The following is a 144179-nucleotide window of genomic DNA, read 5'->3' as shown; positions in this document are numbered from 1 at the left end:
TCGCACGAAAAAGGTGGTCAAAGCAGTTAAGGGAGAGAATTCGAAGAAATCCTGTCCTGAGGTGGGAGATGAAGATAGCACCTAGAACCATATCGCGTATTTTATGAGATGACTAAGCACTTACAGCCTATAAGAGACGTACTCGTCATTTCTTAACTGATAATTTAAAAAGTATAGGGTGGTAAAATAGAAACAACTACTGAAGCGGCACGCAAAGGGAGGAGGGTACAAATTCAAATATTTTTATTTAAATTAGGATTCAAAATCACTTATTGAACGTCAAAAACTACCACGCATTCAAAAAAGAGTGAAACTCAGCGGGCGTTCTTTTTAAAAAAAAAAAAAAAAAAAAAAAAAAAAAAGAAAAAGAAAAAGATATTGATTACGGATGAGAAATTTTTTACAATTGAGCAACATTTTAACAAACAAAATGACCGTATTTATGCTCAAAGCTCTAAGGAAGCTTCCAAATTAGTCGAGAGAGTGCAACTTGGGCACTATCTGACTTCAGTGATGGTTTGGTGGGGGTATTAGCTATGAAGGAGTGACAGAGCCGTACATTAGTGAAAAAGGTATCAAAACATCGGCACAAGTGTAACAAGATACTATCTTCTTGAGAAGGTAGTGACACCCCTTAACAACACCATGTTCAATAAACAAGAATGGTCCGGCCAGCAAGACTCGGCGCCGGGTCATAAAGCTCGGTCTACACGATCATGGTTGGAAACCAACGTTTCGGACTTCATCAGAGCTGAAGACAGGCCGTCGTCTAGTCCATATTATGATTTATGGTCAGTTTTAGAGAGTACGGCTTGCCATAAACGCCATGATAATTTGGAGTTCCTAAAACAATCCGTACGATTGGCAGTGAAGAATTTTCCCATGGACTTACACATGGACATGAGTGCGTGCTTCTTTTAATAACTGGCCTCAACGTTTAAAGGACTGTATTGCAGCCAATACACAACATACAAACAGCTGAAGTGGGCGACGGGCATATGATGAGAGAAAAGCAAGAAAAATTGACAAAACTTACCACAGAATGGTACCCTTTAGACCGAAAGAGACTTCGAGGAAGACAGGCTAAGAGATGGTAGGATGACGTTAAGAAAATAGCGGGTTCAACATGGACTCGCACTGCAAAAATGAGAAAAGACTGGAGAGTTTTAGAGGAGGCCTTTGTCGGAAGACAAGTTGTAACCGAACTACCGTTTGCCGATAATCAATAGATATTAGTAGTCAAAATGTGTTTTTTTATATAGTAGTCATAAGTAAATTAATTTTAGGCACACGAAACTACTCTGTGTAAAACTTGTTAACATCAATAAAGGCTTTTTATTTTATTATTGCAGCCAATGGACACACTTATTTGTTTCAATATTTATGGCAAGACTAGGTAAGTTTCAAATGTTAACTGTTAATGTATACAAATTGATAATTGAAATGCTATTTGACGTATTTTTTACAGTCTTTAAAAATGATCAGCGATGTTTAACATCGCTTGTACCAAATTTACGCGCCAAGTCTTTGGAGGTCAAGTTGATTTACGCCATATTGTTCAATTATAGTTAGACTGCAAACGCCAATTTTAAATGCTATATTTCAGAACTACTTCTGTATTTAAGCAAATCTTCTTATATATGCATGTATTCGGTCTTCTACAGGGTTCGCCAACATATCTTTACAAAATGTCTTCCCACTAGCCCATCAGTTTTTTCTAACCCACCATCTTATTATAAATAAATAAATAAATAAAATAAGCCTTTATTGCTGTTCACAAATATTATAAATGATACTTCACTAAATATAAACTTAAATCTAAATTATATGTTATTTTAAACAGCTTGTCTTTCGACAAAGGCCTCTTCTAAAGCTTTCCAAGCCTCTCTGTCTTTCGCTATTTGGATCCATTTAGGCCCAGCTACTCTTTTTACTTCATCTTCCCAGCGTTTAGTAGTTTAGTTTCTACAATAAAATAAATAAATAAACTATAATAATTATAAATATAACACTAAAATCTTAGTATAACATTAAACCAAATAACTAGTTTAACTAGTTTTTTTAGCGGAATTAACACTTAACGTAACTCTTAAAATTTAGATAATTATCTATTTCCGCTAAATAACGTCTAATTCCATAACATTTCTGGGAATCTTGCTATAATAATAATAATATTGACACACTCTAACACAAATTATCTTGCCCCAAACTAGGCATAGCCTGTACTATGGGTACAATAGGCAATATTTTTAATACAGTATACTTACTTAAACATACATAAGTACAAATAAACATCCATGACTCGAAACAAACATCTATATTCATCATATAAATGGTTGCACCTACCGGGATTCGAACCCGGGACCTCTAACTTAGTAGTCGGGGTCACTAGGCATAAAAGGCATTTATTTTCTCAAATTGATTCCATTAGAATTCTTTTGGATGTCATTTCTAGTAGATACTACTACCGCTTCGGAAACAAATGGCGCTCTGAGAGAGAAGAAGGGGCGCAAGAAACTCTCCCAGCATTCTTTTTTTGCGCTCTTTTCAATAAAAATATACAATATTGTACAGTCATTTCTATCGCTATAAAATAATCATAATCTAGTCCCAGGCTGTCCGATCATTTAGATATTCAGCAGTGGAGTAATAGGATTTACGACAGAGCCATTTTTTTATAAAACATTTAAATTTACTTATAGATAATGCCTGACCAATGGCTGGGACTTTATTATAGAAGTGTATACATTAACCTTAAAGCTATTATGTATCTTATGAAGCCTACTAGAATTAGTTACAAGCAATCCCTTATTTCTAGTGTTATAATAATGAAAATCACTATTAAGAGCAAAAAGGTGACGATTTTTGTGAACGTATATTAAATTTACTAACCATTCGAATAAGAAGTAACTCGATTTTTAGCGGAATTAACAATTAATATAACTCATAACATATAGATCACCGTTTCCCATTTGCCGGGTCGCGACCCAGTACCGAGCTATCAAAATGAAATACCGCGTCTTAATACTTGTTTTAAAAATATTATTATCTACAATCGATCGACGCATTGTAAATATTCGTAAGGTTTATATAAATAGGTAAATAAAAAGCAGTGAGCTTACCGCTTCATACTATTTATAACCTTTTTACTATTAATAAATGTCTATTTGTTTTTTCTTCTTTTCAAATTCGTATCTTGATTTCATAATTTTTGCTTTATTCTATATTATTATTTCTTGGTGTCACCAAAGCAAAGACTGTGTATGTTGTACATTCAACTCATTATTTGTAAATATTTGATATATTTTAAGTGTATTAGAATGTATTAACTACCGGTTGTCCTGTAAATAAATAATTTTACCTAACGGAACCAGTGGGAGGCTCCTTTGCACAAGATACCACAGATTGTAATAATTTAAAAGCTTCTTAAAAACAGAGAAATGGTCGGTTAACCTCGCAAATAAAGGATAATACGCTTCTCGATATAAGTAGGGTTTACACATAATACCGGCCTCGACATACAGCTTATAAAACAAGTTCAATTAAAAACAAAACTATTGAGGTCAATATCTTCGATCTCATCGAATTAATCAATTTAGTTGAAGTACTTAATATTGTATTGAACTTAATACACGAATGATTAAAGAAATCTCATGTAATTCTACGATAGGAAGATAATATAGTGGTGGCAGGACGATCCTGTTGCCGGAGACTCGGTTTCAGATTCTTAAAAGTTATTGTGTGTATATATATGTATGTATATATACATATTTATTTATTTATAATCGCTTATTAAATGTTCACAGAATACCTTTATTTATTTATGGTGTATGTGGATGATGCAGCTACTGTACTCAATAACTTTTGTATTAATTTACATTTACTTTTCCACTTACTCGTGTGAGACATTGACTATTTGACGTTTGAGTGTGTTTGTTGCATCATTTTACATTTTACATATTAACTACTTACCTACCTTACCTACAAAGGTAAGTTAGTACCTAACTGCGTGCGTGCAAAAAAATTTTTCGCGCCATTTTCGATAACGATCGCAAAGATAGCGGAAAATATTAACAAAATTTTATTTATAATATTATGATAATATTACATTTCGGTTTCAACAAAAGCAAAAAATATTTTATCTTATCTCAAAGTATAAGTGCTATCTATGAAGCAGGGGATTACTGAGTGAGTGTCGTGATTCTAAAATGAGCAATTTTCTGCAATACATTTATCTGATCAAAGATGGTGATCGTCCATATTGTTATGACAGGAGATTTGAGATCCTTTTCACTTAGATATTTTTTACTTCAGACTATGGCAGCTATGAAAATGTCGACAAAAATTTGCGTGTACAGTTAACCTCTATTTTGAGCAATGCACGCACACTAACACAAAGTGTCACACAAATCGCGAGTGTAAGACGTAGCTTGTCACGCACACAGTTTATCGGGTGTCAAACAGCAAGACACTCTATCAACACGTACGAGGGCGGCACTGAAAATTTCGGGAATCAAGTAAGTGACACAACATTACTATTTCAAAATGTATTTATTGCTTTTCGAAGTATTCTCCGCGAAATTTGACACATATTTTCATACGATGGAACCAATCATTGAAACAACCATTGCATTCGGAAGTTCATTCCATCAAAATGGCCGTTTTGTAGGCGTCCACAGCTTCTTCAGGTGATGAAAATCTCTGACCACGCAATTTATTCTTTATTTTAGGGAAAGTATATAAATTATTAGGGCTTACGTCGGGGCTGTGCGGCGGATGGTCTAATAATTCTATGTTTTCTTGCTCTAAAAACTCTTTTGTTCTGTGCGCGGTGTGAGAATGGAGGATGATGCGGCGGTTGCAGTTCTCTTAAAGGAGTTCAGAAACGACCTGTGGCAAACAAATGCTAGCATACCATTCTGCATTAACCCCTTTTGTCCCTCAAGAGGAATAGTCGCAACATGGCCGGTTTTGGAGACAAACGTCGCCACAATTTTTTTTGCAACACTCCGTGAACAAACAATTTTTATTGGATTTAACTCATTTTCGAACACCAAAACTTGTGACTGGTTTTTTGTTTCGGGTTCGTACGCGTATATCCAGGATTCATCACCTGATACGATGTTGTATACAGCATTTGAGGATCCTGCGTGGAATCTTTCGAGAGTTCTGACGCACCAAGTAACGCGAGCCGCTTTTTGCTCTTCACAGAGCAAATGCGGTATCCATCGTGAAAACAACTTTTTTACACGTATTTGTTCATGCAAGACTATATGTATTTGACTCATGCCAATGTCTAAAGTTGCCTGAATTTCGCGGTATGTCACATGTCGATCTTCCTGAATCAGCTTACGCACAGCATCAACGTTTTCTTTGGTGACTGCAGTTTTTGGACGACCTTGACGGGGATCATCACTGAGCTTGACACGTCCACGTTGAAATTCAGCAAACCAGCGATAAATTGTGGTTTTGGATGGGACTTCATCACCAAATGCAGAAATCATCCGGTCAACACACTGTTTTTGTGTTAAACCACTCCGAAAGTCATAATAATTCATCGCTGTAGAATTTTTACGAGTCAATTCCTTTTACTCAACGACTAAACAAGTTTGAAAAGAACTTGTGACAAGACTGAGAATCTTTTTTTAAATAAATAAATGGTATTCGATTTTTAAAACCAATGAGATTTCAAATAAAAAGATTTTAATATGACAGGAACAGTGGAAATATTCCATTCCCGATACTTTTAGTGCAGCCCTCGTATTATAAGCCTTTTCAGAATTATGACAACAAATTTAAGATTGACACTGCATGTTGAAGTGATAATCATTCAAATTCAAATATTTGTATTCAAAATAGGATGTGACATATTGAAAGTCAAAAACTACCAGCCATTCCAAAACGAATGCCTCAGACCTGAGAAGAATGGGCGCAACATACTCTGCGGGCTATTTTTCATCAAAAAATATGTTAACAAAGTAATATTGCACAATTAAACATATTATTTAATTGCCTAAGAACGGTCGCTCCATTCCCAATCTGTGGTATCATTAAGAAAGTCATTTATCTCATAGTAACCTTTACCACACAAACGTTTTTAACAATTTTTTTGAATACCGTAATACTTTTGTTTTGAACATTTTATGGGATCTTGTTGTAAAACCATATACATCTTTAATTTCAGTTTAACGGGTTCCGTAGCTATTGAATACTGGGCTAAAGAGACTGATACTAATACTGACTAAACATCTTGAGGTTCAAACCGACGAACGTTGTTGCGATGCAGATCAGAACTTTGAGATGTTTTTTTTATGGAATAGCAGGACAAACGAGCGAACGGGTCACCTGTTTTTTAAGTGATCACCGCCGCCCACATTCTCTTGCAACACCAGAGGAATCACAAGAGCGTTGCCGGCCTTTAAGGAAGGTGTACGCGCTTTTTTGAAGGTACACATGTCGTATCGTCCCGGAAACACCGCACAAGGAAGCTCATTCCACAGCTTTGTAGTACGTGAAAGAAAGCTCCTTGAAAACCGCACTGTGGAGTACCGCCACACATCCAGATGGTGGGTATGATATCCTAACTTGTGGCGTGTCTTGCGAAGGTGGAATTCATCGGCAGGAATCAGGTTAAACAGCTCTTCGGAACACTCCCCGTGATAAATGCGGTAGAAGACACACAATGAAGCGACGTCTCTACCCAACGCCAAGTGATCCAGCCGTTCACAGAGCACTGGGTCCCCGACAATTTGAGCTGCTCTGCGTTGCACGCGGTCAAATGGATCGAGCTGATACTGGGGTGCGCCAGACCAGAGATGACAGCAATACTCCATATGTGGCCGGACCAGCGCTAGAATGTAGGCCGGCTTGAAGTATTGCCGTGCTCTATTGATGTTCAAGAATCCTAACGGTATTGTAATGGGCTGGGCGTATCCCTAACCATCAGATGAAGGCTCGTCACTAAATACCCATTAGCTTGTGCACCACACTGTGTCTTTTTTTGTTCATCAAGTGCTTGTCTTAGCGCAGTCAACAGCTAACGTGAGATTTTTTTTTATTATGACAATAAGGGATAAGACGAGCAGGACGTTCAGCTGAAGGTAATTGATACACCCTGCCCATTACAATGTAGTGCCGCTCAGGATTCTTGAAAAACCCAAAAATTCTGAGCGGCACTACAATTGCGCTTGTCTCCTTGAGACATAAGATGTTAAGTCTTATTTGCCCAGTAATTTCACTAGCTACGGCGCCCTTCAGACCGAAACACAATAATGCTTATACATTACTGCTTTACGGCAGAAATAGGTGCCGTTGTGGTACCCATAATCTAGCCGGAATCCTATGCAAAGGAGCCTCACACTGGTAAGAGCCCTTAATCGCCTCTTCCGACACCCATAGCCTGGGACTTTTCGTTTTATGCCCCGGGGAAACGCAGGGCAAACCTTAACGCATGGGCGATGACGGTGGACTTTTGAGCTACCAGGCGTTCAGCAACCCGACGGAACTAAATGACTATAAGAAAAGCGTTGCGTTCGTTATGAAAGGGCCAAGTTAAATAGAAAGACGAAGACGCAACTTGAAGATGAAAAGGCACTCTGCCATGGGTAAATGAATAATAAATGGTAACATTTTTAATAGTTTAAAGATATAGTTACTTTTAATATATAAGTGGTTCATAAGACGTTATTCGACTATGATTCATTTTTTAAAGAAACTACGGTAATAAGGTATTGTTAGTCATGACAATCACAGCAGAGAAAAATGACCTCGGTTTAGTACTGAATTTTTCCATTTACCTGACAGACCATTGCTTGCCAGTTACACATTATGGAAACATTTAATTTATAATAATAATAATATTGACACACTTTACACAAATTATCTTGCCCCAAGTTAAGCATATATAGCCTGTGTTATGGGTTACAAAACAATGATATATTTAATACAATATACTTACTTAAACATACATAAATTCATATAACATACATATAAACATACATAAATACATTTAAACATCCATGACTCGGAAACAAACATCCATATTCATCATATAAATGCTTGCACCTACCGGGATTCGAACCCGGGACCTCTAGCTTAGTAGGTAGGATCGCTAACCACTCAGCTATAGAGGTCGTCAAATATATCGTAAGTAGCAAGATAAAGGCCACCCCAAAGATTGCCATGACAATCGGTCCTGCGCTGGATTAAAACTTAGTATTCCTTAGGACGAATTTGGATGTAAAAAATATTGTAGTTGATAGAGCTTTAGTCCACGACTACAATGATACCACTCTTATTACACTCGCCGGCGGCTACCGCGGCACGCTACGCTCGGCTCGTGCGTTGTTTTAACTGTTCTAACATAACCTAACCTAACCAATTTTAATGAATTGTATATGATAGAGCTTTGGTCCACGATTATAGTGCTACCACTCTTATTACAACGTAATACACAGTTTTCAAGAAAATACATTTCATTTCACTGTTTTTCATACAATTTATGGCTGTATGGGCTTAAACCCTTTGCCTGTCCAAATATTTTACGAAGAAACCAAAATCATTTCATGACAGTTTCTAGCCTCCCGCCGCGATGTCAGTAGTGTTTATTTACGTGATTTATCTGTTTTAGGTTAGAATTTCATTCGTTATTTTCTTGAAAACGGTGCATTACCTTGTAATAAGAGTGGTATCATTGTAATCGTGGACTAAAGCTCTATCAACTACAATATTTTTTACCTCCTAATTCGTGCTAAGAGATACTAAGTCCAACCCCTGCGCTGCCCTCAACCAACCTATTCTGGCGATCTTGACCAGAACGTCGGTCCATCATGTGGGGGGCCTAACAACTACGTCTTCGAGTACGTGGTCGCCGTTTGAAGACTTTACTGCTCCAACGGCCATGTGTTCGTCGAGCTATGTGGCCCGCTCACAGCCATTTCAGTTTTGCAACCAACTGCGCTATGTCGGAGAATTTGGTTCTGCTACGGATCTTCATTCTCCTCATTTCTGATTCGATCTCCCCATTGCCTTCTGAGCGACCATGAGTATGTCATCACTGGCAACACACACTGATTAAAAATCTTCGTCTTCGGACACTGTGGTATTTAGGACGAAATGATTTTACTACTATGTAGGTATTTATTACATTATTTTTCGTTTTCAGCTACTTTGTAATGTAGGTATGTAAACTTTCACTAGGTATGCCAAAACGTATTCAGCTGTATCTGACAACATTCCATTAAAGGGGTGTTAATTTTTACGCTATATAGACGTCAGATAATCGATTTCAAAGCCAAAAGTCAGTCAGGCAGACAGACACGCGATCTTGTATTTTTTTTTCGACGATTGAGGCATGGAGTTCGAAAAATTTAGCGAGAGTAGAGTTTTTTTATGGTATTACATTCTATGTCATGAAGTATGTTATTGCACTAGTCAATTAAATAATAAAAACTATAATAATATGAAAAAACCACCCTTACCACAATTTCCGTGCAAGTCAACTACCTACCTACCTATTAAAAAGTTACATAGTTTGAATGGGACAAAAGTATTACCCACCTAAGTACACACATAATTAAAAAATAAAATATTATATTGTAGCATAAAGGCTAGATTTCTTATTACCTTACACATAGGTATGATGATAAAATATGTAGGTATCTCACAACGCATATTTTTATCGATAATTAAATCGAAAAAACCTAATAAAATTAATTTATCATAAAATACAAAAACGAATTAAGTAGGTACTAAATATAGATACTATATATCTACCAATTATATAACTATATCTCTATTTAACACGAAATCGCCCATTTCATACTAGCCTAAATTTGTTCACTGGTTAAAATAAATAAATTTAAGCAATACATGTATTTGGTTAGTGAAAACTACGTTTCATTCTATAAATATACAGAGTGAAGGTTAAGAAAATAGATGTTTCAAAGTTACTTATCGTTGCCTAATTCATTAATCATAAGTATTATACAAAAATTACAAACACTAAACAGATCAAGAAACATAATCATTCAATGTTGATAACAAGTTACACAGCTATATTTTAAACATAACCTCAAAAACTGACAGACTACTTTGTACAATTTTAATGAAACAATAACTTACAGGAGATCAAAACATCGAATCCCTTGAACTGTTTCTAAGTTGTGTCTTTGTGAACTTCACTGGAACACATAAGGAGTCCAATTTAGGCCATTTGCAATGTTATAGTTGCTAAAAAGTTCACGATTTTATATTATTTCACTAGATGTTCGCTCGTCGGTAAAATATAACACTGTAACACACTGTTTAGTAACAAGGGCCACCGTGATCAATTAGTACAATTCACAATAGCACACATTATTCAGAAACATGAGCTGACGGCATCTAAAGATGTTAGTAGTAGCGTTCGCGATGGTTGTAATGCCCTCGCGGGGCGCGGGCGGCGGGCAACGCCAACAAACAACGCTGCGTTCGCGCTTCAATATGACTACACGCACACAAGCGTATGTTATGTCAGTATACTACACCAGCATGATTCGAAATGGAAACACATGACGCGCGAGTATTTTGACGGCTTCTACACAACACTGATAAAATATAATAATCTCTTATCAGTGCAATGGGCCTTGTATTTGCATTAAAAATTATGTCAATGTAAATCTGAATAAATAATTTGCCCATTAATATTCTAGTTATTGCTGCCTAACGGCTAAGGACTAAGGTCTTTGCTATGCCTAAGTACCTATAAAATGTTACGAGTGATATATCTACAGAAAAATGCGATAAATAGAATATAAATAATTTAGGTTTACATCACCCCTTGGCTATATTTTGCATATCCTACATTAACTTAAACGCTAAATCATACTTTATTTAACATCAACTAATCAATTTATTTTGGTAGGTACTTTTATTCTTTATTGTGTTAGATTATAATTATTAATTTGTCAATGTTTAATGTTTAGGTATGTAGGTATTTATATAAGGAACGGACGAGTAAAAAAAGAAGGACTGCGCCGTGATATTAGCAAGTGCCGTTATGCTAGTGTGTGTGCGATTACGGGGGATACTAGTTACACAATTTTTTCTCCCTTAAATAATCATATATGGCCACAAATACTTACATAGTATCTTATATTTTTACACTTTTTCACATCGCACGACGACATTTTTAAAATATTTTATTGAGGCGCAAACTGATCTGTCACAGACGATGACAATTGTCATAATGGCCGCCTATCGGCCTGTAGTAGTGTAAGTGTGTGCGTGGGGCTATGTATTTCCACGTTGATCGGCTTGTTTTGGTGCTACACTGTTATGTAAGGTGACACGGAGTCCTTATTTTTTACTAGTCCGTGATATAACTTATAAGGTAGTATAAATTTAGAGAGGTACTTACTTAGAAAATGTAAGTAAAATGTAGTTTGTTTTTATATGAGAATGCTGTGTCTGGTACTTGTAGGCAGTACTTAATAGGCTAAGCTAAAATATTATAGTATCTATTGGATAAGTAGGATTGTATTGTAATGTTTTAAAATAAAATGTTAATGTTATGATGCGCATTGTTGTAAGTGTACCCAATAAATAAATAATTAGGTACATATACACTAAAAGTTTTGCACTTCTAGCTAATCGGAACTACATACGAGGGGAGGCTGATAAGTAATCTACCTAACTATGAAAGAAAAGACTTTGATGGCTAGTTTTTTTTTTTTTTTCTATATAGTCTCCTGCAAGTGAAATACACTTATGACATTTGCAAATAAGTGACATCATGCCGTTATAATAGTAATTTTTATTTTGCTCGTCAAAATGGTCAGTCACAGCCTCCTTCATTTCTTCGTCCGTCGAAAATCTGCGACCCCTCAATTTTTTCTTTAAATCTTTGAATAAGAAATAGTCACAGGGAGCCAGATCTGGACTATAAGGTGGATGGTTAATTTCTGTGAAGCCGTTTTTGCTCAGGGCTGACCTTGCCGTTAAGGCTGTGTGTACAGGAGCATTGTCTTGTAAAATCAGAACACCTTTGCTGAGTTTGCCTCTCCGCTTTTCTTTGATTTGTTCACGAAGCTGGTCAAGCAAGTTTGCATAATATTCAGCATTCATTGTTGTATTTTTAGGCAAATAATCTATCATCAAAATCCCTTCGACATCCCAAAATACGGTGGCCATTAGTTTTCCAGCCGACGGCCGAACCTTGAACTTCCTTGGCGGCTTTTCTCCTTTAAATTTCCATTGCATTGACTCTTGTTTGCTTTCCGGATCCCACTGGCGAATCCAAGTTTCATCACAGGTCACAATGCGAGAGATAGTCTCTTCTTCTTTACCTTTGACCAGGTCTAGAAATGCCTGACAACATTCTACTCGCCTTTGTTTGTCAAAGGGGGTCAACATTCTAGGGACCCAACGCGCGCTCACCTTGGACATGCCCAAATGTTCGTGAATAATTTCATGAACTCGTTCCTTGCTAATGCCCACATCTCTGGCTATCTCCCACTGCTTGATTCGCCGATCTGCAAGAATCAGGTTCTTCACCTTTTCAACATTATCTGCGGTAACAGCAGAAATTGGCCTTCCACTACGTGGGTCGTCTTCCAGGCTCTCACGGCCATGTTTAAATTGCTTCGACCTAAACTTTATGACGAATTCAGAAGGACTTGAATCACCAAACACCTTTAACATGCGCTCTCTGATCTGCGTAGGCGTATTTCCTTCTTTACTTAGGAATTTAATCACTGCTCGATGCTCAAATTTCATCATTTTACAATTTTCTTTCGACATGGTGAAATCAAAGCCGCGCCAAAAAAACAAAAGCAAGCGAAAAAAAATAAGCGTCATAATTTTGAAAAAGGAATAAATATAGAATATGATTTTGCAGTGGCCAGTTCGATTTTCAAAACTTTCTTTAACAAAGTAGATTTTATATCAGCCACCCCTCGTATTTGAATTTCGAATGTTCTATGTTTTGAAACGTTGCACCCTTCTTATGAATAAAAAAACACAATTGGCGGGAAATCATTTGTCAATTGTTTTTTATCATAAATCAGAACTTTTACGTACGCAACGAAAATGGAATTAAGTCGAAGTATTTTAGAGAGATGATTTTTAAAGTTCTCTTTCTCCGCAAGACTGTGCCGCTCGTCTTCAAAATGCTATTGGAAGAGAAGCACCTTGCTTGAGTACCGTGAGGCAATGGTTTGCTGAATTTGAGAGACGTCGGGTTTCTTTACATGACGAATATCGTGAAGGGTGGCCTTCAACTGCCGTCAACGAAAATAATGTGGCTACTGTTAAGCGGCTAATTGAAGAAAAACCGCGGATTACCTATGAGACAATTTGAGGACTATTGGGGATTGGTATGAGCCAAATTCAGAAAATTTTACACGAAGAATTGAAAGTTCGGAAATTTTGTTGTCATTGGATCCCTCATAAACTGACAGCGGAGCAGAAGCGGGCTCGCGTGGAATGCTGCTCACAGCTGCTAATGAAGTACGACTACGGAGATTCTAATGCTGTTAGCACATAGCCCCGACCTAGCACCCTGTGATTTTTGATTTTTTTTACCCAAAATCAAAGATTTTATGAGACGTTTCACTTTTACCAATTCCGAAGAGGCAGTGATAGCGTTCAATCAGCACGTAGAAAACATGCCTTCAGATCTGTGGTCCTCCTGTTTTAAAATGGTTCAATCGCATGAAAAAATGTTTAAAGTGTAAAGGAGAGTATTTTGAAAAGCAATAAACATAATATTTTTTAATAACATGTTCTTTTTTTAAAGTTACGCTAAACTTTTAGTGTGACCAACGTAGGTACTATTGATAGATGTCCAAAAAGCCAATTTTTATCTGTATGTAGAGTGTACTTTCATGTCAAATTTTGAATAAAGTCAAGCTGAGAAGATTTTCACTTACCTTCCCATGCTCAATATTATCTACCAAGAATAACTTATATTTAATACTAGCAACTGCCTGCGGTGTCGTCCGCGTGGGTGCCACAGTAAAGCAGCAAATATGCTGTTTGCATATAGCGTAATATCTAGCCTATTTTATGTTCTCTTGGACTCTTGTTAACTTTGATGATATACATGTCACATGCTTGTTAGTTTTTATGTAGAACTTGTACAGCCACTTGTGACCCAGCAAACGTTGTATTGCCATATAAAGTAATAAGAATAAAAACTTATTTTTTTTTTTACCTCCGGAGAAAGTTCGAACGATATAAAGATTCTAATTAGTTATTCATTTTAAACTATTCTTTCGATTTGATTTGTGAACGATGGGAGACACATCAAAGGAAAAACAAAATTGTTGTTTTTATTTAATTTCGAACATTTTCATATGTTTATACCTTTTAATTTTAAATACCTTCTCTGGACTTCCACAAATAATTCAAGACCAAAATTAGCCAAATCGATCCAGCCGTTCTCGAGTTTTAGCGAGGCTAACGAACAGCAATTCATTTTTTTATAAATAGATTATAAATCTATTCAGTAATTTTTGAGTTTTGGCCGGACATACAAATTACATACAGAAAAACGCACAAAAACTGTATAAAGTCCTTTATTGGCTTCAATATTGTTTGTATAACACAGAGAAAGTATTCTTTAAAAACTATATTCAATTAACAGTTTTTACTTTGATACAAATTCAATATAATATCTATTATATAAACTTACCTAGTACAAATCTGGTGCATAAGGTACATAAGTACCTGGGTTTTGTTGCAATATGGTTATGGGTTAAGTACCAAGAAATATTAAAAGTAAGTAATTAAAAAAAAAACTTAGACATACTATGTTATAGTAATATTATATGTTAGTTCAAATTCAATAATTTTTATTCAAAATAGGATGTGACATCACTTATTGAAAGTCAAAAACTACCACCCATTCCAAAAAGAATGCCTCAGACCTGAGAAGAATGGGCGCACCAAACTCTGCGTGCTATTTTTTCATAAAAAAATATGTTTAAAAAGTAATATTGTTCAAATAAACTTATTATTTAATAGCCTGAGATCATTAAGAAAGTCATTTATGTTACAGTAACCTTTACCTACGATTTTTAACAATTCTTTTGAACATTGTAATACTTTTGCTTCGAACATTTTCTGGGATCTTGTTGTAAAAGCATATACTTCGCTCTATAATATTAACAATAAAAATATATTATATTAATACCCAACAATACTTTTTCAATATTATATTTATATTATATTATATTTTTTCAATATAATATTTGTATTGTATCTTCGTATCTACCAGTATTTGAGTTTATCAGTCTTCGATTTCCAAAGATTTTAAGAATAACCCGTAGTAACTATTGTTCCTTGTGAAATTTTGAATAAAGAACTATTTGATATTCATATTCATCTATATCTATATCTATATATATATATATATATATATATATAAAAATGAATTGCTGTTCGTTAGTCTCGCTAAAACTCGAGAACGGCTGGACCGATTTGGCTAATTTTGGTCTTGAATTATTTGTGGAAGTCCAGAGAAAGTTTAAAAGGTGGATAAATAGGAAAATGCTGCTAAATTAAATAAAAACAACAAATTTGTTGTTCCTTTCATGTGTCCATACATAATTTCTATGAGAGAATTTATTGACGCACGGTTTGACAGTTCTGCTGTGAAACAATTTCATTACGACAGCAGGGTGCATATTTTACGAAGTAATTTTTGATGTTATGATATATTATTGACAAATTCATATAAAACATTATTTATTTATTATATACAGAACAACGTCTGTTGGGTCAGCTAGTACATAATAAAATAACCGTATATTATGTGCTTGTATGAAATTAATCTGATTTTCCTTATCTAAAATTTTTTATGGCATAGCAAGCCATATGAATTCGAACTAGCTTGAGGGTCCTTCGCCCATGCTCTTTTGAATATATTTTTTCGACTTTCGGTGCGATTTCTCAATCAAATAATTCAACAAATTAATATCTTTTTGTTTGTGAACCGATTGGAAACAAACAATAATTCGTATTCCAGATACAGGCTATGTGATTTAAATAAAATCTTAGATTAAGGCCACTATGTCAGAGCTCTATAGCATGAAGTACAGTTCAGAGAGGAAACTGTTCCGCGAGCTCTGTTTTCGTTGAACGTTAAGAAGTCGAGCGTCCGGATGGCATTTCTCTCACCGTGCTTAGAACGTATGCCCCTGAGTTGGCGCCGGTACTAACGCGTTTTTCCGGCACTCATATTCAAAAGGCGTAGTTCCGGGCTCATGGAAGTCAGCCCATGTCCATCCGATCGAAATAAAGGAGACAGTTCGGATCCGGCAAACTACAGGCCTATAGGTATTACCTCCCTGCTCTCCAAAATCATGGAGACATAATTAATCGCACAGCTCCTGGTATACCTTGAGGGTCACCAACGACCGACAGTGTACTGTACTTTCGCCATGGTCGTCGGTGGGCGATCTTCTGGTATACCTAACACAGATGCGCGGCGGCTACTGAAAGCAAGGGAGATGGCCTGGCAGTTAACCTGGATATAGCGAAGGCCTTTGACCGTGTAATTCGCTTCTCTCATTCTCTCCATCATTTGAGCATCCAGAAAGTTTATGCATTTTGACCTCCAGCTCACCTCACTGGACGCAACATACAGGTCGTTGTCGGCGGTTATTGCTCGAACCCGAAGCCCGTGAACACTGGCGATCTCCAGGGCTGTGTGCTATCTCTCCTACACTGTTTCTTCTGTATATCAATAAAATGTTAGACACCTCCAACATGCATTGCTACGCAGACGACAGCAGCCGAATACGCTGGACATCCAGGTATCTCTCGGGAAATCGTCGACCAGTGCCAGAAGAAACTTGTGTCTTCTATGATGTCCTGTCTTGAGAAGGTCGCGGAATGGGGTTAAATGAACCTTGTCCAATTTAACCCCCAAAAGACTCAAGATTGCGCGTTTACCATAAAAAAACCCCACGGGTCGTATCACCGCTCTTCGACAATACCTCCCTTAAAATGTCGCCTAGTATCGGTGTACAGGTTCTCAAATCTCGAGCAATTGCCAATTCCGCGGTCATCATGGTCAAGCCAAATCGGCTTCGAAGAAGCTGAGCGTCATACCGTCAGACCACGGCAGTAGAAGTATTTCAAGTCGGCCCACATTCTAGCGCTCTATAAAGCGCAGGTCCGGCCACATATGGGGTGTTGCTCTCATCACTGGCCTGGCACACCCCAGTATCAGATTGAACCATTTGACCGCGTCCAATGCAGAGCTGCACGAATTGTCGGGGATCCAATTCTCTGTGAACGGATCGATCACCTGGCGGTGCGTAGAGACGTCGCTTCATTGTGTGTCTTCTACAGCATTTACCACGGGTAGTCTTCCGAAGCGCTGTTTGACCTGATTCCTGCCGCCAAATTCCATTTTCGCACGACACGCCACGAATAAACATATCATTCCCACCATCTGGATGTGTTCATAGTGCGGTTTTCGAGTAGCTTTCTTCCACGTACTACAAAACTGTGGAATGAACTTCCTTGTGCGGTGTTTCCGGGACGATACGACATGGACACTTTAAAAAAAGCGCGTACACCTTCCTTAATGGCCGGCAAGCTCCTGTGATTCCTCTGGTTTTGCAGAAAAGACGGTGGTGATCACTGAACACACGGTTGCATGCATGTGTGTCCTCCTCTTCCATAAAAAAAACAATGAAACATTGTTTCTATATCTCGAAATTTGTTTCTTATCTCCAAACAGATTCAAATTATTTCGTTTTAATTTATAATTTATTACCTATTATTATTTACTTTATGAACTTCATTTTATTTTCTTTTAGAGAGTATTTTAGCGCGTGAGTCCTCCCTCACATGCGGGATCGTTGTAGAATAAAACAATCTAACACTCTCTAATGCATTATATTCATTTTATAACTTAATAATATTGACACACTTTTTACACAAATTGTCTTGCCCCAAGTTAAGCATATATGTGCCTGTGTTATGGGTTACAAGACAATGATATATTTAATACAATATACTTTCTTAAACATACATATATTCATATATACATACATAAATACATTTAAACATCCATGACTCGGAAACAAACATCTATATTCATCATATAAATGCTTGCACCTACCGGGATTCGAACCCGGGACCTCTAGCATAGTAGGTAGGATCGCTAACCACTCGGCTATATAGGTTGTCAAACTTAACATAATACATCTTATATTGTATTTTATATTGGGCCCAAGCCGACCGTTTTTACTTTACTTCATTCTCTTATCTGTCTTATTCGATTATTTTCTCATCCACGTCAATATTCAAATTTAAAATTAAATATTATTCTTTAGCTCTACGGCCAGCCTTATAATAAGGTGTTCTTATATACGGATAAAAACTCCTTGTTACAACAGTATCAAACATTAAAAATATAATTGTATTTTCAATATTAAAGTGATTATTTTAATTTGAGTCTCGTCTGATGAACAAACTATAAACTCACTTATATATATGTATAGAGAATACATAGAGAATACCTAATTACGTAGGCAAAGTATAAATAAGTAATGTTTCATACATTTTCTGAATGTTTTAGTGATCCGATACATTTCCTAGGCATTGTCTAAAATACCGTATTGCATTGTCAGCAGCGCATACAGATATCAAAACAGTTTAAACAACAACAACTATTTTTAAAGTGAAAACTTCTTCATCGGCGTTGAGCACTTTCCTTGAGATGGGTATAAAATGTTAAACTCACGTCAGAACACGTGAGCTGATCGAAAGTTCGTAAGACAGTCGTTGAAATTATGAATGAAAGTTGATTTTTATTGAATTTAAAGAACTAAAAATTGAAAAATTAACAGTTTTCGGATATGTCACGTATTTCCAATATTTTTATAATATCTTAAACTTTATAAATCATGAGCTGAAATCAATTTATAATTTGCATAATATCAAAGAATTATTACTACAGAATTGATACACACCAAAGTGACAAATTTTACGGATGTCGATGCAACAAAGATATGAAACTACTTGAAATATTACTTTTAATTTAATTGAATTTCCCGATGCTTGAATCTAGGGCTCCTTTGTTGGTATTCAATTTAACAATAAAATACCAAACAGTATACTAGGACTCACTGAGGACTGAGGGTTCAAAAAATATTTTAAAGCTTCTTTGACATAGAAGACTTACTATAGTGTAGTAGATTATATAGAGCATAATGATGCATGGTTCTTGTTTGGTTCTGCGCAGGCCACCTAAAATTGTATAATATTAGATTAAGTAAGCTAAGTTGTGTTATATGATGACGGGAAGGACGTTCAGCTGATGGAAATTGATACGCATTGCCCATTACAATGCAGTGCCAGGAATCTTGAAATACCCAAAAATACTGTGCGGTACTACAGCAGCGCTCGTCACCTTGAGACATAAGATGTCAAGTCTCATTTGCCCAGTAATTTCTCAAGCTACGGCGCCCTTCAATCATCAATGCTTCACGGTAGAAATAGGCTCCGTTGTGGTACCTATAATCTGGCCGGCAAATGTACCTTTTTAGTTTGCTTGCAATAAAGGCTTTATTCATTAATTCTCATTATATTAAGAGTTGTAGGTAGAAATCGGAAAAGACACTTCCCAATTATCTCGTAGTTGATCGTTGATCACTGCTTGTATAGATGGCACTCTTTGGTGGGCTTAATTGTATATAAATTTAGATCAACTGGACGAGTGCCCGATGAGCAAGTAGCTAATAGTACTAGGGCATGCGACCAACCGTCTCAGCCGCAGATATAAATAATAGATGCAACGGTCTGAATGCGGACGCAGTGCCAAACATTGCAATCGCGCTGTTAATGCACTCAGCAGCGCGACAGAAGATGTTTTTAGATATAACTCCTTAAAATACCAGTAAAAGTACGTAACTACGTACTTAAAAGTAAGTATTTTCTAATATTTTTATTCAAAATAGGATGTGACATCACTTATTGAAAGTCATAAACTACCACCTATTCCAAAACGAATGCCTCGGACCTGAGAAGGAGGGGCGCATCAAACTCAGCGGGCTTTTTTCATCAAAAATTTACAATTAAACTTATCTTATCTAAGAGTGGTCGCTCCATTCACAATCTGTGGTATCATTAAGAATTATGTTATAGTAACCATTACCACACAAACGTTTTTTAACAATTCTTTTGAATAACGTAATACTTTTATTTTGAACATTTTCTGGGATATTGTTGTAAAAGCATATACAAAAGACTTACTAACTCGACTTAGCCGAGTAGTAGGCATTATAAGATTATGTCTGGTCCTGGTGTTAACAGTTATGATAGTTTCTAGCAGATTCACTTATGTGCCTATGAACATACAATAGAATATATTGAGACAACAGTCAAGATGTTAATTTCTTTGAATTTTGCTCTCAATGATTCTTTAGATGACAATAATTTAAGTGGGAGTACCTACACAGGGTCAACTTTGTCCTGTGGTGGGTGGAATGTCCAAACTTTTCCAGTATATGTCACTCATCCATGATTCAGTTATTGTGAACTCTTATAATTTTTTTTGAAACGTTTGTAGCTTCAAAAAACAACATTAAACACAAACTTTAGTATTTAATAGGCTTTTATTAGCTTCATACATCTTTGAACATGATTTTGAAATTTTTTTCAAATCGTCGAAGTAACTCGAAATTTGGCATACTTATTAAGGACCGATGACAATTCAATATAACAAAACAAGTATAAAATGAAAAATAAACAATAGTTTAAAAAAAACTAAAAAATACGCTTTTATAGGAAATCCCACAAAAAAAAATAGAAAATAAATCTTGATAAATTTGAATTAAAAATAGTTTAAGAAAAAATGATTTTATTGTAAAAAAATGCGTGGGGTGCTTTTCAGTATTATCAAAACAACCCTTGTACTCATATCTATTCATAAAATGTTTATAACTATTGATACCATGCACTCCTCGCATTTTTTTAAAATAAAATCATTTTACTCAAACTTATGACCTCAAATAGCACAGTGCAATCAGTTTACTTATACACATAATAGCTTTAAGGGTAAATGTATAACATAATAATAAAGTTCCAGACACTGTTCAGGCATTATCTATAAATAAATTTAAATATTTTGTTAAAAAATGGCTTTGTCGTAAATCCTACTACTCCATAGATAATCTGACAGCCTGGGAATAGATTATGATTATTTTATAGTAATAGCAATGACAATACAATATTGTATATTTCATTAAAAACAGCGCAATATAAAGAATGCTAGGAGAGTTTCTCGCGCCGCTTCTTCTCTCTCAGAGCGCCATTTGTTTCCGAAGCGGTAGCAGTGTCTAGTATATTAGAAATGACATCAAAAAGAATTCTTAAGGAATCAATTTTGAGAAAATTAATGCGTTTTATGCCCTTTATCATTTCAAAACTATTAAATATATACTTTTTCTACATATCATAACAGATCTAATATTAAGTATGTAATAACGACATAAATACCGCTGTTTTTATATTGTAATGTTAATTGCGGTCGAACAAAATTTTCACAACCAAAGATATCTCATGAAATTCTAAGTAATGTTATATGAATTAGTATTTGTCTATTGATAGAAACCATTTTTATTTTATCTTTTGACAATCACAGTATGGATAATTGTTAGTACACTGGATTTACATTTCCTATAAATATTTGAAGAAAATTCTTCCATAGATCGAATCGGTTTCAAGTCAAGATCAAATCATGATATGAAAAACAGAAAGTTATACTACTTTGTAGCATGAAATTTCCGTCGTATTGGCTTTGACTTGATTAATATAAAACCTCGTTGGTACGAGATTTAGGAGTGATACTTTTTTCACATGACAACTAGAACATTCTAGATTTCAAAACGGTGTTAAACGTTGAACTGTTTGACTGATTATTTTTTCATTAGGCTGTAATAGTAGATACTTACGGCCGTTCCCAATATACTATCTACAGATACAGATACTACTGTACTGTACCTGTATTTATTACAAGTCCAACATGTTTTTGTAGAATTGTAAATGAAAGAGACAAAACATGAAAAGGAGTTAAGTTCGCTGATTAACATTCTGTCAAACGAGCCTCTAACTAGTAAATGCCCTAACGGCCGTTCCTAATATACTAGTTACAGATAGAGATAAATTACTGCCTTGTACTGTCAGTAATTAGTTGTCAATAATCTGAAGCTGTCCCAATATACCCGATAAGTCATTCTTATCGCTTTATATTGGGACGCGTGAATTGCAATTTCCATACAAACTTCTATCGCTGGTAAGCTATACGTCGTCCCAATGACAAATAGCGTGTACGGATAAGGTCAGTTACCGTCGATAAGTTTATTGGGACAGAAAAGTCAACGATAGTTACGATTTATATCTCAAGTAAGAGATAGACTGAATATTAGGAACAGCCGTTAGATTATGTTTTGGTGTCCGCTGCGCTCCAACTAGATAACATACTACCTAAGAACAATAGCTTTTTTATTACGGCAAAAATTAGATGCAACAGGCATGAGGCAACTTGATGTTGTAGTATGTATTGGCTATTTGTAAAGATGCTTGTGTACGGGCATCTTGACACTCAATGGCATCTTGGCATTTTACATTGAAATTAATAGATAAAATACAAAAAACTTACTGATGACATGTGATCCCAGTGTCTTTCTTATTTGTTGTAGTATTATTTTTACAAAGTTTTATTACGTACCCGGCATTTTAGTTTTAATTATTACCAAAGTTTAACAGAACATGTGGCACGTCAACGTCACACATTGTACGAGACTAACTCAAGTACGCCTTCTTGGGCTTGGTATTATTTGCCGCACTTTGTGATTGCGGTATCTAGTTGGTGCGCAGCGGAGACCAATCCTTAATCTAAGAGTAAAGATATCTTGAAAAATACAGTAATTGATGAATACTAGTTAGTAATCAATTCCTTAGAGGTCACATTGAATTAAAGAATTAAGCCCGGGGAAGTCTAGCCAAAACTAAGATAAAAAAAAAATATGAATTTAGTGCCACGATATAAGCTGATCATAAATCATTAGCGACGTGCTTTGATGTTAGCATAACCACAACATTGAATTTGCATCAAATCCGTAAAATAAAAAGCATTGAAAAATGGGTGCGCCACGACTTACCTGACCTACACACAGAAAAATCCGTTGAGGCTTACCTTACCACGTTGAACCGGGATGGAAAAAAAACACTTTATTAGCAATAAAAAAACACACACAATAACACCTTTACAAAATAAAGGTACATATTTTGCATTAAATTAAATTCTTTATTAAAAATAGTTTAAGCTAAAAAATACACTTTTACTTTTTTTTTTTTTCGAGAGGAGTAAAATACATTTACGTATTGAAGACCCCGAAACGGGGCCCATATGTCGGGCTCGGGTGTAAATACCCCCTACCTACTAAAAACCTCCTCTGTGCTGATAGCCCTGAAGGCTTTTACAGCGAAGCCGGGGGCCTTGGAGGCCGAAAATGTAGCTCACAGGCGCGGGGCGTCTCGGACGGAGACTCGAACCTCGGACCGCCTGCTCACTAGGCTGGATGGAGAGAAGATCACTAACGATCTAATATATCTGTTAGTACACTTTTACTATGCATCACTATTTACATTGAAGTATTTAACATTATGTAAATATAGCAACTAGAGACTTCAAGGAAAAATATAAAACATTAATTAACTATGTACCAGAATAAAAAATAACCATCTATATTTTCAACAATCATTTTAAATCTTTATAGATTTGTTTTGTACAATTATCAAATTATTAATCATATAAATTTATCAGATACATAATATTTACAAGGTCTTTTCATACATTTACCTAAATTAAGTATGTCTAGATTTTCTAGAAACTTGTTCTGTGGTATTTTAATTTTAAGCATCCGCTTATTGCTGTTGAAGTTTTTAAAGTTACTTAAAACGGGTTGAATAAGAAATACTATTGGTTTTTTTAATATTTTCCTTCGTGCGGTATCCCACTGCCTCCCCGAATAAAGTTATATAAATTTTTCAAAAGTATTGTAATAAAAGTCAACCTTATTTCTGTCTGTTAAGGCTTGGTTTCGGATATTCAGTCCTTATTTCTATTTCACTATATCTAAATTTTATTTGTTTCCAAATAAATAAATATATGACGACCCTGACTAGCTAGAGGTCCCGGGTTCGAATCCCGGTAGGTGCCATAATTTATATCATGAATATGGAAGTTTGTTTCCGAGTCATGGATGTTTATATGTATTTATGTATGTTTAAGTAAGTATATTGTATTAAATATATCATTGTTGTACCCATAGTACAGGCTTTGCCTAGTTTGGGGCAAGATTATTTGTGTAAAAGTGTGTCAATATTATTTATATGAAAGTATAATTTACTATATACAAAGATATGATGCTATGTGTAATGCTAACAAAAGCCCAATTATTTATTGTTTGCAAATTATTTAGAGCACATTTGCCTCTGCGCATCTATTTGAATCGTACTATAGATATCCGCATATGACGGGGACATGACCAATGCGGAAATGCGTCGCCCCGCCCGAAATGAGAGCAAGCTCGGAGACGCTGCGGGTCGCGCCCGACTGACAGCGGCGACGCATCTCGTGCTATGACTTCATCGTCATTCTTTTAGTCTTTATATTACTACTGAAAATTTTGAACTACAAAAGAAAGCTGTCTGTGCCTTTATCTACAACCATGCTTTAAATCCTCTATTAAAGATTCTGAAACAGTTAGCTCATTACCAACATTAAAACATCCAATGTCGTAATAACCATTACATCATCCAAACGAGTGTTGTAATGTTGTACTGAATTTCATAACAACACTCCTTGGTTTTTTTTTCGATCCCTTCATGCACAAAGAGTTTCAACAAATAGCCACATTCTTATTGGTCGATGCGTGGTATCTGGATGAATTTAAAAAAAAAGAACATTTTCGTTTACGCACGTTCCACACTACCAGAACTTGGCGCGCCGTAAAAAAAAGGAGGAAAAAATGAGCGATTCAAGTTTTGACAGCATACCGCCGGATATTTTAAACGCTGCAAAATAACATAATATTCAAGTGAATTTTAAAAATTGCACTATTAAAAATGTAAATGACTACTAAAATTTATAATTCTTTCATTAATACTTAGTTTATTTGTATATAATCAGTAAGGGATGATATTAGGTTACTACTAGGACTGGCTGTTTTAATGTTAGCAGTAAGCTAACTGTTTCAGAATCTTTTAGAGGATTCATATTCTGGGTGTAGAAAAAGTCTTGTATGCAACTGTTGATAATTAGGTATTAAAAAACTCATGTGATACTATTATCACACTCTGCTTCGCCTCGTGTGATAAACCCACATTCGTGTTTTAATACCCCTTATTACACAACAGTTGCATAAATAAACTATAAATCAGCTTATTTACACTTTCATGCTCAAAATTGTTCTTATGCTTAATATATTATAATTTGCGCCATTTTTCGGTTTTCAAAGCTCCATTTGTTTCCAAAGTGAGTTTTTGACTGACATCAAAAAGAAGTTTAAGGGAATCTATTTAGAGAAAATTATTGCCTTTTATTGTTCCAAACTATAATATAATTTATAAGGCAATATAACATTTAAATTTGCGTTCAATCAAAAGTAACTTTTATTAAATCTAATTTTATATTTAGATAAGTTTTCTATTTAATCTTTCAACGTTGAATATAGATAGAAATCAATGGGTTGGGTGAGAGTGTAGAATACTCAAGTATTTTGAAGCCAGCATCTCAATCGCCACAGCAACGGTGGTCTTTTTTTTTATGATAATAAGGGACGAGACGAGCAGGACGTTCAGCTGATGGTAATTGATACGCCTGCCCATTACAATGCAGTGCCGCTCAGGATTCTTGAAAAACTCAAAAATTCTGAGCGGCACCACAATTGCGCTCGTCACCTTGAGACTAAGATGTTAAGTCTCATTTGCCCAATAATTTCACTAGCTACGGCGCCCTTCAGACCGAAACACAGTAATGCTTACACATTACTGCTTCACGGCAGAAATAGGCGCCGTTGTGGTACCCATAATCTAGCCGGCATCCGGTGCAAAGGAGCCTCCCACTGGTGGTCTATGTGCCGGGCAATACTTTTGTGGATTAAAAACAATTTTTGCTACTTTGTCTCGCCATTTCTCACGAATTTCACGTTACGCAAGGTCTTATAAATCGATGAACGCTGGTTGCACGTATAAAAAAGTGTCACGTTACGCCTGAACCGACCGTGCAAGCGACAGCGCCGAACAAGCGATAGAGAGGCTCGATCGGCCTAACCGCTCGGCTTGTGGCGCATATATCTCTCTTCTACTCCGACGCATCGGCCGATGGGTTCCATTATGTATGAGACAACAATTTCGGCACTTGTTCATCTACATTTTCTTCTTTGATTATTAAAAAAAAGTAGCAAGGTCGGCGGAGTATAGGGAATAGTTAGTTATGTTACAATTTTGACCAAATAAAATCATTATTGAAACGATCGTATAGCAACACGGCCCGCCGGCTGACCGAGCCATGTTGCTCTATGGTTAAAAATATGTCTTCTTATGACGATGTCACGTAAAATTATCATCCGTAAACGACTATACAGAAAACAAATCCTTGTGTTTGTTCTGCATATAAAGAAATCATTGATGGCTTCACGCTAAAGATATATAATCATGACCACCATTTTACGATACCAAAATAGAGAGCACTCTCCGGCCGAACGCCATAATTTTCTTCGGGATTTGAGATGATGGTCTCTTAAAGATCGTAGATATCGCAATAAATATTATGACTGTTCATTATCAGTATATTTATGAAAATTTAATATACTTCACAAAAATCATCACCTCTTTGATCTTAATAGTGATTTTCATTATTATAACACTAGTATAGTAATAAGGGATTGCTTGTAAATACTTCTAGTAGGCTTTATAAGATACATAATAAAGTTCCAGCCACTGTTCAGGCATTATCAATAAATTAATTTATATGTTTTATTAAAAATGGCTAGGTCGTAAATCCTACTACGCCACAACTGAATATCAATTGAATTACAGCACAATATTGTATATTTTATTAAAAAGAGTGCAAAATAAGGATGCTGGGAGAGTTTCTTGCGCCGCTTCTTCTCTCTCAGAGCGCCATTTGTTTCCGGAGTGGTAGTAGTATTAGAAATGACATCAAATTTCCTTTAATGCAGACTGTAATTTTGTTTCTCGATCTTAATTGTGAAGGCATGTTTCGTCCGTGGCTATCAATTCTGTTAAATGTATAATGATATGTACACTAACAGTTGAAATCTTTATTTCTCCGGCTATGAAACGTATTAACCATTTTTGAAGTGAAAACCTCTTTTGGCCCACTGCACTTTTCGTAGGTAGGTTGGACTGATCAGTCACGCGTCAGGCTGGGTCATACACCAAGTATATTACTAGACATCGGTTTGGCGTGGCCAACATGAGACAGATAATATCATATATATATATATATATATATATATATAGGTACATATATAACACAAGCGTTTTTTCACTATCACTTTTACATCGTAAAACACAAGATCCCACCATATTTCCTTCGATTCTACTTAAAATTGTCATTGATGTTGAATATTTCACACGCTTCACAAGTTTTCTGTGCAGCGCTGTCAAGTTTGTTTAGCACACCGGGTGTGCTGACCTTGAAAAAATCGGCACGCATGGCGAAACAAAAAATCAAATCACTCTATCTCATTTCTTTACATAAGACTCGCATAAGTTTTCTTTTTCTCGTGTGAGTGAGACGGAAGCTATCAATTAGTCTAGTTACTGGGCTGGATCATGTGAACTCGGGACCGCCGAGTGTGCTCGAACGAATAAGATAAAGAATTTAACCATTGGTCGCTCTCTACTATTGTTGGGCGAACCGGGCTAGGGTCATCTTTGGTATAATAATATTATAATAATCGCTTATAAAATGCTAACAGAATACCTTTATTTATTTCATTACGGTGTGTCTGGATGATGCAGCTACTGTACTCAATAACTTTAGTTTGTATCAATTTACATTTACTTTTTTGACTTACTCGTGTAAGGCATTGACTATTTGACTTTCTAGTATGTTTGTTGCGTCACTTTACATATTATATTGTAATTGAAATGATTTGTAAAACGATGAAAATGCAAATATTTATTTAAAAGAGTGGCAATGAGTGTCTTGCTACTTCTTCTCATTAGTTCAACCCTTTACGAAGTAGCAGTAGATTCAAAAATAAAAAATATTTTTTTTACATTCATGTCTATCATTTCCGTGACCTACATGAATAAAGTGATTTTGATTTGATTTATATTTTCTTCCAAGTTTAAATTCTGCGCACCAACGTGTAACTGAAGGATACCATCGAGTTTTTGGAGTGAAACTTCTTTAGAATCGTTGTGATTTCATACCGGATACAACGGAAAAAACGGCAGGTAAGAGACACAAATACAAAAATATGTAGGATGAAGCCGGCAAATAATGAGACAGAAATATGCATACTATTGAAGTGAAAACTTCTTTATCATCGTTGTGATTTGAAAGTTGATGAAACGAAAAAGCGACAGTAAAAAGAGCAGTCACATCAATTCATAATATTTTAACATGGAAGATAATGAGATAGGAAGCATAATACAATGTTTTGGTACCAGGCGATCATAGTTAAAGAAGAGATTGTCTTAAGTATGGCGCGAGTATACCTTAATATAATTATTCTGTCTCCAAGCGCACGACGTATTACTACATAGACACCAGGAGAACATATTATATATATTAAGCGGTGGTAGGAATTTCTTTCGTAGCGGTTGAAATCATGTGTCATCCTAGCAACACGTACCAGGAATTCATATGCAGTTTAGAGGTTCATGCACCATGCAGGTTTCACTTCTGACATGTGTACTTTGTACGCACGCAATGTTTTTTTTTTATCCTGTAGATCTTGGTTTACCTGTTCCGTACTTTCCATACGGTTATAAACCCTAATGTGACCCTGGGAAAGATTTAGGCATAAAGTTACTTGGCCAAAGCGCTGGATATAAAATTGGTATGTAAATTAAATTTTTAAATGTAATTCCAGAAGTGAGGTAAAACACCTAAAAATAATAAATTGCTTTTGTCAGTTTTCCTTCTCTATCCCTTATTATTTGTATAATACCAACTCAATATTTATATTTACGTTGAATAAGTAAACTAGAATAGAAATTTTTATGTTTTAAATACTTTACACCGCCTTCAAGATATTGAAGCAGATATTATTAACTTTTGCGTCCGTGTTATATATATAACTAGCTGATACCCGCAACTTCGTCCGCGTACACACATGAATAAGCACGTAGTACTTATAAATATCTTTATTTCTTAAAACCTTATTAACTTTATATTAAATGAAGACATCGCCATATTTCATCAATTTACATAAAAATAATTTGATAGATAGTCAACAACTGTAAGTAATCCACCAACTATAGTTACATAAAATCAAGTTTATTTTTTTCCTCCTGAGAAGGTTAGAAAGTTATAAAAATTGTAATTAGTTATTTATTTTTAAACTATTATTTTTATTTTATTTCTGAACGACGGGGGATACATCAAAGGAAAATCAAAATTGTTGTTTTTATTTAATTCCGAGCATTTTTCATATTCATTCACCTTTTAAACCTTCCCTGGACTTCCACAATTAATTTAAGAACAAAATTAGCCAAATTGGTCCAGCCATTCTCGAGTTTTAGCGAGACTAACGAACAGCAATTCATTTTTATATATATAGATATATAATTTATTCGTTAAAATATTTTTATTTTATACTTTTAAGTTACAAAAATAGCACCTTCATGAGGAACTTAGTGTTAAGGACACTCCCCTTCCCAAGGACTTATCAACTTTTCGGTTATAAAGATCTACATCCCATTTGCGCCAAGCCACTACGAGTCCGACACCAATGGAGGGGCACTGATACCCAGTGTGCTCCCCTCCCCCATAGCCCCCGTGTCGGTAAAGCTACCTCCACCACGATTGACGGGTAACCGCAGAGGAACCTTTCGGAACCATCTACTTCAGGTCAATTGAAGGCCACCGCGCCCGTTGCTCGGATAACCGAGATGAGGTGGCTACTTGGCCAACTTTTTTGGGTGAGCACCCTGAAGTACAGCTGAACACCCTATACCGACTGTCCACTAACAGACGTGACAACATACATCGCGCCTGTTTTCAACTTTCCCTCAAGGTACTAGTAGATAGGGACAGCGGGAAGTGTTAAGGACAGTCAGGTCCGCATTATTGTACAAATTTTTGCGATATTAAAATACAAAATGCATTGGAATAATTTGTGGAAAAAATATTTATATCTGCCGTAAAGCAGTAATGTGTAAGCATAACTGTATTTCGGCTCGCGGGCTCCGTAGCTAGGGAAACTACTGGGCAAATGAGACTTATTTTCATAGCTTAAATTTTGTGGTTTTCACTTTTGGTTTAAAATATCTTTGTTGTTTTTTTTTCACTATTGTTATTGTGACCATAATTAGTATTTAATTTATGGAATTGTTTTGTCTTCTAGTTTATGTACATTTGTAACCTTACTATTGTAATAGACTGTTTTGTTCCTAAATAAATAAATTTATAAATTAACATCTAATGTCTCAAGGTGACGAGCGCAATTGAATCAGAATTTTTGGATTTTTCTAGAATCCAGAGCGGCACTGAGTTGTAATGGGCAAGGCGTATCAATTACCATCAGCTGAACGTCCTGCTCATCTTGTCCTGTACTGATTCCAATAAGTACCAAAAAGGCTAGAATAAGTTGTCGATGGTTGCATTGCCGACATAGATCTTACGTTGCTCCTGTCAGAGATCGGACCAGCTCCAACTTCTACCAGTTGGAGGCTCCTTTGCACAGGATGCCGGCTAGATTATGAGTACCACAACGGCGCCTTGTTCTGCCGTAAAGCAGTAATGTGTAATCATTATTGTGTTTCGGTCTGAAGGGATCCGTAGCTAGTGAAATTACTGGGCAAACGAGACTTACCATCTTATGTCTCAAGGAGACGAGCGCAATTGGAGTGCCGCCCAGAATTTTTTGGTATTTCAGGAAATTACCATCAGCTGAACGCTCTCTCGCCTCGTCCCTTATTGTCAAAAAAAACTCACTAGACACTCAGCTGATTTACGCCCTCGCCTGCGGCTCGGTCTTCAACACACGGCCTCGTGTGTAATTAGCAGCTTAGCTCACTTGGATCTTATTAAACTACTAGCTAACCTGGCAAACGTTGTTTTGCCATATAAATTATATATGTAAACCTTCCTTGAGCTTCTACGAATCTATTACAAAAGATTTCATTGAGATCGGTCGAATAGTTTAGGAGTTATTAGGGAACACACAAACATACATTCTCTTTTATATACATAGACTAGCTGACCCAAATTGAAAATTTGAAGTTGTATGTATTTTTTAATGCTGACTCATAATCAAACAAATTTAAAAAAAAAATCAAAAAATTTAAAAAAAAAATCGGCATGGACCCTTAACATTTAGGGGGATGAAAAAGATGTCCGATTCTCAGACCTACCCAATATGCACTCAAAATTTCATGAGAATCGGTCAACTGTCGTACTGTGCGTCTAAAATTTATTTGAGATCTTATAGAAGTAAAATTTTAAATTAAAAAAAACTATCTTAGTTGAATCAAAGCAAGGACAAACAACGAGACATGAAATTATATATATATATATAAAGATTATACAATCCTCATTCTATTTGATAAATAAATGTTATTCTACCGAAATTTAATAAAAAAAGATGGGTTGTCTTTCTTGTGTTCTTCTCAGGTCTGAGGCATATATTTTTGAATGGATGAATAGATTTTGAATTTCAATAAGTGATTTGAAATAAGAATATATATCATTTTGAATTAGCTAATTGCCGACGTAGTCTTAAACAAATATCCACTATAAGTTGATCCCGACCAAGGTTCTATATTTAAGGATTTCAGAGGTAAAATTCCAAAAATAGCACGATGCATTACAAACAATGTGAATATTTATAGAATACTGGAATTTTCACAAACATTTATTTTATCCGAGAGATGTGTACGTATTCTCTTGCCACACCAAATTTCATTATATCAAGAAAAACATTACGAAAGATCTATTCGTATCGTAAGCATACTGTTTTGGCTTTTATAAATAAAACAATTCAATTGTGAAACGATCCAAAAAGCCCAATAATTTCTCACCTGTATAATTGTCGTGGTTGTTATTTTGTAAGCCGTTACATGGAGCGTGCAACTAGGGCGTCGCAATCGGCCGGAGCTTCGTCTCAAGCTTACGAAAGCTTCGTACTAGCGATGCCGTTAGCGCAGGCTCCGTCGGGCGGCAGGCGGCGGGCGGGCCGTGGGAGGTACCGTTAGTGACGTAGCGGGCGTGACGTCACGGGCGTGACGTCAGAAGGCGCGATATAGCCACCAGCCTCGTCGGCGGCGGCCTCAGTAACGCACCGCCTGTCCGCTCGAACGTACTCGCGGGCTCTCTCTTGTCCTCCGCTCGATCGCCGTCCGCCGTCGCCGCCGGCCGCCTGTGAGATAGTGCGCTGTTGTGTTATGTGGTGGTCCGCATGAGGATCCTGCTGAGTGAGCTGGGACTATCTGGCGCGTGCTTCTCCCTGACCCTGGAGCCACGCGCCGCCTCTTTGGACTCTGCCAAGCCGGCGCCAGGTCAGCGCTCGCTCGCCTCGTCTGCCCCTACCTGTGTTTATTTTCGCTTTCATTGTGTAGAACCTTAGACTCTGTGTGGAACTGTCCTGACGATGGCCCTCGGGTAGAATGCGAGGTGCGTTACTGACGCCCTCCACCCAACATTGCGGCCTTAGACAATTCCTTAACACACGTACGTACATTTCATTTTTGTTTTATTTTATTTATTTAAGTTTTTATATCCATTTTTAAAATCATTTTTATAATAAGTTATTTTGTTTTACCAATACCCCTTTGTCATACCATCAATTAGTATAAAAGAAAACTAGATACATTTCATAAAAAAACTTTCATTAATTAATAAAAATATTTAGCAGTGAAAAACATTCTAATAAACCACAATTTGTGTACTCTTTCATTAAAAAAAATATACCAAATGAAACATATTGACAATCAATTACTTATTATTAAATATCAAATCATATAAAATCTAATAAGAAACGAGATAAAAGGTATATTAATAAATACTAGACAATTCTTTAGATTACAATAATATTTTATTATTATTAATAACTTTTGCAAGAAAGCTCTGCATAGTGTGTAGAGCTTTGCATTTCAATTACCGACTGACCTTGTTGTCAAGTATTAGATGAAAACCGTACTATATTGTAGGAAATAAAGTTCTAGAAGAATTTCTTATATAGAAAAATAAATGATAAATTAATCTTTTAAGTTTTCTGAATTCTAACATAAATTATACCTTCATTAGTATTTTACAGGGGGTGTAGAAAATTCAACCAAATAGTACAATACACAAGCTAAAAAGAACCATAAAAATATTACTAATAGATCATTCATGGTTCTTAATAAGTAAAAACAACTTCTAATAAACTTTAATCGCTTTATCAATAGGTCAAAAGATACTTATTCCTTTTCTTTTAGTCCAAAATCTTATATTCATGTAAATATAGACTCAAAAATATGCGAAGTCTTAGATCAATTATACGTCTAGATAGATTATGCTGTGCAAACGTCGAAAAAAATTAGAGGTTGACAGTTAACCTCTATTTTTAGCAATGCACGCGCACTAACACAAAGACGTGTAAATCCAAATCTCGAGTGTAAGACGTAGCTTGTCACGCACACTAAACTAATATTCCTGGCCTGTTTTTATCGGTTGTCTAACAGCAAGAGACTCTATCTAGACGTATAAATTATCTAAGTGCAAAGTTATACTAAGAAATATTTTTAGAAAGGTTATACTGCAAAAGCACAGGACCATAATTTTGACTTACTTCATAAAAAAAAATCTTGAAAGAATAAAATTGATTGAAGCGCGATTGTGGAGACACAAATTTAAAATAAATAAATTAAACATTAGCCCCCTTATTCGTAATAGTCTGTTAACTTAAAGCATTGCTAATTCTCACTCTGTCTTCTTCTATTGACCTAAGTCAGAATGAGAAAAATACTCCTAAGCGGCTGTTTAAAGTTAGCGGACCATTATGAATAAGGGGGTAGTTGAATATCTATATGAAAGTGCTTCCCAATATTTTTAAAAATCCTGGTAAAATAATTGACTCACGCGTAAAAACGGTTTTGTAAATAAATCTCAAAACACAAGTGTGTATTCGCGCACTTAGAAAATAATTCAATATTATTTTATGAATGACTCGTATCGTGTTGGTATGTCGATAAATATACTGGTATTCAATATATTTTTCCGTATTTACCTAATAAGCAAATGATTTCTCAGTTGTTGATGTTTTTATACAAACTAACGCATTGTTAACTATTGAGAAAGTAACTTAGTATGGAACGAGCCCCAATACAATCCAACGGTTTAAATATTTTTTAAAGTTATTATTGATCGCGTTTGACGGAAACATTGCAATTTTTCATGTGTTGTTAGAGAGGATATTCGTAGTGAAGGAAATGATTAATTTATAAATCCCCACAGTCTGATACCGAGTGCACTTGATGACTGGAGTGATCACCTTTTATTTAATAGGCCATGAAAGATCAGCGGCTCAGATAAAATATAACAAATTCAATATTTAAATATAAAGGCGTTCTTTGTCTAAATCGTATACGGATTTAATAACGAAAATACATAGTAAGTATTTACGATCAACCTTTAAACTTTCACTCTCAGTAACTTCATATTAATAGACAGTATACAGTTTAAATAAAACTCTTAGTAAAGTATTAAAACGCGTTTAATTCTAATTGTGTTTATGTAAAGTTACATTTTATTATTGTTTTAGCTAACCCGACGTTTCTTGAACTTTCCAGAACATGTTTTCAGGAGGAGTCTAATGTAAAAACACAGTTACACGCGTTTTAATCCTTTAAAAAGTTTTATATTTGTGTAAGACTCGCTTTAATCAAAGAAAATACTTAACGCTGTATATTAAAGTGTTTGCGTAAATTAATAATACCACGTACAACAATTTGAGCAATAGACATGCTAATAAATATTGCAGTGTAAGTTAGCGCATTAATATTGTTTTTGCCAGTGATTAGGTAATCATAATATGAGATGAGAGTGTCGCGATTGCCTCCGGTTCGAAGCCGTTGGCCTCAAGTAAACTGCCTTAGACTTGCCCAACCGACTGTCGTAATCAAGTAGGAGACGCCGCACCTGCCGATGTCCGCGAATCGCCAATGATCGCACCACACTGTATTGTAACGCAGCCTCCGCGGACCATCTAAGAATAACTCAAATATTGAACGCTATGATTTCACTTTCACTAAGATGCAGTACCTGATTCTTTGCGAGTAGAGTATGATTATCAAAAACCTGTAAGTCGAAGTTAGATTGCTTTTATTGAAGTAATACTTCTTTAGGCGCGTTATAATAACATGATGAGAGTGAAATTTTAAGATGCGCGCGCATCACTGATACACAAAAGTAACAGAGTGAAGTTGGTTCCTAAAATTTTCTGACGTTCGCGATATTCGTTATTATTTTTTTTGGTTTCTTCGTCCATTATTAGAATAGGCAAAGGGTTCAAGCCCGTACAGCCGTATTCATTTTTTAATAATTAACTGTCAAAACCATCGTTGCAAGATTACCATATTGTTCTTTCTACAAACGTAGAATATCACGAGGAATAAATAATTTTAAGGAATTTTAGGCCAAAGAAGTATAACTTCTTGCGTGCATACATAAGTACACACACACTTTTTATTTATATAAGCATGGGACCGCTTGCATAGATTTTGTGTGAATTGAATTCTGACAGTTTAATCATATTATATTCACAATTTAATTACGTCATTAGCCGGAATAAGAAGACATAATTTTTTCATATGCACAGATTTTCCCGTAGTATTTTCTCGCGCTTTAAAAACTAAGAAATTTTCAGACATGTTATCAAATATATTTATTCAAAGTAGGGATTATCTAACCGCGACCGCGAACTTATCTCACTCACCCTTACGTGGGACCCTCGATTGGTCGGAGACTAGTTGATAGGCTACACCTATTTGTGAGTGAGATTAGCAGTTTTATTATTCAGTTTATGTCACAAAGGTTTTAGTAATACCAAATTACCAAAGCAGGAATTCAAAAAATTGGATTTATCTGAGAAGACCTTAAAAACCTCTCTTTTTTAAGAATTATATTTACTCATTAAGTAACCAAATGGCCATCGCTCCAATCCAAAGTTGTGGTATCATTTAACCTTTGCAACACGAAATTATAAAGAGTTTTGAGTGATCCACTACAAAAGATATCTCCTAAAGTAATTACTAGCTTAATAAAAATGACGTCACTGTAGGCCATAAAATAGATTTACTTTTATAGCGGTCGTTGATAAAGGCTCGATAAGTATCCAGCTGGCGAATGAGTGACGTCACGTCGGAAAATGCTTTGAATTTCCATGTGACATCACGCGGCCGTTTCATCGCCCGGAACATAAAAGCTACCCGACGCAATACGGTTATAAAACGAAGTTACGTGTTAGCATTCACGTAATGAAACAACTCCAGGGGTGTCTCTATCTAAGGGTTCTATATCAATAGAAAGGTATAAAAGTTGTTTATTTATGTGTACCACAACGGTGCCTGTTTCTGCCGTGAAGCATTAACGTTACCTGTATTTAAACATTACTGTATTTCGGTCTGAAGGGCGCCGTAGCTAGTGAAATTACAGGGCAAATGAAACTCAGAGAGTGCCGCTCAGAATTTTTGGGTTTTGCAAGAATCCTGAGCGGCACTGCATTGTAATGGGCGGGGCTAGTTAATTACCATCAGCTGAACCTCCTGCTCGTCTCGTCCCTTATTTTTATAAAAAAAATAATGATACTAGCTACAGCACCATTTAAACAGAAATACCTACACTACAGTATAGGGTTCTACTTGTATTGAACACTAAGTACTACTGAAAAAGTTGCCGCAGTTTATATACATTTTTAATATTTTTAAATAGCAGTTCATATAAGTATTAACTTGGCAACCAATCATCTTATATCTGATCATCTGATATATGATTATTTCAACGGAACTATAATATCTATTTAGCAAATATCTCTTAATTGTGAGTACTTTTTATAATAAATCAAATCTTTTGTGGTTTTTTTTAAGTCCTAAAATAAATTATTATTTCACTCGAACTACGAATTAACTATGAAACAAAAACACATCTAATTGTAGACAATTAATTAATTGGATTAAAAAATAGTTTTGTTATTAATTATATATATTTAATAATTGTAAAAAATACACTTGTATGGTTTAACATATGAGCAATAGAATAAACAAGATATTCCATGAATATTAATATTATTTTCTCAGACGTGATATGTACATTTAACTTTTAAATAACAGCTGATATTATTACATTAATTAGTTCTATTAATAAGTAATCTTTGAAACAGCAGTTTTTTTTTTGTTTTTACACCTATAAAATACACTTGAAATAAATCATCTATACTAATATTATAAATCTAATCTCTGGTACTACTGGTCCGATTTGAATGATTCTTTCAGTGTTGGGTAGTCCATTTATCGAGGAAGGCTATGTTTTTTTTTCAAAATTAGGGATCCGTAATAAAAATGCTATTTTGTAACACAAGGTGTAAAATCGAAAACCAATTTTTGCGTGCGCTGCAAAAACTATTGACAATAGAACAAAATGATGTACAGGCTATAATATAGGCAATATTTTATTACTTATAAAACTATCGCGTGATTTATACTTTATATGGCAAAACAACGTTTGCCGGGTCAGCTAGTATAAAATAAAATAGTCTTGTTATCTATATCCAGTCAAGTAGGTTTACTATGGTATATGCTCGTATAAAGGATAATGGTAAATGGTTTTTGTCTGGTTCTGCGCAGGACACGTAAATATGTATAATATTATATTAAATAAGCTAAGTTGTTATATAAATAAAAATATGGGCTGGTAGTTTCTTATCAGTTCTTCTCACCATGTCGCCAGTTGATATAACTTCATGATATTATTGCAATATGATATGTTACTGTCACTCCCGATGCAAATAAATATATTTCTAATTCTTACGTTTTTGGAATTTTTTTCCTATTTCATCTTCCTCGGCGATGTATTTAAATTTACACGGGGTATAAATAAGGAATAATAATGTGTTCTTTTGGTAATAAAAGGCAATAAAAGTCGGTAAAACAAACGTCTTTATGCGATAACATTATCAACAGTTAGGCAAGATTTCTCAATTAACACTCAAATCTTGAATTCACTTTCGACACAGCCTTAACATATCCGTTTCATTCAAATATTTTATTACTTATGTCTACTTAGCGCTAATGTGTAAGACCGCAGCCAGCTGGTAGCGGCATATTTTTAGATATTTGAATCGGAATCACGTCATAGTGTCTAAAAATAAGTGGGTGGGTATGGGGGTAAGGGGGTGTGAGAGGTTGTGGGCTCGTGGCCTCGGCCTCCGCCAGTGCCTGTGACGTCATAGAGGCGCTACGTCACACATCGACCCGCGCCCCGCTTCAAGGTCGACCTTGCGACCCTCCGCCATCGATTTAACACACTACACACGGCTGTACATAACAACGAACTGTTAGTTCAAAATCAATAGCCTTACTAACTTACTAAGCAACCTAAGGCTGCGAATAGAGCGTACTTACGGCCGTTCCCAATATTCAGTCTATCTGTTACTTGAGATAAAAATTGCAACTATCGTTGAATTTTCTGTCCCAATAAACTTATCGTCGGTAACTCACCTTATCCGTACACGCTGTGTGTCGACGTATAGCATAGCGATAAGAATGACTTATCGGGTATATTAGGACAGCTTCAGATTATTGACAGCTAATTAAAAAAAAAAATTTCAAATTCCAAATTTCTATATTTGATATTAAAATATATATACAAATTTACTTAAATCTACTTATTAAGGCAATTTACAATTATGTAGGTATCAGAAAACTTATTTCTACAACCCTATCTACGTATTGAGGGATAAAACTTTATTATGCTTATAAAATAATACATGAGGTTTGGGGGGGGGGGGGGGGGGGAATCCATGAAACTCAGGAAACTGGGAAAACCTGGCTATTTGCTATGATTGACAGCTAATTACTGATAGTAGAAGGTAGTAATTTATCTCTATCTGTAGATAGTATATTGGGAACGGCCGTTAGACTTACGTAAAACTTAGCGACAGTGATAAAACGCGTACTTGACATTTGCATTGCACTGTCTTAGCTAAAAGCTCAGAATAATTTCAGCTGTCAAATGACTATAAAAACGTACTCAAAGATTATGCTAATCTTACACTCGGATAAGTTTTACATAAGTAAAGTCTGAGCAAAGTCTAAGTAATCTCTATGTTCTCAGCCTAAGTGAAAAGAAGTTTGTGATTTTGACCGGTTTGTGTGTTGGTTTGTTCCCTCGAAAGTTCTAAACTATTTATTGTTATTTTACAAAGAAGGTGCCAATGGAAGCGTTAGTTATTGGTTGGGTTGTTGTCACATTAATGTGTAAATGTACCTCTAGAGGACATAAGTAAAAATAAGTAATGAATTTAAATAGAAATAAAAAGGAACCAAATATACAGGGCGTCCCAAAGTTATAGGACATGAAGGGAAAGTACCTATTTCTTCTTTTAGGGATACGTGAAATATATGATATACAAAAAGCTACACGAGAACATGGGCGAGTTACAAACAGAATTGTGCCATATCATATGGAGTATTCACCATAAAATGTTAAGAAAATCAATAGGCTGCGGACTCATTAAAAGATTGGCGATTTGCGTAAGACAAGAGGGATCACATTTTGAGCATTAAATTAATTAATTAATTTACAAAAAATACCCTTAATCGACTACTTTCATTTAAAATACTATGTTACGAAGAGTTTTTAGTTTATGGCCATTCTTTCGTTTGGCATCATAAAATTAGGGGTGTTTTTTTACATTTTAGTCGGTTCGATTCCCAGACGAGGCAAGTAATTTTTAGAAAATCTTTGAATGCAGAATTACTTACTTTTAAAAATAACATAAAGTCGTCTTCAGTAAAATACCCTATCTACAATATTTAAGGTACTTTCCCTTCATTTCCCAACTTTGGGACGCCCTGTATTATTGTTGGAGCTAGTTTTTTCAGCCGTCGGGTTTTAGTTTCGGACTAACATTCGTTTAAATTCAAATTTCAAATTCAAATATTTGTTTTCATAATAGGATGTGATATCACTTATTGAAAGTAAAAACAACTGCCACCCATTCAAAAATGTTTTTAAAAAAAAAAAAGACATTTACAAAGTAATATTGTACTAGTAATATCAGCTAAGATTTGTATTTAATCAATCAGTCTCGTGCCAGAATTTGGCGAGTCAACATCTTTCGTTTTTAATTAAAATAAGGGACGAGACGAGAAGGGCGATCAATTAGTTGATCCTCGTGCTCGTACTCTTCCTCGTACTATAAAGCTGTGGAATGAGCTTCCTTGTGCGGTGTTTCCGGGACAATACGACCGGAATACGGATACCTTCAAAAAAAGCGCGTACACCTTCCTTAAAGGCTGGCAACGCTCTTGTGATTCCTCTGGTGTTGCAAGAGAATGTGAGCGGCGGTGATCACTTAACACCAGGTGACCCGTACGCTCGTTTGTCCTCCTATTCCATAAAAAAAATTGAAATGCCCTGCCCATTACAATGCAGTCGCTCAGGATTCTTGAAAAACCCAAAAATTCTGAGCGGCACTACATCTGCGCTCGTCACCTTGAGATATAAGATGTTAAGTCTCATTTGCCCAGTAATTTCACTAGCTACGGCGCCCTGCACACAGTATTGTTTACACATTAGTACTGCTTCACCGCAGAAATAGGGGCCGATGTGGTACCCATAATCTAGCCGGCATCCTGTGCAAAGGAGCCTTCCACTGGATGCCTCGTATAGAGGCGAAACACGTGTCGAATTGATGGTGACAACTCATAGCATTTGGACAATTAAACATTCTTAAAGGCCCACTTTTTAAGGTTTTCTTGCCTCGGGGCTCACATCAAAAGTTACTTTGTTATACAACAAATTTAAAAAATTTAACAGCAAACGTTATATGATAAAATCACAAATTGTAATAAACAAACCAATCCGCCAAAAACAGTCAAAGCGCACAATAAAATAGAATTAAAAAAAAAGATGACATCATTGTTTAAAAAACGTACGCATTAATCGCGGAGTAGCTAAGTACAACTTTGACTTAATATCTATACTTAGAATTTGAGCGAGACATTGCAGATATACATATAAAACAAATCAATTTAAATTTATTCAAAGAGAATTACATAATCAACCTAAACCGCTTCGCAAGTATCAACTGACCAGACTTCAAGGACAAGTCGCTTTACTTAATTAAAAAATATCCTCAAACTTAAACAACTATAAAGTTTATCACCGGTTTGTCAAACTTAAGAGATTTGAAGTTTAAATGAAACACGTTTTTTTACTTTAAAAGGTATAATTACTGTTTTTTTTTAACATTTCTGATGTGATAACATCTGTGTTGGGTATTGAATCAGCTTGAGTCATACATATTAGCAAAGTGGCAGAATCTCAGCATCCTTCATCAAGACGTCGTCTCCAATGTTTGTTATTTGACATTTTACAATGCACAACTGGGAAGAGACTGACCCCCATGTCACGGGCTGTCCTAGTTTGGGGGTCGAGGGTAATTTTAAGCAAAATTGTATTTTTTCTTTGCAACAAATAAAGATTTATTATTATTATTATTATCCAATCTTGAGTGCATTTATCAGTCAACTTGTCACATTGCCTTACCAGTGGGGCTCCTTTGCACAGGATGCCGGCTAGATTATGGGTACAACAACGGCGCCTATATCTGCCGTGAACCGGTAATATGTAAGCATTACTGTGTTTCGGTCTGAAGGGCGCCGTAGTTAGTGAAATTACTGGGCAAATGAGGCTTAACATCTTATGTCTCAAGGCGACGAGCGCAGTTGTAGTGCCGCTTCAAGTTTGCTGGTTTTTCAAGATTCCTGAGCGACACTGCGTTGTAATGGGCAGGGCGTATCAATTACCATCAGTTGAACGTCTCTTATTTTCATAAAAAAAATTGCGAATCATATACAAATATTCTAAGTCCGATGTTATCCAAATGTTTTGAGCTTTCTTTAGTGTTAATATCGCCAAAATTTGTCTTTTAAACAATTCGACACGTGTTTCGCCTCAACACGAAGCATCCTTAGGACATGTTGACCCGCCAAAATCTGGCACGAGACTACTTGTAGTCAAAGAAACCTCAAAACATTTGGATGATTATAGATTTCCGCAAAGTAACGCCTACTTCAAAAGTCCAATGTTTTCAAGAGCTCTGTTAGCTGACGTGCCATCTCAAACCTCTCCCGGCGATTAAGTCTCACATCAACATTTCCCCCACATTTATATGAGCAATCTTAAAATATAGGATATACTTTTATGAAGCAAAGCATACTTACTCGAACTAAGCGTCTGATTTACTTTGGTACTACACATAATTTAAAAGTTCAAACAAATTAGAATATCATCCCCACCATCAGAATCTTCCTTCACAGTGCGGTTTTCATGGAGCTTTCTTCCACGTACTACAAAGCTGTGGAATACACTTCCTTGTGCGGTGTTTCCGGGACGATACTACGGTACCTTAAAGAAAGTACGCACACCTTCCTTATAGGCCGGCAACGCCTCTGTGATTCTTCTGGTGTTGCAAGTGAATGTGGGCGGCGGTGATCACTTAACACCAGGTGACCCGTACGCTCGTTTGTCCTCCTTTTCAATAAAAAAAAACAAACTTTTGTTTTTTAAGGACGGCCTTTTTAAAAATAAAGATCATAACTACAAGTACTTTAATTCCTATAAATTATATATATGTATGTTCATATATATTTATATATTTTCTCTTACTGATTGAGCAAAAGATTATTAATTATATTAGTATTAGGACCAAGTGTTTTACAACTTCCTTATGTACTAAAGGACGTAGTGCACTCAAACTTACAAATTTCCAAATTAATGTATATTTGCACACAAAAACAATTCTATATTTGGCTACAAATTACAAATGTGACTTCGCAGAGAATCGAGTCTTAAAACAACTCGTAAATATAGCTATTATTTTTAAATGTCAAAATCAATAAAGATATTTTTATACAGATACATTTATGCCATTGCATAATAATTTAAAAATGCGCGTTTTATGAGTTGCATTTTCACTTGTATTTTCTGTTTTTTTTTTGTGAGAGGTGTTACGTGTTATGCGCAAGGGTTTTGACTGGTTTTTCCGGGAATTAGATATGGCAACCCTTCGTAAACAATGAGTTCAAGCTCTAAAGGTTGGTGCATCCAATCTTAATATATATATACGTGATACGTTGTTGTACGATTGTAATGGGGTTTACTTCATGGAGTGCAGTTTAGTCCAACTTGAGAGATAGGATAGTTTTTATTTTGATTTGGTACCCATAATTATTTTTATTTCCAATATTTGTTTTGTATGGACATAATATTTTCTATTAGAGAAATTAGTGACGCACGGTTTGACAGTTCTGCTGTGAAACAATTTCATTATAACAACAGGCAGCATATTTTACGAAATAATTCTTGATGTTATGAAATATTATTGACAAATTCATATAAAACAGTATTTTATTTATTATGTACAGAACAACGTCTGTCGGCTCAGCTAGTATACGATAATTTATATTTATACATTTAATTCTTTATTACTTTTTATAAAATAATTTATATTATTTAAACACGACTCATATATTGCAGGTTGCAGCACCATACAAACTATTTTGTTAAGTATATTAAAGCCATTGTAAAATACTCTATTTGATAGAAAAGAGTGGCCGTTGAGTTCGTTGTGTGTTCTTCTCACGAGCTCAACTTTTTACGAACATATGGTGAGAACAGTAATTTAAAAGAAATATTTGTAGTAACGATTCAAAAGTGCTTAGCTTCGGCCTATTTGACTTTAACATGTATATATATGTATGTATTTATAGGCGAATGTCGTCCAGCAAGGAATTAACTAAATAATTTGTTATTTTTAATTATATAAATTACATTTATGGTTATTTTAAAATTTATTCATTACTAGCTGACCCAGCAAATGTTGTATTAATAATAATAATAATCATTTATTTCGGACACTAACCAGTGGGAGGCTCCTTTGCACAGGATGCCGGCTAGGTTATGGGTACCACAACGGCGCCTATTTCTGCCGTGAAGCAGTAATGTGTAAGCATTACTGTATTTCGGTCTGAAGGGCGCTGTAGCTAGTAAAATTACTGGGCAAATGAGACTTAATATCTAGTCTCAAGGTGACGAGCGCAGTTGTTGTGCCGCTCAGAATTTTTGTGGGTTTCAAGAATCCTGAGCGGCACTGCATTGTAATGGGCAGGGCGTATCAATTACCATCAGCTGAACGTCCTGCTCGTCTTGTCCCTTATTTTCATTAAAAAAAAACTATACATCCATAAGTATTAGTTATTAAGTTAGTAACAATTATTCTTAGACTAAGTTAGTAATGTTAGAGGTAGTGTTAGTAATTGTATGTTAGTTACAATTTTTCTTAAAAATTATGTTAGTAAAGTTAGTTATCTTCACAATAAGTTGCACCTAGCTAGAGGCGCATGCAAACCTATCCAATGCCTCAGCAGTGGGGAGTCCCACCTGCATGCCAACGCGCTTAGGATAGTGTTGAGGCTAGCCTGGAGCCTGTTCATTAATGATGCACATCTTTTTCTAATGATCGCGTAAAAATCATCAACGCGCGCCTCCGCAAACATGCCGGATGCACTACATATCCTAGGCAGCCCCATCACTACCCTAAACGCGTCATTATATTGTACTCGCAGCGCGTTGTATGCCCTCTGCGTATAACCGGTCCAAAGGCTGCACGCGTAAAATGATTGGCAATAAGCCTTAAACAGAGTTATTTTGACTTGTTCACTGCAACGCGCAAACCTTCGGGCCAGCATATTACAGCGGACAGCCAACGCCCTACGTTCCCTCTCTAAGTCTAGGTTATCACTTAGGTTGTCGGAGACCCAGTGGCCAAGATATTTAAACTTCGTTACCATATAAAGTAATTAAAAAAAAAACAATAATTTAAATCTTTGGGGTATAAAAATAGATGCAACCGATTCTCAGACCTACCTACCAAATATATCGTACTTCAATTATTGTATTCATTGCCATCTTGCAGCCCTATAGCGAATTTGTGGATGAAACAGAATAATATAAAAAACGTGGTACAGAAGTAGTTGTAGATCGTAGAAGGACAAAAATTTGAAGTTGTATGTATATTTCACTGCTGACACATAATGATAAAAAAATATAACTGCTTTACGTGTAAACGTTTCTAGCAAATGAAGAATTTTGACTTTGAATTAAAATAATAGAGTTTTTAAGTATAGAATTGATTCGTTGCTATATTCTTTCCAGATTTTACAGCTTAGTGACCTAAATTTTTATATTTAGGCATCACGAAAACCAAATCGATTTTGCTATTCCTACATAGCCCTAGAAGTTATTTGTACAACACCTATTTCTGATGGAAAACACCATTAAGACTTGTGTTGTTCTGTTTTGCAGGTGCAGATCTAATAACAGGCCTATTACGCCCATTTTCCTTCCTATCTATCCTTAGTTTAACTTACTAGAGGTAGACAAATCTATATTTTTACGCTTACTTACGTTTAATAATCTATCGACATAAAGCATTGGACTATAACTATATTGGACATAACTATCGATAAATAAGATCTTGTCATTAAACGGCGAGCATACGGCTACATATCCGTAACTAGAGATACGTTATTGAAAACGGCCGTTAGACGCACCGTCTATCGCTTGGTGGATTGCGTTTTTAGCGATGTTAAATCACATAAAACTTCGCCTTAGGTCATTCTGTGTTGCGTTACTCTGATTCTATGCTCAATTTTACCAGAGGGAGGCTCCTTTACACAGGATGCCGGATAGATTATGAGTACCACAATGGCGCGTATTTCTGCCGTGAAGCAGTAATGTGTAAGCATTATTGTGTTTCGGTCTGAAGGGTGCCGTAGCTAGTGAAATTACTAGGCTATTGAGATCTTTTGTCTCAAGGTGACGAGCGCAATTGTAGTGCCGCTTAGAATTTTCGGGTTTTCCAAGAATCCTGAGTGGCACTGCATTGTAATGGGCAGGGCGTATCAATTACCATCAGCTAAACGTCCTGCTCGTCTCGTCCCTTATTTTCATAATAAAAATGTAACTTTTACGCTAAATCTACTGTAAAAACATTTACGCAAGTGTTTTAATCCTATAAAAAGTGTTTTATTTTAAATTAATATTTGTTGTAACAAAATCATTTTATTATAAGGATAGATTTAGCAGTAAAAGAACAAATTATCCTCAGAATCGACTCCGGCTAAAACTAAAATATAAATGGTAATAAAAATTATTTTTGGCGATTCGTGTTTTCAACGATAAGGTGATTTAGTGGCGCCTTGGATATTGTTTTCTATGTGTGTTGCCGGTCGATTATAATATTTAATGTGACACCAGCACTAACTCAACCGGTCTAAAACCTGGTCAATATTATTCATGATTTAATTCACCTGATTTGGTTGAACATTACATACATAGTAGCGTGTAAAACTTAACGAAAATATTATAAACTTTGTTTTATCTAATCTGTACTAGTTGTCGCCTTTAGGTCAAGTTTCGTTTATAATTCCTAAGATAATTTATACGTCTAGATATCAAATCAAATCTAATCAAAATCAGTTTATTCACGTAGGTCACGGAAATGACACTTATGAATGTCAAAAAAAAAAATCTTATTGAATCAACCGCTACTTCGTAAAGGGTTGAGCTAATGAGAAGACGTAGCAAGAAACTCATTGCCACTCTTTTATATCAAGATTTACATTTAAGTTCATCGATTTACAAATCATTTCAAATTACAATATAATATGTCAAATGTAAAATGATGCAACAGACACACTCAAACGTCAAATAGTCAATATCTTACACGAGTAAGTCAAAAAAGTAAATGTAAAATTAATACAAAAGTTATTGAGTACAGTAGCTGCATCGTCCACATACACCATAAATAAATAGATAGATTCTCTTGCTGTAACTGCCATTCCCAATATTCAGTCTATCTCTTACTTGAGATAAAAATCGTAACTATCGTTGACTTTTCGGTCCCAATAAACTTATCGACGCCAATTCACCTTATCCGTACACGCTGTATGATAATGGAATGACGTATATATAGCTTACCAGCGATAGAAGTTTGTATTGAAATTGCAATTCACGCGTCCCAATATAAGGCGATAAGAATGACTTATCGGGTATATTGGGACAGCCTCAGATTATTGACAGCTAATTACTGACAGTTGAAGGTAGTAATTTATCTCTGCCTGTAGATAGTATATTAGGAATGGCCGATGAAAACAGGCCAGGTTTATTACTTTAGGGGCGCGACAACATACATCTTACACTCGCGATGTGTATGTCACTTCGTGTTATTGTGCGTGCATTGCTCAAAATAGAGATTAACAGTCAAACTCAATTTTTTTCGATGTTTTCATAGCTGTCACAGTATATCTCGACACATAAATGATCTAATACAATTTCAATAACATAGGCCTACAGAAGTAACTATAGATCCTAGATAGGCGAGTAATATATCGCTTGGACGTCAGACTATGACGTCACAGCCCCCCCCCCCCCCTACGATCGACCGACCTCCCCCCCCGTGACGCGCTACAGCTGACTGTTTGCTCTACGTAAACTCATTAAGGTATTTAACATCAATAGGACGTAACACTGTCGTAGTATAAGACTTCACTCGGCATTCCTATAGAAAAGTTTGTTAAGATTTATTTTTAATTATTTTATTTTATGAAAATAAGGGACAAGACGAGCAGGACGTTCAGTTGATGGTAATTGGTGCGCCCTGCCCATTACAATGCAGTGCCGCACAGGATTCTTGAAAAACCCCCAAAAATTCTGTGTGGCACTACAACTGCGCTCGTCACCTTGAGATATAAGATGTAAAGTCGCGTTTGCCCAGTAATTTCACTAGCTACGGCACCCTTCAGACCGAAACACAGTAATGCTTACACATTACTGCTTCACGGCAAAGTTACTTATAATACACGTAACGAAAGTTAGTGCTAATGCAGAGTACATATGAATTGTCCTGATAATCGGTCATTTGTAATAGTTATTTATGCAACTGTTGTGTAATAAGGGGTATTTACACACGAATATGGGTTAATAGTAGCACATCAGTGTTTTAATACCTAATTATCAACAGTTGCATACAAGACTTTATCTATACCCATAATATGATACTCTATGGATGATTCTGAAACAGATTACTGCTAGAAGTAAAAAAGCCAGTCCTAGTAACCATAATATCATCCAAAGGAGTGTTATTATGAAAATTGAATATAATATATAATACTGATTTTCATTACAACACTCGTTTGGATGATGTAATGGTTATTAGGACATTGGGCAATAAGCTTATTGTTTTAGAATCTATAACAGAGGATTTAAAGCATCATCATCATCAGCCGGAAAACGTCCACTGCTGGACAAAGGCCTCCCCCAAAAATTTCCACGACGATCGGTCCTGCGCTGCCCTCATCCAACGTATTCCGACTATCTTGACCAGATCGTCGGTCCATCTTGTGGGGGGCCTGCCAATACTGCGTCTTCCAGTACGTTGTCGCCATTTGAGGACTGTACTGCCCCAACCGCCATCTGTCCGTCGAACTATGTGCCCTGCCCACTGCCACTTCAGTTTCGCAATCGTTTGGACTATGTCGGTTACTTTGGTTCTCCTACGGATCTCCTCATTTCTGATTCGATCTCGCAGGGAAACTCCGAGCATAGCTCTCTTCATTGCCCTCTGACCGACCATGAGCTTTCTCATAAGGCCCATAGTTAGCGTTCACGTCTGTGTACCGTAAGTCATCAGTGTTCATCATAATTCAAAGCATGGGTGTAGATAAAAATAATAATATGTGATAGTTCCTCTCTTTATAAGTTAATTTTTGAACATTTTATGAGTGCATTAATAAAGTAAAGGAAGAACCTGGTTGAATGAGGGTAACCCAGGACCGATCGTCACGGAGATCTTTGAGTTATGCCTTTGTCCAGCAGTGGACGTCTTCCTGATGAAATGATGAAAGCGGAATGAATACCAGTGGGAGGCTCATTTGCACAGGGTGCCAGCTAGATTGTGGGTACCACAACGGCGCCTTTTTCTGCCGTGAAGCAGTAATGTGTAAGCACTATTGTGTTTCGGTCTGAAGGGCTTTTGTCTCAAGGTTAGGAGTGCAATTGTAGCGCTGCTCGGAATGTTTAGGTTTTTCAAGAATCCTGAGTGGCACTGCATTGTTATGGGCAGGGCGTATCAATTATGATCACGTCTCGTATCTTACTGTCATCAAATCTCAAAAAAAGTAAAAACTGTACAGTAAATATTATTTTTTAAAGAATGGTTGATGTATTTCTACTATTCTATAAACTATACCGAATCCAAAAAGTACTCAGTTAGGGAACTGAGACCAGTAGTCTCCAATGGGGTATTCTTTGGCATTGCGTGGAGATATGGGTACCCTCTACCACATATCATATCACTGGGAGTTATTCAAATTGATACCAGCAGCTGAATTCCACTACCTAATATTACGTCATAATGCGAAAATCTACCCGCATCATGTTAATAGTACTTGAAAAATAATATCTGTGCAGGCTGTGTTTATTTGTAAGTAATCGATACATTTAGCTCTTAGCTCTACTTTTAATCCCCTTCGCTTAACAGTCAATTATTTTTAATTACTTAAGTAATTTTCATATTTAAAAATCATACATAAAATTTCATTAGCGACAGGCCAGCGGACTAATGTTTCAAAGTAAAGAAATCTTGAAGTATAGAATATACAGAATACATACATCCAAATACCTAATCTTAAGGAATGGCGGTAAACTTAAAAAGAAAAGAAAACTTTAGACACATTTAGACACAACTATCTAATTAATAAAAATATTTATAATACAAAATTCATTACACTAAGATTCTTTGAATCTTAATTTTTTACCACATAAACAGGACCACATTACCACATAAACAACAAATAAAATATTGAAAAGGTTCTTATTAATTTTTATAAACCAGCTGTTGATATATTAATAATTAAATTTGGATAACGAAGTTGTCTATTTTGTAGGCTAGAGTCGCGCGCCACCTTCAGGAAAATTTTGTAATCACAATAAGGGTTGTGCTAACTGTCAGAATGAAGCAACTCCACTATTCAACCCTATTACTTCACTCTATTTGTTAGTTCCTCAGCTGTTCGGAAGATGTCGCTTTTGCTTGAATGATTATTTAACATATTAATTATCATTATGTCGTATTTGGTCAAAATATCAATTATGATATTAATATTATTTATGTGGAATCGTTAAGCCATAATTTGAATAGATAATATATAATATAGAAAATGTGTTATAAATGTTTAAACTGTTGTGAGCTATAAAAACACTTATGTAAAGAAACAGATTCTTGCACTCTACTGTGGTTGTACCTATCACATGTTCAAAATTAAAAGCAATTTAAATTTATTCAAGTAGGCTTAAACTAAGTATTATTGAATCGTATCTATAAATATTTCTGATATATAACTGAATTCACCATATGTTCGTAAAAAGTTGAGCTCGTTAGAAGAACATAATATAAGAAACTCAACGGCCACTCTTTTCAATCAAATAGAGTATTTTACAATGGCTGTAATATACTATAACAGATTAGTTTGTATGCTGCATCCAATATAATTATGAGTCGTGTTTAAATAATATAAATTATTTCTTAGAAAGTAATAAATAATTAAATGTATAAATATAAAATATCGTATATTGGATGCATCAACCTTTAGAGCTTGAACTCATTGTTTGTTTTAGTGTTTTAATAACTAATTAAGTAACAGTTGCAAACACTATTTTATACATAAATTATCCTGTGTAATTAATTTTTACGAGAGATTATTGAAATGATGACAAAAGATGATCATAGCCTTTTCTACTTTTTGTAAAACTATAGAGCTACGGCGCGCATAAAAATGGTCTTCCAAGGGCTCCGTACCCCAAGGGTACCAACGGGGTACCCTATTACTTACAGACCGCTGATCGTCAGTCCGTGCATCCGTCTGTCCACCATCGGTCTGTCCGCCTCATAGAATAAAAATGTATTTATTTACCATAGGGAGTGACAATAACATAACATATTCCGTCATGAAGCTACATCAGTTTGTAAAGTTGGCAACATTTAAACCTTTATTTTTAGTTGAATATTTAAGTTAATGTCAAATGGCCTATGGTGATGCTCCCTTATTAACTCTTGAATAACTCAAAATAAAATCTATTTTATATATCTATCTATTAGTAAGCTTAAAATGACAAAACCATTTCACATAAATACATAAAAGAAAATCTTATATCTTTAAACGAGCAACTCTTGGATATATATATTCTGAATCTCGGAAACGGTTTCAATTTTAAAAAATGTAGTTTTATACGTGTTTTATTGATAAACTGTAACAATAACATTAGAATACAAATGTAAATTTCGCAACTTTATACAAGACTATAATAGCTCAGTTGGGACATTGGGTGATCCGGAAAGCAGAATTCTGGTGCAGAAGCTTGATTCAAACCGTGGTCGTTTGAATCCAGATGTACAATAAGATTTTATTTTCAAATTTGTGCCTTCTTAAAAATCCGGGCAAGGCTCGGTCGTCCAGGTACTGTTTATTCAATTGTAAGCCCCTGAGGTGAAGGCCTCCTCCAGAGAATGCCAGCTATCTCCGTCTTCGCCGCTTACATCTAGTATCAACCAACTTGTGATCTTCTTCGTTTGTGTGTTTTCCTACTGCTTTCCTGTAGTCAATTATTGTCATGCAGCCTTAGAACAGGGCTTGCCCTTCCACATAAGTTACTTGCAGTTAAGTTTGAGAGCGTGTGATGGGGCAATAAAGTAATAATTACAATAACACAATTATTTTACACATAAATTATCTAAAAAAGGCAAATGTTATCTCAACGCAAATAAATGAAAAAGTATATTAGTAGGTTAACTTGTTTTTAAGTTAAGCATCGGATTGAATAGCCCAACTAGATTTGAATATCGGTAACAAGTTCCACATTTGAAAGAATTTCACCAGCCAACAATGTAATTTATATACAATTGTATATAGTTTCATATTAACAGATCTATCTACATATTTACCCCCTTATTCATAATAGTTTCCTTATTCATAATTCCTTGTGCGGTGTCTCCGGTACGATACGACATGGGTACCTTCAAAAAAAGCGCGTAGACCTTCCTTATAGAGTGGCAACGCTCTTGTGATTCCTCTGGTGTTGCAAAAGAATGTGGGCGGCGCTGATCACTTAACACCAGGTGACCCGTACGCTCGTTTGTCCTCCTATTCCATAAAAAAAAGTCTGCTAACTAAAAGCATTGTTAATTCTCACTCTGTCTTCTTCTGTTGACCTAAGTCAGAATGAGAAATAACACTCTGTAGCGGCTATTTTAAGTTAGCGGACCATTATGAATAAGGGGGTAAGTACTTAAATATCGGTGCAAAAGGGGAGGAGAGGAAGCACGGAAAATAAAACAAATGTATATATAAATTTGACTATATATTTGACTACTATAGAGTAGCATAGAGCAATTCAAATTCAAATATTTTTATTCAAAATAGGATGTGGCATCACTTATTTAAAGTCATAAACTACCACACATTCCAAAACGAATGCCTCAGACTTGAGAAGAATGGGCGTAACAAACTCAGCGGACTTTTTTAATATATTTACAAAGTAATATTGTGCAATTAGACATATTATTTAATAGCCTGAGGGCAGTCGCCTTTACCACACAAACGTTTTTTAACAATTCTTTTGAATAACGTGATACAGTTATTTTTTAACATTTTCTGGGACCTTGTTGTAAAATGCATATATATCGCCCTACAAAAGACTTTCTAACTCGACTTAGACGAATAGTAGGCATAATAAGTTTATGTCTGTTCCTGGTGTTAACATTATGGTTATGACAGTTTCTGGCAAATTCACTTACGTGCCTATGAACAAACATTACATTATCAAGAATATATTGAGAAGCAACAGTCAAGATGTTCATTTCTTTGAATTTTGCTCTCAATAATTCTTTAGGACCTATGTTATAAATAGCGCGAATAGCCCTCTTCTGCAGCACAAATATTGTATTAATATCGGCAGCGTTGCCCCATAGCAATATACCGTAGGATATAATACTATGGAAGTAACTTAAGTATAATATAATAATAGTATTCGCGCCGTATCTATGTCAGTTACTTTAGTTACAACTAGCTGACCCGACAAACGTTGTCCTGTTCATAATAAAAAAATCTCTTGCGGGTGTAATTTTGTAGATAGGTATGTTCTTACCAAATTTCAAGTTTCTACGCCTTATGATTCCAGAGATATCGTGATGAGTCTATAGACTATATACGTGGAAATCTCTTATACATATATATGTATATATATATAGATGACATATTAAGTAGAATATTGTAAACATAGTTTTAGTTTATACTTACGCGTATAAGACTTTAGTGTATTTTTGTTGCATCACTATACATATGTATATTGTAATTAAAATAATTTGTTAAACGATGAACTTGTAAATCTTAGATTATTAGAAAATTGTTGTTAATTGAGTTTTGCAAACTTTATCTCATTAAAGCTCAACAATTTCCGAAGTAGTGGTAAAAGTAAAAAGAAAAGAAAATTTATGACATTCATAAGTTCCTTGATCTAGGTGAGTTTAAAAGTGATTTTGATTTGATTTAAATTCTGAAAGACATGAGACTCTCAGAGCGTGATTTGTCAAAAATGATTCTAGAAGTTTAATGTTGACAAAATAAATGTTATTCTTTATTTGATTGCTGTTATAATAATAGATTGAAATAAGTTAAATGGCGGAAACATACTAACTGCACGCGTAAACAACTATAAATTTTCTTATGAAGCAAAAATAAGGCAAGACAAAGTATTCCAAACTGGTTGGATTAATATTGTTCAAGGGTAATACATAATTATAGCGCTGACTACATTTCAATATATACTTAATGTCAATAATTATTTGTAGGATAGCTTTTTGAGACGATAAGTTTGACTGCATCAGAGGAAAATAAGGAAAAATGTAGTTAAAAACTAAAATTGGAACAGGAAGCAGTCAGATGTTTATATAAATTGGTAATACAGGACTAGTTAAAGATCAAACCAATTACTTCTTTTATTTCATTTATTAATAACTCCGTCGATTTATCATTACAATGTATTCCAATCTACATATGCAATAAATTCAAGTATAGAAAATTTGAGTCGACGTCCGCTGCTGGAAAGGCCTCCAGCAAAGATTTCCACGACGATCGGTCCTGCGCTGCCCTCATCCAACGTATTCCGGCGACTTTGACCAGATTGAAAATTTTAATAGTTGAAAATAATTCTTACATGTGGACAAATCAATCTATGGTGGACAATCCAATATTTTTATTTAAAAAAAATTAACAAAAAATTTTTAACAAAAAAACAACGACTTCATAAACAGTATTCCAAAACAATAGATATAATGTGCACTAAAAAGTATAAAAATAATTGCGTATTTTTATACAATCTAATTAATTAATGTAATTCTAGTTACGATTATTGTAATTTTTGGAGTTGGTGCTATCCAAGATAGGTTTGTTACTACATACATAGTTATAGGTGAGATGTGCTTGAGTCGTGAGGAGGCGAGAGGCAAGAGCGGGTCGCGGCGGAAGGACATATATGTAATAATATAACCTACCACATAAAAGTGTTTTAACAATTCGTCGTAATTTCGTAATACATTTGTTTTGAACATTTTCTATGTTTTAAAAGCATATACTTACATACATCGTCCCACAAAAGACATACTTACTCGACTTAGTAGTAGGTATAATAAGTTTATGTTTGTTCCTGGTGATAACTATTAAAGATTCTTCAACATGTCAAGCTAACATAATGGCTATCAAAAGTAATCTAATACATAAAATTCTCATGTCGCGGTGTTTGTAGTTAAACTCCTTCGAAACGGCTTGACCGATTCTCTTGAAATTTTGAGTGCATAGTGGGTAGGTCTGAGAATCGGACAACATCTATTTTTCATCCCCCTAAATGTTAAGGGTGGTCCACGCCTAATTTTTTTTTAAATTTTATTGCCTTTTTTTTAATTTGTTTGATTATGAGCCAGCATTAAAAAATACATACAACTTCAAATTTTCACCCATCTACGATCAACAGTTACTTTTGTATCGCGATTTTAATATCGGCAATACAACGTTTGCTGGGTCAGCTAGTACAATAATAAAATCATACTATTCCCACCACAGGAATACACTAAAAAATCTAATGTTAACATATATTAATTTAGATTTTTACGTAAATAGGTTGCAAAGGTTTTGACTTGTTAGTTTACACTAACAAGATTCTAATTTTTTTTTTCAATATTATTTAATTCAAACTCTTTTATTGTACCTAGAAAAACTTTAACAGGACATCAATTGGAGTGTTGTGATATATATATATATTTAGTGATCAAAATCACAAAGAATATTCTTGTTATACTAGGTACTGTGGTCTTACCATTGGGAGGCTCCTCTTCACCGGACGCCGATTAGATTATGGGGACCACAACGGTGCCTATTTCTGCCGTGACGCAGTAATGTGTATGCATTGCAGCCGGTCTGAAGGGCGCCGTAGCTAGTGAAATTACTGGGCAAATGAGATTTGATACCTTATGTCTCGAGGTGACGAGCGCAGTGCTGTAGTGCCGCTCAGAATTTTTGGGATTTTCAATAATCTTGAGCGGCACTGCATTGTAATGAGCAGGGCATCAATTACCATCAGCTGAATGTCTTGCTCGTCTCGTCCCTTATTTTCATAAAAAATACTACTCTCATACAGTCTGGTCCTACTATCCTTTTAAAATCATACTCCCACAGTCTAATCTGTCTACCTTTCCTTCGTTTCCCGTCTCTTGGGAACCGCATTCTGTCACGGTCTTTGTCAATTTCTCTTCTTCCCTCAGAATGTGTCCAGTCCATTTCCACTTTTGCTTTTGACACATCTTGTGTGTGTTTTTGAATTTTGTCTGTCTCTTAATGTTCTCTAACTTTACTTTGTCTCGTCTCCTAATTCCAATTACGCTCCTTTCTATGAAGTTTTGGCACACTTTAACTTTTTTTGAGAGAAGGTCTGTTAGAGCCCAGGTTTGACATCCATATGTCCTACCTAATTAATCAACCTCCTGACATACAGACGGGCGTATGAGTAGATGAGAATTCAAGATTAACAATTTAAATATAAAATTACAAATATTTTATGTTCTTCTCATTATAAAATAATAAAATTTATATTAGTATATTAAAACCAGATTTCTTATAATGTAATATGATATATTAAAACATAATAATATATAATAATTGTATTTTTTTCGCTATGTTTTGCATATCTCGTAAAAATAGAACAAAAATTTTCGCTTCCTCAGTAAATGCAGTTTATTTGCTTGCCAAATAAAAGTTGCATCAATACTCATAATAATAGAGCTCAAATTATTGAAATGAACAGTTTACTTTGAATCCTAATGATTTAAACTAGTTTTATAGATGACTTCCTGGTTTTTATTTGAGTATTTGCAAACACGTTCAATTTACTCAGCCTAAATTGTCAAGTTGTATAATTATTGCTTGGTTAAATGGCTTTGATTGTCCTGTTAGTATAAAAAGTTTTTATTGCTAACTTGCTAGGTTATGTTTGGGTGATTTGGTCATGAAGCGTGGATAGATGAAACAAAACTGACTGCACAAATTTAAGGAGCTAATATTTTTTTTAAATAAGGGACGAGATGAGCAGTACGTTCAGCTGATGGTAATTGATACGCCCTGCCCATTACAATGCAGTGCCGCTCAGGATTCTTGAAAAGCCCCAAAAATTCTGAGCGGCACTATAGCTGCGCTCGTCACCTTGAGACATAAGATGTTAAGTCTCATTTGCCCAGTAATTTCACTATATACGGCACCCTTCAGACCGAAACACAGAAATGCTTACGCATTACTGCTCCACGGCAGAAATAAGCGCCGTTATGGTACCCACACCTAGCCGGCATTATGTGCAAAGGAGCCTCCCACTGGTAAATATTGGCCTCACACAAGCCGCGTATCGATGTACGGACTACGGGCAGAAAATGCAGGATTGCTCACAAACTGTAATGAATATTGCGTAGGTTACCTATTAATAAACTAAAATAAAGTTTTTTCTATTGCCAGACAAATTTTATAAGATTGTACTATGATTAGTTGAATCTAGATTTGCTTAGAGAGGATACAATTTAATTATGTATATATTTTTTGTGTTGTCAAGAATAAATGCATACTTTACTTGATATAAAATGCGCCGTTTGCCTCACATGGTTCTTACCTCTGGGCGAGCGCTCCCCAGTACCAGCTTCTTCCATTTGACCGCACACAACGAAGAGCGCCTCGATTCTTTGGCGTTACGTTACGTTACGGAACCGGACATTACGTCAAAATGCGAAATTCCACTCGCAACATGTTGACGTCTGGCATTCGACAATCAAAATTACTGGGCAAATGAGACTTAACATCTTATGTCTCAAGGTGACGAGCGCAATTGTAGTGCCGATCAGAATTTTGGGTTTTTCAAGAATCCTGAGCGGCACTGCATTGTAATGGGCAGGGCGTATCAATCACCATCACCTGAACGTCCTGCTCGTCTCGTACCTTATTTCATAAAAAAAAATATTATTATGTACTTAATACCTTTAAAAATGAAGCCTTCATTCAGGATATTTATAAAGATTTTCTAAGGGTCTTCTAAATCTGATTTATATAATATTATCTACTTGCCACATTTTACAACATTTTCCAATCTTCTTCTTCCTTTTTGTCTTGGTAATTTCGTCCTAGTTTGACCTCCGCGACTTCGTTTTTTGTACACAGTTTACCAATTCATTACAGTTTCACGTATACCTAGTCGTATATGACTCAATAATTGTTTTATTTTTTCACTCTTTATCAGATTGTAAGTAAATCTTTCCAAGATTTTCGTATAGTAATCATTCGCAGATTTTCTTGTCTTTTTGTAAGCAATGAGAAATCAATCAAAGTTTTGTCTCACCTGATGTGTTCCTCATGGGGGCTGAATTAAATATCGCTAGTATACAATAGCTCAACGATGTCTAATAATTTATATCGATTCTGTATATTAATATCTAGTAGTAATAGATTAGATTTATTTCTCAAAATGTCGCAATCAATAAGAATGCGAAATTTTTATTAGATTCTTAACGTATCTAAAAATTTATTTATAATATTTACAAATTTCTAGAAGGACATATAAATAACATTTCAACAATGCAACCCAAAACAAATAATACCATATATTTAAACAAAACAAAATAAGCCGATAGTAAAAGTAACTGCGATTGGTAGGGTTAATATTCTTCTTCTCTTCTTCTTATTGATCTACCCAATGCTGAGTAAAGGTCTCTTCCATTTTAGACCATTTTGTACGATCCAGAGTTTTCCACATCCAGTCCTTCCCAGCCGCTCGCATCAAATCATCCATCTTGCTGGCTGTCTCCCAACATTCCTGAACCCCTTTCGTGGTCTCCACTACAACAACTTTTTACCCCATCTTCCATCGGACCCACGACAAATATGACCCACCCACTTCCACTTCCAAGAGTCTATGGTTTTTGCTATGTCAGTTGTCCCGTTCTCTTGCGAATTTCGGTGTTCGGACCGTGATCACGTAGAGAAATCCCCATAGCCCTTTGGAAGACTTTTAGTCGGTGGACGAGCTGCCGAGTCAGAGTCCAAGTCTCTCGGGTTAATATTTCATAATAATAAATTAAATACATGAGTACCTCAACTAAAAATGAATACAAAAATATTGAATATCAATCAAGATAAACAATGTTAAAAGCGCTATATTATTCTCCATACGTTAATAAGCCCGAAATTAATGGTTCTTAACATAATAGAAACTGCAAATGCCACTGATTTCATAACTTCCCAAGGGATCTATCGCCTTCGCGCCCTAAAAACTTCAAATAGTTTATTGCTGCACAAATATACGCTCTATCATTACTGTCATAGGGTATGTAATTGTACACAGATAAATGCAGTTTGTAGAATTTTTAATAGACGTAGATGAGGTGTATACATGATAGGTTTCAATTTGCGGGGCGTGGCGAATCAAGAACCGTGACAGAATGTATTCAACAAGGCAATATTTGGCCAACAAAATAGCAGTATATATGAGAAGGTCTTTCTCTTCGCAGTCACTAGTGGCTACGACGGGGTATTGTTAGGATGATTCCAGCCCAAGATATTGATTTGTCGTTTACATGTGTATATTGTGAAGTATAATATTAAGTATGTTCGCTGAGGGTAAATATATAATGCATGTTGATGTAGCGTGATAGTTCAAAGTGCGTTGCGTCGCTTGGGCGGCGTGCTTACCACCGGAAGTTATACTTCTCTGTCTGTTCACGTGATTCTACAGCAAACTAATCGATATTAACTTCTACAGGAACAATCCACGTGGAATAATGGTTAATAACTGTTGATATTTTATTTTTGTTTGTTTCAGGGCCGAGCGCCGTAGAGTCGCGCTCGCCAAGCGCTTTTTCTCCGAACTCATCCAGCATGCTACTGCTGCAGACACAAGTAAGTATAATCTTTTTGCTTTACGAAAAAACCCTATTTGTACCGCTAAAAAACCACGCATTTTCAAATTCATTGAAAAAGAAAATAACGTTGTGGTTATATGGTAAATAATTAATTAACTGACGTTAGCAATCACGTGCTGAGCTTTATTGGTCATTGGTAACTGCCCCTTAACAACCATAACGACCGCCTACTCTAATGTCGGTTACGCCTCAATTCATTGATTTTCTTTTTCATTACAGAGCAACTACAGTTCGTCCTTCACTGATCTTCTGTCATCACAATACCAAGAGGACTCCTCTGAAATATTAGAAGAGAACTTAGATCCTTTTCCTGACGTAGAATTTCATGCACCGATCCTACAAGAAATCAAATCGCACCGGACAACGCCATTGAGCGAAACTCCTTCGCCGACGCCGGGACCCTCTCTACCTAGCTTTGAAGAAACGTATTCAGTTCGGTATTCCAAGCAAGAAATGGCAGAATTCGGAATAAAAATGGATGAGGATTGTTACAACGTCAGTGCGTATTCACATCAAGGACATGCACCTACGCAATTATTATACCAATATCATCAACCTTCGTTACCATATGTTCCATCACCTTATTATGCGCAAGCACAGCCATGTAGTCCATCATATGACACTGGAAGCGTTACGCCCAACCAAGATTCATATTCATTGCCTCCTTTCCCAAACTCAGTAGATCTGCATGTCAATACGGACCAAAGTGCCAGACAAAGGAGAGCTTCGCTACCACTGCAAAGATCAGAATCTACAAGTTCTAGTGAAAGTCCGAAGCTCCACGGTGGCAGAGTACACTGCATGCAAGCCTCCACACCTAATTCTGCAGCTAGTTCACCAGGAGGCCCAACAGATTCCATTCAATCAAGGGCCGCTCCTCAGTCTCCAAGTCAACTATGTGCTGTTTGTGGTGATACTGCGGCGTGTCAGCACTACGGAGTCAGAACATGTGAGGGCTGTAAAGGATTCTTCAAAAGAACAGTGCAAAAGGGATCTAAATATGTATGTCTAGCTGAGAAATCATGTCCTGTGGATAAAAGAAGACGTAACCGATGTCAATTCTGCCGTTTTCAAAAATGCCTTGCAGTCGGCATGGTAAAAGAAGTTGTCCGAACTGATTCATTGAAGGGAAGACGGGGTAGATTACCATCGAAACCGAAATGCCCCCAGGAATCGCCTCCAAGTCCGCCAATATCCCTAATCACAGCACTTGTACGAGCCCACGTAGACACCTCACCAGATTTTGCAAACCTAGACTTTTCGCAATACAGAGAGCCAAATCCTTTGGAGCATCCTATGTCGGATCTAGAAGTAATCCAACAATTTTATTCGCTATTAACCACTTCTATTGATATGATAAAAGTATTCGCAGAAAAAGTCCCTGGATATGGCGAACTTTGTCCAGAAGACAGAGAACAATTATTTGCGTCTGCGAGGCTTGAATTATTTGTTTTGCGGCTTGCTTACCGCACCCGACCTGAAGATACCAAGCTTACATTCTGTAATGGACTGGTCCTCGACAAAAGACAATGTCAGCGGTCCTTTGGAGATTGGCTACATGCTGTTCTCGATTTTAGCAATACTCTGCATTCAATGGAAATTGACATATCAACGTTTGCCTGTCTCTGTGCTCTCACACTAATTACAGGTAAGACTTTATTTAATTCATATACATTTTTTGATTTTAACTATATTTAAAAAATGGCAAAATGCGCTCAAAAATTTTAATTAACATTTACGTACCTTATACTATAAGGCCCCGAATAAGAAATGACCTTCACACATCCGTTTAATTAATAAATGTAAATTACTTTATATCAAATTTTGTATTTTAATAAATATATAGGGAGTTGTTTGACTGATTATTAGTTAAGAATTAAAAATGGTTTTGTTAAATACATTGCACTCATTTTTTAAAGTAACAGATATGTTAGTAAAGTACAGAACCAATCAATACTATCAAGGCTTAAGAATATACAAATGTTAGGTTATCAATTTTTACCGTTATTGCTGTTGTGTTGGCAGGTAAGTTATTTTGTTTGTTTGTACTTACTAGTTATTTTCACTCATCTGTTTAGTTTTAATAAATGAAGCCAATATCAAAATAAACATAATTTCTTTACAAACATGATGAATACTCGTAAGGGCATGGCGCGAGAAGAGATCTGCTTTGAATTCCGATCATTTTTTTAATTTTTAAATCTTGACAGAAATGTTTCAAACAACTCACTTGCGATATACATGTAAAATAGTAAATACTACTAATATTATAAATGTGAAAGATTCTATGTCTGGATGTATGTTTGAACTTCTTTAACGCAAAATCTACTGAATAGATTTTGATGAAACTTTACAATAATATAGCTTACACACCAGATTAACATGTAGGCTATAATTTATAAAACTATAGTGTGAATTATACAAAATATAAAAGAAGTGTGATTGTTACTAATGAATACAACTAGCGCCATCTCTTATCAACTAGCAAGCAAAAGATCAATTTATATGGCAAAACAACGTTTGCCGGGTCAGCTAGTTTAATATAAAATACTTTTCATACATTTAACGGCTGAGTCAAGGTCGCTTTTCTATCGGATCTTAGAAAATTTAATTTTTGTAATATTTACTGCATATTTATTTTAATAAATCAATTTGAATGATCACTTATGTAACTATTATTTTTATTTGTTTACAGAGCGGCATGGCTTGAAAGAGCCCCATCGTGTGGAACAATTACAAATGAAGATCATTGGTTGTCTTCGAGCCCACATGCCAGGTGGACCCGGGGCCATTGCAGGTGCTCCCCATTTCAGCCGAGTCCTTGGTGCCTTGCCCGAGCTGCGCTCCTTATCTGTACAAGGACTTCAGCGAATTTTTTACTTAAAACTAGAAGATTTAGTTCCGGCACCACCCCTCATTGAGAACATGTTCCGTGCAAGCTTACCGTTCTAGAAAAATCCAAGATCTAATCTATATCATCTCCCAACTCTTCATCAACTTGAAAGCGTCCTTATTTAAAGCCAGCTCCATTATTTTATAATTATTTACTTAAGCATATTTTTCTATAAGATACTTATAATTAATTAATTTGTAAGCTCGATCTCTAAGGAATCAGTTCGTGCTAATAATGTGTGAGCTATTAAATATTAATTGTCAATTTATGAAATAAGTTGTAATATTAGCTCTTTATAACACTTAAGGTTAATTTATTGTTATTGTATATTTGTGTGTGATTCATTTAAATCTTCGGAGATATAATTATTAGCATAAGTGTAATTAGTCTGCATTTGAGTTACCGCTCGTAATCTATGGCATCTCGTCGTACAAATATTCCTATGTTATTTACTTGTGTATTATTTAAATAAGAAAAAAATCTAGTCACAAGACTTATAAATGTAAAAATTGGCTTTATGTCACCGGTTTTGTAGTATTTTACAAATAATTAAAGCATTTTTTTGATATCAAGAAGTATGTGATACTTAGATAAAATTTCGGCTCTTGCACACCTCAGGCTTGATTTGAATTAATAACAATTTGATCGAAAGACTATCATTGTTACATGTTACCTTTTAGATTTAATTTATAATGCTACGTTTGTTAGGTTAATTGAGTCAGAGAAAAGGTTCAGCATAAAGTATACTATTGTAGTACCTAATTAATACCTAAACTCCTACGTGTCTTAAAAGTACCTTCTTAGATGTATAGAGTATTGTAACGTCCTTATAAATATATTTTTCTAAATTTTGTAGAATGTATTGGCAACATATCAACGTGGTTTTAATAATAACGAATAATAAATTTACCTATAATAAGCATTCTAGCTAACAAAATAATTATTAATAAATGATTAACGATAAATATTAATAAAAAAAATGCCGTGCATAGGCATAAAATAAAACCTATGTAATTAGTCCTTTCAAATTATACAATTAAGGGAATATAATTTTTGTAATAATTCACGACCAAATAGCGATAGAATTGTAACAATTGTACCTGCGTCTCCTGATAAATTAAAAAAAAATGCTTTTAATGTCAATCCAAACGTAGACTGAAAAATATGTATATATATTAAGATGGTTTTGTTAGTTACAATATACTATATTAACAGGAAGAAAACCTATTAAAATATAAGATAAAGAAATATGAAACAATTTTTATGGGAACCAAACGATTAAAGTATTAAAATTTTATAACCTAGTTGGACCTGTGCCGAAGTGTGGTGTGATTTTTGTCAACCATTCAAAAAGGTGGTTGGCAAATAGGATGAAATATTCATATGTCTTTAATAATAATTATCATGTTACTTTTATAGTTAAGGTAAATTCTAAGTGCTGAACTTTTTACTCGATTTTAGAGCCTTTCTAAATATAGAATAATAATATTATGTATGCTTATTAGTTTTATTTTAAGTTTGCATCTACATGGTAACAGTACCTTAATATTTTTGTTTTTATTTACTCGCGTCCTGTTCGTTGTTTTTATTTAATTTAGCTATTCTCGACTCATCACAAAATAGTCTTACAAATAAATATCAATTTTCGAAAATTTACAATAAAACTGTATGAATTTACAACATGAAAAATACGAAATATAATAATTAAAATTATAACCCGAAAGATTATTGATTTCAAAATATTAGGCTTTGATTAGTACCATTAATAAAACAGTTATATTAAAAGTTATCTTTGTTCTCACATTAAAAGAATATAATATGAATTTTACTTCCTCTTAATATTGTCTGCCGAAGAAATAAATGGATGAAATATTTATTATATATTGATTATAATATACGCTTAGCACAACATTACATTACCATGACACTAAATAGAATATTACAAAGAATTTCAACTGTTTAAACAATATTTACGTAAAGATTATTTAAATCAGTTTATCTTGTCTGCATTTCTTTTTGTAAAACTTTTTTGATATGCTTTTGTTACTTAGATAGTTATGACTCTTTACTTTGTAAATAATAATTTGAAATTAAATATAATAACGCAAGTGCGTTCATTGAAGCGTTGTATTTGATTTTATTTCTCATCCCCTGTATGCTGCTCAGCCTTGCCCATGACTGTCCTAAAATATATTCCTTGTCCAAACCCCTCGCTTTATTCATTAAGTAAACGAGATCGGCTATTTACTTCTCCTCTCTGTCAACAATCCATTTTCTGCTATTTTAATAGCATTTTATTTTAAAATAAACATGAGGCAACCGTATGTAAAACTTTAATACATGTAATGTATATATTGTAGACAGGGTTTCACACTTATGAGGCGTATTCTTCTGCTTTACGATGTATACCTACAAAAGTTTCATACTCATGAGCTGTTATGCCAATTGGTAATCAAAGAAGACAAGTCACGCTGAGGAGAAAACCATCCTTATCTTTCTTTTTAATCACAATTAATTTTTAAATTTTACCTTAGCATGACACGCCACAAATTATCCCCACTATCTGGATGTGTGATTATGTGGGACGGTTATCCACAATGCGGATTTATGGAACTTTCTTCCACGTACTACAAAGCTATGGAATGAGCTTCCTGTGAGGTGTTTCCGGGACGATACGACATGAGTACCTTCATAAAAAGGCACGTACACCTTCCTTAAAGGCCGGCAACGCTCCTGTGATTCCTCCGGTGTTGCAAAAGAATATGGGCGGCGCTGATCACTTAAAACCAGGACCCGTCCCGCTCGTTTCCGTCCTTTTACCTAAAAAAAAATAAATTGAACTACAATAGAAAGACAATTCTGACCATTACGCGTTGTCAGATTTCTCGTCTCAGGGCTCGGAAACTGTTAACCGAGCTATGTTTTACTTAGATATTAATATGTTAAATTAAGGTCGAGGAACTTAGGTGCTATCACGTTTGTAAACCGCCAGCTCTTGGCATACCCAGAGGATATACCTATTAATCAACAACGGGGTTTCAGCATGATCGATTGCCTGGTGATCTCGCACTATGTGTAACAAATATATGGGCGGTAAGCAGCGGTGGATTTACACTAGGGGCAGTTGGGGCAAGTGCCCAGGGCGGCAAATTTTTTAGGGCTGCAAAATTTTTAAAGTGAAATAAATTTTTTTTTGTCTTATCAATGTTGCTCAATATAATTAATTAATTCTGTTAATTAATATGTAATTTCTGGTTTAATTGATAATTCAAGAAATTCAATTTATCCATTATATTTTGTAAATTATAATTTTCGCACGTTTAGTAAAAATTAAAAATAAAAACGATTTGATGAATTTATTCCCTTGGAGATTTAAAATAATAATCGTTTTTTTTATTTTCTGGAATTACAAAAAAATTAATTAGTATTTGTTTTGATAAAGTTTCTGCAATAAATTAGTTATTTTAGTTTTGAAAAATAAAATATATAAACTATAAGTTTAAGTAAAATTATTGGGGCGGATCTTTTTCAGGTGCCCAGGGGCGGAATTAAGTTTAAATCCGGCCTTGGCGGTAAGCCCTGAAAACAAAGTCTTGTCAGTTAGTCTAATATTGTTACTCCCTACTACCTAAAATTACGAAATGAATTATAAATCGCCATTGCAGTGAAGGAGTTATCAGTTGATCAATCACCGACAGTACTGGTTTCACCATTACGTATCGTATCGTCTGGTTATCTGATGGTCTATATTTAACCTATCACCTATAAGCTCGGTCGGCTACCGTCAGCAGTTAGTAGGTTTGGCAGTTTATTTGGGATTTGACGAAGGCCTCCGATCGTCTATGTTACAAGGCGCTTCTTTCAAGATGCTAATCGTTTGGGCTTAGCGAGGAATTTTGTAGTTGGACCACCGGCTTCCTTACTAGGCGTAACTTACAAGTTGTTATCGACAGATATTGCTTTAACTGAAGCCAGTGAATTCTGGTGTTCTCCAAGGTTGTACACTATGTTAGGACAACAGTGTAGGTACTGTTTCGTATGCATATCAATATATGTTTGATGTCTGCAACACTCTTTATTACGCAGATGATAGTAAGTACTTACTGAAAATGCCATAATATGTTATGCAGGTCTCTCTCGGGAACTTGAAGGGTATCTGTGTTTTTTTTATGATTCATTTTTACATTTCTTGTAGGTACGTAGGTGAAATAGATTGTTAGTGTCTGTTTTTTTATTAGAGTATTTTTTTTTTGGTATTTCTGAAGGGTCTAGTTTATCTACAAAATCAAGGAATTCTGTTATAAATATTAATTGTATAAAAAAACTTTATTTTAAATTATAATGCAATGCTTACATATCTGTTAGAAGATTAAAAAAGCAAAGAGGTGTTCGATAAAATGAATTGTGCCTCAAGTGTATGCTAGGTAGTTTTTTCTTCTGACATGTAAAATATATATAAAATTTAAGATTTTCTTTGAGATATTATATGATTTATACCTATCGTCATGAGTTCGATTTTTTCTTTACAAATTTTCCACTGATAATTTATCAAAACATTTGAATTTAAGTTAGGATTAGGTAATCTGTATGCTCGTATGTCCTCCACATTCATAGAAAAAGAGGAAATAATAAATTATTGCTTGCGTGACAAGTGATAACTCGTCTCTGACAACAAACTGACAACTGACAAATGACGTTTTAAGCTTGATATACAGAGTTGACACTTTTTTATTAATAATTTTTAATATAAAAAAATAATTTAATAGTATATGTCCAAATAAACAGATTTCGTTTACAAAGTGTAACTGATATTTATAGTATTTTACAAATTTAAATAAAATAAATCAGTCACTTTTTCATGTGTAACTAAGCTATTATTTTATATAATAAATTTAATCCTGTGTGTTAATGTTTTTGAGAAAGCACTATGATTATGATTTGAGTGTGTTGTAATATTTGTATTTTTCTCATTTAAATAATTTAATAAATTATTTATTAATAATAACAACAACAGTATGTCTTAATTGGGATAGATATAATGGCTGGTAAACAAATGCTTTCTACTGTTGATCAAAGTGAAGGGTCTGAAAACTTAAACAAAGATTTAGAAGATTATGAAATCCAACAAGTTTTAAAAAATGGTACGGATCTCAGAGAATATGCGCTGCAAATTGATAAAAACATCAAAGAAGCTGAAAAGGCTTCAGTGGCAGATTACTTGAAAGAAAGTTCTAACATTGGTTCGTTACACAATCAAATTGAAGAATGTGATGGAATACTTGAGAGAATGGAGAATATGCTCTTAACATTTCAGGTAATCAATGAGTATTTAATTACAACTTAATCTTATTTTTTTTTAATTGAAGAGTAGCTAGCACACATGAGTGTGCAGGTCACCATCCACAATTTCCTGCAACACCAAAGAAATCAAAGAAGTGTTTCCGGACTTCTAGGGAGGTGCTTACTCTATTTTTGAAGACCCATGACATAACATCCTGGAAACAAACATAATAGGATCAGTATCAAGTGTTCAAGACATATAATTATTGGAATAGTACAAGCTGACATTTCCCAATGAAATAAAATAAATATTACTAAAGAGTTTGTGTATAGAATAAAAGCTGTTTAAGTGTAAATTAACATTATTAAGGTGAAGTAAACACCAGGATAACTTAAAATTTTAAGATCGAATGCAAACTTATTAAAAAAGATGTGTGGCACTCTCAGGGACTGCTGCAGTAAAGCTATTGCATAGCATTTTTTATCAACTTATGCAATTATAATTATTTATTTATGCAGTATTTTTTTTTAATAAAATAAATTTTAAAAAAAGCAAAGGGTAAAGTGAGTATAATTTAACTTGCAAGATTTGATAACAGGCAGACAACGGGACAGGTGAAACTAAATAAAAATTCTTGTCATAATATTAAAAAAATAATAATAAAGATATTAAAAAAAATCAAGATGTACCCCAGGCTCGAACCTGGGATCTTCTGCACAAAAAGCATACGTGATAACCGCTGTTCCACAGCAACTGTAATGACCGTGCCGAAATATCTATATACATCTAGTAAGTAAGTGTTAGGTTATTTTCATTACGGAATTTCTGGATTCAGTCTCCACGCTCAAGGCCCGGGACAGAAGCTATGCAATAGCTTAAAATATAATAGTAGTTTTTTAAACTTTTGTCAAAGAACAATATAAATTTACAACTTTATATTATTTGTTAACACAATTGCCTCTTATCAATTCACCAAGTATTTATGTATCCAACCTCTGAAAAAAGTGTGTTCATTTTGATATTAAACACAGCATATCTTATGCTACATCACTAGTGAATATGTACAAAATATCCATGTGTTTGTCTATTTATTATTTCAAATATTGTGCAAGAAATTAATTATATCATATCTATTAAGCTAGAGGTCCTGGGTTTGAATCCCGGTAGGTCACCAGTGGGAGGCTCCTTTGCACAGGATGCCGGCTAGATTATGGGTACCACAACGGCGCCTATTTCTCCTGTGAAGCAGTAATGTGTAAGCATTACTGTGTTTCGGTCTGAAGGGCGCCGTAGCTAGTGAAATTACTGGGCAAATGAGACTTAACATCTTATGTCTCAAGTTGATGAGCGCAATTGTAGTGCCGCTCAGAATTTTTGATATTTTCAAGAATCCTGAGCGGCACTGCATTGTAATGGGCAGGGCGTATCAATTACCATCAGCTGAACGTCCTGCTCGTCTCGTCCCTTATTATTATAAAAAAAAGGTGCAAACTTAGGTTTAGTAGGTTAGGCTGCTAACACACCATTTATATTCGGGTTCGAATCCCGGTAGGTGCAAACATTTATATGATGAATATAGATGTTTGTTTCCGAGTCATCGATGTTTAAATGTATTTATGTATGTTTATATGAATATATGTATGTTTAAGTAAGTATATTGTATTACATATATCATTGTCTTGTAACCCATAAGACAGGCTACTATATATGCTTAACTTGGGGCAAGATTATTTGTGTAAAATGTGTGTTAATATTATTATTATTATCTATAGAATATGTTTTTTTTAGAATGATTTGGGGAGCATAAGTAATGAAATAATAAGCTTACAGAAGAGGTCGGTGAACATGTCGGTACAGTTATCTAATAGACAGAGTTTGAAGGGACCTTTATCTTCCTTTATTGAAGATATAGCAGTGTCTGAGACACTTATATTGTAAGTAACACTTCTATTGTCAATAAGCATTTTATCACTTATTGAATTTAACAATCTATTTGACCGTCTTTGATTGCATACAATATGTAGATATATTTATAATATTTTCTTTTTTTTTAGGGGCATAAACAACATTCCTGTTACAGACAAAGAATTTATGACTCAGCTTGCTATACTAAATCAAAAACTAACTTTTGTCAAAGAACAAGAGTTCAAAGAGACTAAAGCTTGTCATGATGTTAAGGATGTTTTAGAAAAGCTAAAAATAAAGGCCATTTCAAAAATTAGAACATATATTCTAGAACAGATATACAAATTTCGCAAACCGATGGCTAATTATCAAATACCCCAGAATGCAATGCTGAAGTATAAATTCTTCTTTGAATTTGTTCTAGCGAATGAGAGAAATGTCGCACAAGAAGTGTGCAATGAATACATAGATACACTCAGTAAGGTTTATTATTCATACTTTAAATCTTACGCCTCCCGTTTAGATAAATTGAAATATGAAGAAGTACCCACAAAAGATGATCTAATGGGAATAGAAGATGGCTCGAGAGGTGGATTCTTTCAAAAATCTAATTTGAAGAACAAAAGTACTATATTCACGATTGGTAACCGAGGGGATGTTTTAGCTCAACAATTAGAAGCCCCAATAATTGTGCCGCATGCTCAGCAAAAGACCAAAGTAAATAAACTATTTTATTGGATGCCTTAAATTTCTAGTGGGGTTTGTTTAGAGTGTTAGTGGTGCAAAGCCTTCCTTAAAGGCTGGTAACACTCTTGTGATTCCTCTGGTGTTGCAAGAGAATGTGGGTGGCGGTGATCACTTAACACCAGTTAACCCGTACGCTCGTTTGTCCTCCTATTCCATAAAAAAAAGTCAAGTGCTATTTTGTCATCTCCCTGCCCATTCAATCCCTAACAAAACCCACCATGTTCCAATGTACCAAGGTTATGTGGAACTCATATGTATGTTTATATGATACTTTTATTGTGTATGAATACATAGTGACGAAAACTCCATACACATCCGAAGATATTAAAAAACTAACTGGCAATGGCCTTACAAGAGCTTGAAGCCAAGGTGTTTTCATGCAAAATAAACACACAGTACATTTTTTTATGGAAGAGGAAGACAAAGTGTATGTGTCACCTGATGTTAAGTGATCACCGCCACCAACAGTCACTGGCAACACCAGAGGAATCACAGGAGCATTGCGGGACTTTAAGGAAATTGTACGCGCCTTTTTTGAAGGTACCCATGTATTGTCCCAGAAACACCGCACAAGAACAGTGTTGTCACAAAACCTCCATACACAGGGGCGTGTGTATCATATAGGCAATTAGGCAGTTCCACCTTCACACGACACGCCACAAATTAGTATATCATCCCCACCATCTGGATGTGTGGCGGTCCTCCACAGTGCGGTTTTCAAGGAGCTTACTACAAAGCTATGGAATGAGCTTCCTTGTGCAGTGCTTCCGGGACGATACAACATGGGTACCTTCAAAAAAAGCGCATACACCTTTAAGGGCCGGCAACGCTCCTGTGATTCCTCTGGTATTTCAAGAGAATGTGGGCGGCGGTGATCACTTAACACCAGGTGACCCGTACGCTCGTTTGTCCTCCTATTCCATAAAAAAAGTGCCTACCTCGTTATGAACCTAGATAAATGTAGGACTAGTGTTGAACTTGATTTAGTTTAATTTGGTTTTGTTTTTTTTTAAACCAAACTTCCATTGAATACCCACTCATATAATTTTTCCTTATGTAACTAAATACCTACAGTAAGGAGTCTTTGCATATTCCAAACCTCAACTAAGACTAGTTAGATCCTCTGTACCTTGATAGAAAACCATTGCACGCCCATTCACCTGCAAAGATAATCAACGGTTACATCTTTATTTGACCAAATTGGCTTACAAGAGCTTGAAGTCAAGGTATTTTAGGAAAAATAAACACACCTATCTAACTTAGATTGTCTAAAGGTTTAATAATTATTCCAGTATTCATATGAAGCACTGTTCAGAAGTCTACAGTATGCACTTGTTGACAACAGTTGTCGGGAGTACCTGTTTACAACTGAATTTTTCCATGTTAAGGGCAGTCATGCTCAAGAACTTTTCGACAGGATCCTTGGCAAAACACTATCATTATTAGTGGTAAGTATCTATTTTTTTAAAGTACAGATAAGTATTTTAAGGTTTCATTCAAAAACTAGCTGATCCGGCAAACATTGTTTTGCCATATAAATTATTTTTAGAGTTAGACTGGTAGTTTTATTACTACCAATTACAGAGCATAATGCGACTCAGTGCTGCACAATGCCGAATTTCGCTGATGCTTAATTGGAACATGAAATAGTTTTAAAATGCACCAGCAGAGTGCGTGTGTACTAAGTTCAGTGTTGAAAAAAAATATTCATAGAGTTAGCAGTCTAATAACAAAATAAGATGTTGTCTTCTTCATTTTGATAAATATGTTCATTTCCATGAAAACATTTATGATATCTGCTTCATTAAATGTATCGATCAAGCCATTGCAATGTTGACTAAAGTATATTTCTGTTCAATAAATTTCTGTACAAGACCATCAGCTCAAACCAAAATACAATAAACGAAGAATATTTAAATCATTTTTCATTGTACCTTCATGTAAATTTGTACCTTTATTTTAAGAAGAAGAAGCATTAAGTTGTATTATTTCTAAAAAAGTACGACGAAACGAAAGCTTTCTAAATTTTTTGTATCTATTCTACGCATCACGCGAAAGCAGTACTTTTGAGAGTGCTCGATTGTGCGAAGCGTTGCTGTAGTTGGAACACTCAACGCTCAACATTATGCCGCATAACGGGCTCTAAAGCTGTAATTGGAAAACAGTCACTGTTTCTTGGACATTGCAAAATTACTTTATTTTTCTAAAATAAAAGCATTTTCTTAAATAAACGTAGCCTAAGTTACTCCTTATTACCAGCTACCTGCCAATAAAAGCCTAAAAAGTCCTAAAAGCCATTTCAGAGATTAGCCAGAAAAAACAGACAGAAAATGTTATTTTGGTGTATATAATAAAAACGGTTATTTCAATATTACAAACAGACTCTCAAATTTTATTTATTTATATATATAGATAATAAATGTTCCTTTTCTTTACAGAAAAATATTGAAAATTACGTTCTTGAGTGCTACGACTGCTTGGCTTTGTTCCTGTGTATACAACTGATAAATAGATATAGATGGATGTGTCATAAAAGAGCAGTTGCTGCCCTGGATAGGTAGTATTAAATGTTTTTTTCTTTTAACGGCATGATATTATATCAATTATAACTGTTCACCCGAGAGTTGATAGGTTAATGCTACTATTGCTCCCAAACTCAATACTTATTCGCGGTCTGCATATTATTTTTAACGACACAACAGCGCTCGCGCGGCGCTTGACAACACCTGCGTCCCTCGTACCATAAAACTCACGGTATGTTTAAACGACAATTGGTGTTTTCAAGGATTTGCTTATATTTATCAAATCTTGGGGAGATATATATGTATATACTAGCTGACCCAGCAAACGTTGTATTGCCACATAAAATAATAAGAGAAAAATCAATAATTAAAATTTTTGGGATAAAAAAATAGATGTCGTCTTATTCTCAGACCTACCAAATATTAAATCGTACAAATGTATAATACTACAATAATTATTATATTCCTGAGAAAGTTAGAGAGATATTATAACGATTCTAATTAGTTTAGTTTAAACTATTCTTTGAATTTCATTTCAAACGACGGAGGACACATCAAAGGATAAACAAAATTGTTGTTTTTATTTAATTCCCAGCATTTTAATATTTATTCACCTTTTAAACATTCTCTGGACTTCCACAAAGAATTCAAGACCAAAATTAGCCAAATCAGTCCAGCCGTTCTCGAGTTTTAGCGAGACTAACCAACAGCAATTCATTTATATATATATATATATATATATATATATATATATATATAAATATATATAACTGTAATAAAAATAGATGTTCAGTACACGTGCGGGACCGCTTATTTTTTATAAAATTTGTAATTCAATTAGGTACAGTTTTTTATACTAACTGGGGAAGTTTTAGGTTGCATATTTACTGTTTGAAACATACTATTATTAATCTGATATTGAAACAAATTAGTAGCTTCTTTTGAGAAATATTTGCATGAATCATAAAAACTTCTATGAGTTTTTTTGTTGCAAAAACTTCGTGGTTTGTTTATTTCTTTTTAATAGACATTATTTTGACAGTTGGGAAAGAAAACGCACGAGTGTGGAATAGCCAACATCCCGAACGCTATACGTTCCGGCAATACGCCACTTTTTGAACAACTTTATTAAAATACACTATTACTGTTTCAAGTAAAGTAAACATTTCACCATATTCCAAAATAAATTAACAATATAATCAGACAAAGGACTTTATATCAACAAATATTAAGGTATATCATATAATTATAATTATGCTAATGTCTTGGAAATATAGTCTAGATGTAATATGAAATAACAACTTACCAAATATTGGGTAAAACTTCGAAAAAAATACAAAAATTCTGTGCACTTCACTAAAAGGCATTTATTTTCTCAAAAATGTTTCCTTTAGAATTCTTTTTGATGTCATTTCTAATATACTAGATACTACTACCGCTTCGAAAACAAATGGCGCTCTGAGGGAGAAGAAGTGGCGGAAGAAACTCCCAGCATTCTTTTTTGCGCTCTTTTTAATAAAATATATAATAGCAGTATCTAGCATATTATAAATGACATCAAAAAGAATTCTAAATGATTCAATTTTGAGAAATTGAATGCCTTTTATGCCTTTTCCCTATTGTTTTAATTTCATGACGTTTTTAGCTACTGGGATTCCCTGCTTGCCTCGTTGTGGCCCAGACTAGAGTATGTTTTAAAACTGAACATTCAAAGCGTCCGTGATTGTGATCCAGCAAAGTTAGCAAATAAAGAACTCGGTCCACACTATGTAAGTCAAGTTATTTAATAAAATTGTTTTCGTTTGTCTTAGTTTCAAGACGGATAACTCGAAATATTGTTTAAATCATTTTGTATCGCGCAGTGCAGCAACACTCAGTGTGATACAGCAAGCGGCACGTCGCCTGCATACTGTTAATTGGACGAAGTTCCTGAAAAACGTTCCAAGCAACAAACGTCACATTTTAAGTAATTCGTGTTTAAAGTTTAATAAGTATTAGTGTATTTCATACAACAGGTGGGTTGGGCTACTAAGTCATGATGTACTGTAAAGAGTGACAGTAGGGTTGCCATTTCTTGTCAGTTCGTTCATATGAATCACGTGCCCAGTTTTGTGTAGTCTAGTAACGTGAAGATTATTTTTTTATGAAAATAAGGTACGAGAAGAGCAGGACGTTCAGCTGATGGTAATTGATACGGCCTGCTCATAACATTACCGCTCAGGATTCTTGAAAAACCCAACAATCTGAGCGGCACTACAATTGCGCTCGTCACCTTGAGACATAAGATGTTAAGTCTCATTTGCCCATTAATTTACGGCGCCCTTCAGACCGAAACACGGTAATGTTTACACATTACTGCTTCTCATAAAATAGCCGGCATTACAGGCAAAGGAGCCTCCCACTGTTTAAAGTCTTACAGCGGAACGGCAAAAGTGTGCTTAAAGACAATGTAAGCACACTTCTTATTCGTGTGTCACCTGTCATTGTCCGAATCGGATTCTAAATTCAATATACGAACCTGAATTGAATAAACGTTTGACATTGCTGCTTATGGACCAAGAATATTTAAAACAATTGAAGTAAATGCGGCAATGTATAGATATAGCAGTCAAAACTTACGTCGGGATTTGTCTATATGTTAGAACTTCAATGTTATTAGTACCTAACTAAATGTTTCTGAATTTTATTGAATTCGGATGAAAATAATATTAGAACACTTCTTAACTTAGCAAGTGAATTTATGGATTGATGCTTGATTTTTATTTTTTTTTTTAGATTACGAGGCGGTATGCGGAGTTCTCCGCTGCTATGTTAAGCCTTAGTGAACAGTTTCCCTCTCAGGAGCTGAGCAATCTACTTCTAGTGTTGCAAGATGAGGTTCATTGTTTCCTTTTAAAAATGGCCGCCGAGTTCCCACAGAGGATTCAACAGCTTATATTCTTAATCAATAATTACGATATGGTGTTGAGTATACTCATGGAGAGAACAAGAGATAATACGAAAGAGGCGGAAAGTTTTAGGGAGCAGTTACAGGCTAGGAGTGCGGAATATGTTGAAGAAATATTGAGTCCCCATTTTGGAGCTCTGATGCAGTTCGTCAAAGAGGGGGCGCAGTTGTTGGAGAGCGAAAATAAGTCTGAGCTGGCGAATTTGGAAAAGAAATCACTGCCAATAGTAGCGTCGTTCTCGAATAGCTGGAAGCAAAGTCTGGAAGAAATACACAGGGAGGTGCTCGTGTCGTTCCCGAATCTGGTGACGGGATCGGGTTTGCTGCAAATGGCTCTTACCAACTTCGTGCAATACTATCACAGATTCAACAAGTTACTCACGCCAAATGCACGGACGCAGCTGGTGAATATTCACGTCATTATGGTGGAGATAAAAAAATATAAAACTAACTATTAATATATCATGTCTAAATTGCCTAATTTATTTTATTCTTACGAGTTTTCTCACTTAACCGCTTTCTTACACGCAAGAAATTTCTCCGTGTCTGCTGCTGAGTCCAATTCATCATGTGTACGACAAGAATTTTGTCGGATCACGAAAACGTCTCTCTATTACTGACATGTCAAACATTGAAATTGGTTTTCAACTCTTCTACTTTTATCTGTCACTAGCTGACCCGGCAAACGTTGTTTTGCCATATAAAGTATAATTCACGCGATAGTTTTATAAGTAATAAAATATTGCCTATATTATAGCCTGTACATCATTTTGTTCTATTGTCAATAGTTTTTGCAGCGCACGCAAAAATAGGTTTTCGATTTTACACCTTGTGTTACAAAATAGCAATTTTATTACGGATCCCTAATTTTGAAAAAATAAACATAGCCTATAGCCTTCCTCGATAAATGGACTACCCAACACCGAAATAATCATTCAAATCGAACCAGTAGTACCAGAGATTAGCGCGTTCAAACAAACAAACAAACACTGCAGCTTTATAATATTAGTATAGATTAATACAGCCACGATCAGTAATATGAGTACATACTTCATTGAAAAAGTCTGTACTCTATGGCCTAAAAAAGCATTGTTTACCGTGCTCATAGACCAAGTATAGTAACTAGACTATTTGATAGCTTTCGTCTCACTCACACGAGAAAAAGAAAAACTCATGCGGAGTCTTATATAGAGTGATTAGATTTTTTTTTCGCTATGCGTGCCGGTTTTTTCAAGGTCAGCACACCCGGTGTGCTAAACAAACTTGACAGCGCTGCACTGATATTTTGTTTACTTTTATTTGCGTCGGTAAAAATAAGCTATTATTGTTGTGAAACGTGTGAGATATCTACTAGTTATTCAACATCAGTTACAATTTTAAGTAGAATCGAAGGAAATATGGTGCGATGTTGTGTGGTGTGTGCGAAGAAATATGGTGCGATGTAAAAGTGATAGTGAGAGAACACTTGTGTTATATTATGATACATATATAGATATATATATAGGATATTATCTGTCTCCTGTTGGCCACGCCAAACCGATGTCTAGTTACTATACTTCGTCTATGACCGTACTATAATGTCGCCAAAAAAGTAGTTGTTTTGGTGTCACAGACAACTAAATCTAAGTTAGCTATTGTAGGTTCATAGAAATATTAGTTAATACGTAGTACATATTAAATATAGTACATAGATAATATTTTCATGATTAAATCATTAAACTACACATTTTAGCGTTAACTTAAGAAATAAACCTGTTAATATACTTTGCCAAGATTCTGCTATAAAAATGGGTATACATTTTGTAATTTTCAATTTTCCCGCGTTGTCGGTATGGGTGTTCCTTTGCCATTTCTGGAACGAAAACTGAAACCACTCACCAGAGATAAGTATGTATAATTGTATAAACAATACATTTTGTTATGATTTTAAAATGATAACCCTCACTTCTAGGATTAATACACAAATAAAATTTGATAACAAAATTTTATGAACGATGCGGGACTCGAACCCACGACCTCTGGCGTGCTCTACCAACTGAGCCAAACGTACTAGTGACGTGTCGTCATAAAATCTTGTATGGGCTTGGACACAACCTGAGAGTTGAACAAAGCATACAAGATTGTATGACGATACGTCACTCGAACGGTTGGCTCAGTTGGCAGAGCATTAGCACCGAACGCCAGAGGTCGTGGGTTCGAGTTTCGCATCGTTCATAAAGTTTTGTTTTCAAACAATACATTTCCCGCCCATTTAAGCGGCAACTCCAAAGCATGTGGTACTTGTTTTATTTAAAATACCTACACAAATAAAATTTGAAAAACAAAATTTTATGATCGATGCGGGATTCGAACCCACGACCTCCGGCGTTCCGTGCCGGTGTTCTAACCAACTGAGCTAACCGTTCGAGTACCGCTTTGTTATAAAATTCTGTTTCCTTTGTTCAACTCTCAGGTTGTGGCTTCATCTACAAATTTACAATTTTATTTGTGTATTAATCCTAGAAGTGAGGGTTATCACTTTAAAAACATAACATATTGTTTAAAATTACCTAGTCATAGAAAAATATTGTATGCGATACGTAAAACTAGGTCAAAAAACGACTCGACCCTCATTATACAACTGTTGCATAAAATACTATTTCGGGCAGTCGTGCGGAGGGTGTTGTTATAGACAAGACATTAACTATCTGAACCAACTTACTGTACCCCGTCCCTCACTGCACCTCAGCAACGTTCACACGTCGTGTCTAGCGCTTACAAGATTTTTTCTCGATCAGCGCCGAAGTTCACAGTTCGTGTGTAGAAACGACACGTATTCTTGCACAGGCTCGACAATTTTTCTTATATTGTACAAGCGGCCTTACAATTCTTATTGGAGGGATTGCTACTTTGTCTAATCAAAGACTGACAAAACATTAGCTTATAGATAAAATAAAGTGTGCGAAATAGAAAAACGTCTCTAATAGATATGCAGAGCTATATACTATTATTAAATACAACTTTGTATAATGCGACATTCCACAACAATGAAAATTTAATTTTATTTGACACAAATAAATTCATTAATTATAAACTCAAAATAACCAATGGTAACCTATACCTACCATTTAGAGTTAAGCGACAGCTGGCTACTTTAGTAGCTTATAGTCTTAGTCAACAAACTACTTCCTCTGTAGTATTATTTAATAAACATGCCTCTATCAGATAATCGACATACAAGCCTCTATTGGGGAATGTATTAGTACTAATGTACAAAAATATAACAATGAAGATTTTTCTTCAATTAATTTAAATTAAGTTATTTGACAAGGGAGGACAACTCTTGCAATATCATACAAAATAGGCAACATTCACCAAATATAAATGTTACTGCTATAGATAATCATAATATAAAGCTCATAAATATTGTTCACCAGAATATACAAGGTATCTCAAGTAAGGAATTAGAAACTGAACTGTTTTTGAGCTGCTGTAATATAGATATATTATGTATTACAGAACATTGGCATAAGAGTCATCAGCTCCAGTTTAGTTTTAGAGAACATAAAGTAGTCAGTTCGTTTTGTAGAAGTAGGGCAATACATGGAGGTTCCCTAATTATTATTAATAATAGATTAAAATGTAAAAATAGAAGAGATATTGTTAATCTCTCTATAGAACAACTAATTGAGATAGTTTGTATAGAACTAGAGCAATTTATTATTGTAAGTGTATACCGCCCGCCCACTGCATCATATGAACAATTCCAACATAGAATGGCGGAGGTACTATCAAAATTTAGCAAAACTAGCAAGTCAATTATAGTGTGTGGAGATTTTAATATAAACTTGCTTGAACCTTCGGCCAATTGTACTAGCCTTAAAAAATTATTTCAAAGTTTTAATTTGTTCAACGTATTTTGGGAACCTACTAGAATCACTTCTACAACAGCAACCTGTTTAGATAATATTTTTACAGATGTTACTATTACTAGTAAACTCATAATTAATAATCTTCAGTCCGACCATAGTGGACAACTTATAAAAGTAAATACAAGATTGGACAATGTCAGACCAAAAAAGGTGACGATTATACCAGTTACGGGTAGCCATCTTGAGAGGTTTAGAAATAATTTGGTAAATACAATACCATTTTTACACTGTGGCGAAACTGCTAATTTACACTACAACTTAGTCTTCAATTCCTTCTGTGAGGAATTTGATAGGATTTTTACTCCAGTAACGGTGACAGTAAACAACAAACATAGTTTTAATGATTGGGCAACAATGGGTATCCACAAAAGTCGTAAACGCTTATATGACCTTTATTATGAGAAACATTACAATAATAGTGAAGAATTTTAAATATATGTAAAAAAATACTCCAAGCTCTTTAAAATAGTTTGTCATGAAGCGAAAACACGTTTCATTGCAGATAAAATTAAAAACAGTAATAATAAAGTAAAAGCAACTTGGAGTGTAATTAACAATGAAACTGGTAGATCGAATTGCCGTAACACCTCTATCTGTTTAAATATTAATAATCGCGTTATAAATTCGGAAATAGAAATTGCAAATGAATTTGATAAGTACTTCTCCGAAATCCCGATTGTCACGACCAAATACCTTAACTCTTCGCCAAAAGCAGCATATGATATGCTTAAATTACACGTACCAGTATCTTTTACTGACTTGAAATTTAAGTATGTTACAGGTAGCGATATAATAAAAATCTTCAAATTAATTAACCTAAAAAATACAAAAGACCTATGGGGCCATATATATTACTTGAAATTATAGCACCTGAATTAGCAATAATATTTTATGAATGCATAGATGAGGGTGTGTTCCCTGACCTCATGAAATACAGCAAAGTTATACCTTTGTTTAAATCGGGCAGTTCTTTTGACCCTGCTAATTTCAGACCTATTTCAGTGCTGCCTGTTTTTAGTAAAATTTTTGAAAAACTTTTGCTTCAACAGCTACAAATGCATTTTTGTAAATTAATGAACAAAAATCAGTTTGGTTTCACTAGGGGCTTATCAACAATTAATGCGTGTACTAGACTCATTGAGCACATCTTTGACGCCTGGGAAGAGTCACAGGATGCATTGGGCATTTTTTGTGATTTGTCAAAAGCATTTGACTGCGTCCACCACGAAACTTTACTCCTAAAACTAAAGCATTATGGAGTGAAAAATAGAGCCCTAAATCTGTTAAAATCATATTTAAGCGAAAGAGTTCAGATAGTCGATGTAAATGGTAAACGGTCTTCGGGTAAACCTGTGGGAATAGGTGTTCCACAGGGTTCTATTCTCGGTCCTTTCTTGTTTCTTATATATATTAACGATCTACCGTTTGTGGTAGATGATAGCCATGAGATTGTATTGTTTGCTGATGATACTTCACTTATTTTTAAAGTGAAGCGACGTGCGGATATTGATGACGAGGTAAGCAATGCACTCTCAAAGATAGTGCGTTGGTTTGAGACGAATAATCTGCACTTAAACAGTAAAAAAACAAAGTGTTTACGGTTCATTACACCAAACACAGCGGAGGTACAAACCAACGTACTTATAAATGACCAGAAATTGGAACTTGTGGACACTACGGTCTTCTTGGGTATCGTACGTTAGATAAAAAGCTTCAGTGGGGTCCACATATTACCCATCTAGCAGATAGACTCAGCTCTGCGGCATATGCAGTTAGAAAGATTAGAGAGTACACGAATGTTGCGACCGCTAGATTAGTGTACTTTAGTTATTTTCACAGCATCATGACGTACGGTATATTACTATGGGGTCATGCTGCTGACATTGATATAGTGTTTGCAATGCAAAAGAGAGCTGTTCGTGCTATATATCAGCTTGGTTATAGACAGTCTCTCAAAGAAAAATTTAAAGAAATAAATATTATGACTGTTTATTGTCAGTACATTTATGAAAATTTAATATATGTTCACAAAAATCGTCACCTTTTTGCTCTTAATAGTGATTTTCATTATTATAACACTAGAAATAAGGGATTGCTTGTAACTAATTCTAGTAGGCTTCATAAGATACATAATAGCTTTAAGGGTAAATGTATACACTTCTACAATAAAGTCCGAGCCACTGTTCAGGCATTATCTATAAATAAAATTTAAATGTTTTATAAAAAAATGGCTCTGTCGTAAATCCTATTACTCCACTGCTGAATATCTAAATGATCGGACAGCCTGGGACTAGATTGTGATTATTTTATAGCGACTGTACAATATTGTATATTTTTATTGAAAAGAGCGCAAAAAAAAGAATGCTGGGAGAGTTTCTTGCGCCGCTTCTTCTCTTTTAGAGCGCCATTTGTTTCCGAAGCGGTAGTAGTATCTAGTAGTATAAGAAATGACATCAAAAAGAATTCTAAAGGAATCAATTTTGAGAAAATAAATGCCTTTTATGCCTTTATAGAAAAGAGAGCGAATTCATTATTACTGTAATCGATTTTTATTGACAAATCGTACGTAGTCAGTCATGTTGTGAATTAGCTCCTTAATATTTTGTAACGCACAGTCTGTCTATTAATTCCTAACCATCTGTCAAACAACCGGTCAGTGATTCACTGTTCACCATGAATATTTTAAACGCGGTTACTAAACCAGCCAATAAGCGTAAGCTTTGAGTGTATGAACATGAAATTAACGAATGATATAAGTCGACTCATTAGAGAAGTCACATAGTTATTATTTAGACCCCTAATTTTGTTGACATCCTTATTTAGGAGCATAAATTAAAATACTTGTGAAGTTCAATTACTCATTGGAAACTGTGTGCTAGTATGTAGTGTCCATTTGGATGAGTAATAAAGCCACGAAACTGTCACTACCCAATAACCCAACAATTATTCAATATGACTAATTGAGTAATTGTGTGCGTTAATTTAAGATTATTGTTTGTGAACCGATCGAATTGAAACAAACACTAAATGTGAGCTGGTAGATCAGTGGTAACCGCATTCAAATCTGTTCAGTAATTTTTGTGATTAATGTAATTAAACTTTAAATTTACTACCAGTATACAAAAATGCAGGTAAGTGCTTAGCAAGTATATAAGTATAACTGAGACTTAAAATATAACATCGAAAAAAAAACTTAAAGCAAAGCAAATTAAATACCTACGTGCAGGAGTGGGACACACGCCTTACAGTGACGTTTTCAGAAGACTAGTGCCATCTGTTAGTTGGCCCGAAAATGAAAGCTTTGTTAGCTGTCATTCGCTTTGAAACCTTTCAACTTTTCTTTATTTGTGTCACTGCCCACTGGTCATAAAATGGCGGCTACTTCTAGCGTTTACTTTGAGCGTGTATGTAGCTCTCGTGTTCCATTTTGCATAGTTACACTACTAAATCTATCCTTTATGTTCTATGTTGTGGCAAAATTAAATAGCTAACTCTACGCGCAATTACAACATGGTAAAAAAATTGCAATACCTACATTAAAAAGTAGAGTTAGTTATTTAATTGCGTCACAACATTAAAAATGAATTTTATAATTTCGAGCTTATATGTAGTTATTTTCGGGGCCAATCTCCAGATGGCGCTAGTTTTCAAATAGACAGCTCATAATGCGTAGAGAGGGCTCTCTTTTCCCTATATATTATTATACTCTTTGCCTACGTGTGATGAAAGCTGCAGCGCGATTTTAGCGTAGAGTGCGTAGGTTTGATTTTCTAGCGAATTCGCTAGATCGTAGTGATTATATTCTCTTTGAGCGAAGTGTAAAAATATTAGACAAATATATATTTATTTCACATCGACAACAAAATTATAATCGACTTCAAAAACTGAAAAGAATAAAATAACTTAATAAAGATTTAATTTTTTAGGTACCTACACATCTTATACAAGCCTTTTATATTAATAAAATACTATTATTGCCAAATGGCATCTATTCCTCATCAAACTAAAGAAGAACTACGTTAATCGGATTATAAATCTCAGCGGAATCGGTGTACATACATTAAAAAAAGAATTGAGGGCCTCCTCCTTTTTGAAGTCGGTTAAAAAAATAAGTCATTGATCATAAAAAAAAACTCGTTGTAGTGATGAGGTTTTTATTGATGATGAGGACAAACGAGCGTACGGTTCATTTCTAGACCTACACAGGCATATGTCTGTATAGGTCTCATAGCGGTAACGCAGAGACTAACCAGCTCCTCGAGCACATCCAAACGGATACAGATTCTGTGTTGGAGCAGATCTGCACCGGTGGGATCTTGTTGCACCTCCAAAGCAATTACTTAAAATGGTAAATTATCAATAAAAAACAAAATCCTCGAAGACAGCACCGACCAGGCACCGCAAGCAGCGCCCATTCACGAGCATGACGCATGGACCAGCAATCGCTTCCCTTGCACATTTCGGAAGGCAAAGAATAATATTACATTATACCAGTGAGAGGATCCTTTGTCGGCTAGATTATGGGTACCACAACGGCACCTATTTCTGCCGTGAAGCAGCAATGTGTAAGCATTACTGTGTTTCGGTCTGAAGGGCGCCGTAGCTAGTGAAATTACTGGGCAAATGAGACTTTACATCTTATGTCTCAAGGTGACGAGCGCAGTTGTAATGCCGCTCAGAATATTTGGGGGTTTTCAAGAATCCTGAGCGGCACTGCATTGTAATGGGCAGGGCGTATCAATTACCATCAGCTGAGCGTCCTGCTCGTCTCGTTTCTTATTGTCATAAAAATAAATATATATTATATATATAATAGTACAAGATCGGAAATCTCACTCCGCAAAATCAATTAAAGAAATAGGAACTCTTGCGGTCATACAATAAGGTGTAATTCAGATCGCACAGCGCTACCAACCTAAATTTTTATTCACTCAGAATTTGCCTCTTTCTATCGAGTGACTCTTACCTCTTCTGACGAATTTAGGGTTGGCTTATTCACCTTAAAGTGTACCTACCTAGTATAAGGTCATTTTATAAAAATAGCTTAGTTTTTTCTATAATATATAATAATAGGTTTGTTAATCGTAACTTAAAATTAATATTCTTTCGTTGTCAAACCTACATACGACATAGTCAATCCTACTTCGTTTAAAGGAAATAAATAGGTAGCTATCATGAATGGTACCTAACTTCATTATAATAATAATCACTATAGACTAGATTTTTTTCAGTGTCTTTATCATCATTAAAAAAACTTAATTATAATTAACTGTAAGAAAAATTAACAGATATATAAACTTTTTTTGCTTATCTGAAAGCTCATAGACAAAATTTGTTATTTTCGTTTGCCCTTGTTTGTCCCACCTATTCTAGGACATCGAGTATATAACAAATATTGACGGACGATGGACGAAGAAAAATTAGCGAATGTCGCAAACGTCAGACTAAGAACTTTTATTTATTATTTATTACAAAGTAGTAATAGATGAACAAACACACTTGGAGATTTTCAGAAAATATTACTGAGCAATTTGAAACAATTTTTTAAACCATTCAATTATAATGGTTAAAAATTGATTCAATTGACTTTTTTGTGCCGGAAGTACTAACGTTACTTCTGTCAGAAAAATATTCTGAGTTACCTCCAAGTCACGCCTAAAGAAGTTTTACTTCAAAAATTAAATTTCGATCGCAATGACCTTTAATATTCATTGCTTTATTTATGTTCCTTCATTCTTAAAATATCTGTCTGATCTGTGAAGTAGGTGGCAACAAAGACCGCGTGCGTCACTGATCGCTCGTGAGTCCCCACTGGCTGACTTACTCTGTAGAGATCGCCGCACGTACTTACAATTTCGATACCTAAACGGGGAGTGAGACATGCCTCGAAGGTCACCGCCACGAGCAGTGCGATTCAATATAGCCTGACAATTTCCCTGCCACGGGAACTGAACACAAAAACCTAACAGATATATTTGCTCACAAAATACCTTCACGTATACGGCCAAGCAGGTCTCTCGTGAAACCAGTGCCATAAGAAACTAATCATAATAAAAAAAAATCTTCTAGTGAAGTCGAGAGCAAAATAAACTTTGTTCAATAAGTTAACCCACAGAAAACATAAGTTTTCGCATTTAACATTAGACTCCATTTATGGTATCACCCATAACCCTTCGACAAAATTACTTTAATACTTGGTCTCAAAAACCTTTCAAAATTGGGCCTAAGAGAAGGATCAAGCGAGATAATGCTTCGAGCCAGTGTCGTTTGCGAAGTTAGAAGTAAGTGGTCTATACTTGTAAAAAAAAGACAACTTGTTTGAATAAAAATCTTTATTCAATAGCCAATTAAGCTTATAAAACAAAAATCACAGTTTTGAACTTAAACCATTCGGAATAAAAAAAAACAAAAAATAGGTAGGTTTTCTTACATTCTAGTCAAACAATAACATACATAGATATGAAAGATTCTTGCACATGAAGAGTGTTTGCCAAAAACACCAAAGTTTTCGAAATATAATTGAATAATAACGTTTTTGTAACTACAACTTCTAGAAACTGCATTACTCAGAATCTACGTAAAAAAGGACAGTAATTGAATGATACAGCAATCATTTAAATACAGTTTTCGAACTTGTAAAACAGTAACTTCAATTAATGTCACGTGGTAGAGAAGTGGGCGGATCTGTTAAAGACTCCGCCTTGTACTTGTAATGAATCTACACAGAGTAACTATTATAATTATTATACAAAGTATATATTTAAAAAATACATTAAGGCTGGGTTGCACCAACGAACTTTAGCAATAACAAACATGTTAAAGTACCGGCTAAGCAAGTGCGGATGAAACGGTAATGTAATCCTGGAATGTGCTGGGGTGGCCAACCAAGGGGCAAAAACCTTAGTAAATACAAGGTCGCTCCAGGAAGACTGCGAGCACCTCAGGAGTGTTCTGAACTTCTAGAAGGAGCTAGGCTGGTTGGAATGACTGGCCAACACTGCTCGCAAAATGGACCCAACTGAGAAATCTAATTGCAGAAACAGGAGCCCCTTACCAAGCAAAAAATGTGTTGCACCATTTGACAACTTTTAGATAACGTCATAACTTTTAACTGAAACCGTATAATCTTCGCCGGTAAAAGTCTAAACATGTCAAAAGTTTCAAATAAATATTCGATGATGACTTGATATTTCACTCTTAAACTATGCCAACTACGATGGTGCAACACATTCCGGAGTATATGTTAAAGTCAAGTTACAAGTTAGTTAAATTCTACTTTCATTAACTATAACAGCTAATATTATGCAACCCAGCCTTAATCAATGAAAGATCTGGTGTTGCATTGCATGGAAAATTACAAACAAATATATTTTGTTTAACACTGACGACTTTTTAGATGAGTAAGTTATGAAAAAAAATCTTTGCTTACGTTATGAAATTGGAGACGACGGAATTTAAGTGCTTTGGAATTATTATATAATGATTCAGGGAAAATATGATACATTAAGATCGTATTTGTTGTGTAGGTGACAATTATCATGATTCTACAACGGAAAACTAACTCCTATGTTCATACTATTTATTTAATCGTATTTTCTGTACGAGTCTACAGCAAGACGAAGTTGATTTATATACTGGCTTCCAAATATTATGAGCAATAACAGAGTAAGAATGTGCTACTAAAGTTATTTTTCTTTCCAAATATTAATTGATGGTTTTCATCCTGTTTTTGCACAATTTTACACTAATTATTTTTATTAAGTTATTTGCTTCTTAATTAATTTACAAAAGCTTTTAATTGGAGGTGGAGTCAACCAATATGGACTTCTCTTACATCGCATACTGGGGATAAATAATTAAATATGAAAATAATAAGTCAGTTTAGTCTGTGGAGGTAATAAAAAACTCCACATATACTCAATGTAGTACGCATGTATATGTATAGACAAAATGAACATAATCTTTACATTTTTGAAAATGTGGGTAATCACTAAATTTCACAGTTGTTAACTAGGCATCTGGCATAGTACACGTATCAATCAAATACTAAAATGATGTAGAAGAAAGTGGCTCACGAGGTTAAAATATAATTCGTGGTAGGTGTCCATTGGATTTTTGTGAACTGATGTATTAAGTCGATTAGCATTTGTGAACAATCAGGCTCCATCCCTATGAAAGTTGTAATATAAAATGCTTGCGTTGATTTAAATAAAAAAAAATAACTCTGTCTAATTTTCTTTTTGTATGAACATTTTTATGACAGACATTTATGACAGTTCTGACATGACATTGACATTATTATCATTACAACACAAACTAAATAATTGTTGATGTAATTATGGTGCTGACACATAAAGATGAAAAAAATCTTTTGCTAAACATTAATTTTACGAGACATGTAAAAAATTATAAATTCACCAATATTTATCATTTTTTCATTAAAAGGGACGACCTAGACACTACAAATCCGATGTTATATTAGTTTATAAATTTCCTAGTTCAGACTTAGTATTAAAATTAATGATAATATTAAATTACCTTTCATTGGTTAAGATTTTAGCACTTTTTACTATGGACAAAAAATCAGTCGTGTTAGCTAAAAGTAAGTTAAATAATAGAATTAAATAAAACACTTTTAAAGGATTATAACGCGTGTTCTTGTGACTGTTGTGTGTGTAAAAACGCGCTCTGAAAAGGTCACGAAATGTCGGATTAACTAAAATAATAATAAAATTAAAACTTACGCAAAATCTAATGTAAAAACACAATTCTTACAATTACACGCATTTTAATTCTTTAAAAAGTTTTTTGTTATGTGTAACACCCGTGTTAATCAAAGAATACTATAATCGAATTAACTAAATAACTAAATTGCCGGATTTTCAATTTATATTAGTTTTAGTATATCAACCATACTTTTTAAAATGTTCTATTTAAGGAGTTAAAAAAAAAAAGAAACACATAATTAATGATACCGTTTTCATTTACAGTAAAATTTAATTTATATCGTAGCTGAATTAACGATGTTTTCCATATCAACAAATGCAAACAAGGAATGCTGTTCTATTCCTTTAATAAAAATACTAAAATTTGAATTTGAAAAAAAAAATATACATTCACTGGTGTTCAACCTGTCGAATGTCAAATCGAAGCTCTGTATATAACGAACTTGTCTTTTCATATATTTATAAAATGTGAGTATTTCCAATGTGATTGTGTTATTGTATTCTTAATTAAAACCTCGATTCGAAAAAACGTCTTTTAAGTTTAAACAATTGCACTACTTAACCATTTCTTACTTACTTCTACATTACACAAGGTAATAATTTACCTTCCATGTGTCCTAGTATTGAAGGAATCATATTATATAACAGCTCCAAACAGTTTAAAATCTTATTTAGTTCACTTTAAGACTAGCTTGTGCGGGCTCCGCCCAAGTGACATGAAACAAACACGCACACTTATGTTACAAACTAAATCTATCCTACACCAATCACTGTGTACACAAACAATCTTACAAATAATACATCATCGCCACATATCCTTAAGGCTATATGATACAGTTACTTACGCATAAAATATTTACATTTGAACAAAATATATCTTAAGGTTTAATTTAGAGACATTTGAAGAGAATAGACCGACAATGTTTAAACTATTACTATGAAGTCATCGTCAACCATTTATGGGATATGGGCGTGGCCTCCATGACGCGATCACTATTAACCAATCACATCGCTTCCCGCCATAAGCGGTATGATACAACTGTTTATTATACGACTATGTTCTATGGTAATTATGTTGTGTAAATGCCCAGAAGCAGCAACTCTTAAGATTTTGTAGCATTATAATATGTAATATTACACTTTATAACTTTTATTAAGAAAACAAAGTCAATTGTATTCACCAGTAATGTTACAATGAGCTTTGATTACTGCTCGATTTTTACACCACAAAACGGAGTATTCGGCATTTTTGTGTGTACGTTCTGTGTGTGAATGCTGACTGAACGCGCATCAAACGTCATTTTGTAAGTAGAGTTCACTTGACCTTGGTTGAAGGGGAAAGCTAAACAGGCGAGATATTGTTGGTCTAGTCTCTTTAAATGTCCTTTGGTTTAATACTAAACAAAGTAGACCCAATACACTCCCTAATACCTACATTCTCAATGCAAACAATTTCGTCAACCCGTCGTGTTTATTGGTCAGGTTATGATCACAACATATTGAAACAATAGTGGCTACTGCATGTGGTATTTGAAAGTGTACACCCTTCATTAGGCGCCTATGGGTTTTACTATCGATACTAGTAATATCAATATTATTAAGTTTAGTTGACGAAACAAAATACCAGTTCAGTGGATAAAATATAAAAAACAATAATTAATTACGAACATACTTAAAGATGGTTCCTGCTATACAGTTTCCCTAAGCTATCCAAAACAAATGTTCGCTCATATTTTCAAGACACACACATTTCCCGAACCGATACGACTTAGGGACTTTTAAGCTAAGAGCATACTCCCAATTTAAAGGCCGTTACCACATGTTCAGACCGCTGGTGTTGCAGATGTCTATCGGCGGTTGCCTCACCACTTCCCATAAGGTAAGCCTCTTCCCCGTTGGCCTCCACACTTATATACAAAAAAGACAGAATCATGTCTAGTAAAATAGTGGAGTTAATTTTCATTTCACATCAAACCTGATGTTGTGAAGACCACCAAAAGTATGCATATGTATGCTTAGAATTCCCTGGACTGCTCGCTGAGCAAGGTTTTTTTATGGAAAAAGAGGACAAACAACATACAGGTGACCTGGTGTTAAGTCATCACCGCTGCCCACATTCTCTTGCAACACCAGAAGAATCACAGGAGTGTTGCCATGCAACCGAGACTGTCCACCATATGCTGCTGGTGCATAAATACTAAAGTATTACAGCATATGTTGGAGGCAGATGCTTAGTGATGGGAAAATTGGACGGCACCAGGACTAGGGGAAGAAGCCCAAGCCGCTGGTGTAACCAGATATCGACCAAGATGGAGATCCCTTTGAGTAATGGTGTCCACAAAGCAAGGACAGGTAGAAGTGCAGAGCGGCAAACAGGAAAATTGGCCAAAAGAGTCACAATCCTCAGCATGTATGGTACCCATTTGAAAGGAGTGTCTGAGCGAAGATAATGAACACAGGGCATGTTTCATCATTGAATTTGATAAAGATTTCTATGTGACGCGTTACTGAGTCCCAAAGTAACGTGCTCAAGACCTGAATTCTTTTAATGTAGTATATGGGTTGAGTGATAAGGGATGCCCATAAGTATGTCCCAAGTATATTTAAAACTAAAACAAACAAAACATAGAACTGGTATGTGTTACTGTCATTACAATACTTAACTTAATAAATGCACACAACTCAATAATTATTCTGCACCCTGCTAACAATCATTTTCCACGCATGAAAAGGTTTCTCCCTCACAAAATCCTTTAATAAGCATTCAAGTTCGAGAGATATTTTTGTTGGCTGCCAGGACATTAGAGCTTCTGTCACTTTATTTGGACTGTGTTTATTCATGAATATTAAACTGTACGCGATCGCCTCTTTTATCTCAAGTGATCCTGAAAAAGAAAACATAATATTGAAATAACAAAAAAACACACGTCAACATGTCAATCACAACATGTCATTCTTGATAATGAAATGTATGTTCATAGGCACATAAGTGAATTTGCCAACTGTCATAACCATAATGTTAACACCAGGAACAGACATAAACTGATGATGCCTACTACTCGGCTAAGTCGAGTTAGTAAGTCTTTTGTGGGGCGATTTATATGCTTTTACAACAAGATCCCAGAAAATGTTCAAAACAAAAGTATTACGTTATTCAAAAGAATTGTTAAAAAACGTTTGTGTGGTTAAGGTTACTATAACATAAATGACTTTCTTAATGATACCACAGATTGGGAATGGAGCGACCGCCCTCAGGCTATTAAATAATAAGTTTAATTGTACAATGTTACTTTATAAATGTTACTTTAATTGTAAAACATATTTTTGATGAAAAAAAAAAGCCCGCTGAGTTTGTTGCGCCCATTCTTTTCAGGCCTGAGGCATTCACTTTGGAATGGGTGGTAGTTTTTTTGACTTTCAATAAGTAATTTCACATCCTATTTTGAATAAAAATATTTGAATTTGACATAATATTTTTCTCAAGGTAAAAAAAACAACAGCGACCTCGAAGCAGGATCCTCCTTCTGTTGAATATTTGACTAATGAGTCATCCGCCATACAGTCTTGACCTGGCGCCCTGCTACTTTTATTTATTCCCAAGAACTAAAGATAAAATTCGAAGTATTCACTTTACGAGCCCTGAAGATGCGGTGAAAGCATACGAAAATGCCATAGAAGAGACCCCTAAGGAAGAACGGGCCCACTGCTTTTCTCAGTTCATTGATTGCAACAATGTGTAGAGAGGAACGGAGATTACTTTGAAAAACAATAAAAGTATTGGCAACTTTCTACATTTTTTTTTCTGAACATTTTCAGTGTTACCTAGCATATTTTCGCTATCTTTCTGTTCTTAATTTTATTTATCATTACAAACTCAACTCGTGTTAGCAATCCGTACAAATGTTCGTGACTTTTGTTTTGCTGTTATATTAATGTAAATTTGTAACGGTATATGGTATACTTACTAAAAAATTAAAAAATAATAACAATTAAATAAATTGCTTAATGTACTACTGATATTCGTCTAAGTCATATAAGATCTTAACACCTACTTTTGTTTACCCTATATTAATCTAATAGCAATAATTTAGTTAAAAAATAACTACTAGATCCACTGCAAATATTCGGTTATACAATATTTACGGAAACATCCTAGAGCTGTGTATACTTATTAATGTTTTCTTTTTTAATATCTATAAAATAAAATATATTACCATTTTCATACAGCATATCACAAAGCCTGTTAACAATAATTTCACAATGAACTTTCATTGTCGCTGGAAATGGCTTTACGAGTGGTCCAAGCAATTTGATGCAGAATATTTTCACTTTTTTCGTTGTACCCTGTTTTTCGATAAGCGGCAACAATTTATCAGTAATTATATGCTTCTGGCACCATTTTGGTCCAAGCCTCTTAGCAACAATCAGTAAAGCTATTCGTAACATTTTCTGTTCTGCTGGATTATCTGTAAATAAAAAACCTTAAATTTAACACTAGCCGTTCCCGCCCGCTTTGCTGGGCGAATTTTATAAGGAAGGAACGTTGGAATTCGAAAAATAAGTAGCCATAAACCATCTAGTATACAATTCGCATCGAATAGTGGTAGTTTCATGTCGATATGAACGGTGGTTTAGGCGTGAAAGAGCCTCATACAAAGACCATTTTAATCAACTATATATATATATATATTTAACAAATACACTTAACAAATCCGCGTCGTTCAACTATTAACCTCAGAACAGCTATACGTCTAGATAGACTTTGACAGCTGTCAAAAGGTCGAAAAAAAAAATTGAGGTTGACAGTTTAAACCTATTTTGAGCAATATAATGCGGCAGATATTTGTTTTTTTTTTTATATAACTATTAGCACATTATGATTTGTCTGCTCATGAAGAATCCTAATAATTTGCTTTTACGATTAAGGAAATATTTATTTATTTATTTCATTATTAAGAATAATATTGATTTTATTAACATATTTGGTTAACATTTTGATAAAAATTGTCCTCCAAAGCTGTCTAGAGTCTACACGGTTTGACTGAGGGATCATATAGTCTTACTATATATTATATAATAATTATAGGTACTTTTGTAACAAGAAATAAACATTTTAGCAACAAATCCTTTAAATTGACTGAATTTTGTCGATACCAAACTGAAAATGGCTGTGAACAGGCAGCTGATAATATATTTTCAGGAAAAAAATATTTATTTGCAACTGGAGCAAACAAACGCGGGAAACTTTGCTGGTGCTTACATTCGGAGAACTTCAGAATTATCACTATATTTACAGTGTTGTCAGTGATAAAGTCAATATTTTGTATATTCTTGGATTATTGTCAGGTATAAATTTATACCAAATTGATTTGTAAGGCAGTTAGTGTTAAGAATAATGATCGTTAAAAAGTTAATTTTACTTGCATAACTAGGAAAATTGTTCCACTAATTCATACAAATGATTTCAGTTTTCTTTAGTGTTAATTCCGCCAATATTACTACACGAGGCATCCTCAGGACGTGTTGTCTCGCCAAAATCTGGCACGATTCGTATAATTATGGATTTCCGCAAAGTAACGCTTAATTCAAAAAATTTTCTACTAATGCATCCAAATCAACGAACTCCTAAAACATATCGCGGGTGTAACAACCTACCAAGATAGAGATAGGACTATAGAGTGCAATTGTAAACAACTTTAATATGGTTACTCATAAAAAAATACATTAATTCATTAAATAATACACAACGGTATTACCTTTCACTTCTGTTATTGCATTAGAAAACATATCCAATATTTTTGCTTCGTTCCAATCTGTTATTGTAAAGAAATGCTTTTTTTGTAACAAGTAACGGATCTCGCTAACTCGGTTGAATGGATCCTTGCATTTATAGAAATGTAACAAATACACAATACAGGTGATAAGCGGGCTCTTAGCTGAAACAAAATATATCAATATATATTTAAAAGAGATAATTTTATATGAAAACAAAATAATTCTAATTAATTCTGGTAAAATAGCCGTATTAGCTGTTACAGTTAATGGTTAAATCAAATCTGCGGAATGTGTTGCATCATTGTATTCCTTGGCATTGTTATAAAACCTATGACAAGTCACTATTTAGCTATTTAACATTAAGAATAAGTTAAATGTTGAAGGTATGACATCATCTAAAATTGTCAAACGGTGTAACTGATTTTTTGTTTAACTGGTACTTTAACATGTTTGGTATTGCTAAAGTTTGTTGGTGGAACCTCGCCTTATTCTTTTACTGCTATGATATATGTTTACATTTATAAATTGTGAGATTATATGACATAATCGGCCACATGACATCAAGACATAACCTATCTACTCGACTCTGTTTTTGAGTAGAGATTTGTGTTATCACTGTTTATTCTATACCAGCTGTTATCTTACTTTACGTTGCACCCATTGAGTTGCTTTCCTCATATAAAAAGTATGATTTTTATTATTATGAAATTTACTTACCATAGTTCATATGTGCCAGTGGTAATATCTGATTCCATACACTTAAGCATTGCTTAATAAGAGGTATTGCTTTGAATTGGAGACAATACATAGCATCTAACAAAAATGTTCTTAGTTGTCTCTTTAGAATATGATACCTGCATATCACTGCATAGAAATGTGATAGTGTCTCTATAGTGTCAAAAACAGGACTTTTATTCAATTGGAACAATGTAAACTCAATGTTATTCAGAACATTTGACACAATGTTATAATTTGGTCTGATCGAGTTTATCTCGTTCAACAAAATCAAAATATAGTATTCTTGTTTTGTCATTGGTGGTCCAGGATTGAAATTTACTTTGCTAAATAGTTCTAATTTTCGTGAGGGATTTTGAAGATAGTTCATTAGAACTATGAGGAATTGCTTCTTTGTCCAATGCTCAACAATGTCTGCTGCGAATTTTTTTACCCAAGCTATGGCTTTCTTAGGGGTTAATTCCACAATTTCTAATAACACCTTGTCAAACTTGTCGTAAAGTGGCTTCATAACTTTATCTGAAAAATAATAAAATTAATATAAAATGAAAGTATTATTTTATATTATATAAATATTAAACTTATTAAATATGAAATTCATAGCTGTAACTTATAGGCCTACCTGATATTTTTCTCGGTGCGTATTTTATCACATTTCTTGCATATTTTTCTATCATTTTACAAAGAACACTTTTCTCAAAATTAATAATGTTGCCATCAATATCATTGTTTTCTGAATTTCGACTTTCTCTGGCATTGGAAGGTTTGTGAAAGCATTTAATTTTTTCTTCATTAACATTTTGATCTGTTGCTCTAGTGATTATGGTAGTGTCAGTCTTGTTAGTGCCTTGATTAGACGAAATACTACTTCTTAATATTCTCCTAGATTCAGTATGATTTTCTAATTTTTTTGGTGTTTCATGGTTTATTAAATCAGTGTTATCCATTTTATCATTACAGCTAACATGATCTAATTCAGATTCCGTACTAAACATATCAATGTCATTATAACTAACAATTTCCTTTTCTTGGAAGCTCTCCCTTTTTAGCTTTTCTTCAGACTTTTGATTTGCTTCGTTATGACATGATTTTGTTCGATGTGCATCTTTCTGTAAGGACTGTTTCCGTTTCGAGTCTGATGGATGGTGGAAGTTCCTTGATTTGTATTTTTCGTCCAGCTGTGTTTTGCTATCATTAGTATCCATTTCAGCAATGATAGAATCAATTGAGGAATCTTTACGTTTACTCTGTTTAATATTTAAATTTTCCTTTTCTATAACTTTACTATTAGTAGCGTCATCAATCTCTTTTAATGTTTTTGAAGTTGAGCGTAACAACCTTTTACAGGAAATTGGCGCATCACTATCTAGCAAGGCACGCTTTAGGCATGTTTGTTTTTGTTTAAATCTATTAGTATTGTCACATGAAATATCCGCATTTACCTCTTCAGTAACCATTAAATCATCCACAAGGTTCGATATTGGACCTAATTTCTGTAGTTCTATAAGACTTCGACGACTTCTAGTGACATTCTTACAGCTTTTCATTAAATTAGGAGAATTCGTGTTTCTTTTCTTTGGAGAATTCGTGTTAGGTTTTTTTAAATTATCACGACAATTACTGACAGTTTTGTCAAATTTCTCCGACAACCCTATTTCTTCAACATTATCTTTGTCCTTAGATGTTTCATCTATTGTTTTATGTGTTTGTAAATTTGATTTTTCTTTCATCCTTATCTGGGCCATTACTTTTGCAGCCTTTTCATATGCCTCTTTATTATTTAGAATATCTGCAGGTTTCATAGGACCCCTTTTCACTATTCGTACTTTGTGTAATTTTTTCCTCGATGTTCTTAATCTTGGGGGTGTAATAGACCTAGTATATTTAACTATTGGGTATAACTTCTTCCTGAATTTATCCAGTTTTGATAGCTTTCGAGTCTTAGCTCTCCGCCTTTCTTTATCTGGACTACCTCCAACATTTTCATTGATGTTATTTACAGAACCTATTTCTTCATCATTTTCAAAACAGAACAATTCTTTGTCACCTTGAATATGGTTTTGAATTAATTCAAGATTATTGAAATTGTTTGTATTATTTATGTCAGTTATTATTTTTTTTGGTAAACTTTTATTACGAATGTTTCTCTTTCCACTTTGAAGTACGTTACTCTTTTTGTTTCTCTGTTTTATAATTTTACCTTTTTTATGCTTCAAGAGAATGTTTCGATTAGGTTTTCCATGTTTGGATACATGTTGAGATTTTCGTTTAATAGCGTAACTGTGTTTAGTTAAATTATCAGTTTCACCATTTAAAACTCGACTCTCAGCTTCTGTTATGATGTTACTTGAATTATTTGTGGTACTTTCACTAAGCTGTTCTACATTTAATATTACAGGATCCTGCTCAATTAAGTCATTATGATCACATAAACTATCATTTGTATCATCATCAAAAACTGATTTATGTGGAGTAGAATTATCAAGCTGAACATTGGTATTAAGTTGGCTTAATTGTTCTATTTCCTTAGATAAACATGAAATAACATGTTTAATACTTGAAAATTCTTTATTCAGATAAGTAAGAAGTTGACCATTGAAATTCTCACTATTTGCCATTATATTTAGAGCATCCAAGGATGTCATATTACTGTCGGAAATGTGCGGTTTTTGCACTGTTGAGTTGCTTATATTTTTACGAGTTATTTTTATTGTTGGACTGGTCTGTGGAAGAGGTGACATTAATTCATGTTGCATTCTCATATTATTTAGAATTGTAGCAACTTCATTGTCATTATTGATTTCTTCACTAGATATTTTATTATTAGTAGTCTCCAAAAAGCAAACATTCTTTTTGATAGCATCTTGAGAAATTTCAAGCTCGACATTATTTACAGAATGTTTATGATGTGTTTCAGTGACATTTAATAAATTTACTATTGAAGGTTCCATGAGCGCTGTTGAATTATTTGGTTTATGTGCATCATCAGCAAGTGTCTCTACATCTGGCTCAAAAATAATTGGACTGGTTGCTTCATGAACAACATCTCTCTCTAAATGAATTGGACTTGTACAGGCATCAGCTAACTGTATCTTTTCTTTTATAGTAATAACTTCAGAAGTCAAAGGAATGTCCATAATAAAATATTGAGGACTTTTACTAGTTGAATCTTTTTGTGCAATTGGATTGTCACTGAGCAAAGCTTCATCATCAAAAATATTTGGACTAGCTGGCATGAAATCATCTTCAAATAGTTGTGGATTTGTTACAATTTCATCTTCCAGTGTGTTTTCTGATGTTATACCCTCATCCTCAATCCTAATGGGACTAGTAGCAGTTTCTACATATATTCTATTTTCAAAGGGAGTCTTTGAAAAGTCTTCAGGGCTATCATAAGTTTTGTCAGTATCAGAGAGGGCCAATGATGATGCTCGGCCCGTATCTTCACTCACAGTCTCATCTAAAAATAAATAATTTAGTAGAATTATTTAATATTTGCTTAGGCTATAATAAAATATTTAAGGAAATATTCCAATTACCTGATTTCATAAAGTTGTTTTCATAGTTACGCAACATCTTAATAGCTGCATTATTATCCTGAAATGTATTATAAAAATTAATTACATACCAATTTAATATAAATTAACCTAGAGAATAAAAGGTAACAAGGCATAGTTAGCTTCTGTTATCTTGCTTACCTCTTCAGAGTTTGGTGAATACAGTGTAGAGCCCAGCGGACTGTCATTGAAATTACTTTCATCAGATAAACCACAACTGTCCTCGCAACTGTTGCCACTTTCATATTTTACTAAAATATCTCGGTGATAGTTAGTTAGTTTCTCTGAAAAGTTTTTTTTTTCTTAACCAACAACTAAATAATAATTTAAAATATTATAATACACCTGCTAACAGATTATATCTTTTTAAATGCCCATTTGCAGATAGTGTGCAAGTATACCAAGCAGTTGGCTACTTTTTTGTTTTTGTGAGAGACAAATAGCACTTATCACATCTTATTAACCAATCACCCATAACATGTCTTCCACTGACCCATATTCTACCGAAAAACAAGCTTTTTTGAAACTTACGATAGCAACAATTATTGCATGTCTTTTTTTTATCTCTCTAGGTATCGCAAAACTGTTTCACAATGTCATTGCATACAGTTAAAAAACATAATTAATTCAATAATATATAGTTAAACATTTTACATTCAACCTTAACATAATGCAAACTGGCTGGCCACATAGCAAGAAAGATACACATGTTGAAATGGTTTCATAGTCAAGCCGGGCTTACATTTGCTGGGGGGTATGAAAGCTGTACAGTAAGACACTGGTAAAATATTATTTTCTCTGACCAGAAAAAATTTAATACAGTATGTTCTGATGGGACTGACAGATATGTTCGACACCCTCCTACTACAGAATTCGACTGCTAGTACACAAAAGTGACATTAAACCATGGTGTTGGAAAATTTTTCATTTTGGTGGAACTTTTCTGGTCATTGTGTTGGACCTGATAGCTTGATAGCAGGAAACATGGATCAACTCTAGTACAAAGATATACTGGAAGAATCTATGTTACCATATGGTGAAGGTTTACTTCCAATTGGACATTCCAACACAATAATGATCCGAAGTACACCACATGCACCATTAAAGAATTCTACACATCATAATATTTCTGTCTTAGACTAGCCACCGAATAGCCCAGATTTAAATCCCATAGAGCAACTTTGGGTTTTGGGCGAAGTTAAGAAAAAGAGGAATTTTAATCAAATCGACGCGATGTTGTGTTAACCTATGTGAGTTATGCAACGTTTTTTTTTTGAAGAATGTTATTATGTTGGACGCCTCTAACTCGTCGCGATGGTCAAACAATCACTGTAACGTCAAAATGTTCTCGGCCAGAAATAATTTCGTTCTCGGTGACGGTGGACAAACAGACTGACTTATTTAGGTGAATGGAGTATTGTTTTTTTTTCTTTACAGATCACAGTTAAGTAGCTGTACTAATTGGTTTATTTAATGCCGGGATAGTAATATAACGATAATGTTGGACCACACAGACGCTTAATTCAACAGCCTATACCCAGCAGGGGAACCACCAGCTCTCAGAAGCTCGGCTTTAATTCCACCATCACCCCGCGCCTTGTTGTTGAAATTTCTTACAAATTGCGCATTTATAGAATGCTAGATGTTTGCAAATTGTTAAGTTTGACCAATTTTGTAAGATTGTATTTTTGATATTTTGGATGATACACAGTAAGATTAGTAAGTTGCCTCTTAAATACTTTATACAAGTACTACAAACTACAATTTAAATACTCACTGCGACCAAGAATTATGCTCTTCATCCACTGAATATCTTTTAAATATTTCCCCTTTTCCTTCTCTAGGGAGGAAACTTTTTTCTCAATAGATTTATTTCTTTTTTCAGGTTCATTTTTTATATTACTCTGTTTCAACGATAATTCCTGTTCCTTTACCAGCAACTGAAAATATTTTTTTTAATAAGCAATCTACTTTTTATATTATCTTATTTATTATTTTATTATTTACCTTGTATGATAATTAAAAGAGATTTGTTAAATGAAAATTTTTTATTAAAATATCAATATGTATAATTTTGTATTTTGAAACATAGTTCTGCAACATGCACATAGTCAACAAGGTGATCTGTACCACAAACTACAAAGTGATTTCAACACAATTTGTGACAATTATTATAAGTAGCCCTAGTAGAGCAACATTCATAATGAGTCCATAGGCATAGAGTATTCAACATTTATAAGTCAAAGTCAAATAAACATCATTCAACAATATTAGGCTTAAACTATGCGCTTTTATATTTCTTTTAAATTACTGAATTCACCATATGTTTGTAAATAATTGAGCTCATGAGAAGAACATATAAGAAACTCAACGGTCACTCTTCAATCAAAACTATAAATTTACAATGGCTGTAATATACATAATAAATTAGTTTGTAAAGTGCTGCATCCAATATATGCGTAATAATATAAGTGTAATTAAAAAAACCAGTACCTGGAGCTGATGTGTATGTGATTTTAAAGCTTCAACTTGGCTACTCAATAATATGTTTTTGTTTTCTAATTCTTTGTTTTTATCGTTCAACTGCTGCCTATCCTGTAAGCACATTAAAAGATAAAATTACTTTTCACATTATCTAAATAATAGTATTCGTTGATTAAATTATTATTTATACTATAATATAATATTTTTTTATACATTCATACATAATTCTTCTGTACATGTGTTGTCAGTGAACTCAACGGCTGGACCGATTTGAATACATTTTTTGTATGTGTTCAAGTGGATTTAAGGATGGTTTAGATTTACAAATAAGTCCAGCAGATGGCGCTGCATCTAGGTATCTAGCTTATTTATACTGCAAGAAAATTGCTGAATTGATTTGAATGAATCTTTGTGTATGAATTTTTTAGCATGCTGTGTTTTGATATAATATGTATATTAAATATCCTAATCGCTAGGTTGTATCATGCAGGACAACATCTTTTTTATCAAAATAAGGGACAAGAAGAGCAGGACGTTAAGCTGATGGTAATTGATACACCCTACCCATTACAATGCAGTGCCACTCAGGATTCTTGAAAATCTAAAAATTTTGAGCAACACCTTGTCGCTTGTCACCTTGAGACATAAGATCTTAAGATTCATTTGCCCCGTAATTTCACTAGCTACGGCGCCCTTCAGACCGAAACATAGTAATGTTTACACATTACTGCTTCACGGCAGAAATAGGCACCATTGTGGTACCTATAATCTAGCCGGCTTGCACACTGGTAACATCTCTCAGGTCTGCTAGTATTATATAGATACTCACTTTCTCCAGCTCTGTACACCAATCTAATTTGGCTTTGTATTCAATACAAACTCGCTTACATTCTTCTTTAGTTGTTATTAACAGATCATTTGCTTCTTTGAGTTTATTTCTCTGCGCATAATACTTCTGTATTAGAGAGCTGTAAATGAAAGACAGATTACTTGCATTTATTAAATGTTTCTCTGGAAAATGTTGCCAGATACATGTTTAACAGAGTTCAACTGAGCTGAAACTAGTTTTTCTAGTCATTTTATAACACAAAATATCAAAAGATATTAGATTACTACGAGCAAGCTATTAAACAACCTGTGCAAACAATCCCTAGTTGACAATCAATTGTATTAATTCCTTTTTATGTTAATTTAACTGTAATAAAATATAAATTATTATATTTTAGGAATACATAATGGTGACTATACCATTATATCAGATGTTCTCCTTTACTTTCATACCCTTTAGGCAAGAAAATCTTCTTCCCCAGTATGATTTCTTGATGGTGTACTTACAGTCATGCACTAGTACTACTTATATCCTAGCTTGGATTATATATGTTCTCCAAATTTTGTTATCCCAGGATCAACAAAATTATAATTATTATTATATTATAAAAATACTAAGTAAAAAACTTATGATCTTATTGTGTGAATGTTATTATATATTCCATATTGTTTGTTTAAGTAACGTACACCCTAAGCGGTAAATATTACATTTTTGTTCAAAAGATCTAAATCTATATCAATTAAAAAATATATCTTAGTAAGGTGGTCATTTGCATTTCTAACAAGATGCTTCTTGAAATATTTATGTACTTAATTACGCTAAATTTTTAAGACTTTTTATATATGTGTATATAATAAGATTCTGTAAGGCATTTTCGTTTTTGAGTTACATTTTGCACCCTTGGCTTTAGCCTTCAAAGCCTGCCGGTACACCGGCCATTGTTACATATATATGAATATTCCATGCTTAAAAATTATTCACATTATTTATTTACACTACTTGCTAAAACGAAGAAACTTACTTGCTCGCAATAATTTTATTTTTAATGTGGACTAGTGATTGGCGCTGTTTTTCATTCCTGTCAGTTACCTATAAACGTAAAAAACATATATTTAAATATTATGTGATAGCACATCACAAATTAAGGAAGCAGTCAGATTTATTCGTTTGTGATATTATAGTTAAAACTCAACATGTTGTATTAATACCAAATGCAAGCAGAATACAAAATTAAATATCAATTATCTTAAATTTAACAGGTTAGATGTATGATAGTTTAGTATGTACAAATAAACATGAGGAAATATATATTGAACAAGTCAATCAGACTTGATTGATCTTTGAATCTAATATAGCTTTGATAAATGGTAATAAAACTAATATCACGAAAAACATAACAAGTAACCATAACCTTACATTATTTGTAGGATGAAGAAAGCTTAGATCGAAATCATCTAAGGGGTCCGAATTACTGGTAGCCATAGTTTTAGCACTTAAACACACATTTTTTCATTGAAAGCATATTTTCATTATCTTTTTAAATATTATTGAAATCATTGAAAACACCGGGCGCGAGAGATATTTTAGTCACAAATCTCACAATTTCACAATTGACATTTGTGATTTGACACTTGTGCTTTCGATAGATAACGTATATTCAAAGAGAATATTGGCAATCCGTATCAACCTAAAATAATAATGTTATCCTTTCCGCATCGGCGCGCTCCGGATCTCGCTGTACACTGTAGATCGGCAAGCTTCCGGCATTTTCGCGGCATTTTCCCCGTGTGTATTATTTTACGTGTAGTTATAAAATGCTTATAACTAGGGTGATTTGAGTGACTGTCACTGAAAGCTATTGAAACAAGCTATAAGACCATGTATAAATTATTCATATTGTCTTTCTTTTTTATTTCACAAAGACTTTTCATTCGAAAAAAAGTGTAAAAATAGGTATATTTTAAAATAAATATTGTTATTATTGTTAATTACTTGTTTTATTTATTTCCTTTTATGTTTTTGTAATGAATAGTATATGTTAATTATAAAATTAAGCTTAAATCTCCACAAAGAACGATCTTCGTGTAAAGTCTTGATAACGACCGCTCGCTGCGCCGGCCGGGAACAAGTGGACACATAAGTGCTTTGTCCGTAAAGCTATGACGTCGAATATTGGTGGCCTTGAATAGTAACGGATCGAAATGTGCTTGGGAATTCACTCGTTCATAACTGCGTAGGCAAATAAACCATCTTGTACACCTAATAAGGGTGAAAACTGGATGAGGTAAATTCAATATTGAATATCTTAGAATATTAACGCTACAGAAGTAGCGTCAGATACTTTATGACAAATAGAGAAGACAGAAGAAAATGACAAAGCTATTGATCTTGCATCTCTATCGCGGAACCCACTTATTTATTTGGCCCTATATCAGCTTTAGGCAAAGAGTATAAAACTACGAGTATATAGGGAACAGAGAGCCCACTCGACGTATTATGAGCTGTATATTTGAAAACTAGTGCCATCTGGAGATAACTATTACAAGCTCAAAATTATAAAAGGCTGAGTCTATTGATACGGGTACTGGACAAATAATTTATTATTATTCGTACAGAAGTCGGGCGAATAATTTCATTTTAGGCTGTTGCTATTCGTCCGGCAACTAAACGAATGAATCTAATTAGTCGTCCGATAATCGGATTAGAGAAAAAAAAAACATCATTGAATGAAATTTAGGTTAAAACATAGTATCCAGTAGCACGAATTATGAGGTAGTAAATATTTAAATTGATAGAGTTTTACTCTACGATTATAATGCTACCACTCTAATTACAAGGTAATGCACCGTTCCAGAGAAAAAAGCATTATAACCCAACCACAATCTATGAAATTTTTAAGGGTTGGACATTTATATGTGGAGGAAAGAAAGAGAAACGCCTAGGATTCGTTTATGGTACTCGCCGGCTGCTACCGCGGCCCGCTACGCTCGGCTCGTGCGTTGTTTTAACTGTTCTAAGATAACCTAACCTAACCAATTTTTATAAATCATAGTAATAGAGATTTGGTCCACGCTTATAGTGCTACTAATCTTATTCAATACACAATTTTCAAGATATTAACGAAAAAAAAATACAACCTCTGAACGGGTAAACGCGTAAATAAAACACAGATCATACATTTGAATAGGTAATTAAAAAATCAGACAAATGTGTTATGATAAGTTTTTTAATACATAAAAAAGGAATCATAAAATTTATAAGAAACCACTTTCCAACACAGAATGTTGAAAAAGTTTTACGTTTTAATTTAAAAAACAAAATGAATAAATGTACGAATAAATATAATTTATTCGTCCAGTACTCGTACAAATAGTCACTTCGATTATAAAATTCATTTTTAATGTTGTGACGCAATTAAATAACTAATACTACTTTTAAATGTAGGTATTGCAATTTTTTACCACGTTGAAATTGCGCGTAGAGTTAGTTATTTAATTTTGTCACAACATAGAACATAAAGAATAGATGTAGTAGTGCAAATATGCAAAATGGAACACGAGAGATACATACATGCGCAAACACTAGAACTAGCCGCCATTTCATGACCAGTGGGCACTGGACAGTGACATAAATAAAGAAAAGTTGAAAGGTTTTAAAGCGAGTGACAACTGACAAAGCTTTCATTTTAGGGCCAACTAACAGATGGCACTACAGTCTTCTGAAAACTCACCCCTGGCTTTGGGGCAAATAAACAAAGATATGTCATATCATCGAGCTTACGAAAATAAATTTTTGTGATTTTATTGTTTTGAAACATATTTGGTGTGAGATACGGATGCCTTTCAACTTATTAAAGTTAAGGCCATGGTTGGGTGTTGTGTGTCTGGTTGCCAAAGCCGTAGTGAATGTAAAAATCCAGGAGCTTCCACACGTAAGTATTGCTTTTCACCTAACGTTTTCAATATCATTTGTAACAAGCTCGTATCAAATAAATTTTATATGAAAGTTTCTTTCCAAAAGTATAAATTTTTGTTCCATAGTCACCTATTTTCAGTAAATTTGTCGTAATAAAAAAAACATAAAATAAAACAATGACAACCAAAATGTCGCCATTACATAGATTTAGTCTTAGCCAAGTTATAGGCTAATGATTTATTTTTAACCTTATTTTATTAAATTTTAAACAAAATACAGAAGGTATTAATTATTAATAATATTAATTTACAACGGTATATTTGTATGGAGTTTTAGAGACTGAGCGTTTGGAGATTAAATAAAACAACTGTTTGAGTAGTATGAAGACTGTGAGGAATATGTGGAAGATATATTTTACTTCAGTTACACGATATGTATACAAAATCCTTAAAACTAGTTAACCAATTACAATTGTTACTTAAAAAATATTTACAAGTTTAGAAAATACACACCAATACTAAAGCTTACATTTTGACCAATAGTTAAACGTTTCATTCAATAAGAATTTGAGAATAAAATTGTGTGTTCTATCTCGCTCTAAAACTAATGCTATCGCAGTAAGCCGGCCAGCGAGCGCTTGTGTAAGCTCGCGTCGATCCTCCATCATCCGATGTCAATGAGCATTGAGCACCCACTCTGTCGCTTATTGATTAAAATTGAATGAATAGTGATCGACCCCGCGACGCTTTAGTAGAGTACGCTCGGCCTTGCTGTGAGGTTGAAAAGAGAAAGTGACGATGCTTGTATTTCGATGAGTTGACTACTGGTGACCTGCATGATTCTATGACGTGATGTACAGCATTACGAAATGTTTCTTATCAGAGCTAATATTACGGTATATAAAATAAAATGTTCTTTTCAGAACGAATCTTTCGGCATACGCTTATTACAGTTAATATGCACGATTAATATTTCTACGATCTATAATGCTACGAAGGTATTACGTTACAAGTTAGATATTAGACAGTTGTTTAATTATTAATTATTTAATTAATTGATGTTATTGGTTGTAGGTACAGCTACAGGAGTCCCCTTCAAGTGAAACGCACCGGCAACTTGATGTGTCGGCCTGTCCTTGACATTTTGATAGGCTGGGACGTATCTTGGGTATTGGTGGTATATTTGTCAGGTATGGTATCGGTTAGGTTATTGGTAACTTGTACAGGTAAAGGTAATGCATATAATGTATTGTTTTCTTCAGTTTCATTTAATAAATATGCAGGTTTCAAACGGTCGATCGATATGTTTGTTTGACGACCTGGTATCTGAATGGTAAAAACTTTACCGCTTCGTTTGATAACACGGTACGGTCCTATGGTGTTTGTAGTGGTGGTTTTACTGAATCTATTCTAATAAACACATGACTACATGTTTTTTTTTTATGGAATAGGAGGACAAACGAGCGTACGGGTCACCTGTTGTTAAGTGATCACCGCCGCCCACAATCTCTTGCAACACCAGAGGAATCACAGGAGCGTTGCCGGCCTTTAAGGAAGGTGTACGCGCTTTTTTTGAAGGTACCCATGTCGTATCGTCCCTGGAACACCGCACAAGGAAGCTCATTCCACAGCTTTGTAGTACGTGGAAGAAAGCTCCTTGAAAACCGCACTGTGGAAGACCGCCACACATCCAGATGGTGAGGATGATATCCTAACTTGTGGCGTGTCGTGGTGGAATTCGGCGGCAGGAATCAGGTTAAACAGCTCTTCGGAACACTCTCCGTGATAAATGCGGTAGAAGACACACAATGAAGCGACATCTCTACGCAACGCCAAGTGATCCAGCCGTTCACAGAGCACTGGGTCCCCGACAATTCGAGCTGCTCTGCGTTGCACGCGGTCAAATGGATCGAGCTGATACTGGGGTGCGCCAGACCAGAGATGACAGCAATACTCCATGTGTGGCCGGACCTGCGCTTTGTAGAGCGCTAGTATGTGGGCCGGCTTGAAGTATTGCCGTGCTTTATTAATGACGCCCAGTTTCTTTGAAGCCAATTTGGCTTTGCCTTCCAGATGACCACGAAATTGACAATCGCTCGAGATTTCGAGACCCAGTATTCCGATACTAGGCGAGGCTTTGAGGGAAGTGTTGTCGAAGAGCGGTGATCCGACAAATGGGGTTTTTTTAGTGGTAAACGCGCAAACTTGAGTCTTCTGGGGGTTAAATTGGACAAGGTTCAATTTTCCCCATTCCGCGACCTTCTCAAGAGAGGACTCGATAGAAGACACAAGTTTCTCCCGGCACTAGTCGACGATTTCCCGAGAGAGACCTGCATGGCCCGTGTATATGGCATCACCAGTGCTGTCGTCTGCATAGCAATGAATGTTGGAGGTGTCCAACATATCATTGATATGCAGAAGAAACAGCGTGGGAGACAGCACACAGCCTTGGGGCACTCCAGAATTCACGGGCTTCGGGTTCGAGCAATATCCGTCAACAACGACCTGTATGCTACGCCCAGTGAGGAATCTGGAGGTCCACTTGCACAAGCTCTCGGGAAGCCCAAATGATGGAAGTTTGGAGAGGAGCGCCTTGTGCCATACACGATCAAAGGCCTTTGCTATATCCAGGCTAACTGCCAGGCCTTCCCCCTTGCTTTCAATAGCCGCAGCCCATCTATGTGTCAGGTATACCAGAAGATCACCTGCCGACCGACCATGGCGAAACCCGTATTGTCGGTCGTTGATCAACTGGTGACCCTCTAGGTATACCAAGAGCTGACGGCTAATTATGCTCTCCATGATTTTGGAGAGCAGGGAGGTATTAGCAATAGGCCTGTAGTTTGCCGGATCCGAACTGTCTCCTTTTTTTTTGGATCGGATGGACAAGGGCTGACTTCCATGAGTCAGGGACTACGCCTTTAGAATAAGAGTGCCGGAATAAATGCGTTAGCACCAGCGTCAACTCAGGGGCACACGTTCTAAGCACGATTGGAAAAATGCCATCCAGCCTGCTCGACTTTCTGACGTCCAACGAAAACAGAGCTCGCCTAACAGTTTTCTGTCTGAACTGTACTTCAGGCATAGAGCTCTGACACCGCGGGATGGTCGGCGGTGTTTTTCCGTTGTCGTCAAGAGTCGAGTTGGAGGCGAAAAGAGTGCACAAGAGATCGGCTTTCTCTTTTGCCGTATGGGCCAGGGTGTCATTCCTCATGTGCAACGGCGGCATGGACGGCTGGCTGAAGTTACCAAGAGCAGCTTTCGACAACGACCAGAACTTGCGTGTTCCGGTGGGGTAACTGGAAAGCTGCTCGCCGATTTTGACGACGTGTTTTGACTTTACACGGGCGATTTGCCGCTTAAAAAATCTGGAGGCACGGTTGTATTTGCTCTTAAGAACTGTGCAGTTCGAATCCTTTGAGCCCAGCGCCGCTACCCAAGTTCGATACGCCTGTTTTCTGCAGTCAGATGCTGCTTTAACTGACGCATCGAACCAGGGCTGTGATCTGCCACCGATGGGTACTACAGAGTTTGGTATAAAAATATCCATACCCTGTAGTATCACATCGGCTACTGCAACGGCGACTACATGTATGTAAGTCTTGATGAACAAATATGTGTTTGTTTTTACGATGTGAAGTAGGTGAGTGTGGTTTATTAGCTGCAATATGGGTACGTTATTTATCAACGTAGGTATGATCCAATGAGGTAGATAATGTTGGTGTGCTTATGTCGAAGAAATCACTTGGTAGACGAAGATTGTAACCGTATGTTAGTTCAGCGGCGCTAACGCCTGTGTCCGATCGTAGAACTGCGCGCAGGCCTAATAATACGGTTGGTGGTAGTTCATTGATCCATGAACAGGTGTTTGTTAACCTTGAACGAAGGGCTGTCTTCAAGCCAGCAAAATCGATATCATGGTTCCTTAGAAGATACTCTTCTATCTCTTATATATTCTGAATTCCCCATACTGACCGGTTTGGGTGGGCCACCCTGTATATACAAAATCCTTTTACAAGTTTAGAAAATACACACCAATATATTTTGACTAATAGTAAAACGTTTCATTCAATAAGAATTGAGAGTAATATTATGTGTTCTATCTCGCTCTAAAAAACTCTACTAATGCTATCGCAGTAAACCGGCCAGAAACCGCTCGCTTGGGTAAACTCGCGTCGAACCTCGATCATCCGATGTCAATGAGCATTTAGCACCTACTCTGTCGCTCATTGATTAAAATTGAATGAATGGTGACGCCCCGACGCTCGGCCATGCTAAGCGGTTGTGTAACGCGGAGCATATGACTGATCACGTGAGTATATCTGCGGTCGTCGAGAGAACGTGACGATGCTTGTACTTCGATGAGTTGACTACTGGTGACCTGCATGATTCTATGACGTGATGTACAGCATTATGAAATGGTTCTTATCAGAGCTAATATTACGGTATTTAAAATAAAATGTTCTTTTCAGAACGAATCTTTCGGCATACGCTTATTACAGTTAATATGCACGATTAATATTTCTACGATCTATAATGCTACGAAGGTATTACGTTACAAGTTAGATATTAGACATTTGTATTAATTGATATTATTGGCTGTAGGTACAGCTACACTATTTTTGTTTTATTTTATAATTTAGTACTCTAAAATAAATGTTTCGAAGGACAGGAAATAAAATGATCACATGCCGACAGGACACAGGACGTAGTGCTATTTCAGATTTCAGAGGTTGTCTTATCAAATATCAATGTATGAGAAACGTCAAGAGCTTAACAAAGAGTAGCTATACGAAATACGAATTAACTCGGTAGGTACAGTTTTAAAACTAAACAGATTTTGATATACCTATATAATACAAGTGTATATTCTTTGCTACTAGGTATAGGTACCTGTTTGATGTTTCCTGTTTGCTATGCCAGGCGCCTGCTCTGTTTGTTTTGCATTTTGCATGTGAGGTGATGTGAATACTTGCAGTTGTACACATTTTTTATTGTTATTTGCAAATACGCAGGTTAAACCAAGGTTATTTTTTGTACATAATCATTCATTAAAGTCAGACAAATCTCAACATTTCACACGTGCGAAACAGTTTTTAAGGTAATCATCACTTTAGTAGAATATTAAACTTATTTTATTAGCATCAACCATCATAACTATTAAACTGTAAAACTTATCGAGTGTAATAATTAAACCTCACAATATTATACGTCATTAAATGTTTTCATCGTAATAATGCTCAAGTTCAAGGATAACAATGATCCATAAACAGGTATTCTGATCATATTTACCGTTATCCGTTCATTGATCCTAAATTTTTACATAAATGTGATTAAATTAAATATAGTCTAAAGTTTTCAACTAAGATAATGTTAGAATTTATTATGTATGTTTTTTACAATATACTATAATCTAATACCTGTTACTTGATGTTGTTATTACATAAAAACACATCCTAGATCTTTTCCAGTCAATATATCTCATATAGTCAGTCAACCTATGAGTGTGTAAATTTTCATTCAGGTCCACTTAGCCATTTTGGAGTGATTAAAAATATACTTTCTGATTTATAATATTATACTAGGTATAGTATATATACCTGCTTGAATCCAAAGGTATGTTTTTTTATTAAATTTGGTTCAATGAATGTATGCTGGAAGTATTAAGCAAGAGTAGACATTAAGTAGAATGTTATTGTGAAGTGGTGATGGCCTGTACTGTACATGAATCTTGGTTAAGGTTAATTTAACTCCATTCCGTGACCTTCTTAATTCTTCTAAAAAGATCTTGATAGAAAATACAAGTTTCTTACATCACTCACTGGTTTATCATCTTCTGAGAGAAACATGTAAATAATCATTAATACCTAGAGGTATGCCATTATGATATAAGTAACTAAATGGCTTATATTGTCAAATTGAATATATCTGCACATTACCTCTACTTTCTTACACTATATTGTATTATAATATTGGTAAAGCAATAAGATGTAATGTGAGATAATACATACAGAAAATATTTTTAGATTAAACAACAAGTAAAAATGATCAAGTTAAATTTAAAATGACTTTGTGTTTAATTACATTTGTAGTGGGTTATAATATGAATATTTAAGATGAAACAGGCAAATAATTTTAAAGTAAAACAAAAACACATTCATTAATTTCTTACAAAAACTTAGGAATACTAATTTTATACGTCCACCTTGTATAAAATAGACGGTTAGATTATAATTTAATCATATAATGAGATTCTATTATCTATCTATCGATTAAGCCCTTTTTATTCTGATTTAGAGTATGTCTCTTAACACAGTATGCCGCTTGGCAAAGTTCTCCTCTAGCTCTTTCCATCGGAGTCAGTTGTGGGTCGCTCTTCTCCAGTTCGGGCCCGCTGTGAGTTTGAATTCATCCTCCCATCTTGTTCTAGGCCTGCTCTGGCTCCGTGTGCAACCTCATGGATACCAATTTATGAATAATGATATTTTATTATTTTCATCAACAGATACAACTTATAATATGGGTTTATATTAAAATATTAATTTCTCTTTGCAGATGGATATATATTTTCAAAGCCAGAAACAAAGTAGTTTATACAACAGAGTGAAGAAACTATTGATATCGTATGATTGGAGCGATTGCAGTTTTATTGTTAACGATAAAGAATTCAAAGCTCATAAACTGATACTGGGTATTAGCAGCCCTGTATTTGAAGCAATGTTTTACGGCCCATTGTCAGCAAGTCATAAAGTTGTCATCACAGATATAAATCCATGTACTTTTCAACTACTTCTGAATTACATATATACAGATAAAGTAGACGTAACATCCATTGAAGAAGCATATGATTTATTGTATGCAGCAAAGAAGTATTTACTTGATGACTTAGCCTCTATTTGCTGTGATTATGTATTGAGTAATATGAGCATTGACAATGTTATAACTGTATTAAATTATCCAGATTATATTCAGGTCGCTACACTAGTTACTTCCGCTCGAAAACTATTCTGCCAATATGCAAAGTATTTGTTTCAAGAACACATCAATGAAATTTCACTTGTTTGCTTACACTTAATTCTAGAGAGCAATGAAATCAATATAAGTGAATTGAAATTAATAAGACATGTATTTGAATGGACTAAATATTATTGTGAACAAAACAACATTCCCAACGATCTCAGTAGTAGAAGAGATGTTCTAATAAGTAATGGTTTATTTTGTTTGTTGCGGTTCAAAACATTATGCTTAAATGAATTAAATCTCATTATAAATGATGAAAAAAATCTTCTCCTGTCAGATGAAGAAGTGGTCATATTAAGAGCAACTTTGTCAAATAAAAAATTACAAAAAACAATCTGTAAGTTGAATAATAACTATGCAAAACGAGGTCTTCTACAAATTAAATGGGATCTCTGCCACCGTGCTCCCATTAGATCAGAATGTCCAATAACAATCAACCACCAAAACTGTAATGTACAATCAAGGTTTAAATCAAATAGGTCGATATTGATTCATTGTCTCCAAGTCGAATCACAAATGTCTCCCTTTGATAACATTTACCGTAGTCCAAATAATGAATATTGCGAGCATCTTAGAATTTCAATAGTTTGTGAATCAGATAATAGTATTATTAAAAATTTTACTTACAAACAAGCAGTTGACTATGATTCCACAATTCAAATAGAATTTCCTGATTCGTTATTGATTAAAAAAGACACTTGGTATACAATTAAGTTCCACTGGCCTGTTTGTTCGTATTATAAATATTTGTATGGTGTTCAATCTAGGGATCTGTATTACTGTAACAATAATATTGTGTTTGAATTTCGAGATATTGCTACTACAAGTGTTGGTAGCTTTCTGAAAGGACTAAAATTTTGTATGTAGGTAACTTATATATCATATAAATTAACTGTACCTACTAAAAATAAATTCTTGTTGTCATAGATGGATGATGGGAATCATTTCTTACCATTAAATGAGCCACTGTGGCTGAAAAAGTGAGCTAAAATTGTTTAATGTCAACTCCTCTTGACAAACGAAGAAAACTTTTCTTGTGTTTGTTAAATTATTGTAGAGAAAAAAAAAGAAATATAAACTAAACAGTAAACAAAAAATGATCTACTAATTTAAGGGTTCTTTTGTGTAATCAGATTGTCTTTGTTTGCTAGACTAGTTTCAGGAGATTATAATCATATACTTCTATAATTGTGATCTAGTAACAATAAATTTAAAATAACAAACATGTCTCTTATTGAAGTGAGTTTTATCAGAATAATTAATAAAATTTAGAATTAAAATTTATTTAATCAAAGACATTAAAAAAAAACACAAAATATCAACAGAAAAAAAAACAATAGACAGTAATGAATAAGTTTATGGTGGTGGAGGACCATCGAACTTTTTAGTGAGTAAAACGATACGTTCTGCTTCGCGAATACCACTGAGACGCGCACCGTGTACAGTGGCGAAGTAGCCTGGCACAGTTGCTTCACCAGCAAACAAGAGAATAGGAGCCCCCGCGTCACAAGGACCAGGCAAGGGTGTGCCTAGTTCACACTGGTGGCTCACAGTCGAGCAGCAACCCATGTATGAATAGGCGCCGCAGAAGTGCGGGTCGGACGCCCATCGGGACCTCAACATCATCTGAGGATATGGCAGACACGGATTTCCAGTAAACTTGCGTAATAGTTGGGTGAGACCTTCAGCCACATCGCCATCAGACATCGATTCCATCATCGCCGCCTCTTGGCCGGAAATCCATGCACACAAAACATGCTTACTGCCTGGCATTTCATCCACAGAGCACACTCCTTTACTCCAATCGCTCCTCGACTGCAGTTCTTCTGCCGACCAAGCTAGTTTGAGATTACCTTCATGACAAACCCAAAACGGTTCAGCATACTCTAGGAAAACTTTATCACTCAGACCAAAGCCTAAGCTACAAATGGCATCAAGTTTGCATGTGGAAAGAGGGGGAGCAAATAATTTATCGGCTTGACACTTCAAACACCCTAATGACAATGTCACAATAACATAGTCTGCTGTAAGCTCCTCCCCGTCACAGCATTTAACTAGTACTCTGCCGTCTCCTGCTTGTCCTTTGCCCCATCTTATCACATTTACTGCCTTGTTGTAGCGAATGCAGTTGTCTGTTAACCCTCGGAGCAAAGGTGCCAGCACTCCGACGTAACCGAGTGGAACTCTGACGCTTCCGCCTGGTAGTTCAATGTAACTGCCGTATTGATCTGCGCTCACCAAAGAAAGATCATCGCCACAACGGTTGCGTAATATATTTGAAAGACCGAACATTACGCGGGCGGCATCATATCTCTGATCCTCTGGAAAGTTATGCAGTTCCTGTTGAATTCGCAAACCGAGAAAATTGAGCAAACTTCCATGTGGCATTTCACCGCCCAATCTGAACAAATTTGCAGCTTGCTGTTCTATTTGCCGAAATGTATGATATGCTGTTATGGTCACGGGTAAATCAACAGCTCGCCCTTCGCTTGTGCAAAATAACCCTCTTGATGGATCCAATCGAGGAAGGGGTGTCTGTAATAGCCGGTCCTGAGACGCCAGTGTGTAAACTGAATTAGGCAAGCACGCTCCGTATATCCACTCTGCACCCATTTCAATAACAGCGTCGCCCAGCCAACAGGAATGAATTCTACCACCAGGTCTGAAAAACAATTGTTTCATATTATTACATCTTATAAAATTACATTTATATGTAGTTGTAAGTCTAAAGCGTTACTTTAGGTAACTATGTGTTTGAGCGTTGAGCTTTAGGCTGCGTGTTTGATCCCGTTGGAAACAATGTATCTACTCATAAGTCGGTTCCTAGAAACGTATTTTTCCATAACTAAACTTGCTTTTCGCTGCGACATAAATAAGAAGCAATAGATAGATATTAAATTCAGGGAGTTCCAATAACTATCGAAGGGCTGTCAATGTAGGTAACAAGTATATTTATTCAGTGTTGGAAACTAAAGCTATCACTTAGACACAGAATTTACCACCCATTCGAAAAGATCCTTCATATTATACCCACCTACAATATTTAGGTACATTTAATATAGATTACCAAAGAACAACGGGAGCAAGAATATCAGCGGGCCTTTTCACCAAATTAAAATTGTAAGTTACATTTTTAAACATGGTATAATTATTAGATACGTAACAACCATGGTATATCTAGTTGTAAATACATAGGTAAGTATATACTTAAACTTATTTATGACAAATATTTTTGTATAAATCTTCTTTAAATATGTAAGTACCTCATTTAACCTACCTACTCAATATAACTTGATATACAACAGTGGTATTTTGAAATTACCTTTCTTTTGCTTCCAGTACAACAAAATTTCGAACACCACACTGCGTGAGACGATGAGCTGCAGACAAACCAGCCATTCCCGCCCCAACAATGATGACACGTGGCTCTTTACAAGCAGGATTTATGCAACAGGAATCTAAAATACACTGTTCATTCCGAGAACAAACTCCACTACTCAAAGACCGTCGCGATCTTCGTGATAACTCTATATATGTACCAAATCCTCTTGAACAAACATATTCCATAAAAATATTCCATTTTGTCAGCCACGAGGGTGATACACTCGCCAATTTCATTTTGCTTTAAACATTTACCTAAAAATAGACATCGGTAATGCATAAAAAACTCATAAATTTTGCTAGGTATTGAATAGGTTACATGACAGCACAATTACAAACTCAATGACAAATAGAAGATTTACTTTTCCTGGTATTCAGTTAATTTTCAGCCATTATTCTGTTCTTAGAAATATGCCTATGTCAACTATTTAAAAATGAATGACTTTAGTTATTTCTCTCTCTGAATTTTTTGGAATTGTGAGGGGGAAAAATATACACATAATTATTTCGTGATTTAGATTATGCGTTACTTCCGATAATAATTCTTCAAATAAATAGTCAGATGTAAGCGTGGTGTGAGCGTACTCGACAGATAAATAGAATCTTCAAAGAGAGTTGGTAGGTACCTAATACTAGCTGTCGCCTATAAATCCGCTTATCGGTTGACCCATAGATTTTGTGTCATAATTTACTGCCTACTGTTTTATTATTTTATAGCCTGAGGGCAGTCGCTCCATTCCCAATCTGGGCTAGAATTAAGAAAGTCATATAGGTTATAAGTTGTAACATTTAACACATAAACGTCTCTTTGTTTTGAACATTTTCTCCAATCATGTTGTAAAAGCATTTATAGGCCTACCTACATCGCCCCATAAGATTTAGGTATCATCTCGACTTAGCCGATAATTACTTAGGTGTAACAATTTTGTTTCTGGTGTTACATTATGATTACCACAATTTCTAGAAAATTCGTTAATGTTGCATGTACAATGTACATACAGAACATTATCAAGAATATAATATTGAGAGGCAACCGTTAAAATGTTTATTTAGATTAAATTTTGCTTTTAATGCTTCTTTAGGACCTGGTTATAAATATCACGAATAGCCCTCATCTGCAGCACTAGCATGGTGTTAATATAGGTTATATTGCACAAAGCAATGTACCATAGCACATAATACTATGATAATAACTAAAGTATACTAGTCTCACCGTATCTATGTCAGTTAATTGTCTAATCTTTCTTACTGCGAATGCTGAAGAACTAAATCTATTAGCCTATTGACTAATAGATTGATATATTTATCAATATATGCCCCATTGTAAAGTGAGGCATCATAAAAAAGTCTTTTTTGTTAACGTAACCGTTATTACATTTTTAAATAATTAAAAAAAAAAAATAATAAAAATGTATTTCGTTAAACGTTTGTTTTGCCAACATTATTCACGTTTATTTGTATAAATATTTATTATTCTCTCTTTTATAGGTAATATATCCATTGCATTACGTAAAGCTAGATTTAAGATCTTTTATTATTATGTTTGCGGACGACACTTCACTGATTTCAACGTGAAAAGAAACCAAGCTATGTATGACGAACTGAACGATATTCTATCTGACATCGTGTACTATTTTAGCGCTAATAACCTATTGTTAAATAGCAAGAAAACTACCAAATATCAAAAATGTTTGGATATGCAAGTGTTTTGTTAAACGGAGAGGTGATAAAACCGGTGGAATCTGCTATATTTCTTAGCAAACTCTAGATTCCAAATTACAATGGGGCCGCCATATTGAAGGATTGGCGAACAGACTTAGTTCTGCAGCATGAATGAATTTATTAAAGCACTGAAAAACATTTTACTAGAAAAGTGCTACTGTGCCGTAGATGATTTTTTAAACGAGCCAAACTAAAATAAATAAAAATATGGGTCTCCCTACTACGGTCTGCTATTCAGACCAAATTGTGACACCCAAACTGGGTATCCATAATATACTGCCTTGTATAATAATTATAGTATTAACTCCAAATATTATATTTAAGGACTATATTTATGGAATTGCAATTAATTTAAATTGAAATTGCATACGCGGTTTAAAAGATTAGACAATTAACTGACATAGATACGGCGCGACTTGTATACTTTAGTTATTTCCATAGTATTATGTCCTATGGTATATTGCTATGGGGCAGCGCTGCCGATATTAATACAATATTTGTGATGCAGAAGAGGGCTATTGGAAATTAACATCTTGACTGTTGCTTCTCAACATATTCTTGATAATGTAAAGTATGTTCATAGGCACATAAGTTAATTTGCTAGAAATTATCATAACCATAATGTTAACACCAGGAACAGACATAAACTTATAATGCCTACTACTCGGCTAAGTCGAGTTAGTAAGTCTTTTGTGGGGCGATGTATATACTTTTACAACAAGATCCCAGATGTTCAAAACAAAAGTATTACGTTATTCAAAAGAATTTTTAAAAATCGTTTGTCTGGTAAAGGTTACTATAACATAAATGATTTTCTTAATGATACCACAGATTGGGAATGGAGTGACCGCCCCCAGGCTATTAAATAATAAGTTTAATTGTACAATATTACTTTGTAAACATATTTTTTCGATGAAAAAAAAAGCCCGCTGAGTTTGTTGCGCCCATTCTTCTCAAGTCTGAGGCATTCGTTTTCGAATGGGTGGTAGTTTTTGACTTTCAATAAGTGATGTCACATCCTATTTTGAATAAAAATATTTGAATTTGAATTTCAATATTACTGCATCTTAAATACTTATCTATTTCTGCTAAACATGCTGTGTGCTCATATCTAAGTAGCTGACAGTTTTCCTGTAGGTATGTTATGTATTTGTGCTGTGTGTACCATTTAAAATAAATAAACAAATTATTTGTAAGGAACGGTGTGAAATTTAAAAACAACAGTAGATAATAACCTTCCTAGTATGTACCTAACGTATTTTTAAATAAAACATACCCAAATTCATTCTTTTATTGTTTTATTGTCATGAATTACATATTTCTACATTCACATATAGAACAACACAGAACAAACATCACAAAATCCACTAAGCATTTAAACATGGGACGTATACAAATACTTTAAAATGTGGGTGTACTACCCCATATAGGTACTAATGTTGCCACCTATGCAACGATTTGACGAACACGTATACAACTCACGTATCAACAATAAAAAAAACATTTAGTTATTCATTGCGAGGAAAATTAATAATACTTATTTTAAATAAAACTCCAAGTACTCAGATTCAAATGATAATTACTCAGCTTTTTGGCCATCCATTGTGGTTCTAATATTATAAATATTTGGCAAGATACTTCATAAAACATCTGGACATTGTACAATAAAAAATGAATATCTGTCACTAACATTCATCCTATAAATAATCTCCTATTCAATTTACACATAAACAAGAATATATTAGTTAATAACATTTAAGCGAAATTTATAAACTATAAGGTAATAACAATATTGGTCTGCGTAGACAAGAATATTAATCTAATTATTTTAAGCATGCGTCTTCTTTTCGGCGAGCAGTTCATCTGCAGAAGCCTTGATTTCTTCCCATGAAATATGAATATCGTTGTCGACAGTATACCGTGAACACACGGCAAGCCTCAAGAAATATGTATCGTCGATTTTGGATGGCACCAAATGAATCTTTCCACGCCCGTTAATGCGCCTCAGTAATGCCTCGTTAGTTTCGTTGTCACCTTTAAGCCTAAAGCAAACCAGACCCATAACGACTTCTTCCACAACTTCAAAACGCGGATCCGATAGGCAGAGTTTCTCGAAAAGGTGTGCCATATCGATGTGGCCCCGTATGTATTTCTGTAGGTTCTCAACACCGTACAGTCTGAGTACGAACCATAATTTGAGCGATCTAAACCGACGCCCTAGTGGTATCTGCCAATGGCGGTAATCCGGGGCGGCACCTTGCTGGTCATGCTTCAAGTACAGCGGATCCACGTTGAACGCGTCGACAATCCAACGTGGCTGTTTGAGCCACAGTGCAGAACAATCAAAGTTAACTAATAGCCATTTGTGTGGGTTGAAATTGAATGAGTCTGCCTTTTCGATTCCTTTCATTAGGTACCGGTATTCAGGGCATATGAACGCAGAGCCGGCGTAGGCGGCGTCGATGTGAAGCCAAACATCAAACTCGCGGCAGACGTCGCCGATTTCTTCAAGATTGTCGAAAGCACAGGATGAGGTCGTTCCCAATGTTGCCACCACCTGTAGATTGAGGAAAATAAATTATTGTCTGCTGTCATCATCATCAGCCAGCAGACGTCCAGTGCTGGACAAAGGCCTCCCCCAAAGATTTCCACGACGATCGGTCATGCGCTGCCATTATCCAACGTATTCCGGCGATCTTAATCAGATCGTCGTTTTTTTGACTAACGATTTTCTGCTGTAGTACGTATTAATTATTAATATAATAATTCGTTCGTACAGTGTTGTACTTCAGCAATTAGCTCAGAGGACACACACAATGTTGTACTTCAGCAATTAGCTCAGAGGACACACACAATACATTGGACAATAAATGATATTTTATAGATAAAAAAATAAGGATTGGTAACTGAATAAAAATAGTATGCTAAGATTTAAGATAGTAATTTATGATTTAAAGTGCATATTTACAAAATTAAAATAATTATTAACTTTTTCAACCTGTTCTTGTAATGAAATAAAGTCACAAAGATCTATCTCATCGAATCTTTCATAAAGAAATAAAATTTTAAATCAAAATATATTAAGGGTCACAAATCTAAATAAAAACTATCATATCTCCCAAAATGGATTACGCTGCAAACAGTGTGCAAAATTTTATTTAAATCGGTTCAGTAGTTTAGGTATTCATCGCGGACAAACAACGTGACTCAAAGCATTTATAATATTTAAGGACATTTTTCGGTACATACTAAATTGTATTAAAAAAAAGCGTCTTAAAACGTTATCTGTGTATAGCAAATGCAAAACGTCCAATTCTCAAATACTATGTTTGACTTACATAAAAGGGTATGAGTCCATTTTTTAAGTCTTCCTCTATAGCTTCTTTCAGGGTTTCACCTCGGAGGCGACGTTTGTTGTCCGGTTTCAAAGAACGCAACTTAACACCTCCCAGTAGACCCGCGCGTTCCACAGATGAATGTGCTTGCTCTAAAATCATTAATTTATACGAAATTTGATTATTTATGAATAAAAAAATAAGTGAAAACCTATTTGACATATGCCAAAGAGTAAGAACGTTCTTTCATCTTTGTTTTGTTACATATTTAAAAATATTTTTTTAAGCTGTAAAGTCATGTGAATAAGTCATTGCAGGGGTTGGACTTAGTATTCCGTAACACGAATTAGGAGGAAAAAAATATTGGAGTTGATAGAGCTTAAGTCCACGATTATAATGGTAGGTACCACTCTTATGACAAGGTAATGCACCATTTTCAAGAAAATAACAAAAACAAATTATAACCTAAAACGGGTAAATCACGTAAATAAAATTGTACGCGCCATATTGATAGTCATAATTATTACATTCGTTTAAGTCTAAGTAAGTCTTATTTTACTAAAATATGTGACAGAAATGAAAAACACAGTTATCTAAACTCACTGTTACAATATCCCACAAGCTTCGATAGGATTTCAACGTCACTCCAGTCTGGGTGTTGCTCCTTAGTCCTGTGAATGGCCCGGGACTTAGCTCCCAGAAGTGCCACGAGTGTGGCCTCACTAGCTGTTCCCTGAATCACGCCACCACCTTCGCCTCCAGATCGAGCCAGGAACTCTTCAGGGAGCCCCAACATCTGACCCAGCCAGTCCATCATCACAACTTCCAGTTCTGTACATGCTGGACTTGCGATCTGTAATTATTAAAATTATATATTAACACGCTAACCCAACAGATGCTGTTCTGTCAATAGATAAAAAAATATATTGTAAAAATTCTAGAAAAATGTAGTCTAAAGCCATCGGAAATGTGTTCTCATTATTTAGTTAGTTAAAAATAAAAAAATTTATATAGTATTTTATCCTTAAGATGTATCTCTTAATCGTGATGGCATATGTATATATGCCATCACGGACTTTTTTGTAGAGTTATATAAGATACACAATTCCACCATACATTTTATTATATCTCAAAGGGTTTAGACAGTTTTTTCGTTGAAAGCTCCCAGGCGGCTTATATTTTTGCGACATCTTCAACAAATATTGTTAATTTATACAAATACTAACGAACCCGACAGACGTTGTCCTGTAGGTGGTACCTACACACGTCTAAAATTTCCAGAAAAATCGGTCCAGCTGTTAGGAAGAGTGGAAATGGAGGAACCTTTACCGCTAACGCCGGACCTTATAATGACAATAATAACACAATAAGTACTAACGAAACACTTTTATTTAAATAAACGTCTCAGCGATATGAAAAATAGATTACGACCGATGCTCAAACCTACCGAATCTACATACTTTCATAATAACCAAAGAAGCCTTTGCGGAGCAGTTTGGAAAATAACGGTGTGATACGATATATATATTATATAAGAGCAGATTTATAAGGAAATACTTAAATGTATAGATGTAAGGAAATATAGGTAAATAAAAATTATAGACTATCACAATGATATTTAAAAGTATTTAATATTATAATATCATTGGACAATCAGCGAACACTTGGGATACATTGCGCGAACAGAGGAATGTTGTCTAGCATAGTGAAAGATTACGCAGGGTATGTTAGGGCATTACTATGTCATTTTCTATGCCATTGATTAATAAGAACCTATTTTATTACAATACCTACTGATTTTGTAGCTACCAATTGGTATGATCTTGACCTTGTTTTCTCTCGAATTCATTATATATTTCGATATTTAAGTCTATATTCGTTTACTGCCTATAAGCTAATATGTTATAAGCGTAACGTTTATATGTAGTTGCAATGTAAAAAAGAGACGATAAAATTCTTTTTTTTTAAGTAGATTTTCCGGGCCAAAGTACATCAAAATGTGGTCTATGGTATTAGAACGCATAGGGAACAAACAAGCAAGCATAATTTTTTTTTCTCTCGTGAGAGAAACATATCATCCAGTATTTTATTCGAGGTTTCATAAAGTGAATTATAATAATGATTATAGGTAGGTATGCCATGATTCTGTAATTGCATAATCTTATATTTGTTCTTGACATCAATTTAACTGACACTGTGACGCTAAGAACTGGTTTAAATGTAGTAATCATGACGAGTTCCGTTTTTTAAGTTAATGTTACTTGACATAATTGTGAAGAATATTGTCAATGGCGGGTTTAAATAGAAATTAAATATATTTATTTACCATAGGGATTGACAATAACATAAAGAAGAACAACTGACAATAACTTGAAGCTACGTCAGTGCGTGGGGCTGTGACATGGAGAGAAGAACTGATGTAAGGAACCCTAAGCCCATCTTTTGAATCATATCACAACTTAGCCTATTTAATACAGTATTATACAATTTTAGGTGGCCTGTGCAGAACCAGGCATGGACCATGCATCATTATCCTCTATATAATCGACTTTACTATAGTAAGTCTTCTTTGTCAAAGAAGATTTAATATATTTCTTGAATTTGTGCTCAGTGAGTCCTAGTATTCAGTCTGGTATTTTAGCGTAAAATTGAATACAAAGACCTACAAAGGAGCCCTTAACTCTAGCTTACTTATTAAATGGCACGTATAGTAGATTATTTCTTGTTGAATTGAATAAATTGAAATAATTCGAACAGAAATTTTCCTGTGTCTATATTGTAGCAGAATGTTTGTCTTTTGGTGATAATGGGAGTGTTTCACTCCAGTAAGTATATTGTTTTGTGCACGATAGGATAAACGATTTTACCAGTGAGAGGCTCCTTTGCACAGGATGCCGGCTATATTATGGGTACCACAACGGCTCCTATTTCTGCCGTGAAGCAGTAATGTGTAAGCATTACTGTGTTTCGGTCTAAAGGGCGCGGTAGCTAGTGAAATTACTGGGAAAATGAGACTTAACATGTTATACCTCGAAGTGACGAGCGTAGTTGTAGTGCTACTCAGAATTTTTAGGTCTTTTCAAGAATCCTGAGCGGCACTGCATTGTAATGGGCAGGGCGTATCAATTACCATCAGCTGAACGTCCTGCTCGTCTCGCCCCTTATTTTCATAAAAAAAGGACAAAGGAGCGTACGGATCACTCCGGATCACCCGAGGTTAAGTGATTACCGCCGCCCATATTCTCTTGCGACACCAGAGGAATCACGAGAGCGTTTCCGGACTTTTAAAAAGGTGTACGCACTTTTAATGAAAGAACTGGTACCTGAAAACACAGCACAAGGAAGCTCATTTCATAGTTTTGATTGTACGTGAAGAAAGTTCCTTGAAAACTGCACGCCAAACACCCAGATGGAGCCGTTTACAGGGCACTGGATTGGTGCACAGTGGTAAGTGATTTTACCCACTGAGCTAGAGGACCCGTGTTCAAATTTATAATATGAGTAAGAATAAGGATGTTTATGTATATATATTTATGTATGTATTATCGTACTAAATATATCCCTGTCTTACACACATAGTATATGATCCGCCTAGTTTGGGGCAAGATAATTTGTATAAAAGTGTGTCCGTATTTTTAAAAAAACTTACAGTCTAGAGTGGGCTAAGGTTGATCGAAAATAATAATATCAATTATGATATTTAAATATATTATAATCAGAATCTTTTCATTGAATTAATATTAATCACCATGTCAACTTGCATAATAAATAATGAATGAAGCTAGTAAATCTATAAGGATATCATGACAATTTATGTTAATCAATTTTATTATGAATTATTCTTACGACGTTTTTATATCTGTAGCACAACTAATCTATGTCAGTTTAGTGTAGTCAAGGCTTAATATGTATAAGAATGGGGAGATTTATTTAAATTGAATTCTATTTTAATTGAAATTAAGTTAATTTAATTAAACTTAATATGCAAAATTTGCATTAGCTAGTAAGGTATGAACTTGAAGGTGGTAAAAAACTTGTCAGTCTTAGATTAGATAGCACGATGCGGAAAACGACTACGTGCGTGTCGAGTACGCCCGAAGACTTTTACACTTGAGCCCACCTACCGAATGACCAAATATTTAAAAATCATAGTTTAGCTCTAAAGTTGTGGATCAATCTACAGGCTCTACTAATATCTATTATTCTTTGAAAATCAATAGTAGGTATTGAATAATATATTATAATTTTGGCGCGGAAAAATTTACCTTTTCTTTTTGGGTCCGTACTTTTAAAAAGTTTGTTTTCTTGCAACAGTTCCAACTCAAATCTTAACCATATAGTGGTGTCAGAGTGGCTTGCATAATGTATTGTTCAAATTCAAATATTTTTATTCAAAACTAGCTGACCCGACAGACGTCGTTCTGTGTATAATAAATAAAATAATGTTTTTATATGAATTTTGATTTTGATTTTACTTTGTAAAATATGCAAATTGTTTCACAGCAGAACTGTCAAACCGTGCGTCAATAAATTCTCTCATAGAAATTATGTATGGACACATCAAAGGAAAAACAAATTTGTTGTTTTTATTAAATTTAGCAGCATTTTCCTATTTATTCAAATTCCTATTTTAAACCTTCTCTGGACTTCCACAAATAATTTAAGACCAAAATTAGCCAAATCGGTCCAGCCGTTATCGAGCTTTAGCGAGATATAGCGATGTGACATTACTTATTGAAACTCAAAAACTACCACCAATTCCAAAACGAATGCCTCAGACCTGAGAAGAACGGGCGCAACAAACTCAGCGGGCTTTTTTTTATCATCGAACAAATACGTTTACAAAGTAATATTGAACAATTAAACTTATTATTTAATAGCCTGAGGGCGGTCACTCCACACCCAATCTGTGGTATCATTAAGAAAGTCATTTATGTTATATAACCTTTACCACACAAACGTTTTTTAACAATTATTTTGAATATGGTAATAATTTTGTTTTGAACATTTTCTGGGATCTTGTTGTAAAAGCATAATATATATACATCGCCCCACAAAAGACTTACAAACTCGACCTAGCCGCGTATTAGGCATTATAAGTTTATGTCAGTTCCTGGAGTTAACATTATGGTTTGTCTGTTCTGTGGTTATGACAGTTTCTAGCAAATTCACTTATGTGCCTATGAACATACAATACATTATCAAGAATATATTGAGACAACAGTCAAGATGTTAATTTCTTTGAATTTTGCTCTCAACGATTCTTTAGGACCTAGGTTATAAATTGCGCGAATAGCCCTCTTCTGCAGCACAAATATTGTATTAATATCGGCAGCGTTGCCCCATAGCAATATACAATAGGACATAATACTGTGGAAATAACTAAAGTATACTAGTAACTGTTCCGCTTTGTCTTACTTGGACGTTAAGAAGTCGATCGGGCAGCATCGCATTTCTTCAGCAGTCGTAATCAGACGGGGCCGACTTATGAAAGCTAGCCCTTGTCGGATCTCCAAAAATAATGAACTGCAGTACATGAACCGCCAGCTTGACATGGTCGATTGGCGGGCGTACTTCTTGTATACACGGCTATGGTATTGTATGGTAAAGGGTCAATTTTACGTGCAGTGTTGGCCAGTCATTCCAACCAGCGCAGCTCCTTCCAGAACACTCCTGGGATGTTCGCAGAATCCTCAGGGCGACCTCGTATTCACTAAGGTTTTTGTCCGTTGGTTGGCATCCTACCATCTCTGCATATTCCAGGATTACACGAGGTACCGTTTCGTCCTAGGCTAGACAGCCTCTGCACTTAGGACTGTCCGTTACGCCGTTTGTGAAAAGGTCCTTGTTAAGTGATGTGTGACCAGTTAGGGTGTCCACATTGATTCTGATATCGTGTCTGTTTAGGCTGATAAGTCGACGTGTCAGTTTGGGCGATAGTGCAGGAAGCGCATCTTTCGACTGTCTACATTTGACTGAGACATTTATGCATCGTGTTTTGTGTGGTTGGTAGAGAGCGTATCCATGAAGTATTTGGCTGAACGGTAGCGGCAGGAGTGGCAACGGGCCAGCCACTTGGGTCACTAATAAAATTTTCGCATAATACCTTTTATTTATTTACGTTGTGTGTGGATTGATGCATCTACTGTAGTCAATAACTCTTGTGCTTTTACTCGTGTAAGGTGTAAGTATTTGACGTTTGAGTATTTTTATTGTATAGCTTTACATATTATTGTAATTGAAATGATTTGTAAAAAGATGAAGCTGTAAATGTTGCTGATCAGAAGCCTAAGCCCGTGAATGCTAGTGTTCCTTGCATTTTTGTTATTTTTTCTGCATATAAATTATATGTTGGATGCCCTTTAAAAAAATCAATATTATTTATTTATGGAGGACAAACGAGCGTACGGCATCAGGGGTATGCCGACGATAAGGTCTGGTCCATCTAAAAACCCTGCTAACGTTCTGGGACTACGTGGTCTGCTTGTACTATGAAGATACATTGACACGCCCAACCAAAAGGCTAAACCTATGATATATATAGCGTACTTAGACTTTGCTCAGACTTTCTAACATAAAACTTAGCTGAGTGTGATAAAACAAGAACTTGACTTTAACAGAAAATATGCAAACAAGGTGTTTTTAGACAAGTTTTGTGGTGAAAATATAGGATTTTGAGCTATGAACACTACTTTATCCTGTTACACATACCTTTAAGTCTTACTTGGAGGTTGCTAATGCTTATTGTTGGTTAAAGTTAGCAGTCCAGAGCTATTATGAACTACCAGTTTTCTTTGCAGTTAAACAAGTTTTTTCTCGGCATCATGCATTTGTTTAGTATACTAGTTACTATCATAAAAGTTGTTCTTATAGATTTTACTTTTTTATGTAGGTACATTTATTTAGATTAGTAATCAATAATGAGGATTGTAAGCAATGAAGCAGTTTGCGCCTGTTAAAATGTTACATTTTCGACCCAAGAATTTTGAAAATATTGGCTTTGTTACATAGGAGCCGTGAACTCATATCGCTCAAGGTCGCCGGCATTTAGTGTCGCCTTCCTTAAGATCAGTATTGTTTCAGCTGTTAAATGACCATAAAAACGAAAACAAAGATTATGCTTAGCTTAAACTCAGATAAGTTTTACATAAGTAAAGTCTGAGCAAAGTCTAAGTACGCTCTATAGAACTCAACCTCAGTGTTCTTTTTTTAAATACATAGCCAAAATTAGATTAAGGATTGGTCTCCGCTGCGCTCCAACTAGATACTGCAGTACTTAAGAATAATAGCTTTTTTATTACAGCAATTTTATATTGTAGTGTGTATTGGCTATTTGTAAAGATGCTTTGTATGCGTGGCATCTAGAAACCCCAATGGCATCTTTCAAATTTTGTTCAATTCAATTATTAGAAATGTTTAACACCACATGTAGCACGTTAACGTCACACATTGTTCGAGACAGGCTCGAGTACGCCCACTTGGGTTTTAGTTGCCGCACTTTGCGATTACGCCTGCGGTATCTAAGACCAATCCCCAAACTATATAAACTAGGCTTGACTTTCAACCAATGGTTACTTACAACCTGTACAATTCGTTCAATTATTATGTTTGACATTGACACTGGTAACAAAATTATTTTATGAAGGCCATCTCAATTTGCAATTTATTTTTATCCTACGTCGTAGATGACTGTTATTACTGTACTTAATGACTTATTAAATGTATATATGTCATCAACAAAGTGTGGGGATTCTCATCATCTACTCTACTCAATAACTCTTGTGGTTATTGTCATTAAATTACATTTTTTTACATTACTTGAGTACGTTTGAGTATTTTTGCTGCATCGCTTCACATAGATTGTAATTAAAATAATTTGTAAATTGATGAAGTTGTAATTATTGATACACGGCCGTTCCCAATATACTATCTATAGATAGTGATAAATTACTACCTTCTACTGTCAGTAATTAGCTGTCAATAATCTGAAGCTGTCCCAATATACCCGATAAGTCATTCTTATCGCCATATATTGGGACGCGTGAATTGCAATTTTCATACAAACTTTATATCGCTGGTAAGCTATACGTCGTTCCATTGACAGACATCGTGCACGGATAAGGTGAGTTACCGTCGATATGTTTATTGGGAAAGAAAAGTCAACAATAGTTAAGATTTTTATCTTAAGTAAGAGATGCCGTAAGTGAAAAACGACAATAAATTCAATGGGTAGGTACCCAATACGTATAAATTTAATTAATCATATAAATGATCCATAACATAAAACCTGCTTTCCCTTTTTGTGCGTTATCACTTGTAGCCTACATACTTCGGTTAAAAACAGATCGAGACAAAACTATAGATACTTTTATACCTGTTATCAATTATGCTATGATACAATTGTTTAATTTGATTGCAGAAATGAGTTAATAGTGTTATTAGTACCTTTAATAACTTACTTTTTGTAAATTTAGTAAACAAACTTGTTAAGACTATATTGGGAATGTCCGTTAAAAGATTGGCAATGAGTTTCTTGCCACAGAAGCTCAACCGTTTCCGAAGTCGTGGTAAACGGTAAAATATATTGTTGGCAAGACAGAACAGACAGACACTACGTCTGTCGGGTCAGCTAGTAAATTGATTACACAAATAAAATTAAAAACAAAATTTTACGAATGATGCAGGACTCGAACCTGCTAGTTTACGCGTTCCGTACGGGCGCTCTTCCACTGAGCCAACCGTTCGAGTGACGTAATAGTTCATAAATCTTGATAATATGTCTTTGTTCAACTCTCAGGTTGTGGCGTCATCTACAGGATCTACTTTACAGTTGATAACCTGCTCAACCCCAATATTTGCATATTAGGAAATTGACTTGAGATGTCACTCTTTCTAAAATAACAATTGTTTTTTTTAAATAGATATTTTCTTACCCAAGAAAAGCCAATGCAGGCAATAGCTCCACTCAGCATATCCGCCACAATAGCAGGGTAGGAGTTGGCAGTCGGGAAGTATGCGTGGAACCTCGGGGAGTGCCAGTGAGTGACACCCGACATGACGACACGTTCAATGTCGGCCATCACAGCTGTCCAGGGTTCAGCCTTTTCCGGAGCTTGCTCGGGCACTAGCGGTCTTAAGTACCCTGGCTTTACCGAGGGCACCACTTGCCTGAGTTATTGTACAAATTTTATTTAAATAATTAAAAAAAATACTGATTTAAGAGATTGTCATTAAGTTTCTTTCCATTTAATCTAATTAAAGCTAAAGAGCTTATAATTTTAGATTGATTCGATTATTGAATTATGTTAGGAAAATTTTGATTTAATAAGTTTGGACGTTAGATAATTTATACGTCTAGATAGAGTCTCTTGCTGTTAGACAATCGAAGAAAACAAGCCAGGAATATTAGTTACAAGCTACGTCTTACACTCACGATTTGTATGACGCTTTATGTTAGTGAATTTCTCATAATAGAGGTTAGTTCTAAATTAATTTTTTTTCGACGTTTTCACAGCTGTCATAGTATATCTCGATGTATAAATTATGTAAGGTTTGGACTTAGCTTGTATCTTTTCATGTAAATAGAACACCTTGTTAAAAAGAAAATGCTTATTGAAAAGTCATATCACGGAAACTCTAAATTAAGTGTTCCCAAATTCTTTAATTGAGAAAATAATATCTGATCACCGCTAAATAAACTGCACTTCGCGACTTCTGTGCACGGAATTCATTTTAATTTTTATAAATTATAAAATTTGATAAATTATTTTTATTAATTTATATTAGATACTTATTTATTATTAACGTAGCATTTTCATCACCCTAATAAATGAAACACTGGAATTATTCTTCATATGAAAAAAAAAACTAACAAGCTTTCGTACCTTAGATAATTAATACGTCTAGATAGTCTAAATAGCGGTGAACTGTTAACCTCTATTTGCAGCAACACACACACTAAGACAAAGTGACATACAAATCGCGAGTGTAAGACGTAACTTATCATGCACACTAAGGTTATAAACCTGGCCGTGTTGACAAACAGTAAGAGGCCCAATCTAGATGCATTAATTATCTACGATTTGCACAATATATTAATATTGTCACGATTATTATCAAAGGTTACCTGTCTCTCAAATTTTCCAAGTATTCAGCAATGTAGTCCGTCATCGCCTTGGCGAAATCCTTAAACTCTTTTGCCTCCATTACACCTGGAAGTGTAAAATGAAATGACAGTTAAATGAGTGCATTATTTATTTCTGGAACTCTCTGTGGGTGATTGCTGTGACGTAGATTGTATAAAAATACACAACTATTTTAATAAATTTTAGTGCATATTATATCTATTGTTTTGGAAAACTTGTTTTGAAGTCGGTTGTTTTGTGAAATAAAATATTATTGTAATTTCGTCACAATAAAATTTATTTTTAAATAGCCTATGGGCGGACGCTTCATTCCTAATCTGTGGTATCATTAAGAAAGTCGTTAATGTTATAGTAACCTTTACCACACAAACGCTTTTTAACAATTCTTTTGAATTTCTGTAATCATATTGTAGAAGCATATACCCATTAAAAGACTTACTAACTCGATTTAACCGAATAGAAGGCATAACAAGTTTATGATTTTTTCTAGTGTTGACATTATGATTAGGTATGATAGTTTCTAGCAATTTCCCTAATGTGTAAACATTATCAACAAACAATATAATATTGACAGGCAACAGTTAAAATATTTATTTCTTTAATATCTTCTCTTAATAATTCTTTAAGAACTAGGTTATAAATAGCGTGAATAGCCCTCTTTTGCAGGACAAGAATGGTATTAATATTGGTTGCATTGCCACATAACAATATAACATAAGACATAATACTATGGAGAATAATGATTTAATATAACTTATCACTAATTAGTAAAATCACTTTTAGGCTACCTACTAGCTTTTAGGTTTCTAGCAAAAATATAGTAATTTTAACGGTAAGAAATTAATTATAAGTACTTTGTGAAACTTAGTAAGGCCACTGAGGTTCTCATGGCCTCATGTTAATAAAACAGTGTTTGATTCTGTTTATTAATTTTATTACAATACTATAGCGTACTAAAAAGACGCTCCTAGATTTTTCTTAATGAAACATAAAAAAAAATAACATTAAATATAAACGTAAGCAAGCGTAAGACAATATTAAGAAAATATAATTAAAGCTGGTCTTAGCCTTGATACAATTTAAAATATCCAATGCAACACACTAAAGCCCGATAAATCAGTTTTACCGTTATTTTTTCAGACTTTTTAAAAATTTTGGCCGCATCTGTGTGTCAAAACGGACAACGAAAGCGTTTTCTATTTCTAATTATAGCTATACCTATAGTCTATGGATTGAAATACGAGGAAGATTTTAGTGTTAGTTAACCCAAGGAAGCAGCAAAAAATTGGAGAGTCTAGTTTAGAGGTTGTGTTCTTCTCACGAGCTCTACTTTTTCCGAACATTACATTCAGTAATCATTAAGCCAAATTGAATAAACTTTATTGACTTTGAAGCAGGCGTTTTTCTGCAGTCCTCCATCGAAGAATCGGCCCACGCTAAACCCCCAATCGAACGGCCGTGATAATCGGCAGCGTGAAACTCTACTTCAACCATTGCGACTTGTGATTCGTCTCTAGTCATCTTTGACATTGACTCGCCAAACTGCAACGAGAATCTTGTTCGTACTCGTATGGGCTATACGCATGGGCTAGGTGCATTCTGCATGTGGACTAACAAATATTAGCGGAATTAACACGATAACTCGATGATTTTGTGATGATTTGTGTTTTGATCGCAGTCGTGGAGACTCAAGAGAAGGGCTATGCTCAGAGATCTCTGCGAGATCGAATCAGAATTGAAGAGTAGGAGAACCAAAGTTACCCACATAGCCCAATGGTTGTGAAACTGAAGTGGCAGTGGGCAGGGCACATAGCTCGACGGACAGTTGGCCGTTGGGGCCGTAAAGTCTTCGAATAACGACCACGTATCGGAAGACGCAGTGTTGGTAGGCCCCCCACAAGATGGACCGACGGCCTGGTTAAGATCGCCGAAATAGGTTGAATGAGGGCAGCGCAGGACCGATCCTCATGGCGATCTTTGGGGGTGGCCTTTGTCCAGCAGTTGACGTCTTCCGGTTGAAATGATGATGTGTTTTGAAGCAACTAAACTCAACATCTAATTGTTTGTTTATAACGACTTTTTAAGAAAAAAAAACAAAAGCCGGTCGTTAAGGTACATCAGTGTTTTTCAAATTGAAGTGTATTTATTTCTCTGTTTAGTTTAAACGTCCACTACTGAAGAGCATATCTGTTCACACAGGTATGAAGTTGCGTATGGTACTAATAACTTTAGTGCTCTTTGCCAGTATAGATATTCTTTATTTTTCACACAAAACACCTCGACCTTGTGCATAAAATCATTATAGTAGTCTTTTAAAATTAAATTATAAGTTATTTATCTGACTGAGAAGAGGGTCGTCAGAATTTTTCAAGCTGTAATGGAGCCGCGAAATAAATAAGACTGTAAAACAATGGAGTAGATTTATCTACATACTAGCTGACCCGGCAAACGTTGTTTTGCCATATAAATTATTTTTAGAGTTAGGCCGTTTCTTTGACATTGCAACATGTCTTTATTTGTTTAAAATAAAAGAATGTTTCTAAAATAAACGTAGCCTTAGTTACTCCTTATTATATCAGCTACCTGCCAATAAAAGTCCCGTCAAAATCGGTCCAGCCATTTCAGAGATTATATATAGATAGCCGAAACAAACAGACAAACAGACAGACAAAAATTGTAAAAAAAATATTTTGGTGTAAGTATGTACCGTATATATATTCATATACATGTAGTAAAAAACGGTTATTTCAATATTATAAACAGACACTCCAATTTTATTTATATGTATGTATATATCGATATATAAATCCAGTGCCCACACGTTTGTTTCCAGTGAACTCCAAAATTAATGAACGATTTTAATGGAGTGCAGTGAAGTGCAACTTGAGAGATAGGATAGTTTGTATTTCGACTTGGGACCCATAACTATTTCTATTTCCAATATTTGTTTTGTATGGACATATTTTTTATGAGAGAATTTATTGACGTACGGTTTGACAGTTCTGCTGTGAAACAATCTCATTATAACAACTGGGATCATATTTTACGAAATAATTCTTGATGTTATGAAATATTATTAAGAAATTCATAAAAAACAGCATTTTATTTATTATGTACAGAACAAAATCTGTTAGGTCAGCTAGTATCTTATATAAATATTGAGGGAATTTCTAAGGTCACAACTAAGGAAGCATGCGCTAAAAATATTGCATTGTTAATAAATTTACTATGAATTATTGTACCAGTGTTCCTTATATTCTTATCTAATAATAATTGTGTTACTAATTTTAGGTATTAACCAAATAAAAATAGCCAGTAGGTAGATTGTACACACAATGTCAGTTACCTAATTGTTTTATATTCACGATCAATGCCAAGAGAATGGCGAGGTGTTGCAATTACGACGGTAGGCAAGTGGTGCGAGGCTATACAGCTAGTCCTCGACTCATTGAGAGGAGACTGTGTTGCATTAGATACTGTTGTTTTAAAACTAATTATTTTTTGCTTCAACGGATACTGTTATATAATGCTTATAAGTTACTTAATTGACTTAAATCTTTTTTTTTTTTGAAGATAACAAACGAGCATAAAACCTGATGTTAAGTGATCCGGCCTTTTAGAAAGGTGTACGCGCTTTTTTTTGAAGATAAAACCACACCGTCAAGGAACGCCACACATCAATATGGTGGGGAATATAATTAAATTTGTGGCGTGTCGTGCGAAGGTGCCGTCGGTGGCAGGAATTAGGTCAAACAGTGCTTCGGAACACTCCCCATGATAAATGCGGTAGAAGACACACAGTGAAGCGACGTCTCTACGCAACGCCAAGTTATCTAGCCGTTCACAGAGCACTCGACAGTTATAGAATGAACAGGAATAAGATTATGAAGATATTGTTCGTGCTATATTATATCAGCTTGGTTATAGACAGTCTCGCAAAGAAAAAATTAAAGTGATAAATATTATGACTGTTCATTGTCAGTACATTTATGAAAATTTAATATACCTTCACAAAAATCGTCACCTGTTTGCTCTTAATAGTGATTTTCATTATTATAATACTAGAAATAAGGGATTGCTTGTAACTCATTCTAGTAGGCTTCATTAGATACATAATAGCTTTAAGGGTAAATGTATACACTTTTATAATAAAGTCCCAGCCACTGTTCAGGCATTGTCTATAAATAAATTTAAATTTTTTATTAAAAAATGGCTCTGTCGTAAATCCTATTACTCCACAGCTGAATATCTAAGTGATCGGACAGCCCGGGACTAGATTATTATTTTATAGCAATAGCAATGACGGTACAATATTGTATATTTTCATTAAAAAGAGCGCAAAAAAAGAATGCTGGGAGAGTTTCTTGCGCCGCTTCTTCTCTCTCAGAACGCCGTTTGTTTCCGAAGCGGTAGTAGTATCTAGTATATTAGAAGTGACATCAAAAAGAATTCTAAAGGAATCAATTTTGAGAAAAACAAATGCCTTTACAAGTAAAATAAGTATATTATATGTGTATAGTGGCCAAGAAGTTGACGATCAAAGCTTAAATTTGAATTTGGCTCATTTTATTGGCCAATGTTCTGGGAAGTTTTTTAAAAAATAGTTAGAAGCCATAGGCTCCCCATTTTTTTTTTTGATACCTTGAACAGTTTTATGAATTTAGCTGGAGCAGTTATCTTGAACTTACGACTCAATTCTAAACTAGTTCCGCATTGTCTAAACTATTACGTGGTTATTGCAACTGTAGTTAATAATTACCAACAATAAAATTAACTAAAAGTGTTCAAAAAGAATTAAAAAATCCTAAGCCACAATTAGGTGAAAAAAGCGGATAAAAGGGGAAAAGAATTATTATCTCCTAAACTACGCAAAATCGTAGAACATACATAGGGGTGATTCGGATACTCATCACCATAGTGGCTTTCAAATTTTAGCTTTGAACGGCAACTTCTCGGCCACCTGTATATAGATAGTTATAAGTATAATAAGAACATGTAACTCACAAAATATATAGCCTTATACGCTCTATTTTAAGAACTACAACAATGAAAATATTGAACGTATCATTGTGGTTTACAACAATATATTTTAATTCGTCGAATTATTAGTTCAAGGCAATGTTCATTCGAGCAAGTACTTCAATATAATATTGATCACGCGAACTTATTCGCGTTAAATACCTTTCCTTTGTGATTTATGCAGAAAAATTGTAATTGTGGTTCATTAATATTAAAAAGATAATTGAAATGGATTAAAATTTTCCCAGGGGAATAACAATATTGTGGCGGTTTCTAATATCTTTCTCGGTGCTTGGTTAAGAAGTTATAACTTAAACTAATCTAAGTTGAACTATTTCATATTCAAAATTGTCTATAAAATATATATATATTTAATTTATATTTTTGTGTAGGTACTTTGTAAAGTAATTTAGATAGTAAGTAAACAAGGAAATTATCTTATTTTAATAATGTTATCAAGTTAGCCCGTAAATGGGGTTGGTATACAATGTTAGATACTATAAGTTATTATAGTGTAAATATACCGGAAGGCAACACATTGTATAAACAAATCAAATCAAATCAAAATCACTTTATTCATGTAGGTCACGGAAATGACACTTATGAATGTCAAAAAAAAATATATTTCTTATTGAATCTACCGCTACTTCGTAAAGGGTTGAGCTAATGAGAAGAACTTGCAAGAAACTCATTGCCACTCTTTTATATCATGATTACATTTTCATTGATTTACAAATCATTTCAGTTACAATATAATATGTAAAATGATGCAACAAACATAATCAAACGTCAAATAGTCAATGCCTTACACGAGTAAGTCAAAAAAGTAAACGTTAATTAATAACAAAAGTTATTGAGTACAGAAGCTGCATCATCCACACACACCGTAAATAAATAAAGGTATTCTGTGAGCATTTTATAGGCGATTATAAATAAAACAATATATATATATATATATATATATATATATATATATATATATATATATATATATACAATATATATTTTTATATATATAATATATACAGCGTGGGCTTCCTACTAACTAAATATATAAAATACTAGATAAACGTAACTTGTATCATTGATACGTCACTGTGTCGCTGGAAACTGGCTTGGTAACATTTTCCCTGACGTTAGCTGCCGGGTATTCCCATTCTTAATTCCAAATAACATACTCAACTCGTACAGTGCGGGACTTACCCATTCAAAAACCCCTTTTTGTAAGAATCATTTGCGAAGAATCTTTACACATTAATTCGTTTTAATGCACATTATGTTACACAACTTTTATGTCGTTAATATTTAACGATTTTTACAATATCCTTAAATTTTTAACAGATTCACTACCATTCGTTTTCTTATAGATGTGGTATTAAAATGACATAAATATAATTTGAGGATCTGAGAATCATAGAGGTCCAATAACAAATTTTACGATATTAAGTCATATATTGACGACCATATAACCCGTCTAGATTATGGGTACCACAACGGCGCTTTTTTCTGCCTTGACGCAGTAATGTTTAAACATTACTGTGTTTCGTTCAGAAGCGCCGTAACCAAAGAGAATTTAAACACTACGTTCACGCCGTAACTAGTGAAATTACTGGGCAAATGAGACTTGACATCTTATGTCTCAAGGTGACAAGCGCAATAGTAGTGCCGCTCAGAATTTTTTGATTTTTCTATAATCCACTGTATTGTAATGAGCAGGGCGTCGTGGACAATGAAGTCATTACCATGTCAGTGTTAGCCAATGAGTATGTAATTAGAACCATGTGTTTATGGTGTTCAGTATTGTTTGCTTACTACACTCTTATTTAATAATCACATAGAACAGAGCTGCAGTTATCAAGAGTCTTTGTAAATCTCCAATTATATGGATTCTTATATATATATATTAAACAAGCGCTGACCCGGAACACATTGTTTTGCCAACACTATTACTTAATATTATAAATGTGAACGTTAGTTTGTTTGTTACGCGTTTACGCCGGGGCTACTAATTTTGATGAAATTTGGTACAGAGATAGACTAGAGCTTGAGAAAGGATATAGGCTTAATTTTACACCGGAAAAAATATGGTTCCCGCGGGATTTGTGAAAAACTGAAACTCACGTTGATGAGCCTTAACTATACCAAATATATAGTAGGTTTAGTTTGCCATAGCAATCTTCCTCGAAATAAGATTAATATAATATGTTGGGAACGGGAGCGAAAACGGGAACCGGAACAGGAATAAGACATGATACATAATCTTCAATTGCAAACATTAACTTATTATTTTTAAAAACCATTTATCTACGCGGACAAAGTCGCGGGCATCAGCTTGTATAAAATAAGATCACCGCGCCAGCCCATTGAATTAATTGTCATATAAATGAAATGTCAATGACTGAGTTATTTGTATATGTATACAGGTATTTTAAAGGCAAAATAAATTTAGGTTCTGGAAAAGTAATCACCTACATATCATATACTTAAACCTTCTCTAAAACACCCTGCATCTCATGGTATAAAAATTATTCCGATCGGTTCAGTAGTTTTCGCATTATAACCGAAGGAAAAAGCGGCTCTCCATTTATTAGTATCTATTATTAAACTAAAGAATAAGTCGAATTATTCTTTCTATTTCTCCATAAAATTCAATTGTATTTGATGATTAATTTAACTTTACTAATACTACGATTTTTTTATAATAGAAAAAGGATGACAAACGAGCGTACAGGTCACCTGGTGTTAAGTGATCACCGCCGCCCACATTCTCTTGCAACACCAGAGGAATCACAGGAGTGTTGCCAGCCTTTAAGGATGGTGAACGCACTTCTTTTGAAGACAAGGAAGCTCATTCCACAGCTTTGTAGAACGTGGAAGAAAGCTCCTTGAAAACCGCACTGTGGAGGACCGCCACACGTCCAGATGGTGAGGATGATATCCTAATTTTAGGCGTGTCGTGTGAAGATAATACAATGTTATACGATGATTACTAAAATATAATAAACATCTTCTGAAATAAACATCCAGTCATCATAGAAATGTTTGCACCTACTGCTGTTAGAACCCGGAACCTCTATCTTAATAGGCAGGGTCACTAAACACTGGACTACATTGCTCGTACATTCCTACTAATATTATAAACTAGCTGACCCGACAGACGTTGTTCTGTTCATAATTAAAAGACTCTTGCGGATGGAATTTTGGAAAATCCAAATACCAAATTTCAAGTCTTTAGCTCTAATGGTTCCAGAGATATCGTGATGAGTGACTATATACGTGGAAATCTCTTATATATATAGATATGAATGTAGCTGCGAATTCTTTTTTATTTTTGGTAAAAAAATAGAACGCTTAAAAGTAGGTACCTGACGGGAGTACTTTAAGAAAAAATTGTTTTTCCTATGAGAATTTTTATTTTACGTGCTCACGAGCATCAAACCAACAAAATCTTTATGTTCCAACAAATGATAGAAGGAGGAAGGAAAAAAAGTAAAGTTGTTTATAAAAATGTATTAAAATAAGTAATGTATAGTGAACCGCAGCATTTTGTATGTGTATTATACGTCACCAAATGGCCAACGGAAGACCAGCGTTGGTTTTAAAACCAGCAAATATGCTGAGTTGGCACCGTTTTTTTAATGAAAAAAAAATTATTTACGTAAACTTACAAAAAGCATCAGCTGTAAATGGTCATAAAATGTTCGGAAGTGCGCAAAAGCGTCAAAAAGTAAATTACGCAAGTAATTAAAAATACGTCAGTGGATGCTACAGGGTCGCAGAGACTCGCGATATGCATGGTACCGTACTCCAAACTTCTTTGTCCTTAACATATTCCGTAATATTATAGTAATTTATTATTTGCAAAGTATTGTAAACAATAAAAAAAAATTGCCCAAAAGTATCTATTCCACGCGGGCGTAGTCGTGGGTGCAAACTAGTTGTTGTATATTCTCAAAGATATCGTAAAACGAAAATTTAAAATGTCTAAGTACATATGACACAAACAAGGTTAGCCTGTTTATAAAGTTAATTGTAACATTGAGTATAATGATCAAGATTAATAATTAATATGTGTTCCGGTTCAGTATCAGTCACGATATTAAATCATAAAGTACAAAATTTATAACATAAATCAAATCAAATCAATTATAAAAACGCTATTTTGATTATAGTTTACTGTCATATACCTACTAAGGTTTAAATTTATTTTATTAGCACGAATTAAAACACGTTTAAATATAATTAAACTGAAATTTTACATTAGTTTAAACACAACATTATTGTTTGACTTAGTCATTATAGAGTTAATTTACCCAAAAAAAATCTGTTAAAATTATTTTAAATCACTTTGATTTTTTAACAATAATTTCATTTAGAAACTATTTTACTTCGCGTGTATTATGTGGTCATAACAAAATACCCAAAAAGAATCATGTTCACCAACCTTAACCTAGGTTAACTCGGGGTCATGGTTAAACAAGTTAACAAGCCCAAATGGATATTTAATACTGACCAAATATTAATCAAAAATCTATTTAGTTCACTGTTAAATTGATGAGCATTTAGATCGAAATAAATTTACGTACAAACGGAACTTACCAAATGATCACCTATTCAGATGAAATAACTTATTGATTCCTTGTAGAACAGGGTACAGTTAAAGGATATTGTTTTATAGAGATGCTTCGAACAGTAAATCACAGTTAGCTCGGCCGATACCTTTCGCGCACTACGCTCGCGGCCGCTACGTTCTCTACTTTATATACGGCACGGCCGCTGTTTTACAAAGGATCATATTATCTATCTGTGCATACTATCTAAACCTGTCTGCAGCATTGATTGTACTATCTAATTCACGGCTTCAATCCATATTGAAGCTTAAACATACAATCCCTTAGGATCTCTAAAGCTACAAATAAGCTAGAAAAAGGGATTGCTTGTAACTAATGCAAGTAGGCTTCATTAGATACATAATAGCTTTAAGGGTAAATGTATACACTTTTATAATTAAGTCCCAGCCACTGTTCAGGCATTATCTATAAATAAATTTAAATGCATTATTAAAAAATGACTCTGTCGTAAATCCTACTATTCCACAGCTGAATATCTAAGTGATCCGACAGCCTGGAACTAGATTATGATTATCTTATAGCAATAGCAATAATTAGTTGTAAACCTCTCTGGTCGCTATCCCGGCCAACGGAATAGCCTAGCTATCCAACGTGGAAATGCTGCCAGTACACTCTTGGTACACATCCCTATCCGATTTTGAAAAAAAAAATAATGAACGATGCGGGACTCGAACCCGCGACCTCTCGCGTTCCGTGCGAGCGCTCTTACCAATTGAGCCAACCGTTCGAGTGACGTATCGACGATAAAATCTTGTATGCTTTGTTCAACTCTCAGGTTGTGGCTTCATACACAGGATCTACTTTACAATTGATAACCTGCTCAACCCCAATATTTGCATATTAGGAAATTGATTTGAGATGTCGCTCTTGCAATTTAACAATTTGTTATGTTTCAAAGTGACAACCCTCACTTCTGGGATTAAATTTATTACACAAATAAAATTGGAAATCAAAATTTAATGAACGATGCGGGACTCGAGCCTCGAAAGACATCGCACGGAACGCGAGAGGTCGGTTAGAATAGTAAATATTGTTTTGATTAAACTCCTTTGAATATTATAATAAGTTGTGATAAATAAATAATTTATCCAGCATTTCCGTACTGCAATCCATTGCATTATTAATAAGCCTTTCTCATATACCACTGCTAGTCACAAATAGAGTAACATCATATCATCTTAGCGATTTCTATCAAGTTTGAATACACTTTAGCGTTTGATAACTATGACATTTAAAGGTCTGCTGTACGAACAAGTCGAACAGATTTTAAGTGACTGCAGATAGAGCAAAAACGGACGCATTTGGATTTTCCAATAGGATTTCACAATCGGACCATGACAAGAGTGCTACAAACGCATCACTCGTTGATGGAGACATATTATCCTATGACCAGAAACTTTGCTTCATGAAGTTATTTGTTACAATTGTGAATTAAAACTCTCACAGATTCCTTTATTAATAACTCAATAACTCTATTTTGTACGAATTAAGCTTCTATTAAGTTATATTTACTTTTTTTGTATTTTGTATTTACGTTTGACTATTTTTCTTGCATTACTTTACATATATTGTGGTTGAAATGATTTGTAAAACGATGAAGATCTAAATGTTGATTTAATAGAGTGGCAATGAGTTTCTTGCCACTACTTCTCACTAAAGCTCAACCTTTTGCGAAGTGGCGGTCAATTTAAAAACAAAAGAAAACTTGAAATTCATAAGTGTTTGACCTACGATGATTTTGATTTATTTAATGTTCCCTTTGGGGTGGAAACGATGGGTCGTTGGGATTCATCAGCATAAAAACTACAAGTGACAAGGTTTGGTAGGTATCTCTGCCAGAGGATAAGTTTGACCATACAGAGAGGTGACTGCTGAGAGAGTTTCTTGCGCCGCTTTTTATCTCTCATAGCGCCATTTGTTTCCGAAGCAGTAGTATTATTAGAACTAAAATCAAAAATAATTCTAAAGGAATCAATTTTGAGAAAATAAATGCCTTTTGTGCCTTCTTACTGTAACAATACTGTGAATTGCACGCTTCATAAGCGAAGCGTACTGCTCTACTCTCGACATATTGTCAGTAAAGCAGTTTTCTCGAAACTGAAATTGATCTTTTTTTATTTATATCACACTTACAGGTTCAAATGAGTGCACTTATATCAAGTCAAATAATGTGTGAGGTAAATAACTACATATAATATAATAATAATAATAATATTGACACACTTTTTACACAAATTACATTGCCCCAAGTTAAGCATATATTATGCCTGTCTTATGGGTTACAAGACAATGATATATTTAATACAATATACTTACTTACGGATCAGCCTTGCTATCCAACGGGGTAATGCTGCCAGTATTCTTGGTACGCTTCCACGTAATGATAGTTTTAATTTTATGTAGTCGTAGTATTGTAAATATAGTTATATACTTACTTAAACATACATAAATTCATATAAACATACATAAATACATTTAAACATCCATGACTCGGAAACAAACATCCATATTCATCATATAAATGCTTGCACCTACCGGGATTCGAACCCAACATATGACCAACTAAACAATTATACGAACAGTTATTTTTTCCTCATCTTACAATACG

The 144179-nt window shown here is 34.7% G+C and overlaps 7 protein-coding genes and 1 non-coding gene across 12 annotated transcripts in view; 3 read left to right on the top strand and 5 right to left on the bottom strand.

Moving 5' to 3' along the window:
* The window catches only part of LOC126968912 (5'-AMP-activated protein kinase subunit gamma-2-like), an 18043-nt gene extending 7583 nt beyond the window's left edge, over nt 1–10460 (bottom strand). The window contains exon 1 of the mRNA XM_050814106.1: nt 10123–10460. The gene's annotated coding sequence lies outside the window, so the exon portion shown is untranslated. The remainder of the gene's footprint in view (nt 1–10122) is intronic.
* A 22097-nt stretch (nt 10461–32557) lies between these two features.
* On the top strand, nt 32558–65107 carry LOC126968917 (probable nuclear hormone receptor HR38). 2 transcript variants are annotated; one of them, XM_050814113.1, is made up of 4 exons: nt 32558–32938; nt 59993–60069; nt 60312–61740; nt 62788–65107. In XM_050814113.1, exons 1-4 carry the CDS (start codon nt 32875–32877, stop codon nt 63042–63044), a joined length of 1827 nt encoding a protein of 608 aa, XP_050670070.1. In that variant the 5' UTR covers nt 32558–32874; the 3' UTR covers nt 63045–65107. The 2 variants fall into 2 exon arrangements, with proteins under 2 accessions (XP_050670070.1, XP_050670071.1); XM_050814114.1 differs by lacking the exon at nt 32558–32938 and adding an exon at nt 59697–59790.
* A 2754-nt stretch (nt 65108–67861) lies between these two features.
* LOC126968914 (vacuolar protein sorting-associated protein 52 homolog) lies at nt 67862–76863 on the top strand. Its single transcript, XM_050814108.1, has 7 exons — nt 67862–68299; nt 70055–70200; nt 70321–70888; nt 72211–72366; nt 73357–73475; nt 75086–75209; nt 76216–76863. The coding sequence occupies exons 1-7, from the start codon at nt 68024–68026 to the stop codon at nt 76843–76845; spliced, it is 2019 nt and encodes a 672-aa protein (XP_050670065.1). The 5' UTR covers nt 67862–68023; the 3' UTR covers nt 76846–76863.
* A 9749-nt stretch (nt 76864–86612) lies between these two features.
* Nucleotides 86613–103998, bottom strand: LOC126968885 (uncharacterized). Its single transcript, XM_050814019.1, has 12 exons — nt 103821–103998; nt 103426–103493; nt 102405–102543; nt 101585–101686; nt 100869–101031; nt 99233–99375; nt 99074–99131; nt 96157–98994; nt 95517–96053; nt 94781–94960; nt 93239–93490; nt 86613–91909 (listed from the first exon to the last, which is right to left on the bottom strand). Exons 1-12 carry the CDS (start codon nt 103884–103886, stop codon nt 91707–91709), a joined length of 4749 nt encoding a protein of 1582 aa, XP_050669976.1. The 5' UTR covers nt 103887–103998; the 3' UTR covers nt 86613–91706.
* Nucleotides 103999–106187: 2189 nt separating this feature from the next.
* LOC126968944 (BTB/POZ domain-containing protein 6) lies at nt 106188–114561 on the top strand. Of its 4 annotated transcripts, XM_050814177.1 has the most exons (3): nt 106188–106335; nt 107393–107508; nt 112874–114561. In XM_050814177.1, the coding sequence occupies exon 3, from the start codon at nt 112874–112876 to the stop codon at nt 114203–114205; it is 1332 nt and encodes a 443-aa protein (XP_050670134.1). In that variant the 5' UTR covers nt 106188–106335; nt 107393–107508; the 3' UTR covers nt 114206–114561. The 4 variants fall into 4 exon arrangements, with proteins under 4 accessions (XP_050670134.1, XP_050670133.1, XP_050670135.1 ...); XM_050814176.1 differs by lacking the exons at nt 106188–106335; nt 107393–107508 and adding an exon at nt 111186–111419; XM_050814178.1 differs by lacking the exons at nt 106188–106335; nt 107393–107508 and adding an exon at nt 111195–111277.
* A 44-nt stretch (nt 114562–114605) lies between these two features.
* LOC126968921 (peroxisomal N(1)-acetyl-spermine/spermidine oxidase-like) lies at nt 114606–117047 on the bottom strand. The gene is made up of 2 exons (XM_050814120.1): nt 116661–117047; nt 114606–116000 (listed from the first exon to the last, which is right to left on the bottom strand). The coding sequence occupies exons 1-2, from the start codon at nt 116954–116956 to the stop codon at nt 114695–114697; spliced, it is 1602 nt and encodes a 533-aa protein (XP_050670077.1). The 5' UTR covers nt 116957–117047; the 3' UTR covers nt 114606–114694.
* A 2675-nt stretch (nt 117048–119722) lies between these two features.
* Nucleotides 119723–141668, bottom strand: LOC126968936 (aromatic-L-amino-acid decarboxylase). The gene is made up of 6 exons (XM_050814164.1): nt 141540–141668; nt 131903–131987; nt 130710–130944; nt 122380–122629; nt 121780–121928; nt 119723–120998 (listed from the first exon to the last, which is right to left on the bottom strand). The coding sequence occupies exons 2-6, from the start codon at nt 131980–131982 to the stop codon at nt 120270–120272; spliced, it is 1443 nt and encodes a 480-aa protein (XP_050670121.1). The 5' UTR covers nt 131983–131987; nt 141540–141668; the 3' UTR covers nt 119723–120269.
* A 556-nt stretch (nt 141669–142224) lies between these two features.
* Nucleotides 142225–142298, bottom strand: Trnas-gga (transfer RNA serine (anticodon GGA)). Its single transcript has one exon. It is a non-coding gene; the product is annotated as a tRNA-Ser (tRNA).
* Nucleotides 142299–144179: the final 1881 nt, after the last annotated feature.

This window comes from Leptidea sinapis, chromosome 17 (genome assembly GCF_905404315.1).
Source record: "Leptidea sinapis chromosome 17, ilLepSina1.1, whole genome shotgun sequence".
Classification (NCBI taxonomy): Eukaryota; Metazoa; Arthropoda; class Insecta; order Lepidoptera; family Pieridae; genus Leptidea; species Leptidea sinapis.
The sequence above is the reverse complement of the archived record's forward strand: the minus strand, read 5'-3'. Positions and strand labels throughout refer to the sequence as shown.

What these genes read in the sequence shown, in the direction of transcription:
- LOC126968936 (XM_050814164.1), bottom strand. Translation starts at nt 131,982, where the DNA reads ATGGAGGCAAAAGAGTTTAAGGATTTCGCCAAGGCGATGACGGACTAC. An exon ending in TTGGAAAATTTGAGAGACAG is followed by an intron (nt 130,945 to 131,902) that starts GTAACCTTTGAT and finishes ACAATAACTCAG; the next exon opens with GCAAGTGGTGCCCTCGGTAA. An exon ending in CCTGCATTGGCTTTTCTTGG is followed by an intron (nt 122,630 to 130,709) that starts GTAAGAAAATAT and finishes TAATAATTACAG; the next exon opens with ATCGCAAGTCCAGCATGTAC.
- LOC126968917 (XM_050814113.1), top strand. Translation starts at nt 32,875, where the DNA reads ATGCGAGGTGCGTTACTGACGCCCTCCACCCAACATTGCGGCCTTAGA. An exon ending in TGCTACTGCTGCAGACACAA is followed by an intron (nt 60,070 to 60,311) that starts GTAAGTATAATC and finishes TTTTCATTACAG; the next exon opens with AGCAACTACAGTTCGTCCTT. An exon ending in TGCTCTCACACTAATTACAG is followed by an intron (nt 61,741 to 62,787) that starts GTAAGACTTTAT and finishes ATTTGTTTACAG; the next exon opens with AGCGGCATGGCTTGAAAGAG.
- LOC126968914 (XM_050814108.1), top strand. Translation starts at nt 68,024, where the DNA reads ATGGCTGGTAAACAAATGCTTTCTACTGTTGATCAAAGTGAAGGGTCT. An exon ending in GTGTCTGAGACACTTATATT is followed by an intron (nt 70,201 to 70,320) that starts GTAAGTAACACT and finishes CTTTTTTTTTAG; the next exon opens with GGGCATAAACAACATTCCTG. An exon ending in GCAGTTGCTGCCCTGGATAG is followed by an intron (nt 73,476 to 75,085) that starts GTAGTATTAAAT and finishes TGACGTTTTTAG; the next exon opens with CTACTGGGATTCCCTGCTTG.
- LOC126968921 (XM_050814120.1), bottom strand. Translation starts at nt 116,956, where the DNA reads ATGAAATTGGCGAGTGTATCACCCTCGTGGCTGACAAAATGGAATATT. An exon ending in GTACTGGAAGCAAAAGAAAG is followed by an intron (nt 116,001 to 116,660) that starts GTAATTTCAAAA and finishes ATTGTTTTTCAG; the next exon opens with ACCTGGTGGTAGAATTCATT.
- LOC126968885 (XM_050814019.1), bottom strand. Translation starts at nt 103,886, where the DNA reads ATGGCTACCAGTAATTCGGACCCCTTAGATGATTTCGATCTAAGCTTT. An exon ending in GGTGTACAGAGCTGGAGAAA is followed by an intron (nt 101,687 to 102,404) that starts GTGAGTATCTAT and finishes ATGTGCTTACAG; the next exon opens with GATAGGCAGCAGTTGAACGA. An exon ending in CACATACACATCAGCTCCAG is followed by an intron (nt 101,032 to 101,584) that starts GTACTGGTTTTT and finishes AAATATTTTCAG; the next exon opens with TTGCTGGTAAAGGAACAGGA.